The sequence below is a fragment of the Rhinoderma darwinii genome, chromosome 4, assembly GCF_050947455.1.
Source record: "Rhinoderma darwinii isolate aRhiDar2 chromosome 4, aRhiDar2.hap1, whole genome shotgun sequence".
Taxonomy (NCBI): Eukaryota; Metazoa; Chordata; class Amphibia; order Anura; family Rhinodermatidae; genus Rhinoderma; species Rhinoderma darwinii.
In genome coordinates, this window is record NC_134690.1 from 319,873,287 (window position 1) to 320,017,465 (window position 144,179).

A 144,179-nucleotide genomic window follows, 5' to 3' on the forward strand; every position below is an offset into this window, starting at 1 on the left:
CCACATATCTATGAATTATTATTTACCGCATTATACCCTCTTATTATGCCCTGATATACTCTGCCCAGTTTAGATATGCCCCCACATTATAAACTGAAATACCAGTAAAACCCCAAACAAAACTACTACCAAGCAAAATCTGCGCTAATGTTCTCGAAATTTTGGTATTTTTCAGAAATAAATACTGAATTTATCTACCAAATTTTTCCACTAACAAAGTACATGTCACGAGATAACAATCTCAGAATCGCTTGGATAGGTAAAAGCATTCCGAAGTGATTACCACATGAAGTAACACGTCAGATTTGAATTTTTATTTTTTTATTACTTTTACTTTTTCCCACCTAGGGGGCTTGAACCAGTGATCATTAGATCGCTTATGCCACAGACTGCTATATCACATTATTGCAGTCTATTGCAAAATCAGTGCATTGCTATTGAGACCTGCCACAGGCAGGTCTCAATAGCAATCATCCTATAGCAGGGCTGGGAGCGTTCACAAGCTTCCCAGCTGCTAGAGGAATACACCAGCTCCTGTGATCTCGCTGCGTGGGAGCCGCCAGTGACCGGCCCCGAAGTGAAAGGAGCAGTAAAAACCCGTCAGATGCCGGTAGTCACATCGGACACTTGCATCTGAGGGGTTAAATACTAGCAATACGATATTTTTCTGATCGCAAGCATTGCAGCTGGGTCCCTGCTGATGTACGTCGCCCGTGGAGCGACGGGAAAGGGTTTAACGTACTGTTTTTTTTTTTTTAACATTACTAATATATGAGCCCTTGTCCACCTCCTTGTTCTTGCGTAGCATCCGGTGCCCATGCAGTGTCATTTACCATATCCTAAGTCACAATGACAGCATTTAAAATAGGACTAGATGCCTATCTATTGACAAATGGCGTTGAGAGTTCAAATTTATTCAGCAATCACTGATACAGAATTGATTGAGGGAAATAGTCCAGTTGACGTGAGGCAAAGTTGGTCAGGGGGATCTATGTTTTGCCTTGTTGCTTTCTATTTTTAACCGAACTGTGTAACAAAGCCATGTATCTGGAGCCTGAATGGCGGCACACAAAGACATAGGCACTCCGTCTGCCGCGTTCGTATAGCACAGTATTATGGAAGAACAGTATTCTCTACAAGGAAAGCTTCTAGTTCCATAATACCGCATCACATTTTGCACGAACTTGTTCTCACCAACTTTCCATTTCATTCATGCATCTACTGTACACTAGATTGTATTACTACAATTATAGTTAGAGATGAATTTGTCTTTTTCTTTCCTATATAGATATTCATATTATTTGTTGTGATTTGTTTATATATAGATATGTACATAAAATAATTGTGTAACAAATATCACGTTATTAAAAATATCAACTCTTTTTAATGGAAACAGTATGACACATTTTATGGAAAGAGTCACTGACTCACAGGGCTGAGATTTCTCTCTCACAGTGTTTGAATGTAAAAAAAGAAAGAAAAAAAAAAGGAAAAAAAAAGTGCATTCCAGTAAAACTAACGCGAGTTGATTTAGGAGCTGAATGTGTTAACTTGAGGTCTGGGTGTGAGAGCATACATCCAGTTTGTAATAAAATGTTATTGATTTGTCAAATCTATTTTACTACTGAAAAGGTGGAAGTATAGTAAATGAACAAATACAACATAACATGAACAGTGAAAATAGTCTGAAAGGAATCCAGGAGTCAAACTGGTTCATAGAAGATACGGTTCCCTGTAGCAAAGATCAATCTTGGCCCACCATTATGGTGCTGGGATTTGCCACCCAAAGGCTTCACCCCCATGTCCTTTCCATGACCATTGAGCCAATCTGCGGCACCCATTTGTTTCCTAACAATGTAGTATGTTCACACGCAGTGGTTTCAGACGTAATTCGGGCGTATTACGCCTGAAAAAACACCCCTAATACGCCTACAAACATCTGCCCATTGCTTTCAATGGGAATTACGATATTCTGTTCCCATGAACCATTATTTTATGCGTCACTGTACGGCACGTAAAATGACGGCTCGTCAAACGAAGTGCAGGACACTTCTTGGTATGTTTTTCATTGACTCCAAAAACGGCCGTAAAAAACGCAGCGAAAAACGCGAGTTGTTAAAAAAACTTCTGAAAATCAGGAGCTGCTTTCGCCTGAAAACAGCTCCGTATTTTCAGACGTTTTTGCGCACTACGTGTGAACATACGTAGGGCATGTTCACACGGCTTATTTTTGGACGTTTTTCGAGCCGTAAACGGACGAAAAATGGCAGAAAAATCGGAAGCAGAACGCCTCCAAACATCTGCCTATTGATTTCAATGGGAAAAACGGTGTTCTGTTCCGACGGGCCGTTTTCTTATGCGGCCGTTTTGAAGTGCAGGTCACTTCTTGGGATGTTTTTGGAGCAGTTTTTCGTAGACTATTGAAAACCGCTCCAAAAACAGGCGTAAAAAACGCAGCGAAAAACGCGAATGGCTTAAAAAACATTTGACAATCAGGAGCTGTTTTCCCTTGAAAACAGCTCCATATTTTCAGAAGTTTTTGGTTAAGCGTGTGAACATACCCTTACTCGCCAACCAATACCAAAGGTAATAACAGCGCAGGTCCCCGATCTACAAGGGCCCAATAGCAGTTGCATTAGCTGCCTCTATGGTATGTACGCACTTGCAAGGAGTAATGAATATAGTTTTCTGTTAGCAAAGATGGGTCTTGGTTTTCCAGCTACCTAATCAAACCCTTTATGTCACTAAAAGTCAAATTCTTATACTTTGTAGTAATTTGACCCCTACTCTTAGGAACCAAATTGCTACAAAGATTGCAGCGACAGGTACGCTTATCTCTTTACACTGAGCCCGTCCATGAAGATCGATTGTGTAGCATACGTGTAGTAATAAATAGCACTCGATGTAAGCACTGCTTGTCTGTGGCCACGACCCATGTAAACAAACACATTTTTGAATCGTATTTATATGTAACCCAACAGGAAAAACCGCTGTATGACGTCTGAGGCATAAGGTAGTACAGTAAGGCCCCACAGACTTTTTGAGTGCCAGATTAGAGCAACATGCAACTCATGGATTGTACGGAGCCAGAATACGGCTGTATGCATAAGCCCTTAGGGGAAGTAGAGCTCACGTTCTTATGACAATTTGCATCCATACGGTCTGCAATATGGAATGCAAAATGGAATCATATTTTGCACCATGTTGGAGCAGATTTTCAGCCATCCGTAGATTCACATACAGTCCGCAGAAACTCAAGTGTCCATAGTAAAAAATAAATTCACATTAAATGCGGTTTGATGTCTTCATATTCGTATATTTAGTTAGACATAAAATGACAATCATTCTGGTCTTACAGATTCTCAGTAAACATTTTTAGCTGCCTGTGATTTTATGTTGAGAGATCTCGGAAAAACAAAAAAGCAGATTGGCAACCCTGTATTGAAGTCAGTATTGTTAAATGTTTTTTTTGTTTTTTTTAGTAAATCAAGGTTTTCATCATTGATTTTATTTTGAATAAGTTGTGAATTGGGTTTTCTAAAATTATTTTTTTTACTTTTTGAGATACAGTTTCTATAGTATCCAGGTTACAAAATAGCTGTTTTTAAACGAAACCAATTCAGAACTTGTTAAAAAAACATTGAATTAAAAAAAAATAGATTGTGCATTAACCCTGAAACTTACTACAGACCCTAATTTGTTTCCAATGATTATGCATATTAAAATCAGTCTGATAATCCAGAAAATTTTATAATTATGCATCCACCCAGTCTGCAAATGGCAAAGTTTTAGAATTTTCCTTCATTAATTATTAGTTTTTTTAAATATGTAACCACCACAGGAAAATATTCAGTGGTAACGTTGTAAATACACTGCACTATTTTGTCAACTCATTTGGGTGTGATGTGGTAACTTGCTGTGTAAGGGCCTGTTCACATCAGCGTTCACTTTCCGTTCCGGGGTTCCATCTGAGGTTTCCGTCGTGGAACCCCGCAACGGAAAGTCAAACGGAAACCTTAGCTTACGCTTGCATCACCATTGATATCAATGGTGACGGAAACCCTGCTAATGGTTTCCGTTTTTCCGACTGAATAAATAGCGCAGTCGACTGCGCTATTGATTCCGTCAGAAAAACGGAAACCTGCCAGAACAGTAACAAACGGAAACCATTAACTAAGGTTTCGGTTTGACTTTCCGTTGCGGGGTTCCACGACGGAAACCTCAGACGGAACCCCTCAACGGAAAGCAAACGCTGATGTGAACAGGCCCCAACTAATTTCCTGTATGTTGATCTATTCATATTCAATTAACTCAGTTTTTCGCCACTATGGACAATCCCTACTTGTTAAAGAGGTCCTTTGACAATAAGATGATCACAATGTGTCCCCCTGTTGGGACCCCTAACGATCAGCTGTAATCTTGTTGAAAAACCTGACATTGAGCACTCAATTTTCCTGCAGTGCTACCCTAGGAGAAATTGAGCACTGTCCATTAAAAATCAATGGGTTGTCTGCGTAACACAGGACTGGACATGTCCTCCAGAGCAAAATACACTCTTTGTAGTTGCTCGCCACTCTGGTCAAGAGATGAGGGTCCCAAACAGGAGACTCCCTTCTATTAACTCAGAATTCCGTATTAGGTATGTGAAAATTTGTTTTCTAAGCTATTTAACCCATTTAAAGCAGTATTACATGTTATATCTGGATACAAAGCCACTCAATGAAACTTATTTTTTCCTGAGAGGCTAAGTATTTACAGCTCAATAGGTACTTTTGTAAATATATAAATCTAAGTCATCTTGAAGTTACCCCATAACAACTACATTTTGGTTCCAGCAGAGCGGATAATCACTAATCATTAAAAATTGTTATTCAATATTCAATGCGGCCAGTATGTGTATTTATTGTGTGTGAAAAGTCATATGGAGATACTAAGGGGTGTTACGCCCTAGATTGGGCATAACAGTACATCGGATTGCCTATAGTGCGCATTTAATCTTGACAACTCCTTACCATATTATATGGTAAGTGGTTGTCGAGATGTTACCATGTTATATAAAAGGTCTTGTAGTGTATTGTAGATGGTTCAACAAGAATCCAAGGAGAGTTGTCCCATAGGGTAGTAGGATAACCTGCTTCTGTAGCGACGACAGAACGCAGTAGGTCCGTGCTACAGGTGAATGATGTAAGAGATTGGTTTTACATTTTTTTTGCCTTTTTGAAATATAATCTGCATATTTCACATGTTTCATGAAGAAACTCAAATACTTATACAAAATATTTTTATTGTGCTTTCTCAATACAAGTCCCAAGTACTGCTTAAATAGTACATTAATCTTTATACATTTCCTTCATAAAATATATCAGTATATACAGACTTAAAAGTACAATCTTGGAGGTAATAATGTATGCATGCAGGTTTAATTTTAAAACCTTCATGCATGCATCATTACCTCCAAGATTGTACTTTTAAGGCTGTATATACAGATATATTTTATGAAGTGTATAAAGATTAGTTCTAAAATCTTTATGAAGATACTGCAAAATCATCGGTAGAAAAACATATTAAAGGGTATGTCCACCTTCGCAAACAAACGTTACTTTTTTATTCTTCCAAAGGACCAAAAGCTCATATAGTTTGGTGTCTACGGCTCCGATGCAGACCTTATGCAGCCCAATGGTAACAGCCTACAAACTTTGTGTAGCCTGATCCTGCAGTTATATTGCTATTCATCTTACCTAGGTAAGGAAGACAGCAGGATCAGACTACACATGGTTTGTTTGTAGTCTGTTACCGTGGAAACAAGTCTCCATAGGAACTGTAGACAAAAATTATATGAGATTGTTAATTTAAAGCATTTGCAAAGTCGCTTCGTTTTTCACTTTAGATGCATTGAAACAATAAACAAATTATTTGCAAAGGTGGATCTTCTCTTCAAATCACAATCATTGAAATAACAACCTCAGAGTTAGGCCTCATGCACACGAATGTAAAAACGCTCGTAATTACGAGCCGTAATTACGGGCCCATAGACTTCTATTGGCCACGGGTACCTTTGCCGTTGAAAAATATAGAACATGTCCTATTCCAGGCCGTAATAACGGCACGGGCAGGCCCATAGAAGTCTATGGGGCTCCCGTAATTACGGGTGGCTACGTGTGTACACCCGTAATTACGGGAGGGTTGCTAGGCAACGTCAGGAGATAGTCACTGTCGAGGGTACTGAGTTAACTGATCGGCAGTAACTCTTTCAGCACCCGGGACAGTGACTACCGCTGGATTTAAAAGTATTAAAAGTTAACTTACCCAGAACTCCTCCTCTTCTTCCTCCAGTCTGGCCCCCCGGGATGACGTTTCATCCCATGTGACCATTGCAGCCAATCATAGGCCAATCACAGGCTGCAGCGGTCACATGGACTGCCGCGTCATCCAGGGAGGTCGGACTGGATGTCAAAAGAGGGACGCGTCACCAAGACAACGGCCGGGGTACGTATGAACTTTTTTTTACTTTCAAACGCTGCGGAAACTCTGCCCGAAAAGGGCTGCCCCTTCTCTCTATCCTGATGGAGAGAAGGGGCTGCCGATTAGTGCAGAGAAAACGGGTCCGTAAATACGGGTGGAATACTGGCGACACCAGACATATATTTACGGGCACGGGTCCGTAAATACTGGTGGAATACGTGTGACAATGGACCATGTGACCGCTGCAGCCAATCACAGGCCAATCACTGGCTGCAGCGGTCACATGGACTGCCGTGTCATCCAGGGAGGTCGGACTGGATGTCAAGAGAGGGACACGTCACCAAGACAACTGCCGGGTAAGTATGAATTTCTTTTACTTTTACTATGGAAAGGGCTGTCCCTTCTCTCTATCCTGCACTGATAGAGAGAAGGTCTGCAGATTAGTGCAGTGCAATTTTGCAGCCAAAAGGCCTCATGCACACGAACGTATTTTTATCCACCCGTAAATACTGGCGTAAATACGGGTCCTTGGTCACACGTATTTGACCCGTATTGCATCAGTATTTACGGACCCGTGCCCGTAAATACGGGTCTGGTGTCACCCGTATTCCACCCATATTTACGGGCACGTTTTTGGCTGCAAAATTGCATTGCACTAATCGGCAGCCCTTCTCTCTATCAGTGCAGGATAGAGAGAAGGGGCAGCCCTTTCCGTAATAAAAGTAAAAGACATTCATACTTACCCGGCCGTTGTCTTGGTGACGCGTCCCTCTCTTGACATCCAGTCCGACCTCCCTGGATGACGCGGCAGTCCATGTGACCGCTGCAGCCAGTGATTGGCTGCAGCGGTCACATGGGCTGTAACGTCATCCCAGGAGGCCGGACTGGAGGAAGAAGCAGGGAGTTCTCGGTAAGTATGAACGCTTTTTTTTTTTTTTTACAGCTTTATCTATATTGTGATCGGCAGTCACTGTCCAGGGTGCTGAAACAGTTACTGCCGATCGTTTAACTCTTTCAGCACCCTGGACAGTGACTATTTACTGACGTCGCCTAGCAACGCTCCCGTAATTACGGGTGCACAAACGTAGTCACCCGTAATTACGGGAGCCCCATAGACTTCTATGGGCTGCCCGTGCCGTTATTACGGCCTGAAATAGGACATGTTCTATGTTTTTCAACGGCACGGGCACCTTCCCGTAAGCATACGGGGAGGTACCCGTGGCCAATAGAAGTCTATGGGCCCGCAATTACGGGCCGTAATTACGGGAGTTTTTACGGTCGTGTGCATGGGGCCTTAGTTTGTGAAACAGGTCAGGGTAGTCGGTTAGCCATAATCGAAAAGTATACATTAATTTTGGGTAATATGATAAAAACAAAAATCATTATCTGCATGATATATCACAGGTTGTTTTATCCAAAGTGATAAAAAGTTATTCGGAATATGTTCTTCTCACTGCCTCAGGGACATGGTCAAGGCTTCCAAATCTTTATGGGCATCAATATCCTAAAATGAACAAATCAGAGGTAATAAAAGTGTTAATATTCTAAACAACTTGAAAATCTGATGAATATTAACCGGTTAAGGACTAGGCTGTTTTACAGCTAAATGACCAGAGCAAATTTCACAATTTTGCTATGCGCTTCTTTACATGACTATAACTCAGCAGGTGAATAAAGTTCATCTTTGAATTTTACACTCTTTTTAAAGGACAGATAGGGCTTTGTTTTAGTGGCATTTGTCAGTATATATCATTTTTTTTTTTTTCACTAAAGTGGGCAAAATTGGAAAAAAATGCAAGAATTTAACAATTGCGTCGGTTTATGCTAGCATTTTTCACACACGGTATGAACCACGGCCAAAATTAATCTCCTTTCACATTCTTCCACTTCTCCCGTGCATGGGGATACCAAATATGTGAGCCTTATTCACTGTGCGGGCATGTGCCAGGGCTTGGCATAAAAGGAGGCTTTTTGGCCTTTTCGGTCCAGGAATTCTGCATTTGATTTTATAGCCGCATACTGTTTTCTGGGGGGCCTAATGCTGCTGAAACATTAGAAACACCCCATAAATGACTTCATTCACACAAGTAGACCCCACAAGGTTTCCTTCAAGGGGTTTATCATATTTTTAGCAAGTCCAGTTATCTTCTGAAAGTTTCTTGAATAAGATGGAACAAAATAAAATCAGCGCTTTTTTAGCAAATGCGTCAGTTTAGGCTAGTATTTTTCACACACGGTATAGACCACGGACAAAATTCATCTCCTTTCACGTTCTTCCACTTCTCCCGTGCATGGGGATACCAAATATGTGTGCCTTATTCACTGTGCGGGCATGTGCCAGGGCTTGGCATAAAAGGAGGCTTTTTGGTCCAGGAATTTTGCATTTGATTTTATAGCAGCATACTGTTTTCTGGGGGGTGTAATGCTGCTGAAACATTAGAATCACCCCATAAATGACTTCATTCACACAAGTAGACCCCACAAGGTTTCCTTCAAGGGGTTTATCATATTTTTAGACAGTCCAGTTTTCTTCTGAAAGTTTCTTGAATAAGATGGAACAAAATAAAATTACCTTTTTTTTTTAACAATTGCGCCAGTTTATGCTAGCTTTTTCACACACAAAATGGACCACGGACAAAATTCATCGCATTTCACATTCTTCCACTTCTCCCGTGCATGGGGATACCAAATATGTGTGCTTTATTCACGGGCATGTGCCAGGGCTTGGCATAAAAGGAGGCTTTTTGGCCTTTTCGGTCCAGGAATTCTGCACTTGACTTTATAGCCGCATACTGTTTTCTGGGGGGCCTAATGCTGCTGAAACATTAGAATCACCCCATAAACGACTTCATTCACACAAGTAGACCCCACAAGGTTTCCTTCAAGGGGTTTATCATATTTTTAGACAGTCCAGTTTTCTTCTGAAAGTTTCTTGAATAAGATGGATCAAAATAAAATTAGCAATTTTTTAGCAAATGCGTCAGTTTATACCAGCATTTTTCACACACGGTATAGACCACGGACAAAATTAATCTCCGTTCACATTCTGCCACTTCTCCCGTGCACGGGGATACCAAATATGTGGCCTTATTTATCACATAGAGATGTAGGAGGGCGGAGGATAGAAGAAGATTATTTCACAAATCGCTTTTTTTCAAAGCTGGTTTTACAAAACTCAACAGAGTTTCTATAACACTTCCAAAATATCTGCTCTTGAAGCAGAAATCCCAAAATATTCATCTAGGGGTATAATGGGAATTTATTTTTTGGGGTTTTCTAAAATAAGAAATTTCAGGTTAATGCAAATGGAGCTCTCCAGCAGATGAACTTTAGAAAACATCAAACATGACATCCACCCCCCACCCATTCCCTCCCTCACCCTTGGAGTAAAATCAGGGGAAAAATAAAAACGTAATGTAGGGCAAATATATTTTCAACAAATTAACTAAAATCTAATAATTCAGAACAGTGTGGTATTTTTTAAAACATGGCTCAATGCACAGGCCTGGTTGCGAGGGACATGAGGGACAGAAATATCGGGAATCTTTGCGGTGCCCATCTTTTCTGCAGACGCGGCACTTTTTCTGGGGGTTGCTTCTGGTTGCTGTTGGGGGAATCCGACTGACGAAGTGTCTTTCAGTCAGTCGCGTGACATCCTCAGACTGGGGGCATTCTCGGGTGTCCTGAACATCAAAAATGAGGCCTTCAATAATTTTCTCCTGGAAATCCAGGTATGTGTCTCTGCCTCTGTTTTTTTTATAGAGCACAAATGAGTTGTGGATTGCCACCTGTAACAAATAAATGGCCACTTTTTTGTACCAGGTTTTAGTTTTGCGTTTTACTAAATAGGGCTGTAAAACCTGGTCGCTTAAATCCACCCCCCCCCATGTACTTGTTATATTCGGACACGCTCACTGGTTTGTGCTTGTCCGATGTTGCCCCTCTTTCCCTCACTGCCACTGTTCCTGCGGTATGAATCGTGCTTAGCACATACACATCTTTGCGATCCCTGAACTTGACCGCCAGCAATTCCTCAGATGCATAAGCACAGGAGTCCCCCTTTACCATGCGCTTCCCCACTAATTGCTGTGGAAAACCAATTCTGTTTTTGCGCATGGTACCACATGCCCCAGTCCTTGCAGCATGCAAATGCCTAAACAGGGGCACACTGGAATAAAAATTATCACAGTACAGGTGGTACCCCTTGTGAAGCAGAGGCTGCATTATCTCCCACACAATCTTACTGCTGGTGGAAAGATCAGGGGGGCATCCAGGAACATTTATTGTGCGGTCCCGCCCTTCATAAATCCTGAAGGCGGTGGTATATCCTGACCCGCTTTCACACAATTTGTAGAGCTTAACGCCATATCTTGCCCTTTTGGAAGGTAGATATTGGCGAAAGCTAAGTCTGCCATGGAAGTTGAGGAGGGATTCGTCCACACTTACATTCTGCTCAGGGGTGTAGAGTTGCAGAAATAAATTATTCAGGGAATTTATTAGCGGTCTTATTTTGAACAACCGATCCCGGTTTGCATCGGTACTTGGGGGGGCCTGTGCGTTGTCATTGAAGTGGAGGAACCTCATTATTGTCTCATAACGAGACCTGGGCATTACTGCAGAATATACTGGGGTGGCTTGGGCGGGTCTTGTTGACCAGTAAGACCTAATGGAGGGCTTTTTGACAATACCCATATTTAGGGTGAGCCCCAAAAATTTTTTTAATTCCTGCAAATTGGTGGGCGTCCAATCTCTGGCATGGGTGGATGAAGGTTTCTGCCTTATATATTGCGTGGCATATAAATTTGTTTCGTGGACAATCTGATTTAGGATGTCGTCCGTTATAAATAAATGGAAGTAATCCATTTGGACAAAATTTGTATTGTCCACGGTTATGCCAGGAGTGGCCGTAAATCCGTGGATTCTAGGCCCAAAAGATGGGGCAGGTGCCCATACAAGAGCCTGGACTGGAGGGACCAGGCTGTCCCGTGCTACAGCGCTACTTGGCCCTGCGCTTTCATGTTCTGCAGTTTCGACTGCATCAGGGACAACGTCCCCTGAAGATGAACCTGAAGTGACGCTGTCATCGTCACTACCTAAAACAGGTTCCATCTCGGACGCCATCTCTGATGCGGTCTCCGACTCAGACCACAGCATGGCGTATGCCTCCTCGGCGCTAAACAACTTCCTCGCCATAACGTAACTAACACTAACACTAACTAAACAAATTTTTTTTTTTTATAAAACACACAAACTAACTGCTATATATATCAACACTACCGCTAACAAAAAAATAAACCGCTATTGCTATATATATTATATATATGTGGATATATATATAATTATATACTCCCTACCTGCCTATTCTAATAGAATAAAAGATAGAAAGGTAGATATATAGAAAAAAAGATAGATGGATAGATAGATAGAAATCTATCTATACAGAGAATGTTTTAGTGTAACTGTATTTTTTTTCACTGTATTCTTCTGGCAGCAATTCTCCCGAGTCTCTTCTTCTCCTCAAACTGAAACAATGTTTGAGGAGAAGAAAAGAGGCAGGAGATTTACTGCCAGAAAAGTCAAAATAAAACAAATGTGGTCGCTGTGGTTTTCACAGCGACCACATGATCAGGGACCATCAGATTGGTCCCTGATACTCTGCCCAGTGCCCAGAGCTGTTGGTAGCTGTTGCAGAAATGCATGTGATCGCTGTGATTGGTTGTCACAGCGATCACATGTTCAGGGGCCAAAAGATTGACCCCTGACATTCTGCCCAGTGCCCATGGCTGTTAGCAACAGCCAGGGCATAGAGCTGTGTGCACGCGATCGCGCGTGCACAGTCTCTGAAGTGCGGCCGTATATATACTATACGCCGGACTTTAGAGACCCTGGCCGCTGGCCGTATATTTACGGCCAGCGGTCGGGAACCTGTTAAACTATACTCATATACACAAAATGTTACGAGTCTAATTGAACTATATTTAAATCAACTGCACATCCAAAATTCTAAAGAGTAGGCTTATAATTGGTGACCTTATACTTCTAAATTAGGGAGTTTTATATACTCTAATTCTCTAATATGCTTCACAATTCCCTAATATATGCGTAGAGTAACACAGGTTGTAGACCACTGCCCTAAAGTACGATTGACCCCGGCAGCTTAAGGCCCTGTTCACAAGGAGTTTTTTCCACGGTAAAAAAGGCCGAAATGGACACCCATTGATTTCAATGGGAGGTGGAGGTTTTTTTTTTTTTTTACCGCGAGCAAAATAAATGCTTGCGGCGAAAAAGAAGCTACATGCCCTATCTTGAGGCATTTTCCACCTAAAAAACCCCATTGAACTCAATGGGAGACGGAAATAAACGCGTTTTTTTCCCACCAGTTTTTCGGCAAAAAACGCACGCAGAATTTGTCTCTTGAAGAAATACGAAAAAAACGCTTTCAAAAACGCGTCACATAACACGTGTGGTGCAAAACCGTTTTAAAAAAGAACCTGTTTATTTTTCCAGACAGAATTATCTGCCTGCAAAAAACTCAGTGTGAACAGGGCCTTACTCTTAGGTCCTGTTATGCTGTGTTGGGAGATCACTACACACAGCTATCAGCATTGACAAATCACTTTTTACATAGATATGTGGAACAAAAAATAAAATAGAAAAAAAAAATAAACCATGCACATACACAGACCTTTTTAGGAAACAAACTTAACCCCTTCCAGCTCATACCATGTAAATTAATGGGCTAATGGACTGGGCCATGTGCCAGAAGTTCATTAATTTATGTGCTGTGTTTTATGGCACCCTGCGCACCTGCATGCACCTTCGGCACTAATTACCCCTGTTCACCAATTTTAGTCTGTTCTAACCCGGCCCGATCTTCTTTGCGCCTTTACTAAAAAAAAAAATCTGCACTTGGATATCATTTATCAACATATGCTGCGTCTAAAGCTAATGGATGGAGATACATTTAAAACTAAAATAGTTTTTTTTATTCTCTGTGCTATAGCAACGTCATAAGTTACACAATGTACACATATTTGACATCTCTATGTGCGGGAGAATTAGTGGATTCATTTTTGGGATAAAGTAATTGAACAAATTAACTTAAAACATAGTATGAAATAATTAGCAAAAACAGTATTTTTTTTTTCTGTTTCTGACCATTTTTCCATAAAAAAAACGAAAAAATGTATAGATATCAGCTCCAATTTTAAATAATTTGAAAATTCCATGTGTCCCGGAAAAATAGAAACAAAAAATGTTGGGGTAGACTAAGAAACCAAAGAAAAATTCACCTTTAGACTACAGCATTCCAAAAGGTAAAACTTTGCTCTGGGCAACAAGAGCCAAAACAACCCTGGTCATAAAAGGGTTAAATATATTACTGCAAATTACAGTTTAATGCTGAATTATTCATAAGGTCAGTCAATAAGTAGTAATACAATCTTTGGTAGAAATTAAATCCTACAAACGAATATTGTAGTCGCTAATGCCCACTAAAAATAGCCAGTGCATAGAACTTAACTTTTATTGTTAGGCTATGTTGACATCTACTTCAGATGCTTAGTTCGGAGCTTCCGTCAAATTTGATGGGAAAAATTACGCTACCTTGTAGCGCTATTTTTCCCATCAACACGACAGACACCTCGGCGGGACCCCATCGGAAGTCAATTGAGTCCGTCGTGTGCCTCTGGTATCCTTAGTGCGATAGATCCGGCACAACATCATGGCTTCCGTAATGGCAACATCATGGTCTTAGTCGCCTTAAAATGCCTTAAATAAGTTGAAAATATAAACATTATATGTAAAGGAACAGAGTGAATTGTGCTGTCAATTATTGTAGCAAGTAATTCTTGCTGCATTCTTGCTATAGGAATTTTTCCCACTCACACTTATAGCCACCTCTAGTTCACCCCTCATTTCTCCTGGAATGGTAATGCTTAACCCCTTAACGCTCAGTGACGTACTATTCCGTCATGCAAACCATCCTGTTCGCGCTCCATGAATAGTACGTCACAAGAGTAACGGCCATTTCGGCCGTCTTCCCGGCACATGCAGGAGCTGTGACAGCTGCTGTCTCGTACAGCAGTTGCCGCAGTGTCCCCGCTGATTAACCCCTTAAAAGACGCGTTCAATAGCGATCGTGGCTTTTTAGGGGTTAAGCTACCACAGTCGGCCTGCTACACGATAGCGGCCGGTGATGGTGGCTATGGCAACCGGACACCTAACAATGGCGTCCGGCTATGCCATCTACGGAAGCCTAGTGGGTCCTGACAAAGTCAGGACCCACTATGCTTGCGGTCAGTGAGTAGCTGACAGCTCCAATACACTGCACTCCGCATGTAGTGCAGTGTATTAGAATTGCGATCAGGGCCTCCTGCCCTCAAGTCCCCTTGTGGGACAAAGTAAAAAAAAAGTTGTGGAAAAATAAGAAAATAAAAGTAATAAAAGTAAAAATCCCCCTTTTTCCCTTATCAGTCCTCCCTATAAAAATATATAAACAAACAAACCATACATAATTGGTATTGCCGCGTCCGTAATGGCCTGAACTACACAATTATGTTGTTATTTATCCCGCGTGGTGAACGCCATAAAAGAAAATAATAAACTATACCAAAATCACAATTGTTTGGTCACTTCACCTCCCAAAAAATGGAATAAAAAGAGATCAAAATGTCGCATATGCCTAAAAATGGTACTGATCGAAACTACAGTTCGTTACGCAAAAAACAAGTCCTCGCACGGCTGTCTTGATGGAAAAATAATAAAGTTCTGGCTCTTAGAATATGGTAACACAAAAAGTAAATTATTTTTTACAAAAAGGATTTTATTGTGCAAATGCCATAAAACATAAAAAAACGATAAACATCTGGTATCGCCGTAATCGTATCGCCCCGCAGAATAAAGTGAATATGTCATTTATAGCGCACGGTGAACACTGTAAAAAAAATAGAATAAAAAAACAATAGTAGAATTGCTGTTTTTTAGTCACCACGCCACCTAAAAATAGAATAAAAACTGAACAAAAAGTCGCATGCACCCCAAGAAAACTACAATGGATTCCTCAAGGGGTCTAGTTTCCAAAATAGGGTCACTTTTGGGTGGTTTCCACTGTTTTGGCACCACAAGACCTCTTCAAACCGGACATGGCGCCTAATAAAAAGGAGGCCTCAATATCCTCTAGGTGCTCCTTTGCTTCTGAGGCCGGTGCTTCAGTCCATTACCGCACTAAGGCCACATGTGGGATATTTCTCAAAACTGCAGAATCTGGGCAATAAATATGGAGTTGCGTTTTCACAGGTAAAACCTTCTGTGTTACAAAAAAAAAAAATGGTATAAAAAGGATTTTCTGACAAAAAAAAAAAAAAATTCAAATGTAAATTTCACCTCTACTTTGCTCTAAATTTCTGTGAAACACCTAAAGGGTTAACAACCATAAATTCATTCCTTGAGGGGTGTAGTTTCCAAAATGGGGTAACTTTTGGGGGAATCCTACTGTTTTGGCACCTCAACACCTCTTCAAACCTGGCATGCTGCCTAAAATATATTCTAAGAAAAAAAGAGGCCTCAAAATGCACTAGGTGCTGCTTTGCTTCTGGGGCTTGTGTTTTAGTCCACGAGCACGCTAGGTCCACATGTGGGATATTTCTAAAAACTGCAGAATCTGCAAGAAAAATTAAATTTGCAAATTTCACCTCTACTTTGCTTTAATTCCTGTGAAATGCCTAAAGGGTTAAATAACTTTCTAAATGCTGTTTTGAATACTTTGAGGGGTCTAGTTTTTAAAATGGGGTGTTTTATGGGGGTTTCTAATACATAGGCCCCTCAAAGCAACTTTGGAACTGAACAGGTACCTTAAAAATAAGGCTTTTGAAATTTTCTTAAAAATATGAGAAATTGCTGTTTATGTTCTAAGCCTTGTAACGTCCAAGAAAAATAAAAGAATGTTCAAAAAACGATGCCAATCTAAAGTAGACATATGGGAAATGTGAACTAGTCACTATTTTGGGTGGTATAACCATCTGTTTTACAAGCAGATGCATTTAAATTCAGAAAAATTAAATTTTTTCTACATTTTCTCTAAATTTTGCAATTTTTCAGCAATAAACACTGAATATATCGACCAAATTCTACCACTAACATAAAGCCCAATGTCTCACGAGAAAAATATCTCAGAATTACTTGGATAGGTTTAAGCATTCCGACGTTATTACCACATAAAGTGAAATGTCAGATTTAAAAAAAATGGGCTCTGAGCCTTAAAGAGGCTCTGTCACCAGATTAAAAATGCCCCATCTCCTACATCATTTTATCGGCGCTGGAATGTAGTTAACAGCAGTGTTTTTTATTTTGAAAAACTATCTTTTTTCAGCAAGTTATGACCTTTACTACATTTATGCAAATTAGTTTCTTAATGCCCAAGTGGGCGTTTTTTAACTTTTAACCAAGTGGGCGTATTACAAAGAAGTGTATGACGCTGACCAATCAGCATCATACACTTCTCTCCATTACACCGAAGCTTGTTTCACTGAAAAGCTGTTTTTTTATGCATCAGGCACATATCTGGTATCCCCTTAACCATAACTAACCATACATAACAGTGAACCCATTAGTAATAGTGAAAAAAAAAAAAATGCGGCTTTTTTTTTTTCCTGTATTTCCCTCATAGTCAAATTTAATATAAATTAAATGCTTATGTATATCAGAAAACGTGCCTAAAAAAAACCTAAAGATTGTATTGCAAAAAAACAAAACCTCATACAGGTAAGTCTATGTAAAAGTAAAAAGTTATGGCTGTTGGAATGTGCAAAAAACGAAGTGTGAACCCAGCCTAACCTTGACTTTTAACGCATTAAATAAACCATGGCTAGGACCCCCACCAATCCAAACTTCTGACATGTCATGCAATTGATAACATGACGACATGAACAGCACAGGAAGCAAACCGTCAGTCACATGGGGCCGTGTCGGCGCGTCATCAATATTAGAAAAGCTACAGGACTTCCGAGAACAATTCACCGGGATTGAACTGCACGATTTAGTACCGAATTGTAAATTAAGTACATTAGTAAGTGACTTCTTGTTACATAAAAATATTAATGCAATGCAATTTTTGGTCCCCCGAATAACCCCTTTACTTTTTAGTTCACTAAATTCACGTTCAGTCAGTGATCTGCAAAGCCAATTATTCTATTTCCTACAGTTGTGCCATTATTTTATTTTTCTCAAGTGCCTTTTACCTCTTTTATGTTCTATAGAAATTAGCGTCAAGGCTTCAATTCATAACTTTAGAAGATTTTTTTCAAACAAATCTCCACTGAAAGACCCCGACCATGAGGTTTCTGTCGGGGTGACGGTATTTTTGGCAGCGTGAATAGCGCTGCAGACTATGCTTTTCTTGCCGTCATAAATACCGGGACGCCTGACAGAAATATCATAATGCATATGAAAATGTAGCCTAACACAGGTACAGGCCAGCCAAGTTAATGTACACTCAAACTTGGAAAACTGGAATTTTTCAATGAATCTAGTTTTTTGCACAGCAGCATTGTTATGCGGAAACTTGAATGAGCTTTCTTCACACTGTTGCCACAGTTATCTGCACACATTTCTAAAAAGGTTTTTAAATAAAATGATATTATGTTATAGCCATATGGTTTCACTTCACTGCCCCAGACCATAATTCCATAGTAATATGTCTTACACTACACTACTCTTAGCGATGCAGGGCAATACATAGTTCTTGATATAGAACAGAATTGTATTGTTATTTATTTTCTAAGTTAGTTCATCCAAAGGATCAGACCAAAAAACTAAATGATCTCTGAGAATTAATGGAACGATTTATCCAGCAGTCAATGAACTGTGTTAACACTTATTACGGACGGCCCTTACCTCTTTAGTAACTGATGGTACAGCTGACGCTTCATCACAGTATTTCAAAGCAAGAGCTTTCTGCCCTAGGTCCTTGCAGCACTGGGATAAAATACAACAAACAACAATAAAGAAAACACGGCAAAGCTATACAAACCGCTGAGAGTAAAGTACAAAACACTTAGGGCTCATGCACATGGCAAAACCGCATGCATGGACCCTATACAGCAGCACACAAAGTCCTTACAGGTCTGTATTATAGATTAGTGCTGCTGTATTGTGCCAGCGCAATGCTTCTAGAAGATCATGCGTATTGCGACGCGGCATGCCAAGACTTTAATGACAGAGTCTTAAAAGCACCTTTACATATTTGCACAGATTTCTGTTCAATTTCTATCCAAAAAGACCAATATAAATCTAAATTGATGTGTAAATGGCCACTTGATCTTATTGAAGTCTGTCTTATCTACAAGATCTGACGTGCTTAAAGAGGCTCTGTCACCAGATTTTGCAACCCCTATCTGCTATTGCAGCAGATAGGCGCTGCAATGTAGATTACAGTAACGTTTTTATTTTTAAAAAACGAGCATTTTTGGCCAAGTTATGACCATTTTTGTATTTATGCAAATGAGGCTTGCAAAAGTACAACTGGGCGTGTTTACAGTAAAAGTACAACTGGGCGTGTATTATGTGTGTACATCGGGGCGTTTTTACTTCTTTTACTAGCTGGGCGTTGTGTATAGAAGTATCATCCACTTCTCTTCAGAACACCCAGCTTCTGGCAGTGCAGACACACAGCGTGTTCTCGAGAGATCACGCTGTGACGTCACTCACTTCCTGCCCCAGGTCCTGCATCGTGTCGGCCACATCGGCACCAGAGGCTACAGTTGATTCTGCAGCAGCATCAGCGTTTGCAGGTAAGTAGCTACATCAACTTACCTGCAAACGCCGATGCTGCTGCAGAATCAACTGTAGCCTCTGGTGCCGATGTGTCCTCGCTCGTCCGACACGATGCAGGACCTGTGAGTGACGACACAGCGTGATCTCTCGAGAACACGCTGTGTCTGCACTGCCAGAAGCTGGGCATTCTGAAGAGAAGTGGATGATACTTCTATACACAACGCCCAGCTAGTAAAAGAAGTAAACACGCCCAGATGTAACACACATAATACACGCCCAGTTGGACTTTTACTTTAAACACGCCCAGTTGGACTTTAGCAAGCCTCATTTGCATAAATACAAAAATGGTCATAACTTGGCCAAAAATGCTAGTTTTTTAAAAATAAAAACGTTACTGTAATCTACATTGCAGCGCCGATCTGCTGCAATAGCAGATAGGGGGTTGCAAAATCTGGTGACAGAGCCTCTTTAAAAATCTTTGTCTGTCAATCATCCTTGTTACAATGATTGTAGTGTGTAAAAAACGCTTCAAAGATAGCATCAATAGATGAGTAGGATGGGAATTGGTTCTATCCCAACAACAAAATATCTGTGTGTGTAAATAGCAAACTCAGACCAATCTTCTAGATATCGAAAATGTTCTTACCTTTGCCAGAAACACATAGTTATATTTGGAATAGCCAGGATGCATTTCTTCAGCCTTTAATATAATGAAAAACATTTTAATACGCATCAATAAATAGAAAAGAAAAGAAAGAATACAATAGAAATATTTGCCAGCATTACCACACTGAACTGTACAGATTTTTAGAAAAGAAAAAAGGAGAGAATTACAAATAAATACTCTTTCAATTAGGTTCTTGTGCTTATTGTTTTCCAGGACATTACACGGATGACCTAGTCTTAAGGTGGCCATACACAATAAATAGCGGTCATCTGAACGCTGGTTATTTCTGCCAACTTCGCCGTTAACACCCTAGGACGAGGCAGACCCATCTGGTAGCAGCATGTCCTCCCTTGGAAACAAAGAATTGGGCATATTGAAATCCAACACACAGTTCCTTTTTCCCCCCACATCTGCCGTCATGGGAGAATTGGGTGGTCCCTATACACATTAGATTGGCAGGGTTCAGCAGAGATTTCTCTAATGTGGATGGAAGCCTTTAGGATAGGCCAACAAAGTGTGATCAGTGAGGATCTGATCCGCGGGACTTCCAATGATCAGCAAGGAAAAAGGCTGCTGTTCTCCCCAGAGCATTCCTTCCTTGCAGTCCCCAACACAGCGCCACTTTATCCCTGCGGCTGTATTGCTTATTGCAACTAGGCGTCATTTACTTGAATGTTGCTGAGCTTCAGATTCAGACTAAGCTAAATGGACATGGGCAGCGCTGTAAACCATCAGGTTCAAAAATAAAAGTCCCTAAACAGAGAAAAATGCTTAAGTACTCTGTAGGGTTCCTTCATTGTGAGTGGACCAAGATCACAGACACCAAAGTGATATTCTCACACATATCTATGACATATTAGAAGATGCCTCTTAAAGCTACCCTAAGATACAAAGATGCTACCCCATACAATAAGTATTACCATCATTTTTTTTTTTTCAATAGAACGCTCATAGGGAGAGGGGCATACAGAAACATATATTCCCTTAAATATGAACGATTTTCCTTTGGAAAACTGTATCATGGGAAATATTGTGCCTTTGCATTGCTTCATATTAACTTTACTAACACAATAGTAAATGGCGCTGATCTTCATTGGTTGGAACCGATTATTTATTGTCAATGGCGTCAAGGCATAGGTAGGTTTCTTATCTTTAAATAGCCAATTACAAGTTGAACAATCCGTATGGTCAGTTTGGGGCTAAACTAGTGGATCTTTATGGACTTTTTTATTCTTCCACATGGTATTGATTTGTTCACTTTTTATGTATCTGGATAACAATGGTATTATGCTCTTTGGAAAGCAAGTGAAATTAAGGGAATATTGTGACTCTTTGGGGAAATGGAGAGCAAAATGTCATGACTATGAGGAGCTGTGATATTTGCAATTAGAACATGTGATTTCAGTCTTTTTAAAAAGGGAAGATGTTTATTGGTACAGTACATTGTTTAGTAATCATAATGATGTCTTACAAAAGACTCCCTGGAAATGTCAGAGAGATCCATATGACTACATACTTCTGCTTAAAGTCAATATATGCAATTTTCAACTGACAAAAGGTCATATGCATAATACAACTTGTACATATGTAAATTTTCTAGGGAAGAGTCAATATGAAGACATAGGTTTTATTCTAATAACCTTTAAAAGGCTCACCAAGTAATATATGTACAAACTATTGTAATGGAAAGACAAGACAACAAAAAACAATAATTGTGCCTGATAATTCTAATAAGTATATAGCACTGTTTAATGTAAACAAACATCTAGAGAGTAAGTTTAGAAGACTTTAACCCCTTCCCAACTGCCCACCGTCTTTGGACGGCAGACGCTTAGTCTACAGCGACGTCTTTTGGTGTCGCTGTAGTTGAGGCTGATGAGCACTCGTGTGAGCGCTCATCCTCTAAGCAGGAGCTGTAACTAACAGTTCCTGATCTTAGAGCAGCCTCCTGAACACAGCTGGGGTCGGAAAACATTCCGGTCCGTGACTGCAGCATGATCAAAGGGAATTCCCCTCTTTGATCGCATCACCGGGTCTCCGGTGATGCGATCAAAGACTGGGGAATCCCTCTGCAGTCAGCCCTGGGGACCTACAAAGGACCCCAGGGCTGTCTGTTCCGTTTGCGTGCTGTTCGGGCACACTGTGCTGCCCGATCAGCAGCCTGTGTCATAGTGACACAGTGTAATGTATTAGCGTACAGGAGTATGCTAATACATTACAAGTAAAAAAGAAAGTTATAAATAAAAAGTTATCCCTTAATGGGATTGAAAAAAAAAAAAAAAAGTCACAAAAAAGTCATTATTTTGCATAAAATATATTTTATTGCCCCCGCATTACATAAAAACTAAAAACCTACACATATTAGGTATCTACACGACCGTAATAACCGGAATAATTAATTTAATGGGTTATTTAGCGCGAAACGTGAATGGGATAAAAAATAAACAAGAAAAACAATGCCGAGAAACGCTTTTTCCTATATTTACATCGTAAAAAAAATTATTTTTACCCCCAAACTGTGGGGGAACAAATTACTATTTCTCTCGCATAAAACAAGGCCTCATACAGCCATGTCAATGAAAAAATAAAAAAGTTATGGCTGCTGAAAGGCAGAGAGCAAAAACAGAAAAAATGAGCTGGTCATTAAGGACTTTTCAGGCCCGGTCATTAAGGGGTTAAATAGCAGTACTTGTAGTGGTAAACTTTAGGGAATTGTTTGTGTCAGACTTTTCACAAAGTTTTCTCAATATCCTGTTCTCATGTCACAGACACAAAATAAAGGGTTACACCTTAATCTAATATTATGCGGTCATTCATTTGCAGTAAAATATCACGTGGACAGATGTGATCAGCTTATTTTTGAGGAAACTAAATATTTACCTTAAGAAAATTCTGCAAGGCCTCTTGGACTGTCGCACTGGGAGGATTTCCAAAAAGAGTAGCAGCAACCTTTCTCTCAATCCAGGACAACTGAGAAACCTGGAGGAGAGATAAAGAACTTTTAGGTTACCCTGATGGTGTTCAAGAAAGACGGTTTCTGTAGACAGTCTTAGGACTTTTACCTATGAACAGAGAATAGAGCATTTTTAGAAGTCAATGGTTTACAACCGTTCTAGTATTTAGTAATTCATTTATTATCAATATGTATATCTGTTTATAGATTACAGAACTAAATGACACTTTGTACTTAATAACATTTATTTATCCAAGGCAATATATATCTGGCAGAGCTTTTGACTGACTTGACAAGAACAAAAAAAACAAAACAAAAAAACAAGGTTGTTCATTCTCTATTCTGAAACCTCCATGACTTTGTGTTGTACACTGCAAGAACTAAAGAACGCTTTAGGAAAAAATCAACCTCTGCGCTGTGAATGAGTCACTAATGGCCCATCGATCTAGCGGTTAGGATCTTATAAATTCTCAGGATTGCACCTAAATAACGATCTAACATTAAGCCATTAACTGCATTGAAACAAAAGCTCACCAGCAGTTTTATTTAGTCAGATGACTAAAAATTTGCCATTAAAAGCCTGCTACCTAGTTGTACAGTATAACTGTATGATACAGTGGCTTTATGGGTTCTAGCTTCCCAGTACAAGTGGTTAGCACGGTTGATCTTCAGCAATGGACTCCTGGATTCAAATCCATCCGAGGGTAACATTTTCATAGAGATTGTATGGCCTCCCCAGGTTTCCTCCCGTATGGATAGGTTTTCTGAGATTGGAAAATTAGATTGTGAGCCCCCTTGGGGATAGGGGCTGATGTGAATAGCGACAATCTCTGTAGAGTGCTGCGGAATAGGTCAGCGCTATATAAGCAACATAAATAAAAGCACTTCGTGATTAACACCACATACAAGTTAACGGACTGCTGCAAAATGTATGTCCTAGAGTAATAAAACTACTAGGATCGTTACCGTCAAGGACCCTGGCAAATTCTTTCATCAGACCCTCCAAGTATACCTATTTGGGAGGTACAGTACCTATCTTAACTCGGCCTTTTGGCGAAGATCAAGTGTAGTACCTGATCGAGCGGAGGTTAGTAATCATCCCCGCCGGTCCTAGAGCCGCCATCATTGGGGGATGACAGAACGCCGAGGTGAGGGAAGGGAAACTCAACAGTCATTGCTCTGGTTTGGTTTAAATGTACCATTTGCAGGTTACAAGGCAACCGCCGGATAGAGGTCAGGAGGTCTGGTAGCTTGGAAGCCCGAGTTGCTAAGTGCCCCAAGGCTGGTGACCCTGGGATGCTCTAACTCACTGGGGGTGGGATCCCACTGAGTGAAGGCACATTTGCACGCAGTTGCCTTCCACGCTATTTGAGCACACACCTTTACTCTCCCGGCCTTCTGGCTGGGAGATGAGGAATTTTTTATACCTGGCAGATGTCCAGCGCACAATCACTTTTTTAATTTTGTTTTTCACTGTGTGTTCGTCACATCTGTCATACGATTTTTAGGATGCAGCACCCTTTTGGGACCCTCCTAAGGTCTAGGGGGAAATGTGTGGCCTTCTGGTTCCATTTCCCCTGCAACCCGGCCTCCCTTTTTTTGGAGGGGCGGTGCGAACTTGATGCAGGCTCCTAGGTGGACACTGGGGTGGCAGCCCTGGTAGAAGCCTTGGAGTGTGTTTGGGTCTCCCTAAATTTCGGCGAGGGGGGGGGGGAAATCACCGGTCCTCGATACTTTGGGCTTACGGTTCGGGGGACCAGGAATGGTTATGTGGGGCCTCGCTCCTTTAGGGGTAAGGCTGCGATAGACCGCATCCTTGTGCACTTTTTGTGTGGCACTCCTGCACTTTTTATGCACCTGGGTGATAGAAAGCACGACTAATAAAAACCTACCTTGACTCCTCTGTACCTCTTCAAATCATGTGAGTACTGTGACTTGCTCTCTTACAGGGGGCACTCAAAAAGGGGCATGTGAAAAATCAGCATATGTGTAAGTGGTAGGGGGAAGGAATACCCATTTTTTGTTTCAGTGTTGAAAGGTATGTGTTCATCCCACATATTATGTTTCACTCCATATTTTATACATATTGAATTTACGATCCACACCACTTATAGCACACATACATCTTGATTTTTTGAATGTGTTTTTGCACAAAAGACAATCAAACTTAACTTCACCTTAAAATGAACTCCTCAACATTGAAATTGCAACACCGGGAAGGAAAAGTTTTGGAATTGTGGAAATCACAGGCTCGATAGACCTGTTACGCAAATGAAAAAAATGGAAACAAAAATATTCCAAACATTATTCAGTATCGAGTAGGAGCGCCATACGCAGAAATACACGCACTTACACGCCTTGGAATGCTATCAATGAAGTTAATAAGATTTGTCCTAGGAATTTTATACCACGCTGAATGCACTTGGGCATGCAAATCATCATGATTGGCTGCTGGCAACTCCCTTTGCAAATGACGATCAATGACGTCCCAGATGTGCTCGATGGGAGACAAGTCTGGAGACACTGCAGGCTATGGTAGCACGTTTAGGTCATACACGCTGCTCACAGTAGCACAAGCAACATGCGGCCTGGCGTCCTGATGAAAAATGGCTTCTGGGACACTTTGGAGAAATGGCCAGACCACTGGTTCCATTACCAGATCAATGGAACGCCAAGCTATTAGTGTACCTGAAATGAAAACTAGAGGGATCCGGCTACCGTACAATATGCCACCCCACACCATAGTTCCAGGAGTAGGACCGGTGGGACGTTCCCTTACGAAGACCTCTTCATGGCGTTGCTCATGTGGTCTCCAGACCAATCTCCGGCTATCATTGCAGCCGAGACAAAAGCGGAACATATCTCTGAAGAGGATAGACCTCCATTCACACCTCCATTGCCGTCTTGCTGTGCACCATGATAGCCTTTGAGAGCGGTGACATGTGATCAATGGAACACCTGTGACTGTACGGTACGTCTGGCTTATAGCCCAATGTCGTGCAAACACCTTCTGATGGTTTGTGTCAACACTGGTTGCCACCCTAGGCTTGGGATGTGACATCCAATTCAACTTGCAGTACAGAATGGATCACTACACTTCATTCTTGCAATATGCAATCAGACGACTTGTCTGCGCACCTCCTGCTGTAATTTCCGTTGTTGTTCTCCCAACCTCCGGGACAAGCAATGTTGAACAGTGCTGACATCTCTGTCTACGCGCGTAGTGTTCTGCCGGAGTGATAAATCAAGGTCTCTCAGCTCAAGGATTCTGTTCCTCTCAGTTTGCAATAAGTGGCGATAACTGGCACGTCGATGAACAGGAGGCATCGCACAATCATCCCATATAACATGAGCCAATTTTTTAGGTTTCAAGTGGCTAAAAAAACTTTGCTTTCAATCTGGCTGTTATGCCCCCCACATGCCACAGATTGGAGCTAGGTGCTTGAAAATGTAATAATTTTCAGATCTTAGCAACACCTGCTACTTCCTCGATTTGCATAACCTTACGTCTTCAACTTTTTGGTGCTGCAATTTCAATGTTGAGGAGTGCAGTTTAACTATTTACTCTCAAAATGTGAATGATATAGGAAACAGAAGACAAAAAAAAAAAAAGAAAGAAAAACAGAGATAGAACACAAGGAAATTGTAAAGGATCTGCCAGGCACAGCTTCGGGGTTAACTTCCAGAGGTAATCAGTCTTCACCTGAGTCTATCTCTCGGAGACTGACTCCAGCTTCCACCACTCAGGCTGGCAGGCTTAGGAGTGGGAAAGCCTATCGCAGCCTGGCCAGACTCAGCTAGCTCCCGCCCTCTGTCTATTTATACCTGCCTTTCCTGTTCCTCCTTGCTTGTGATTCTTTCCGTGTGGTTTCCTGGCCCAGCTACAGCTCCTAACAATTTGATCCTGCTCCATTCTGACCCTGGCTTTCTGACGTCTCTTCTGCTCTGCGTTTTGTACCTCGTGCTCTCCTGGTTTGACTTGGCTCGTTCACCACTCTGTTGCTCACGGTGTTGCCGTGGGCAACTGCCCCTTTCCCTTTGCTTTATATTCCCTTGTATGTTTGTCTTGTGCACTTACTGAGCGTAGGGACCGCCGCCCAGTTGTACCCCGTCGCCTAGGGCGGGTCGTTGCAAGTAGGCAGGGACAGAGTGGCGGGTAGATTAGGGCTCACTTGTCAGTTTCCCTACCCCTATCATTACAGAAATGGAGATCTAGGTGGTGCAATACCCAACAATCGTTTCTAGCCTACTAATACTGGTTTTATAAATTTTTGGGTTTAGCAGGATGTAAAAACAGGTATGTGCAAATAGGCGGTGTGAGGCAGGAGAGAAAGAGAAAAATTAGAAATGTCATCATTAAGAAAAATATATGTTTCCATCACATGCCTTTACAGAGGTCATATCACTATGAGAACCCGTTTTTCAAATGAAGCTGGCTCGGCGAAGTGATGATATCGCTGGGAAAGTTGTGGCTGACCACCGAAAATGTGGCGTGCCTAAAAGAGGGGGGGGGGGGCATAGCAAAGATTAAAATGGGCCCCATACAAGTGTTAGGTTTTGTAACCCAAGAGAGTAGGGTCCGGTTTTTGTTCCCCCCCCCCCCCCATATCCTTCAATGACTCTTGGGCCAATTCCCTACTTACATGCTTTCTAACATTACATTTAATCTGTAGAGGAAAGTCCTGTACACTTGTCGCCCAGTAGGAAATCAATGGGACCAATCAGGGCCCCACATCATTATGCGCATGCTCTTCATGAATGTACTACCATGTAATACAAGGCTTGGCCGAGTTTGCTAGAGTGGGAGTAGCTCTTTATTAGAAGTTCTGTCTGGTTAATAGAGGGGGTCCTGTGCAGGGAACTGCCCTTTATGATATCCATATTGCTTTTCATGGCATATCAAATAGGATGGTCTTCGTGAGAAAATCACTTTAAAAATATCCCTAGTTGTCCTATATTTGCAACTCCATGTTGGCAACACAAAGACTTTCAAATGTCCAATCGACGGTGCAGATTTTGCTGCTTTTTTTTTTGGGAGATAGTGAGATATCCTTTGAAAAACGCAGAAATTCAGTCCATTTTCCTCAGAAGGAATGGACAAGCTGCGGAACGAAAAAATCCTGCAACGCAGGTGAATTTTGGGATGGAAATTTTCCGCAGTGTGTGGATGAGATTTGTTAAATCTCACCCACTTTGCTGCTACTGTATTCCGCTGCATATTTTCCGTCCGCAATTCTGGATGGAAAATACGCAGCAATTCCGTTATGTGTGTACATGCCCTTATGGGAATTCTAAGTGTTACGATTCAAAATAATTCTTCATAAGAAAGGGATCATCACACTGGGGAGTTGTACGAGTTATAAGAAATAAAGGTTCCAATTTCCATTTCAGTAAATAACTACTTGGGTAAAGCTCAACAAACTAATGTGTTTCAGTAAAAAAACTAGAATCTGGTTACACTAAATAATTAATAGCTTGGGGTTCCCACATTTAAATAGAACATTCTATGGATAAAACACAAATTTTCTGTCACATCTGTACAAATAAACTATAACACTTATATATTTTAACCTAATGTAAACATTATAAATCAAGCGCCTTCATTGAAGTGTGCTTCATTAACCCCTTAGGCCTCATGCACACGAACGTAAAAACGTCCGTAATCACGGGCCCATAGACTTCTATTGGCCACGGGTACCTCCCTTACGGGAAGGTGCCCGTGCTGTTGAAAAATATAGAACATGTCCTATTTCAGGCCATAATAACGGCACGGGCAGGCCCATAGAGGTCTATGGTGCTCCCGTAATTATGGATGGCTACGTGTGTGCACCCGTAATTACGGGAGCGTTGCTAGGCGACGTCTGGGGATAGTCACTGTCCAGGGTGCTGAAAGAGTTAACTGATCGGCCGTAACTCTTTCAGCACCCGGGACAGTGACTACCGCTGGAGTTAATAGTATTAAAAGTTAACTTACCTGCTTCTTACTCCAGTCCGGCCTCCCTGGATGACGTTTCATCCCATGTGACCGCTGCAGCCAATCACAGGCTGCAGCGGTCACATGGACTGCCGCGTCATCCAGGGAGGACGGACTGGATGTCAAAAGAGGGACGCGTCATCAAGACAACGGTATGTATGAACTTCTTTTACTTTCAATCGCTGCGGAAACTCTGCTCGAAAGGGCTGCCCCTTCTCTCTTTCCAGCACTGATATAGGGAAGGGTCTGCCGATTAGTGCAGAGAAAACAGGTCCGTAAATACGGGTGGAATACTGGTGACACCGGACCCGTACTTACAGGCACGGATCCGTAAATACTGGTGGAATAAGAGTCGAATACGTGTGACAAAGGACCCGTATTTACGCCAGTAATTACGGGAGGAAAAAAATAAGTTTGTGTGCATGAGGCCTTAAAGAGACTCTGTCACCACATTATAAGTGCCCTATCTCCTACATAAGGAGATCGGCGCTATAATGTAGGTGACAGCAGTGCTTTTTATTTAATAAAACGATCTGTTTTCACCACTTTATTAGCAATTTTAGATTTATGCTAATGAGTTGCTTAATGCCCAAGTGGGCATGTTTTTACTTTAGACCAAGTGGGCGTTGTACAGAGAAGTGTATGACGCTGACCAATCAGCGTCATGCACTCCTCTCCATTCATTTAGACAGCGAATAGGGATCCTGCTAGATCCTTATGTGCTGTCTTATACTAACACATTAACAATACTGAAGTGTTTAGACCGTGAATAGACATTCCACGGGATGTCTATTCACAATCTCTGCACTTCGTTACTGTTTCTATGGTAGTTACAGCAGAGGAGGCGTAATCTCGTTGTAACCTGTCATTTACTGCGTAATCTCGCGAGATTACGCTTCCTCTGCTGTAACTACCACAGACAGAGTAATGAAGTGCACAGATTGTGAATAGACATCCCGTGGAATGTCTATTCACTGTCTAAACACTTCAGTATTGTTAATGTGTTAGTATAAGACAGCACATAAGGATCTAGCAGGAACCCTATGCGCTGAGTAAATGAATGGAGAGGAGTGCATGACGCTGATTGGTCCGCGTCATACACTCCTCTGTACAACGCCCACTTGGTCTAAAGTAAAAACACGCCCAGTTGGGCATTAAGCAACTCATTAGCATAAATCTAAAATCGCTAATAAAGTGGTGAAAACAGATCGTTTTTTAAAATGAAAAGCACTGCTGTCACCGACATTATAGCGCCGATCTCCTTATATAGGAGATAGGGCACTTATAATGTGGTGACAGAGTCTCTTTAAGGATGCAGCCTAGTTCGGGACTTAAGGGCGCAATGATTATTTTGATCGTTTCATCTCCACATTCCAAAAGCCATACAGTTTTAACTTTTTGGTCGGCTTGTTTTTTTGGGGCATGGGTTGAATTTTTTTTTACACCTTTTGTTTGAAGGTTTTTAATGGGGGCGTGGATTAGGCATGGCGGTGTGAAGACGTGTTTTGCTGCAGCTCCGGACTCACCGCACAGAAAATCGACCGACAGGGCATACTTACCGGTTCCCACCGCAGGATGACGAAGGGAAGAAGCCAAAAACAACCCGGTCTCAGCTGGCTCTTCTACCATCGGCAGATACCTCCGTTCCACGATGGACAGGACTCCGCCGCGATCTTCCTCCACTCCTCTTGCAGGCCGCACCCAGACCCCGCCGCAGCGTGGCTACTCGCCGCCACCTCCTTGCTCAGGTCAGATTCAGGCCGGCTGCTGCTCCCGGATCCTAGGGGCGGACATGGCATCTTTAGAGGGAGGTCAGTGGGATGCAGGCGGCCGAGGGTCGGTCACACCGGCCAGATTAGAGGACTTTCCCCCAATACAGCCTCAGACAGTATCAGGACAGGGGGCGAATCTAGTGGCACCGCCGGGCAGGGCGACAGACGCCATTTCTCCCTGCCACCCCACGGCAGTTTTCCATACAGGATGGTCCGCTGAGTCAGAGCACGCCTGCCATTTTCAGGGGATCACTTGCCCCGTCAGGGAGACCCATTGCCCGGTTTGCCTCCGGGGCCCCCGCTATCCATGGAACGGACCTTGGCGTAACTATGGGAAATGGTGAAGGAGTTGCCCACCAAATCGGATCTGGATCAACGCCTCCCTCGGTTGGAGGAGAAACAAGACAGGGCCATTGGCGTGGTCTCACAGGAGGTGCGGGCCCTGACCGCAAGGGTGGAAACCCTGGAGCGCCAAAACTCCATATCCACTGTGGATATCTCGGTTCTCTCACAGTCTCTGGCCACCCAAGCCTCGCAATTACGGGACATTTCTCTCCATTTAGATGATGTTGAAAACAGGGGGAGACGCAATAACCTGAAGTTGAGGGGTGTACCGGAATCAGTACCCCCGGATGGCCTCTACGACGCTGTGTCACATATCTTTAACAACCTCCTGGATCGCCCACGAGACATGGCCATCGAGATGGACAGAGTTCATAGGCTGGTCAGAGATGGTAACCGTCCCAGAGACGTCATATGTCGGGTACACTTCTATAAGCAGAAGGAGGAGATTGCATGGAGAGCGTGGGAGAAGGGAGCCGTTACTTTTCAGGGCTCCGAGATCACCATCCTGCCGGATGTATCCCAATTGACTCTCTCCATGCGCAGAATTGTCCGTCCATTGCTAGAAGCAACCAAGTCTGCAGGAGCTACATACAGATGGGGCCACCCCTTCCACATCATCCTTCGCCGACAAGGGCAATCGTTCGCGGTCAGGTCCCCGGACGACCTGGAGGAGGCCTTCCGATTTTTGGACATCTCACCGGTGCGGCTACCGGATTGGACTGAACCCTCGGCACCGTTTTCTATTAGAGGTGGTCCCTACCCTGATTTTGTGCCTCATCATGCACCTCGCCCTGGAGTCGAGATGTCTGATCCACGGCTTTCGGGGCGGCGATCACCACGAAGAGATGGTGGAGCTGGACCAGTCGAACCACGGCCTCAGAGGCGCTGATCCCCGCGGAGAGATTGATCTTCTACGCTCATGTGGGACGTTATTTGCACTTAACCCCTCTTTTCTCCACAGGGTTCCCCGTTAGCCGTGACTGCAGTCCTTGCTGGTGTGGCCCTAGGGGTCTCCTGTACCAGCTACAGACCGGGGAGTTCTCTATAGTATGGATCGGTTCAAAAGCTTAGTTTAACGGGGGAGGGCAGGTTTAAGTACTAGTTAATCCGATGGGTCCGAAGTTGTGTCACTTTCAATTTGTGCCTTTAGTTGTTTACTGTATTTGCGTGACATTGTCTTCTACGCCACGGTCTTTCTTCGTTCCCCATTAGGGTCGCTGTGTCGTGGTCGGAGTGATTTCCTCTGAGGACGACATAGCCCACGTTGAGTAGTGGAGGGAATTTGTACTCCGATTTTAGTGGGATAGTGTTGCCTCTTAGCTCTTATACTTTGGTTATCTGTGCAGGAGCCTTTCTCCTTCCTGTCTTTTTGCCCCTTCCCTCCTCTGTCCATCATTCTGTCCACTATGACTGACCTTACCATTGTCTCCCTAAATGCACAGGGTCTGAACATGCAGGAAAAGAGGTCCTCCATTCTCCGTCTCCTGTGGAAAAGGAAGGCACACGTGGCGTTCCTGCAGGAGACCCACTTTCGGGCCGACTGCATACCAAAGCTTACGGACTCTCATTATACGGAAGGATATCATAGTGCGTCTCCTTATTCCAAGACTAAGGGCGTCTCCATCCCGATTTCTCGCTCTCTTCCCTGGGAGCATGTGGAGACTCGCACAGATGGGGCGGGACGATACCTCTTCGTGAAGGGTAAGCTGGATAACACTTTGTACACACTGGCCTCATATTATCTCCCTAGCACGGGTCAGGTTGCCTTCTTGGAGAAAGTCCTTGTGGCTCTGGATGACTTTCTGGAAGGCACTCTCATACTAGGGGGAGATTTGAATGACACTTTAGACCCCACATTAGATTCCTCCCGAGGGCATTCCTCTCTGCCTAGGTCGGCACAACGCCGCATTCGCCGGCTGCTACATGAGCATCAACTTGTTGACACGTGGAGGCTTATGCATCCCTCGGCCAAAGACTACACGTTTTTTTCGGCACCCCATAACTCATACTTTAGACTGGACTACTTCTTTCTACGCCATCCCCACCTCTCCAACCTCACGTCCGCCTCCATAGACGACATCACCTTCTCGGACCATGCCCTTATTACGCTTACTCTAGCCCGCCAAACGGCCAGTCCGCGTCCCTGGCAGTGGCGACTGAATGAATCGCTCTTACAGGATCCGGCAGTAGTATCGGACATTCGCAGGGAACTAGGGGAGTACTTTGACACGAATGTCTCGCAGGGAGTTGACCCTTTTTGTATCTGGGAAGCCCATAAATGTGTAGTGCGTGGTTCCTTTATACGTATCGGTGCTAAACTTAAGAAGGAGCGGGCGGCACACCTCCGGGACTTATTGACCCGGATACATCAGCTGGAACAGTCCCATAAGGTGTCTCAAAATCGGGTTGTGGGGGTAGAGTTGGGGCAACTGAGAGCAGGTACGTTTGCTCTGTCTTTCTAAGGCTCGGGCTGCCATAGTTAAGTGTAGGAGGCACTTCTATGAATTTAGTAACAAACCAGGTAGGACTCTGGCGCGGGCACTTAGGAAAACACGTTCAAGTACCTATGTCCCACACATTCTCGGCTCCCATAGTGGACACCTACAGCTTCCGCAGGATATCACAGAGGCCTTCCGTGCCTACTACAACTCGTTATACAATCTCCCTCAAGCCCCTTCTTCCCCGGGTGGCGGCAGTCACTTGGGAAAGATTGAGCAGTACCTCCAGTCCTCGGGGATGAAATGCATCCCCTCGGAGGCGATTGAAGCCTTAGAGGCTCCCATTTCCTTGGACGAATTGTCGTGGGCACTGAAGGATTCACCAGTGGGGAAGGCCCCGGGCCCGGACGGCCTGCCGTTACAATATTTTAAGACCTGTTCAGACGTGCAGAGGGGTAATACCAAAGGAGGGTAAAGACCCCTCCATGTGTCAGAATTATCGCCCTATTTCCCTGTTGAATGTCGATCTTAAACTCTTTGCTAAGATTCTGTGCCAAAGGCGGTCCCCGCTACTTCACAATGTGATACACAATGATTAGGTGGGCTTTATGCCCTCACGGGAAGCACGGGATAATACCACACGAGCAATTAACCTGATGTACCAAGCGGCCGCTTCTGCACTTCCCACTTGCTTCCTGTCGACGGATGCGGAAAAGGCTTTCGACAGAGTCAATTGGGAATTTATGCTGGCTACCTTGCGCCACATAGGGCTGGAGACACATATGATGAGCTGGATTTCGGGTCTTTATTCCTCCCCATCAGCTCAGGTTAAGGGACACCTCTCCTCTGCGCTCGCAATCTCTAATGGAACGAGGCAAGGCTGTCCCTTGTCTCCACTGATTTTTATTTTATGCCTGGAGCCCTTCCTGTGCCACATTCGCTCCAATCCAGATATTGCGGATGTAGCCTTGGGAGGTAGGTCCCACAAGGTCGCTGCCTATGCGGATGACCTTCTCTTTTTTATCACCGCCCCCAGGATTTCCTTGCCTAACCTGATGGCGGAGCTGGGTGAATACTCGAAACGGTCCAGTTTCAAGATCAACTACTCGAAGTCAGAGGCGCTTAACATATCGTTGCCGCAGACTCTTGTGGCAGATCTGTCGGAGTCATTCTCCTTTAAATGGGCTAGGGATTCGCTTAAGTATCTGGGGGTCAGGCTTCCGAGTGCCCTGTCTCGCCTTTATGCGGTGAACTTCCCTTCACTCCTTCAACGGGTAAAGAGCGATCTGGACTCTTGGACGTCGGGCACCTTTACATGGTTTGGTAGATGTGCCATATTTAAAATTAACATTTTACCACGGATCCTATACGTTTTTCAGGCGCTGCCGATACATATCCCATGCCCCTTCTTCCAGTCTCTGTTGTCCATGCTTCAGAAGTTCATTTGGGCGGGGAGACCGGGCGCGTATTGCCAGATCCATGCTCTTTCGTGCGAAGTGTGAGGGTGGTGTTGGCCTTCCGGATTTTGTGTCCTATCATCAGGCCTCCCACTTGGCACGAATTTTGGATTGGTTCAGACACACTGAGATTAAAGAATGGGTGTCCATGGAACAGGTCTTCATGGAAGTTCCTTTGCAGGCCTTACCATGGTTAGGCAATCAGGTCCCTCTGGCGGCAAGGACACATCCGACGATTGGGCCCACTCTGGCGATTGCGGCACGGATCTTTCCTCGGAAAGAGATCTCTCCCTCTCCGTCCCCGATGTTCCCGGTCCTGGGCAATCCTGCATTTCCACCGGGACGGGAAGGAGGTCCCTTCCAGCACTGGTTGAAGGCAGGTAAAAGACGTGCGGCCCATTTTCTACAGGATGAGGTGTGGATGAGTAGCACTCAGTTGGAGTCCATGTCGGACCCGGTCTATTTTTCTTTTTGACAGGTTACCCAATTGAGACACTTCCTTGTGTCCTTAGCTGACCCAGCGGCGTATTCGCGAGATAACTCCCCTTTTGAACTCTTATGTACGGGCACAATTCGTCACGCACTGTCTAGACTCTATGCCCTCTTGATCTCTCCCTCCACCCTGTCCACACCATCATACTTGCTTAGCTGGGAACGGGACTTAGGTCTAACATTTACCCCAGAGCATAAGGATCGCATCTTCCACATGACACATAAATCATCTCTGGCTAGTAGATTTCAAGAGGCAGGGTATAAGATTTTGTCTCGTTGGTATAGGGTGCCTTCCAGATTGCATGTGATGTTACTGGCGGTCTCGCCGTTGTGTTGGAGATGTGGAGACCATGTGGGTACTCTCTTACATATTTTTTGGGACTGCCCCATGCTGATGGACTTTTGGTCTGAGGTATGGCGCATTACCTCGAAATTTACGGATTTCCCCCTCCCGAGGTCACCGGGCCTCTTCCTGCTCCACTTGTGCCTTTATCTGCTTACCGACGGTCAGTGGTGCGCCATCTAGTGAATGCAGCCAGGGCTTGTGTTCCCGCGTTGTGGAGACAATCCTGTCCCCCGACTGTGGGCATGTGGTTTGGTAAAATTCAGGAGATCATGAGAATGGAGGACCTCACGGCATCAATGAAGGGATCCCATGCTGCCTTCCTCAAAACGTGGTGTGAATGGATTCGCTTTCAATCCTCAGAGGATTACAAGATCGTCATGGCTTCTTGAGCTTACCCAGTGGTCCCATGGGTCAGGTCAGTTCTTTCCCCCTTCTCTTTTTCTTCTGTCTTCTCCCCCCCTTTCGTTGCACTGCAACGCTTTACTGCTCTTCCTTACGGGTATATATGCATGGCTGCGGGTTCAGGGTGCATACCAGAGCTTCTCTAATTTCAATGTTCTCTGCATTTTGTGATATTTTTCTCTGTGATTATGGTGCCTATGTATTCTCAGTTGTTGGCCTGTGAGCCGATGTTGGTGCAGCCTTGCTTTACACCATAACACAATGTTCTTACGAAAACGGAAAATAAAATAATTTAAAAAAAAAATAAAAAAAAAAAAAAGGTTTTTACTGCTTTTTAACAAAAATAACTTGGTTTACACAATATAGTGAACAGACTCAAATTCTTGAAAAATACAACACAGAACGCAACGACAATTTCCATATATCGGAAGCAGGCCCAGAGTAGAACATTATAAACAGTAATAAGTGCTCTTAACGTGGTCCATAAGAATATAATTATGCATCACGAAGTGATAGATATCGGAGAGAATTAGAGAGGAGGAAAGGGAGAGAAAAAAAAAAAGAGGGGGGTAAAGTATGCATGTTAATAAGGACATCTGAGATTAGGTCTGGCCAACCATGAGGCAGCCATAGTGGCTGAGTGTTACGTCTATGGCCGCGGCCCGTTGTTCCAAGCTGGCAGGTCACGCGGGTGCCCGGAAGACCCGAGACCTAATTGCCCGTCAGTTCTGGTGGCCCACGCTGCCCAAAGATACCATGGACTTTGTCTCCTCATGTACGTATGCGCAGCAAATAAAGTTGCCCACTCCAGACCAGCTGGTCTGCTTCAGCCGCTGCCTGTGGCCGATGACCCCTGGCGGCATGTTGCGATGAACTTTGTCACGGATCTGCCTCACTCTGCTGGATCCAGTGTAATCTGGGTGGTGGTGGATCGATTTTCCAAAATGGCTCATTTTGTTCCCCTGACTGGCCTGCCTTCTGCTGCTCGACTGGCCGACCACTTCGTTCAACACATCTTCCGTCTGCACGGCTTGCCCCTGCATATTGTCTCGGATCGAGGGGTCCAGTTCACTTTGAAGTTCTGGAGAGCACTCTGCGGCCTCCTCGATGTAAAGTTGGACTTCTCTGCCTATCATCCCCAGTCCAATGGCCAAGTCGAGAGGGTTAACCAGATTATGGAGAACTACCTGCGGCACTTTATCGCCAGGCGGCATGATGACTGGGTGCAGCTGCTCCCGTGGGCGGAGTTCTCCTATAATAACCATACTAGTGAGTCCACCACCTCCATTCCATTCTTCATCGTGTACGGCCAACATCCTCGAATAACTCTTCCTGTCTATACCCTGTCCCAGGTGCCTGCAGCGGACTACCTTCAGGGACTTTCTGCAGATATGGCAACAGACCCAATCTTCTATTCTGCTAGCGGTGGACTGCATGAAGAGAAAGACAGACACTAGAAGACGAGAGCCTCCTCAGTTTCTTCCAGGTACGAAGGTCTGACTGTCTTCCAGGAATATCCGGCTGAAGGTGCCGTCTTGCAAATTTGTTTCCAGGTTCCCCGGACCCTTCGAGATTCTGCTACAAATTAACGCTGTGTCTTACAAGCTCCGGCTGTCTCCTACCCTCAAGATCCCTAACTCCTTCCATGTCTCCCTGCTGAAGCCCGTGGTCCTGAACCGCTATTCCAGGACTCCTAGTTCCACAGTGGATCCTGGCGGCTCGTCAGGGACTTTTAAATTAAGGGAGATCCTGGCCACCAAGAAAGTGGGAGGAGGACGTTTTATTTGGTGGATTGGAGGGGATTTGGTCCAGAAAAGAATGTCTTGGGAGCCAGAGGAGAACATCGATGCTCCTGTCCTCGTGAAGAAGTTTCTCTCCCGCTCTGGTCCCAAGAGGAGGGGGCGTAAGAGGGGGGATACTGTTACGTCTATGGCCGCGGCCCGTCATTCTGACTTACACTCCGACGGCCGCGGCCATGGACACGTTCTCTGCGGCGTCTCCCACAGGGCGCGCGTGCACGGCCTTAAAGGGCCAGTGCGGGCACAATTGCAGGAAGTCTGCAATCAGTCCAGAATGCTGCTGGACTATGAAAATGGCTCTGCCCTCTTGATCATTGCCTGAGCTTTGTTGTGTACCTAAAGTTTGTCTTGCAAATGGTCTTCTAGTGTTTTCCAGTTCCCAGTGTTACCCGTTCCCTCTGCCTGTACCTTGTATCCCGTGCTACCGTGCCGTCTAGAGTTGAAGTCGAGCGGAGTCTTCCGCTGCATCTACTGTGTCACACCCTGCCGGGTGTCCGTCTACTGCCGGAGCCTTATCTTCAGCCTGAATCGTCGCTACTGTCTACATTGCCTCAGGTACCCTTTCTGGACTATAGACTTTGTACTGTACCGGTTTGGCCAGCTGCTATCCCGCTACACGTTACGGCCCAGTGGGTCCACACCCCACGCCATGACACTGAGTAGTGGCACTGTAGCCAATAAAACCTCTAGAAAAGTCTTAGACAGTAAAGGAATGTTTCTTCAAGTATTTCATATGAATAATCTTGTTAAACCTTTTGAGAGATAGTTGGCATTGTTGAGGATTTCCAAAGGGCTGGCACACATGCCTTGGCAGCGTTTAAAAGAGGTCTCAAAAGGGAGCATTTCTATTTCCACAGAGGGATGTCGCTGCGATGGAGGAGGAAAAGCCCTGTGTAGTTTAGTAGAGACCAGCCAGTGACTTGTGAGGTTATAGAACAAACTACTGCCAGGATGGATCAGAAGACATGCAAATTATATTTTTTAATGCCTCTATTTTGGGTTAAATATAATGCAGAGGCGTAGCCCCCTGCACCCGGGGGAAAGGTTCAGATTGGCACACCCCCAAAAAAAACTTCTTTCCCGACATGTTTGCTTTCTTTACCAATCAATGAGGTGTATTTTTTTTGTCACATTTGTTTTAATGTAATTCGAGCATACAACCATTTGTACATTTTACAAGCAATATAGTGATAAGGTAGTTAACAGAACAAAAAATGAAAAGAAAATAAATAAAAGAGGTCACACACAGTCCCCTGTAGATAGCTCCACACATAGCCCCGTCTTGTAGAAAGCGCCACACATAGCCCCCTCTTGTAGAAGGCGCCACACACAGCCCCCCTTGTAGATGGCGCCACAGACAGCCCCCACTTGTAGATGGCGCCACGCACAGCCCCCACTTGTAGATGGCGCCACACACACAGCCCCCACTTGTAGATGGCACCACACACAGCCCCCCCTTGTAGATGGCGCCACACAGCCCCCCCTTGTAGATGGCGCCACACACAGCCCCCACTTGTAGATGGCGCCACACACAGCCCCCACTTGTAGATGGCGCCACACACAGCCCCCACATGTAGATGGCGCCACACACAGCCCCCAACTGTAGATGGCGCCACACACAGCCCCCACTTGTAGGTGGCGCCACACACAGCCCCCACTTGTAGGTGGCGCCACACACAGCCCCCACTTGTAGGTGGCGCCACACACAGCCCCCACTTGTAGGTGGCGCCACACACAGCCCTCCTTGTAGATATTGAACACAGTCTTCCCTTGTAGCTGGTGCCACAGCCCCCCCTTGCAGATGGTGCCACACAACCTCCCCTTGCAGATGGTGCCACACAACCTCCCCCTGCAGAAGGTGCCACACAGCCCCTCCCTGCTGAAGGTGCCACACAGCCCCTCCCTTGCAGATGGTGCCACACAGCCCCTCCCTTGCAGATGGTGCCACATAGCTCTCCCTTGCAGATGGTGCCACATAGCTCTCCCTTGCAGATGGTGCCACATAGCCCTCCCTTGCAGATGGTGCCACAAAGCCCTCCCTTGCAGATGGTGCCACAAAGCCCTCACTTGCAGATGGTGCCACATAGCCCCGCCCTTGTAGATGATGCCACACAGCCCCCCGCCCTTGTAGAAATAAAAAAAATAATAATACTTACCTAGCCACGTTTCCTGATCCGAGGCCAATGCGTAGGCCGGCGTGATCCAGTGATGTCATCGCGCGGGCCTGTGCAGGGACTGCGTCCCATCGTCTTATAGGCTGCAGGCCTAATATGACCTGTAGCCTAGTGATGGCGCCACCCCCTTCCCTACATCGTAGTTGCGCCCCGTCTGCGCCCCCCCCCCTAGCTACGCCACTGCATATAATGTATTGGATAACTTTTACAAAAAATTTTTGGTGGGTGGGAATGGAAAAAAAAAAAAACACAGCAATTCTTCCATAGGTTTTTTTGGTTTTGTTTTTACGGCGTTCACTGTGAAAAATTATTAACATGATCATTTTATAATGCGGGTCATTATGATTGCAGCTATACCAATAAAGTGTCGTTTTTTCCCCATAATAAAGTATTTTATGGTGGAGGATTTTATTTTTATTTATTTTTTCTCTCTTTAACCCCTTAATCACAAGGCCATTTTGCGCGTTAATGACCAAGGATTATTTTTTGTTTTTTCACAGTCGCATTCCAAGAGTCGTAACTTTTTTTTTATTCCGTCGACCTAGCCGTATAAGGGCTTGTTTTTTGCGGGACGAGTTGTATTTTATAATTGTACCATTTTTAGATGCTTATAATATATCGATTAACTTTTATTAACTTTATTTTAGGAGAGAATTGAAAATAAGCAGCTATTCCAGAATTGATTTTCACGTTATAAATTTACGCCGTTTACTATGCAGCGTAAATAACATGTTAACTTTATTCAAGGGGTCGGCACGATTACGGGGATATCAAATATGTAAAGGTTTTATAGGTTTTCCTACGTTTGCACAATAAAAAGCCTTTTCGAAAAAAATTACCTGTTTTTGCATCACCGCATTCCAAGAGACGTAATTTTTTTATTTTTCCGTCAATGTGGCGGTATGTGGGCTTGATTTTTGCGCGCCAATGTGTAGTTTTCATTAGTACTATTTTGGGGTACATAGGACTTATAGATTAGCTTTTATTAAATTTTTATGGGGGGGAATGGGAGAAAAGAGAAGTTTGCTGTTGTTTTTTTGGGGACGTCGTTCATCCGGCGGTTTAATGTGTTCATTTTATCGCTCAAGTTGTTACGATTGCGGGGATACCATATACAGTGAAGGAAATAAGTATTTGATCCCTTGCTGATTTTGTACGTTTGCCCACTGACAAAGACATAATGCTAGGTTAATTTTACCAGTGAGAGATAGATTATATAAAAAAAAAACAGAAAATCACATAGTCAAAATTATATATATTTATTTGCATTGTGCACAGAGAAATAAGTATTTGATCCCTTTGGCAAACCAGACTTAATACTTGGTGGCAAAACCCTTGTTGGCAAGCACAGCAGTCAGACGTTTTTTGTAGTTGATGATGAGGTTTGCACACGTTAGATGGAATTTTGGCCCACTCCTCTTTGCAGATCATCTGTAAATCATTAAGATTTTGAGGCTGTCGCTTGGCAACTCGGATCTTCAGCTCCCTCCATAAGTTTTCAATGGGATTAAGGTCTGGAGACTGGCTAGGCCACTCCATGACCTTAATGTGCTTCTTTTTGAGCTACTCCTTTGTTGCCTTGGCTGTATGTTTTGGGTCATTGTCATGCTGGGAGACCCAGCCACGAGCCATTTTTAATCTCCCGGTGGAGGGAAGGAGGTTGTCACTGAGGATTTGACGGTACATGGCTCCATCCATTCTCCAATTGATGCGGTGAAGTAGTCCTGTGGCCTTAGCAGAGAAACACCCCCAAAACATAATGTTTCCACCTCCATGCTTGACAGTGGGGACGGTGTTCTTTGGGTCATAGGCAGCATTTCTCTTCCTCCAAACACGGCGAGTTGAGTTAATGCCAAAGAGCTCAATTTTAGTCTCATCTGACCACAGCACCTTCTCCCAATCACTCTCAGAATCATCCAGATGTTCATTTGCAAACTTCAGACGGGCCTGTACATGTGCCTTCTTGAGCAGGGGGACCTTGCGGGCACTGCAGGATTTTAATCCATTACGGCGTAATGTGTTACCAATGGTTTTCTTGGTGACTGTGGTCCCAGCTGCCTTGAGATCATTAACAAGATCCCCCCGTGTAGTTTTCGGCTGAGCTCTCACCTTCCTCAGGATCAAGGACACCCCACGAGGTGAGATTTTGCATGGAGCCCCAGATCGATGTTGATTGACAGTCATTTTGTATGTCTTCCATTTTCTTACTATTGCACCAACAGTTGTCTCCTTCTCACCCAGCGTCTTACTTATGGTTTTGTAGCCCATTCCAGCCTTGTGCAGGTCTATGATCTTGTCCCTGACATCCTTAGAAAGCTCTTTGGTCTTGCCCATGTTGTAGAGGTTAGAGTCAGACTGATTAATTGAGTCTGTGGACAGGAGTCTTTTTATACAGGTGACCATTTAAGACAGCTGTCTTTAATGCAGGCACCAAGTTGATTTGGAGCGTGTAACTGGTCTGGAGGAGGCTGAACTCTTAAAGGACCAGTGTCACAAAAAAAAAAAAAAGTTTTACATCAATTTGACTTTGGTGTGTTATTAAACATTTTTTAATTTATTTGTGTGTTTGTGTTTTACTTTTTTTTATTTTTTCACTTTTTCTTCCCTATGGGGGCTGCCATTTTTTTTCCTTTTCTGTATGTGTCGATTAACGACACATACAGACATGGAATACGGCAGCTACAGTCCCATAGTGATTGCGAACGGGGCCCGTTCCATCCACTATGCTGTACGCAGTCTGTGTGGGAACGGCGCATGCGCCGCTCCCACACAGTCCATTTTCCTGTGGACCGGAAGTCGCGGCCGGACAGTAAGATTACTACTTCCGGTCACGGCTTCCGGACTTGTGCACTTGGAGCGGCGGTAGCAGAAGGACCGGAGGGAGCGGCGGCGGCAGGAGCAGGTAAGTTATTTATATGTATGTTCGTGTTTTAGTGTGTGTTTACTACTGTATGTTAACCTACTACACTGTGTGTTAGCTCAAAAAATGGCAACACACAGTGTAGGAGGTTTGACCGTTCAATCCCCTCGTTTCTCCCGGCACTAGCCAGGATAAAGGAGGGGGGGTTCTGAGAGCTCACTAGAGCGAGTGAGTTCTCTCAAATTTTGCAGCATAAAGCAATGTGGTTGCTTTACCACAAGCAATGCTGCAATTTTGGGAATTGCTCCATCTAGTGACCAGCGCTGTGAAATATTATAAATTAGAATCTAATTTATAATATTTCCTGACTCGTGAAAAAAATAAAAAAATTAGAACAATGTCTAATCACCTATACACTAACTGTTTAACGAAAAGAAAATGGTTGGTAGGGGATCAAATACTTATTTCTCTGTACACAATGCAAATAAATATATATAATTTTGACTATGTGATGTTCTGGTTTTGTTTTTATATAATCTCTCTCTCACTGGTAAAATTAACCTAGCCTAAATCTAGACTGTTCATGACATTGACAGTGGGCAAACTTACAAAATCAGCAAGGGATCAAATACTTATTTCCTTCACTGTAGCTGTGGCTCTCACATACTGACTAGACAAGAATCAACAAGCCGAGTGTCCATACACTTAAATCGGCTGTAGTAAAAATTGTTTCTAAAGAGTAAGAGTGTATTCAGACATTGTGGTTGAGGGGTGATTAAAACTGCATCGAAAAAACACACGTCAGAAAAGTATTTTTTTATACTTTGGAGTGTTTTTAGTCAGTTTTTATCACGTTTTGAGATGTTTTTTTAAACCGGTTGCGGTAAGAATGCAGGCGGTTTTCGGATGTGATTTTAACCGCACTTTAACCGCAATGTCTGAACATACCTGAAAGGTGCTTTTACATGGCCAGATTTCCTGGCCGGTAAGCGAGTGCAGATAGACGATCCAGCACATCGATTGACGCTCTTTAACTTCATTTACATGGAACAACGATTGTAATGTACACTGCCGTTCAAAAGTTTGGGGTCACCCAGACAATTTTGTGTTTTCCATGAAAACTCACACTTATATTTATCAAATGAGTTGCAAAATGACTAGAAAATATAGTCAAGACATTGACAAGGTTAGAAATAATGATTTTTATTTGAAATAATAATTTTCTCCTTCAAACTTTGCTTTCGTCAAAGAATGCTCCATTTGCAGCAATTACAGCATTGCAGACCTTTGGCATTCTAGCTGTTAAGTTGCTGAGGTAATCGTTAGAAATTTTACCCCATGCTTCCAGAAGGCCCTCCCACAAGTTGGATTGGCTTGATGTGCACTTCTTGCGTACCATATGGTCAAGCTGCTCCCACAACAGCTCTATGGGGTTGAGATCTGGTGACTGCGCTGGCCACTCCATTACAGATAGAATACCAGCTGCCTGCTTCTTCCCTAAATTGTTCTTGCATAATTTGGAGGTGTGCTTTGGGTCATTGTCCTGTTGTAGGATAAAATTGGCTCCAATCAAGCGCTGTCCACAGGGTATGGCATGGCGTTGCAAAATGGAGTGATAGCCTTCCTTATTCAAAATCCCTTTTACCTTGTACAAATCTCCCACATTACCAGCACCAAAGCAACCCCAGACCATCACATTACCTCCACCATGCTTGACAGATGGTGTCCGGCACTCTTCCAGCATCTTTTCAGTTGTTCTGCGTCTCACAAATGCTCTTCTGTGTGATCCAAACACCTCAAACTTCGATTCGTCTGTCCTTCACACTTTTTTCCAATCTTCCTCTGTCCAATGTCTGTGTGCTTTTGCCCATATTAATCTTTTCCTTTTAATAGCCAGTCTCAGATATGGCTTTTTCTTTGCCACTCTGCCCTGAAGGCCAGCATCCCGGAGTCACCTCTTCACTGTAGACGTGGACACTGGCGTTTTGCGGGTACTATTTAATGAAGCTACCAGTTGAGGACCTGTAAGGCATCTATTTCTCAAACTAGAAACTCTAATGTACTTGTCTTGTTGCTCAGTTGTGCAGCGGGGCCTCCCACTTCTCTTTCTACTCTGGTTAGAGCCTGTGTGTGCTGTCCTCTGAAGGGAGTAGTACACACCGTTGTAGGAAATCTTCAGTTTCTTGGCAATTTCTTGCATAGAATAGCCTTCATTTCTAAGAACAAGAATAGACTGTCGAGTTTCACATGAAAGCTCTCTTTTTCTAGCCATTTTGAGAGTTTAATCGAACCCACAAATGTAATGCTCCAGATTCTCAACTAGCTCAAAGGAAGGTCTGTTTTATAGCTCCTCTAAACAGCAAAACTGTTTACAGTGGTGCTAACATAATTGCACAAGGGTTTTCAAGTGTTTTCTAATCATCCATTAACCTTCTAACACAGTTAGCAAACACAATGTACCATTAGAACACTGGAGTGATGGTTGCTGGAAATGGGCCTCTATACACCTATGTAGATATTGCATTAAAAACCAGACGTTTGCAGCTAGAATAGTCATTTAGCACATTAACAATGTATAGAGTGTATTTCTGATTAATTTAATGTTCTCTTCATTGAAAAAAACTGTGCTTTTCTTTTAAAAATAAGGAAATTTCTAAGTGACCCTAAACTTTTGAACGGTAGTGTATGTGGGCAAACTATCGTTAATACCCCTCTCCCCAAAACTTAGGAAGGTCTCCTATGGCTTTCTTCGCAAAAGAAAGTTATGCCAGAATTAGAAATATTACAGCAACCATGCGAGTCCATCAGGCTATGTCACAGTAGCCATAGGCTCTCGTAATCCAGCCTGGGTCTGAGATGGGCTGCAGGTACAACACAGGAACTGTGCAGTCAGTTCTGTTGAATATAATAGACTTTATTCAGATATGATCTCATTCAGACTCGTGATTTGATAACATTTTTTCATATGTATTTTTAAGCCCAAACTAGTAGTGGATCCAGAACACCGAAAAAGATATAAAAGAAACATGTATACTTATTATTTTTCTTCCCATTCTGATTCTGGCTTAAAAAAATGGATGCAATTAAAATGTGTTGGTTAAATAAGGGCCCTACTGTGAAGAGTTTAAGTATAATGGGGAAATCAGAACAAGTGAAAGTAGAGTAGCAATTATCAATATGCTCTCATTTTCTGGAGGCCATTTTGAAAATACAAGTAGCAACCTGATTGGTTGCTATAGGCAACTACTCCCATTTTCCTTTGCACCAATTCTTATTAATCTCTCCTGATATATTACATGTGTGCAACCCATTACCTGCTATGTCATTCAAGTTTTCTTGAACTCCACTGTATAATCTATGTAATCTGGTGCATCCCTAGTGAAAATATTTCTTTGATGTGGCTTTTACTCATTACTTCCTCACTGGTTCTTTGTTGACCAACCACAAAACAAGGTACTTTAAAAATACTGAATTACATAAGTCTTAAGACTTTAACAGAAATATAATAATTAGATCATTGGTTTACAATTGGGCTCTTGAACTCACTGTAAGAATGTGAAGAACAAGATCCGCTTCACTATGCAGAGATATTTAACAGCACAACAGTAAAAAAAAAGTTTAGAGCAATGACTGTTTTAGCAGGATGAATCACAGGCAAGACGAAAATTCATTAAGTTGAAGTACCGTACGTGTGACTCAACTATCTAGTAGGTGTCAGGGCGTGAGACAGACAGATCTATTTCCTCTTGACATAAAACGCAGGCATTTATTTTTAGCATCATGCTCGTGCATTTTCCAGCCTACCATGGGGACTATATTAATTGCAGCATGTCGACTTATTACAAAAACGTTATTTACAACCTTATTTCATAATATGGGCACTTTATTAGGACAAGTAACAAATAGAAATAAACAAAAGAAAGCAAAAATTCCCTTATTGCCCGCTTTTAACTAATCCTTTCAGGCCCTTTTATATATGGAGGCAATATCGGGGTACCCCGATGGCGATTCTCTGCTATAAGTCAGGGAAGTACTTCAAATACAGGTTTTCATTTTAGAGTGCTACCGGCGTTCACGCATTACATGAACACCCATTTCCTTTCAAATAAAACCAGCATTTACAGAGCAAAACCCCAGTGATAACCGACAATAGACACCAATGTACCGACCACCCACCCTGCAATAAGCTAGTCACAGGGGGACTTGGCTAATGGAAATGGGTTGTTCAAAGTGGGCAAGCTATTTTAATGGTACATTTAACTTTAGAAACACATATTACTAAATTGTTTAACAGCAATTTTATATTAATTGATATAATGGAATTGGCCATGTGTGTTACAAGAATGCTTCAAAAATAGCATAATACGGCCATTTCACCATGGTTAAAAGAAGTTTCTGCCAGCAAGCAATCATTTGCGAAGTATACCACTTTATTATCTGCTGACAGACCTTGCAGGGGAGATACCCTGATGACATGGCGGCAAGTTTACCTTTAAAAGTATGCCTTAGGACATCATTGATTAAATTAAGCTTCATTCCATTGCTGCAATTGGGTGCAGGGCTATTCCACTAGGAACTAGGAGAATACCCCCATCTCCTTTCATCTCTGGGCCTTAGCTTGATTTTCATGTGTAGTACTGGTAAGGGAATATAGACTACACAAAGCTGATGAGCGCACAGTCAGAGACTTTATACAGTATGCAATCGATAAAGAAATTCAGAAATTTGCAAAGCTCCACCAATATGTCAAAAGAGTTACTGCTGACTCCTATAAACTACAAAACCGAATGAGAGAACTGCACCATAGCTCAAACGAAGAACCCTGGGCGGAAGCAAGGCAAGAAGACTGCACCTTATTCCTCCAACCCTTAAGGTCTCAGCAGAGTGACTTCAACGTCTTCCAAGGAACGTGTCACCAAGAAGCCCACTCAGAACTTCTGGTCTAGCGGGGGCATCTCTGAGGCATAAGGGGTTCACCATCCTGATCAGTAGTAGCTTGCTCGTAACAGATTGCTAATTGCATTAATGGGTGGGGAGTTGGTTTAGATCAGAGTCTAACACGCGGTGCACTGAAGCTCCCGAGACATCTTCAAAACAGCAGAGAGCAGGTCGAAAGGAGCAGCGCCGCACACACCCCCTGTAGAAAATGCAGCAGACACACCCCTGTAGAAAATGCAGCAGACACCCCCCCCCCTCCTGTACATAGAACAGGGCTGGCATCAGCACCCGGAGAACCCTGGCAAGTGTCAGGGACCACAACCCTTCGGGGGGTGGGGCTGTAGTCTACTACACTATTGATTCCGCCAAAAAAACTGAAACCTTACGGAACAGAGACAAACGGAAACCATTAGCAATGGAAGCATTACCATTAAAATCAATGGTAATGCAAATGGGAAGCTATGGTTTCCGTTCATGGGTTCCTCCCACGGAAGCATCTGACGGAACCCATAAACTGAACCCCGGCGCAGATGTGAACCAAGCCTTACATGCACAATATCGTTAAATTAATATAAAGGAACTGCTTTCGAAGTGCCCTAAAATACATCGTGATACATCCAAAGGGGATATACAGCAAAATAATTTAATAGTAATCCAAAATATTCTTGGAGATATATGCCATTTTATTTGTACTGTATAGAGCTCAGGTTTACAAACTTGTACATTGGTCAGTAGAGTTGGAGAGTGAGAAACGTACATGTTGTATTATTACTTGTTAAGGTAGTGATGGAATATAGACTACTTACAGCGTAGCACCATCTGCCTAAAAGGTAGTATTGAAGAGGGTCTTCTGGGTGGAGTTCTATGGCTTTGTCCAAATGCTCCTGAAATATGAACACCATTCATATCTTCTTTATTTCATTGATAAAGTTAGCAAGTTATTACCATGTTTTACCAAACATACTCAGAATGTCTAAAGACTATTGCTCTAAAAACATAACATTGAATAATCAACTCCACTGTATTACCAATAGCTCGATATAGCAGCACTGTTTTCACAATTTAGATTACATTTACAGATATTGTCCTGACTTGTAAGGGTAAAATGGGTTCGATTTAGCAAAGTTGCAGCTGTAAAGCTGTGTAAGGGGGTCCAGAAAAGTGCCGCAGGTGACTTGCATCATATTTATACAGCAGTCAACAATTTTTTCAAAGCTGCAAGTAACACCTATGGCCTAATACTTTACATTGTGGTGTGGCACAAATACAGCACAAGCACTGCTACATATTCATACATTTTTCGCTATTAGTGGCCTGAGCTAAGCGTGCATGTTAAAGGTCCTTTCACACAAGCCAATGATTGGATGAACGAGCGTTCGCACAAATGCTGGTTCCCGATCATTGCCCGATCTTTTTTGCGGCCATAAAAATGGTTGCTAGCCAGAAACACATCTGCCCCATGTGCTGTCGGCAATATGCAAGTGTATGGGGACAAACGATGTGGGCTATGGATACAAATGCTTTTTTACAATTTTCAACTTTGGCTTTACCTAGATGGACTTTCTTGGAGACAAATAAAAATGGCTTTATTTTCTTTAGATAGAAATTAAAAAAAAGGGCCAGTTAGTAATATAGTCTTACCTCCCCGGCCCTCCTCCCGTTGTTAAGCCCTCTTACTGCCAAGGACGAAATATGTAATGACTTTAAACACTTGCGCAACTATAATATTAGGGCTTAGATCTTGGTATCATATTGAAGCCCAGAATCTTAGCTGTCAAATCATACCATACAAGCTCTAGGTGCAATAGGTGGGGTGGCAGGGGAGAAACTACATGTAAGAAAGATAAAATCCTGTTACTGCCATCTCTCCCTGTTTCATCCTCAAGTGACCCCAGGGAAACGGGGGTATAGGAACTTTTGTTTATGTTATTATACCCATTTATAAATGAGAGGGGATATGTGTTCCCTGTCACAATTAGGGGTGAGAAGATGTGAAGTTCAGCGTCTGTGCCCAATGCGGCCATATGCCAAGTGGCATGTATGAACTTTGCATAACTCAAACCTTTATTTTAAAGGAGGTGTTTTGTGTGCCTCAGATTTTGATGGTGCCAGACTTCTAACCACAAACAATTTTATGTATTTTTTACACAACATTATGTTTTTCATTCTGGGTGGCATTTTTACCATGTGTCAGGTGTCTTAGTTTACAAAATAAAAAGATGATATATTTCAGGTTTTATTTGTGTATGTTAAGAAGTGTAAAAATTGTTGCGCGTTAAAGGCAGCAGACCATCCACACTTTTATACAGACCAAAGCCTACAGATATTGTTATGGGACCACATGTACAAGACCTCACCAAGGTTGCACTTACTTACATGCTTTACTTGTCTTGTACTGGCTCTGATCTAAAGCCTGTATTATAAGCAAATTTATTCAGAATCAATTTCAATTCTGAGGGCTGCTAAACTCGCATCGCAGGATTAATATATCATTGTAATCTACGGTAATTTATCAACTGTAAAATGATCATTTAAGGTGAACACAAGCTTCAAATGTTGTTTCTCCATTCTATTGAAGGCTTTCAACAAACCTTAAAGAGATAGCCGTTCTTGATTTTATTCTGCACGTTCTCATATTCAGACATGTAGCCGCACATTATTGCATACCTAAAAAAGAAAAAATTGAATGATCATTCATAGGTTAACTTATATATCGTCAATTCAAAATTAGTAATTTTTTGTTGAGGTTTTTGATGCTTGATTTCTGTCAGGTATGTGCTGGATTTCTGATTTTGTGAGGTTTCTTTTTTATTTAATTGTATTGCTATGCTTACTTACTCACATATTAGAAATATGCCAATAACACAACAGCATCTGGAATTCTGAAAATAAAAGTATGTCCTCACCTACAGGGGCCTCTACTGGCATCAGGTTCCTTTTAAGTAATGTCCAGCAAGGCGCACTGCTGGGCTGTAGCCCCATAGTTACCATTAATATATCAGCTTTAGCAGCTTGCTGAAGTCAATCTCTCGGAGTACAGAACACGTTCTATGTACTTTGTTATATGTTCATTGCCTGCATTCTGTCACATCGACAAATTGTTAGTACTAAAAAAAACAAAAAACACGAGGCTGACCCTTTTACACTGACCAATGATCGGGCATACGAGCGTTCCCAGAACGCTTCTTCACTATCATTGTCCTGTGTAAACAGGGCAGCAAAAGTCGATGAACGAGCAAACGCTCATTCATCAACCGATTGTATCGTTTAGGCAGCATTAAATATTATTGTTTTCGGCAGCACATCTCCCTGTGTAAACAGGGCGATGTGCTGCCGACATGATAGAAACATATGAGGACAAACGATCGTAGTAACATAACCATACATAACCAAGCATTGCTCCATGTGAAAGGAGCAAACGAGCGCCGATCAACAAGCGCTCTCGTGGCAGAAAGGAGTGTTTTGGATTTTAGACCTTCCAATCCTTTGTTTCCCTGAGAGATAAGCGTCACCAATGGTGTCTGGCAACTTCTTTCCCCCTTTCCTCCATATTGAAACAACATGTCTGATTAGCCAAGCATGTTTATGTGGATCTCAGTCAAACAATTATACAATACAAAGCCTCTGATGGACAGAATTGGCCAGATTTATCTTTGTATAGAGTTTCCAATCCAACATGGGCCGTGAAAACGAGCGCCGATCAAAGAGGCAGCTCGTTGATCGGCATTTGTTTATATATGGGGACGAGCGATCGTTACTCCGAGCGCTCGTCCCCATACATTTCCATGATGTTGGCTGCACAGGGAGATGATCTGCCGATAATGATAATATTTATTGCTGCATTAACGAGCAGATCAGTTGATGAATTGGTGGGTTCTGCTGACATATATCGCCAGCTTATGAGTCACCGGGGGTGTAGCTACAGGAGGTGCAAAGTAGAAGTCACAACCAGACCCTGGTGTGCAGGTGTCTTGAAGGCCGCTCTACCACATAAAAAAGACACCCTTTTTTAATTTAAGTAAATGGCACATTCCAGGTGGGGGGCCCAGGAGCTTCAAGTTAAGTCTCTGGATAAGTGTAAATAGTTTTTGTATAAAATGCTCTCTAGATTTTTAGAAACCATTAAAAACCTTTAGCACAAATACCAGAACTATTGAGTAATGAGAGGTCAAATTTTGTACACGAGAATGACATTTGGATGTGAATCAACCTTCTTTGACCATTGCCTTTAGCTACTTGAAAGACGGTGTCCTGAATAGCACATTCCCCCTCCTAGACAGAGACTGACTGTTCCTGGGTCTATTCACCCTGCACCCTTCAAAAAACACTTACAACAAAGTGGCTCACACATGGCGATTTACCCACTGAGAACCAAGCACAGGTCATTCTCTCATATCACAAAGCCAACCAAACACTTTCAGATGTGCTCTGCTTCTTGCCACTGCTGCCAATGCATACACCATGGCAAAAAAAAAAAAGAAGTGTTGTAAATTTACCATCCCAAACTCTATTCCTCATTTAGACCAGTAGGACATCAAACCCCTGAAAACATCTAGGAACACAACTAATTAAGTGGTTGCAATTAATCTGCCAGTGAAACGCAATCCCGCAGTTCCTCGAAAAGCAAACACAGTAGTTGGCTTTGCGTGAGTCTTGGCGAGATTGTCAAACATTGTGGGGAAAGATGCAGACGGTGATCAAAGAACACTGAAAAGAATCTGGCTAATCTTGCTTCTGCTCCTGTCAGCTGCAGCAGTGGCGTGCAAGAACTTCTCACAAGGAGGAGGGGGAGGGGATGTAGTAGCTGGAAGGGTCGATAAAGTTCATTCCTTAAAGAGACAGTTCTTTAGGGGGGCGTGGCTGGGACCTGCATGAGGACGGACGTGTGACCGGGAGCTCCGTGGATAAGAAGCTCAGAAGCGGCAGAAATAAACCAAAAATTCAGTATATACTTCTCTCTCCCGGAGTGTGAGGACGTCTGGCGAACAGGGAACGACTGGAGGTGTGGGACAGGACGCAGAACGGAGCGGGTTCGGCGCTGAGCTCCACTACAACGGCGGAGCGGTGTCAAGAGGTGCGAGGGCCTGTGCTCGAGCTGTGTTATAAAAGCAGCGGCTGAGTGCTCACAGCCTACAGCAACAAGTAGGAGAGGCCGAGGCACACGTAGTGGGGAGTAACACGGCTGTTGGCAAATCCAGGGGGAGAGGTGCAGAGAGGAGGAGAACAGGTCGAAGGAGAAGATCCGCCATCTTGTGCATCCCGTGCAACCTGATCTAAGGAGGAAGGAAGGAGCAAAGAGGCGATTATCGTTACCTCCACTGTCCCCTGCATCTTCCTCCAGAGCAGAATCACTAAACATCGACATGGGAGAGGATTCAGACATACAGCCAGTATCGGAGAACACAATTAAAAAACTATTGAACTCTTTGAGGGATTCTCTGCAGTCAGACATCAAAAACATTTTAGGAGAATTGAAAACTGACATTCTTGCCATAGCATCTCGAACAGACCATATTGAACATAAATTCGAATCCTTTGCTAAATCGCATAATTTGCTAATAGACGCAAATTCATCGCTAGAGGAGGAAGTACAGAGGTTATCTAATAAAGTGCTGGATCTTGAAGATAGATCACGCAGGAACAATATTCGAATTAGGGGTATTCCGGAATCGGTGACCCCGGACCAACTCTCTATATACCTAACAGATCTCTTGGCGGTGGTGTTACCTCAAAAAACAAACTTGGATATGACTATAGATAGGATTCATCGTATTCCTAAGCCGAGGCATATCGCGCCACACCTCCCGAGAGATTCCATCGCTAGGATTCATTTTTACCACATAAAAGAGGAGTTCCTGCGTACTCTGAAAAATTCTCCAGAATTGCCAGATCGTTTCAAGGAAATTGCGATTTATCCTGACTTGTCAGCAGCTACTATGCTAAAGCGTAGAGAATACATGCCACTCACCAAAATTTTACGAGAAAAAGGAATCCTATACAAATGGGGATTTCCAGTGAAACTCATAATTTCCAAGAATGGGAATGTACATGTGTGTAATTCTCCGGAGGCAGCGAAAACAATACTGCAAGAATGGGGACTGATAAATGCGTCACCACTACAGAGTCCTCGTCGTAGAGAAGACTTGCGTCCAGAAGTAATCACTCCACTGTGGTCGGAACAAGGTAGCCGGTCCAGAAAAAGAACGGGAGATTGATAGATGGATATATGTCTAAATATATTGTGCTAACTGTATAAGAGCTTCAAATGTCTTAGGTATGCCCGTTGATAGATTGTGGAGGTAGTTCATACCTATTTAAGGAAAGCAGGTCCTACTGTTGTTAGCTCCTATTTTTTTTCCCTGAAAGAGGGAAATAACATGCTGTTGGGTTACTTTAACAAGCCGTTAGTTCAGACGGCGATTGGTTTCTACAATGTAGATTGCGTTGTGTTTTGGTTATTTTTCGGCCTCCCCACTACTAAGATTACGGCTGTACTTGAGGAATCCTTATTCAACTATAATGGGTCTTAAGTTTGTATCAATTAATGTTCATGGTTTGAACTCACCGTATAAGCGTTCTATGTTTTGGAAGGAAGCAAATGACTCTAGAGGGGATGTAATATGCATTCAAGAGTCACATTTACGCACCAAAGATGTTCATCTTCTTAAACACCCTAAATTTCCAAATATTATTTCAGCCACAAATAATGTGAAAACAGTAGGGGTTACTATCGCAATTAAAAACTCGGTAGTGTTTGAAAAGATTACGTCTTCCATAGACCCCCAGGGTAGATATGTGATTCTGGTATGCAAATTGGATTCGGTTATGTATACTATTGTTTCTTTATATGTACCTAATAACCGACAAATTCCGTTTATTACTAAAATTCTTACTAAAGCTAAAGCAATGCAACAGGGAGGTTTACTAATCTGTGGGGATTTTAATACTGTTATGTATAATAGATTGGATAGATCGAACCCAGAGAGAGGCAAAGGAATGGAAATAGAATCTCTGATATCAGGGGAATACTTGCACGATGTATGGCGTTACCAACACGCATCTGAAAAAGACTTCACTTTCTTCTCGGCACCTCATACAGCGTACTCCCGAATAGATTTTTTCCTAGTGGATAGTGAGATTCTCTTAAACTCGGAAAAAACTGACATAGGGGTTATTACCTGGTCGGATCATGCCCCTATATCCTTAACCCTGAAGGCAAAATACTGTCTACCCCCTAGAGCCCCGTGGAAATTAAACAAATTCCTTTTGAAATCTCAGATAAATCAGGAAAGGATACGGACAGCATTACTTGAGTTCTTTAAACTAAACGCTCCCTCCGCTACGCCAGGAATGGTGTGGTGTACTCATAAAGCTTTTGTAAGAGGTTTGTTCATTCAACAGGCGGCTAGGGCGAAACGAGATAGAAATAAAGAAATGGATGCAATATTAACAGCAATTAAGGTCAATGAATCTGTGATGAAAGCTAACCCTACTAAGGGTACAGGGGAAATCCTTCGAGATTTGAGGGATAAACTTCAAGTTCTGAACCTATTTCAATATGATAAAAATTTGACACGCCTCAAAATGAATTTTTATACACAAGGGGATAGACCTGGTAAAATTTTAGCGAAAAGGGTAAAAGTACAGACAGCAAAATCAAAAATCCAATATTTATCCCTTCCAAATGGAAAAAAGGTATACGATCCCCAGAAGATTGCAGATTCCTTCGCAGACTATTATAGCCGACTATATAACTTAAAAGAAGACTCTTCTTTACCCCAGGTTACATCGGACTCAATTAAAGAGTTCTTATCTGAAATTAACCTCCCACAACTATCTGAAACACAGATTGGTAACTTAAATGAGCCAATTGCGGAAGCTGAACTTAAAAAGGTAATGAAAGGGTTAAAATTAAATAAAGCTCCGGGTCCGGATGGACTCCCTAATGAATACTTCAAAATATTTGAAGAAGTACTTCTTCCATATATGACTAAGATATTTAATGAGATAGCGACCAAGCAGTATCCCCCATCGGAAATGCTGCAGGCAATATTGATAACTCTCCCTAAACCAGGCAAAATGATGGATAGACCTGAGAATTTTCGGCCAATTTCACTGCTAAATAGTGATATCAAAATTTTTTCAAAACTATTAGCAATGCGGATTAATGAATGTTTACCCTCCTTGGTATCCTTGGATCAGGTAGGGTTTGTGAAGGGACGTCAGGCCAGGGATGGTACCAGAAGATTATTAGACCTGATTCAGATAGCTTATGACTCATCAGAACCCACGGTAGTCCTTTCATTAGATGCGGAAAAGGCATTTGACCGGGTACATTGGCGTTTTTTAGAAGCTGTTTTGGATAAATTTGGCTTCCACTCATTTATAAAACAGGCAGTCCTATCCTTATACTCCACTCCATCAGCTCTGGTATACACATCTGGATTCTTGTCCAAAACATTTTTGATAAGCAACGGCACTCGCCAAGGATGCCCGCTTTCTCCTTTAATTTTTGATTTATGTATGGAACCTTTTGCGGAAATGATTAGAACATCACCACATATTTCAGGTATTACAGTAGGGGGAAGAGAACACAAAATTGGTCTATACGCGGATGATGTGGTCCTTATTTGTCAGTCACCTATGTCTTCATTAGCAGAAATAACCAGGATTATAGATTGTTATTCGGAGATGTCATACTATAAATTGAATGTATCAAAATCCATGTTAATGCCCATTCATATCCCTCCATTATTAAAACCACTTCTCGCGAGCTTCAATTTTACTTGGGCAAACGATGGTCTTCCATACCTGGGTATCCTACTGACTCCTGACCCATCCATGGTTATGAACATAAATTACACAAATCTCCTATCCCAAATAACAAAGGAGTGTAACAGATTGGATGAATTCCAGCTAACGTGGATGGCCAGGATTAATATAGTAAAAATGCTACTTCTTCCCAAATATCTATATTATTGCAGGACAATACCTTACATAATATCGTCCTCGTTGCTGTCACGATTACAAACGGTACTTATGAAATTCATATGGAATAACAAGAGAGCAAGAGTGGCAAAATTGATATTGTTTAAAAGGGGAAAACATGGAGGATTGGGAGTCCCAAATTTAAAAGCATATAATATAGCGGCCATAATGGATCAGATGAGACCAAGTTGGGCTTCTTCAGAACAACCTTTATGGGCTCAATTAGAAGATGCAATGTTCCCCTCCTTAGTAATGAAGCATTTCATGGTAGCTGCTTACCTAGGGGCTAAAATACCTCCTATGCCTTTGCGGTCGATGTCAGATTCTCTACAGGTTTGGAGGGCATATGTATGTAAAGAAAAATGGATTCATGTACCAAAGACTCAAATCCCAATCCAGATTATTGAAATCTGTCTCCCTCACTTATCAATTACCCCATGGCGGGAAGTGGGAATTGAGGGGTTTTCTGACTTTTTTGAAGGAGACATGTTTAAATCATTTGAAAATTTAGCAAGCACATATAACATCTCGTCTAGATATTTTTTGCAATATCTTCAAATACGACATCTAATGCAATCGGTACAATTTCCAAGGGCTCCAGAGAAAGCTGGGGCCTTCCACAAATTTATGTGGGCAAGGTCAGGTAATTGTAAAGGCACGGCGTGTAGTTATGATCTTATTCTTAAGGTGGGGGAAAAAGGGAAAGCAAGGTATATGGAGAAATGGGAGGGAGAACTGGGGACTTCTTACCCTATAGAACAATGGATTAAAGCTTCTACATGGTCATCTAAAATGTCCAAATGTGTGAATCACACGGAATTAATGAAGAAAATTCATTTAAGGTGGTACCTTACTCCTACTAGGATGGGACATATTTATCAGGGGTCCTCCAGATTGTGTTGGAGGGGATGCGGCGCAAGGGGATCTCTAATACATATGTGGTGGTCGTGTCCTATGATAGCTTCTTTATGGAGCAAGACATTTAATCTAATTTCAGAGGTATCAGACTTAACGGTTAAACCTAATCCTTCTTTAGCAGTACTAGATATCTTGCTTGAAGACATCCCACCAGACAAGAGATTGGTCATTTATCACATTCTAATTGCGACTAGACTAACTATAGCTCAAACATGGAAGTCCCCTAAGTCTCCTACCATAGCTGAAGTCATAAGGAGGGTAAATTTGAACTGTCATTATGAAACATCAGTACTATCACAAGCTCAGACTTATCTCCGTACTAGAAAGTTATGGGAACGGTGGTTAAATTCTAAACATTTTAAATAAAACAACAGGAATGTGGTGTAGTGGGATATTCCATACATGGAGGCATTGTTTATTTCTTGTTTGTTTATTCTTTAAAATTTTTTATAATTTTCTTGTTTATATATACATGTAACATTGATAGATCTCGAAATGTTTAGAGGTCTTTGTATACGTGTTATGTTTTGTGTTGGAAAATTCAAATAAAAATTTATTGAAATTAAAGAGACAGTTCTTTAAACTATGAAGAGAAATAATACAAGAAAAAACCATTTCTGTTTCCTTTTCCAAATGCCTAGAGTTCCTGAATGGTTTTCAAAGGTTCAGCTTCATCAATTTTTTTTTAACTTTTTTTCGTACTTAAAGGTAAACTGCACCACCTAAATCTATTCCTCAACAATAACCTAATAAAAAAAAAAAAAAAGTACTATATCTTTAAATTAATTCTTACGCTACAATTGAAGTTTGCATATTGCATAAACAGTTTCCCTGTATGTTGTGGTCTTGAAACAAGGTTTATTGAGAACCTGTTTAGATCCTATTAGTGTCATATTTGTCACCATGCGCTTATTGCGAACAGTTTTCTTTTGTTTGCATTGACATTAGTGATAGTAAGATGAATAAGGCACAATGTTTGTATCTGACTTTATAGTGTTAGTAGCTCTTTGTCCATGAATTGTTGGCCATTAAAGGTGGTCCTGAGTACAACAGACCCTACATGTCATAATAATCATTAATGGGCTTCCTACAAATGACAATCAGTAATGATAAACATTACGTCTGGAGTACTGGGAAAAAAAATCGAGGGATTTCTTTCTCAAACACACATTTGCAATAAATACCCCTTTAAGAATCAGTGTCATGACACTTTTACACCCATAGGCAGTAAACAAACAGAAAATATTGTGTATACATGGTGTGTGTTTTTTTTTTTAAACACATTTGGCCCATTTTGCGGATGTAGTGAGGTTGGTACATGAGCAGCAATATGCCAATACAGATGTGCACATTAAATTACATTAAAACAGTAAGAAAAAACAGTGTCCCTTTAATTGTACGCAAGTCACATCATAGAACAACTCAAGTCGTACAACACTTATTGGACACGCACCGTGCAGGATGAAGACCCCGGTAGCCCCAATGTAATGGCTTCATACGGTTATATTCTAAACCAGTGACACTTTTCTATTGAAGAGTATTAATGATCTAAAAATAGATCTAAAAAACTATTAAATATATATCAGCTTAATATCTATTTATCTATCTAATATCCATATATATATATATATATATGTATAAATCTGATAGTCTTATATTTAAATACTTGTTACATGTAACTTATAACATAATGCTGTTAAACTAATATGTAAAATAATAATGAACTTGAATAAGCAAAAGTCTGATGCTCTGGCGCAGAGAATTCAGACAATCTAGGGAATCTTACAAAGCCGCATCTGTCTGGTGAATGAACGCTCTCCATCCGATTCCCTTACCCTGCAGGAGCTTATCATATAAACTCAACATACCATAACTAAACGGATTGCAACTAAAAAGAAAACAACGAAAAGCGAACAGGATTATCTAACACCTCTTAGACTGTGTTTCTCTTTGCGTGACAAGGAGATAAAATGGGGCTAGTTAAAACTGGTTAAGGCCGAGGGGTTTAAAGGTAATTACAATGTGTGGTCTGAAGAGATTGTCATATATTCCACCAACACGCACGCATGGTCACTTATCGGCTATTAACAAGAGAGCAGGCTCTCCTAATCTACAGCACAATATGATAAACCTGGAGTAGAAACCATACAAAAGGTAAAAAGTAGTGACATTAAACCTATAGGCTCAAGATTACAAAAACATTTCTAAAAGGCTTTAATAATTAGGAGACAGTAGGAAGTTACATGGTTTTGCTACTTAACATAACATATTAAAGAGGTATTCCGATCTCAGGATATGCCATCAATGCCTGATAAGTGCTGGTCCCACCTTTGCAACCCACACCTATCTGGGGAACGGAGGTCCCCAGGCCCCCTTCCCCAGCCTGGTGAGACCGGTGTACTCCAGACAAGTGCGAGTCCCAGAGATGGGACCTGCTCCTACCAGACATCAGGATAGATCATAACCGTCTGAGATCGGAAAACCCCTTTAATGTAGATCATGTGGCAAACAAAAACTTAGCATACCGCACTTTCGTGCCAGGAGTTTGGGTGTGCCAATTAACGGGTTCAATAGCATCCGTTAAAGTAGAACACTATAAGCATCTCACAGACACTCTTTATTAAAGGGGTCTGTCGGATGATAACCCCTTTAAAGGAAATGTATCCAAGTTGTTAAAATTGATGGCCTATCCTCAGGAAAAGACATCAATATTAAAATCGGTGTGGGCCCAACTGTCAGCATCCTCGCCGATCAGCTGTTTGAAGGGAATGCGGAGCTCGTCCGAGTGCCACAGCCTCTTGATTGATTACATGGTTCTTCTTTCTGCTCATACTTGCATGTGCCGTTACATTTTTAGTAGCCATGCAAGGTATTGCACCACTGTCCCCACGATCTAATATTGATGGCCTATCAATTTTAATAATCCGGATAACCCCATTAATGCAAATACTGCATAACTAACATGTGGAAGAAGTATTTTTGCATTACTTGACAGCTTTGTTATTTAGGAGACTGGGAAAATGGATGACAACCCCTGTGGGAACTGAAATAAATCTTTGCTATAAACAAGTACAACAAAAATAAAGTATAAAAACGCAAATTTTTACAACTTCTGCTTTATAGGCTGCAGGGTTGCCAACCATTTGTAAATTCATGGAAAGTCGTTAAAAAATAGTGGACTTGAAAATGGATGGGTCTGATTTTTTTGAGGAAAGCTGGGGGAGCTTCTGTAGATCCACTCACATTGGGCTGGTTATGGTGAGAATTATGTTGGTTTGCAGTGCCTGGTCAGTGATGGCAGGGAAGGAGATTAGTGGTACTATTCTATTGGAATAAAGCTAGAGCTACATGGCGACTTTGTCCGCAACACAGGAATTTTTGCGACTGTCGTGGTTGTGATAACCTGCAGGTCGCAACGCGGCAACATTCACTTTCATTTTTGCAATGCAGCCAGCGCCACACTGCGAAAACACAATGACGTTATGCTGCCAAAGTTACCGTCTAGCCCTAGCCTAATACTATAACGTCCTGGGTACTATTCCTGGCTCTCTATTTTATGGGTACCAAATGATATAAAATATCCCAGCTGAGTAAGGCTCTGTTCACATTGCATTCAAGTGTTACCAGTCAGAACACATTGACTTATAATGGGGTCCGCTGGAGGTTCCGTTAAAGCTTCTGTCAACTTGACAGCAAAAATAGGACTACATGCTAGGCTGTACTTGAGGACAAAAGGGACAGAACAGCCGACGGAGACTCGGAATGGATCCCTGAATAACAGTGTGAACAGAGCCTAAATATGTAGGCTTGTTCCGGTTATTATACTTTTATCATGTTATCACAATGCAACTTAAATATTGCCGATTTATTCATATAAGCGTTCTAAGACATATTTTAACTAAGAATTTAAATTGAGGGTATCTAATCTGTCTTGAAAAAAAGATTGGCTGAATGTGTTGAATAAAAACCGAGGCTAGCAAACCAGATAAGCAGAATGCAGGCTTCTGGAAACAGAAGCCTGCATTCTGCTTGAACATCTGTTGGTAATTGAGGCAGGGCCGCCATCAGGGCAGTACAGATGGTATTGTCGTCAAAGTCTCAGGCAAATGAGGGACCTAAAGCCACCTGTGGACTACTGAGAAGTTTTGCTTATAAAAATAAAAAGGGTCCTGTTGCGAAGAACGCAACGCCCCCTGTTGCGAAGAACGCAACGCCCCCTGTTGCGAAGAACGCAACGCCTCCTGTTGCGAAGAACGCAACGCCCCCTGTTGCGAAGAACGCAACGCCCCCTGTTGCGAAGAACGCAACGCCTCCTGTTGTGAAGAACGCAATGGCTCTTGTAGACCTGTTCCGTGCATAACAAAATATGAATTACCTGAGCCGACTAGACCAACCTCACACCAGATCACAGAAACAGAGGATTCCAAATATATTAGATTTGCGGGGAAGGTTTGGAGGTTTTTTTTAGTTGGAGACTTTAAATAATCCAGAAAAACTGCAGTTTAATTTATCTTCTTGTACTAAAACATATCGCAGACATTCCTTTCCTTTCTTCTTCTTCCCTTCACCGCTCTTATGTAGTGACAGAGCCCTCTGCTGGGAAGCGCTCACCACATGTGTGCTATTTACTTCATCTAGTAAATTAACAATGCTTTTTTTCTACATCTAAACTGGAAATGTAATTTTGGAAAAACTTTTGAAAATGGTATATTAGGCACCACTCCTAGAAAAACAAATGTCCCAGCATCTGAGAGTCCATCACATGACCAGGACAGATTGTTAACCCCGGGAACTAAACAACGAAGGTTCCTATAGAATGACAGCAAGCAGTGATCTTAAAAACCGTGATAAATTAATACACAAAATATATTGGAAAATTGTGTAACTTTTCTTTATGCAAATAATAACCTATATTTGCAGAAACTGTGAATAAACCTTTTACATTTTCTGTCCAAAAATAAAAATTACATTAAAAGTGTCTAAATTGTGTCCTTACATAAAGCATCTTAATAGTATGATGTTAATTTATAGATTGTTTTTTTTCTTCAATGTAGAATTTTTACTATTTAGGATATGAGGATAAAATGTATAAAAACGTAAATTGCTACAATATCTCAATTAGTTTTACATAGCGTTTCAAGTCATTTTAGAAAACAAAGCTAGTCACCATCCTAACAAAGTGAAATAAATAACAGGCGCAAATCTGCTGTAACTGAAAGGGTCAGTTCACACGTTGCGTAAATAAAATCTGCAGCAAAGTGGAGGAGATCAAACTAATTTCATCCACGCGCTGTGTAAATACTGAGCGAAAAAAAACGCGGTGTGGAATTTTATTCTGCAGCATGTCAATTGTATTTGCCTAAATGGTGCTTACTTGTTGCAGGTTTTCCCCATTGAATTCAATGGGAAGGTAAATCCTGCAACAAATAGCAGTTGCTGCGTTGTTTTACGGCGGGTTTGAAGCGAATCCACCGCAAAAAAAGCAACTCAGAAAAGAAAAACCCCTCATACTTACCCAGAAGTCTGCGTTCCTCCCTCCAGCGGGGCCTCCAGGGATGACGTTTTATCCCATGTGACCGCTGCAGCCAATCACAGGCTGTAGCGGCGGTCACATGGGATGAAACATCATCCCTGGAGGCTGGCTTGGATGACGTCAGAGGGCCAGCCTCCTGGGATGACGCTTCATCCATGTGACCGCCACTGCAGTCAATCACAGGCTGAAACGTCAACCCAGGGGGCCGGCCTGCTAGCAAGTGCTGCAGTTTTCCGCAGCAGACATTCTGGGTGAAAAACTGCACCAGTTTGGTGCACTTTTTTGCCCGGAATTCCCTGCGGCGCACAGGGTGGATACGCTACATGCTTCCCGCCCCGTATCTGCCCCATGTGAATTCAGCCAAATACACAAGAAAACAAACACAAAGTTGCACCGGCACTCTGCAGGCACTAAGTTATATGCAAACATTTTATATTGGAATGGTTTTAAACCGGAATAGTGAAATATCAATTATATTTTTTTAAGGGTATGTTCACACCGTCAGGTTTAGCAACAGGCAATAGGGCTAATCCGTGGCTTCAGCGTAGAATCCGTGTGATTGAGCATACTGTGGATTATAAAATACGTGGCGCATTCAATATTTAACACAGATTTTTGTAAGGGTGGATTTTGTTGCGGAAATTCTGTAACTAAAAATGAATTCCATTAATCTGAATAAGGTTATTTCTGCAACTAGCACATGGATTTCTGAAGGATCTGTTCGGATTAATGGAACAGATTTTCAGTCACAGAAACTTCTGCAACAAAACCTGCTGCGAGTGACTGAACCCCAAATTGGGGATTTAAAAAAAACGGCATTCACATGTATTGATGGCGGAATTGAAGCTGATACGGTCTGGATTTGGGCACACAAGCTGTAAGTGAATATGAACGAATCTACAACATGTAGACATGGCCTTAAAGTGGTTTTCCCCATGAAGGACATTTATGACATATCCACGGAATATCCTCTAGGCCAAGTGGTTCGACAACAGCACACATCTCCAGGTTTTCAATCAAAAGGTTAATTTATTGTCAAATCATCAAGATAAGACAGGCAACGTTTCGACCCATAGTGAGTGGAAGGCCTTTCTCAAGCCTAACAAGAGAGGTCTCTACACATCGTCTTAAATAGGTAAGTGTACAGCATCATGGTACAAAAAGAAAGGATTTGATCCAGCGCTGCAGTGATGTACTTTAAAAAGGAACGTATTCCCAATTTTATTGGTATCAAAAAACTTGTTTAAAATTTCGATAACAGGCTTGGCCTCAAGGCAGTATTAGGTAGGTGTAATGGGCCTACGCGTTTCGAGCACGGCTGGTGCTCTTAGTCATGGCATTCAAGTGTACAGCATCATGTGATACATTTGAACCAATAGTAATAATAATGTCACAGGTATTCACACAGGTGTATACTTAAATAAATAGACATCCAATCTATATAAAAATATAAAACAGTGAGCTGTGGTCGAACCACTTGGCCTAGGTATTGTCGTCAAAGTCTCAGGCAAATGAGGGACCTAAAGCCACCTGTGGACTACTGAGAAGTTTTGCTTATAAAAATAAAAAGGGTCCTGTTGCGAAGAACGCAACGCCCCCTGTTGCGAAGAACGCAACGCCCCCTGTTGCGAAGAACGCAACGCCTCCTGTTGCGAAGAACGCAACGCCCCCTGTTGCGAAGAACGCAACGCCCCCTGTTGCGAAGAACGCAACGCCCCCTGTTGCGAAGAACGCAACGCCTCCTGTTGTGAAGAACGCAATGGCTCTTGTAGACCTGTTCCGTGCATAACAAAATATGAATTACCTGAGCCGACTAGACCAACCTCACACCAGATCACAGAAACAGAGGATTCCAAATATATTAGATTTGCGGGGAAGGTTTGGAGGTTTTTTTTAGTTGGAGACTTTAAATAATCCAGAAAAACTGCAGTTTAATTTATCTTCTTGTACTAAAACATATCGCAGACATTCCTTTCCTTTCTTCTTCTTCCCTTCACCGCTCTTATGTAGTGACAGAGCCCTCTGCTGGGAAGCGCTCACCACATGTGTGCTATTTACTTCATCTAGTAAATTAACAATGCTTTTTTTCTACATCTAAACTGGAAATGTAATTTTGGAAAAACTTTTGAAAATGGTATATTAGGCACCACTCCTAGAAAAACAAATGTCCCAGCATCTGAGAGTCCATCACATGACCAGGACAGATTGTTAACCCCGGGAACTAAACAACGAAGGTTCCTATAGAATGACAGCAAGCAGTGATCTTAAAAACCGTGATAAATTAATACACAAAATATATTGGAAAATTGTGTAACTTTTCTTTATGCAAATAATAACCTATATTTGCAGAAACTGTGAATAAACCTTTTACATTTTCTGTCCAAAAATAAAAATTACATTAAAAGTGTCTAAATTGTGTCCTTACATAAAGCATCTTAATAGTATGATGTTAATTTATAGATTGTTTTTTTTCTTCAATGTAGAATTTTTACTATTTAGGATATGAGGATAAAATGTATAAAAACTTAAATTGCTACAATATCTCAATTAGTTTTACATAGCGTTTCAAGTCATTTTAGAAAACAAAGCTAGTCACCATCCTAACAAAGTGAAATAAATAACAGGCGCAAATCTGCTGTAACTGAAAGGGTCAGTTCACACGTTGCGTAAATAAAATCTGCAGCAAAGTGGAGGAGATCAAACTAATTTCATCCACGCGCTGTGTAAATACTGAGCGAAAAAAAACGCGGTGTGGAATTTTATTCTGCAGCATGTCAATTGTATTTGCCTAAATGGTGCTTACTTGTTGCAGGTTTTCCCCATTGAATTCAATGGGAAGGTAAATCCTGCAACAAATAGCAGTTGCTGCGTTGTTTTACGGCGGGTTTGAAGCGAATCCACCGCAAAAAAAGCAACTCAGAAAAGAAAAACCCCTCATACTTACCCAGAAGTCTGCGTTCCTCCCTCCAGCGGGGCCTCCAGGGATGACGTTTTATCCCATGTGACCGCTGCAGCCAATCACAGGCTGTAGCGGCGGTCACATGGGATGAAACATCATCCCTGGAGGCTGGCTTGGATGACGTCAGAGGGCCAGCCTCCTGGGATGACGCTTCATCCATGTGACCGCCACTGCAGTCAATCACAGGCTGAAACGTCAACCCAGGGGGCCGGCCTGCTAGCAAGTGCTGCAGTTTTCCGCAGCAGACATTCTGGGTGAAAAACTGCACCAGTTTGGTGCACTTTTTTGCCCGGAATTCCCTGCGGCGCACAGGGTGGATACGCTACATGCTTCCCGCCCCGTATCTGCCCCATGTGAATTCAGCCAAATACACAAGAAAACAAACACAAAGTTGCACCGGCACTCTGCAGGCACTAAGTTATATGCAAACATTTTATATTGGAATGGTTTTAAACCGGAATAGTGAAATATCAATTATATTTTTTTAAGGGTATGTTCACACCGTCAGGTTTAGCAACAGGCAATAGGGCTAATCCGTGGCTTCAGCGTAGAATCCGTGTGATTGAGCATACTGTGGATTATAAAATACGTGGCGCATTCAATATTTAACACAGATTTTTGTAAGGGTGGATTTTGTTGCGGAAATTCTGTAACTAAAAATGAATTCCATTAATCTGAATAAGGTTATTTCTGCAACTAGCACATGGATTTCTGAAGGATCTGTTCGGATTAATGGAACAGATTTTCAGTCACAGAAACTTCTGCAACAAAACCTGCTGCGAGTGACTGAACCCCAAATTGGGGATTTAAAAAAAACGGCATTCACATGTATTGATGGCGGAATTGAAGCTGATACGGTCTGGATTTGGGCACACAAGCTGTAAGTGAATATGAACGAATCTACAACATGTAGACATGGCCTTAAAGTGGTTTTCCCCATGAAGGACATTTATGACATATCCACGGAATATCCTCTAGGCCAAGTGGTTCGACAACAGCACACATCTCCAGGTTTTCAATCAAAAGGTTAATTTATTGTCAAATCATCAAGATAAGACAGGCAACGTTTCGACCCATAGTGAGTGGAAGGCCTTTCTCAAGCCTAACAAGAGAGGTCTCTACACATCGTCTTAAATAGGTAAGTGTACAGCATCATGGTACAAAAAGAAAGGATTTGATCCAGCGCTGCAGTGATGTACTTTAAAAAGGAACGTATTCCCAATTTTATTGGTATCAAAAAACTTGTTTAAAATTTCGATAACAGGCTTGGCCTCAAGGCAGTATTAGGTAGGTGTAATGGGCCTACGCGTTTCGAGCACGGCTGGTGCTCTTAGTCATGGCATTCAAGTGTACAGCATCATGTGATACATTTGAACCAATAGTAATAATAATGTCACAGGTATTCACACAGGTGTATACTTAAATAAATAGACATCCAATCTATATAAAAATATAAAACAGTGAGCTGTGGTCGAACCACTTGGCCTAGAGGATTGCATTATGTCAGATTGGGTTTGTCTGACTTGACAGCGTGACACCATCCCAGTCACCAGGACCTGTGCTACTTTAAAACTCACTTCTTGATTACAGGGTCGGGAGTTACGGAAATAGCGTAACTCGCTGAGCTACGCTGTTTCCGTGACTCTCATAGCAGTTAATGGCAGTTATGGAAGCAGCCTAGCATGCAAGCTACTCTGTTTCCGTAACTACTATTCCGTTCTATGAGAGTTACGGAAACAGCATAGCTCATCGAGTTACACGGTTTCCATAACTCCCGACCATGTAAATCAGGAAGTGGCGGGGAGTCGGCGTGAGCACAAGAAGCTAGAACGGGGTCCTGTGGATATATTATAAATGTTCTTCATGGTAAAACTCCTTTAACCCCTTAATGACCGCCGATACGCCTTTTCACGGCGGTCATTAATGAGCTTTATTCTAGGCGGTCGCCTTTTCATGGCGGCCTAATAAACTACCTGCTCTCGTCAACGTGCAGGCTGGAGTCGGGGCTCGGCTGTCTGACTCCTGCTCCAACGGTAGCGATCGAAGTTTACTTAGATCGCGACCATTTAACCCCTCAACCGCTGCATTTGAGTGGTTTACAGAGTGAGGGGGATCCCTTTCTCATCCATCAGCAGATCACAAATGCAATTACGGGCCTCCGATGGGGTGCTATGGCAGCCGGGGTCCTAATAAAGGCCCCCAGGTCTGCCCTGGCTATATGCCGATTAGAATGTGCCGCAGGCACGTCCTAATACATTCCGGTCAGTTTTACACGGACAGGCAATAATGCTCTGGTATACGGAGTATACCAAAGCATTATAGCTGCGATCTATAGATCGCATAGTGAAGTCCCTTAGTGGGACTGAAAAAATAATTTATGTGAAATAAAAAAAGTACACATAAAATAAAACCATTTTTTTTCCCATAAAAAAAAAATGGTTTTGATTTAGTAAAAGTGTAAGAATAAAATAAAAAAACTACATATATAGCATCCCCGCAATCATGACCCAAAAAATAATGTTAGCATTTTATTTCAACCGCAAGGTGAACGCCGTAGAAAAACCAAAACGCAAAACACAACGGCAAAATTGCTATTTTTTTTCCATTGCCCCCCCCAAAAATAATAAAAGGTTAACCAATAAGTCCCATGAACCCAAAATGGTAGCAATGAAGTCCCGCAAAAAAGAGCCCTCATATGGCGACATTGACGGAAAAATAAAAAAAGTTATGGCTCTTGGAAAAAAGGTAACATAGAATAAAGGTAACATGATATTTACGCCGCACTGTAAACGGCGTAAATGTAAAATGTATGGAACGATGGCTAAATTTCTGTTCTGTTTTTTTTTAATATCCCCCCAAAAATAAGTTAATAAAAATATTCTATATACCCCAAAACGGTGTCATTGAAAAATACAACTCATCCAGCAAAAAGCAAGTCTTCATATAGCCATGTCCACGTGAAAACAACAATAGACTCACCTGTCTATTTGGCCTAGGTCTACATAACGTACTCCATATTAGGTAGGAACCAGCTTTATTATATACTATTTAAAAATAAATTTGGACAGTTGCCGCTTATCAACGTGGTGGCTTCAACGGGGATGTGTTGTTGCGTAATTGCCTCTAATTTATTAAAGCGTGCACATCTCTTAATAAATCTGGTGAATTTAGAATTTTCGGATTTCTTTCTACGTTTGTGCCACTAATTTGCGCCTTTAACCTTTGCCTTTCATAAACAGATTGACAGCTTGACCACGCCCACTTTTCTTGCCTGTCACAAATATGGCGCAAATTTAGATGTGACTTTTTTTTTACCTGTGCCATTTCTGCCCAAATCAGGGGTAAACTGAATAATAGATATGGACCAACGTCTCTAAAACTGGCCACTGAATGGGACACGTTTTACCCATTAACAATAATTCTTGAAACTATTTTTTTTAATTTTTTTATAGTCAATGGAATTTGGTACAACTACCAGAATGCACAATGGACAAGCCTCAGAAATCCTTACTGGATGACTAGGCTTAAATTCCACCTACAAAATATTTTTTGATGGGCAAATTAAAAATCAACATTATTACATGTAAAATAAAGAAGGCATTTACACAAGACTATGGACTGACCACAGCATTTACAATACGTTGCGGATTGAGCAAACACTGCTTTTATACTACACTGTGAACTAAGTGACCGCAGCATTTACACTAGAATCATGGAATGAACTAAGCGTATACAGAAAACGATGGGGCACATTCACTAATGCTGTCTAGGATAATGACAGCGTAAACTTAGACCAGGCAGTCAAAAGATTTCCTTTAATGGACCCTAGGCTGTCTATTTATATAAGGTATGGGGCCTCGATAGCATCACAAGAATCATAGGAGGGGGTCCCTTCATCACTCTTTGCTTTTGAATGCCGCGTTCTACGTTGATCGCAGAATTCAAAGGGTTAATGTCGGAAATCAGAGTCACATTTGCAACCATTTGAGTCGTTATGTGAAGTCCCGACACAATCAACTAAGAATTTCCATTCAGGGCAAGGCATAGTGACAGTTTTTCATTGAAATATAGTTTCCATACTTGTCAGATATTGTTGCAGTTATGAAAGTGACATATCAAAAAGATTGTTTGGTCGTGCGAGAAAACGGTAATGCAAATTAGCTTTTCTTCGGGAGAAGAAAAAACATCTCTCTAGTGCCACCTATTGGAGGTAGCTTCCCTGTAAGCTAATTTGCATACTTTTCCCATGGAGCATAGGGTTTAAGACTCCACACCAGATGAGTCTCTTCAATGAGAACCAGGACTCCCGAGATCTATGGTAATATAATGGATGAGAACAGAAAAGGCAAATTGAATGGAGAGAGGAGAAGTATTGAAAAAATCTTGTGAGATCTACAATTTTATATTTCCACTGCAATTTAAGAAAAGGGACATGTTTTACAAAGCTTCAAGAGAGTTCATTTCCATGATAAAGTTCACTCTGAACACTATGCTGTGCCTATGCAGACATTCCTGAGCCCTCAATGAACGCTGGCACCGTGCCACTAGCTGTGGTTACATTATCAATCTTCTCTCACATTTCAGACCTAGGCCAAGTTTATTTATCGCTATGGAATGCTGGTAAAACCGACAAAGTGTACAAGACGAAACCTTTTCTTCCAAACAAGTCACTAATGTTTGAAAAGAAACACATCTTAAATAAAGGACAGGAAATGTGCTTGTAAGAAAGTGAATGGTTGTGTATGAAAGGCTCCAATGATGTCTCTCACTTGCTTAAGAAAAATGGACATTTCAACTCAATTGACTACAGTGTAGCTCTTACAGCCGGACATTAAAGACAAGGTACAGAACACGCCGTTCTAAGGCAAATCATCTCTTCACAAACTACTAATGCACTTGGCGGCGATGTAAAATGTAGACATAAGCCGTGTTCACATTCACTTTTTTTGATGACCACAGAGTGCAAATAAGAAATGATGGGTCACTACGATGACCTGTAGCTTCAGGGAAAGAACTACAGCTCTTGGTTGTCCTTCTTCACAATTTATTATGTGTGCTAAAAATTTGTCAGCATGTAAGCAAACATCTCTGTGGTTCACAGACTTCTCTCCCAAGTGCATTTCAATATATCCATTACGTGTTTTTGTTATGAACCTCTGTAAACCCTGTGTGTTATATGGCAAAGATAGATGTGGGATATGGAACGTCATCCCATTTTGGGGGCAGTGACCTGTTTACTCATGACATGACGCTAGTCAGGACAGGTATCCAGATTGACAAAACCATGATATAATGTATACCTTTCTGTATAACTCTATCCAAGAATGAAAATGTGGTCGTGCTTCTGAATCCTTACGTACAGTAACCGTGCGCAGCATTTCTCTTGTAAACTCAGCAAATTCTTCTGTAGACTCCTCCAGTCTTTAGATTCTGGTACATGAACCATCTATATGACAGCTACCATTAACAACAATATTAGTTTTCATGGGACTAATTTCTCGGCCACCCAAAGGGTCCGCCCCCTCCCTCTGGAAGGTCTTCCTGGCAGTCAGTCACAGTGAGAGAACATTCCTTTGCCTCTCCTTGTGCAATAAGAATTTGGTCTTATTAGATTATCATTATAAGAAAGTAAATTCTAATTTATCCATTTACAAAAAACAATACTAATAGATTACAAAAATATATATAATAAAAAAGTCAATTTAACTGTATAAGCTCAGCTTCCTATCTAAAACATATTCCATACATTTATTTTCAATCCCATTGGCTGACAATCTAATGTGTAGCCATTGGCAACTGCAGTCGGGGGAAACAAGGATCAGGAATGTAGGAGTTTAACATGTCCAATCCTTTGTTCCCATGGGAAATAGACCTTAGGTGTCTGGCAGTGGTTTCTATCTCCATCACTCTATTGTAAGGCTCAGTTCACACTAGCCTCATGGCGTCCATTTAAACAAAAGCCATAATGCTATGATGGATCTATTTTACAACGGATCTAAACATTGATAGACCCTATTTACGGGCTCGTCCCCACACTGCAGAATTGCCACATTTTTTCCAGCTGGAATTTTGGCCGTAAAAAAAATGCACATGCTGCGTAAAAATTCCAAGCAAAAATTGACCTGAAGTGAGCATTTTTCGGACTACAGCATGTCAATTCCGGCTGCGAAAAGTGTCCAGAATCGCTGCGTTTTTCAGAGATGTCTCCATCTCCTAACCTTGTGAAAAACGCAGCAAAATACGCAACATTTTCTGCTGTAAAAACCGCAGGAAATGATGCGTTTTTGCTGCAGCAGAATGTCTGCATTTAACGGAATTGCAATTCCGTCATGTGTGGACAAGCCCTAAGAGTATGTTCCCACACACATTCCATCCGCAATTCCGTTACACGTGGACAAGCCCTAACACTGCAAACTGCGCTCTCTATGCTGTAAAAAAAAAAAATTATAATGGCCACCAAAAGAGGCTCTCAACGCTAGTGTGAAAAGTGCCTTACAAACATGCACACCTTGCCAAACAAGCATGCCTGTTAATGGACGAGTTGCGGGGGATAGCGGTCAGCAAAAGATAATTTAACCGACAGCCATCTTAGGCTCTGTTCACATCTGCGTCAGAGGCCCGCAGATCCGGCAGGGTTTTGCCAGAGTTTACCATAGACAATAGCGCAGCATGTTTCGCTATCGTGTCCGGTATAATCACAGACACCCCGACGGAAAGCTGACGGAATCCATTAAAGTCATTGGGTTCCGTCGGTATCAGTTGAGAAACGGAACAGTTGGTTCCGTTATTGCCTTGTTGTTCTCCTCTAAAAGAGCAGAACAACGGAACACACCAACGCAGGTGTGAACACAGCCTTATTAGTGTGTTCCATGAGGAAAACTAGAACATTATAATGATGAGGCCACACATTACGGTTCTATGGAAAAGGCCTGCAGCATTTATTTGCCCCAGAATATCACTGCAAAACTGCAATAGAACGGCTACATGTGGACTCTAATCAAAGCTGGCGGTTTCCTTTAAATTCTTATGATGCCCAAGACTCCATTCACCACAGTGGGCAAGCTTGTGCACTTCCCAAAATTCACCATATTTTAATAAATAGCATTGTTCTTGAAAAACATTCAGCACCGTAAACAGTTTTATGCCTATAGCTATAATGTCTATCTATTATGACGTCAATTCCCAGATAGAATATCCCAATACAGGCCGGTAGATTGTAACTTAACTCTAATTATTGCTACTTTACTGTGCAATTTCCCATATTAATGTAAATCTCACTAAGGGATTACCAGAGTCATGTGACGTATACATTTGTATAATGGACTCATTGTGCTGTAAATATATTAGGCATTAAGATTGTCCCTTTGATCATGTGCAACCTGTCATTCGTGGAAAAAAAAGACGAGATTCATGTTAGTTATAACTCTTTGCAATAGATATGGATATCTTGAAGGGAAAGAAACAGCTAGGATTATCTGTGCATTCAACCCACAAGACCAATATATGGCAATCTTATTATCGCCAACAAATCCACGCCAGTAATAGGCAAATCTCTGAGCTCATAAAGTAATAAAACGTAGTGAGATATTAACCTGGAAAACTATTAGCCTGACATCAACAGAATTGTATCTGCTCCAGACAGCCATCTGGCATTATGTCTATGCAATGTATTTATTGTATTAAAAAAAAAAAAATAATTCTCCTCTTCTGCAAAAAAAACAACTATGAAGTTGAGACTTGGACACTATGCAAAAACGATACTATTACTTAAAGATTTTAGTTTACATGTAGAATTAAACAACATAACAAGCTCGGCCACTTTTTAAATACATTGCTTGACTTATCTTGTACGGATCATGAGTTACAGCCTATATTATACACCAGAGTACTATTCACTTTTCTACTGGTTTCAGAGCTGAAATCCATAGTAATCTGCTGTAGAAAAAACACTTTCCCACAGCTGCACAGGAGTTCAGCAAAACGGTTAGGATGTGTCTTTCGACAAACTTGTTGACTGTTTCCAGTAGCAACCAGCAGAATTGTGAATGCAGCTCTGGACTACAACACAGAGACTCAGGACCAGTTCAAAATAAGCAACATAATGTACAAAGTGTATCCAACTTTGTAGATACAAGAGCTGTTGTCTAGTTATAAAATTTAGTAGAAAGTCTTCCTAGAAGTGAGGACTGGTATAGTGGGAAATAGGGTTGAACTCTGCAATGAACAGGTTTTCAACTCCTGGACTTTATAGTAAATTCCAATTTGGCACCGTCTATGAACGCTCTGCATCAGCCTCAACACCAGTCATGGTCCCAGAGATTGCAGCATGGGGACCAAATTAGAAATGACAGATTTATTAATTGATATAAAAACAGCAGAAAATAGTAGAGGCCAATACTGTATATGTACATGAAAATGGCCTAACTTCATTTCTAATACATATTTTCTGCCTGTCAGATGTAAATTATTAGTCAACTGGTCAATTGCACACATTAGGGGAATTCTCCATAGCCAAAAGCTGCATAAAACAAAACCGTATTCATTAAAAATTCCTTAAAGGGGAGCGCAGTATATTTGAATCTAATATACGCAATGCATTATATTGTTTGTAGATGATACAATATATACAGCCATGAAAAGCATTTGTGCAAATTAGATCCCACTGAAATAAAAACGTTTACCCACCATCTGTGACTACCAGCACTCTTGTCATCTAGTTCAACAGCTTTCCCGGCAACGTTTTTCCCTGTGAAAATAGAAGCGTTATAAACATTATTAATCATACACTGCATTTGAATCCTCATGTAGATGTAAATGGTAAATTACTAGCAATTACTACAGACTGGCAGCAGGTGGCGATGTACTACTTTGAGTGCTGCTTGTAAGCTTTTATGGTGTTTCATCAAGATTTCTGTAATATGGTAGCCTTATGTTATATATATATATATATATATATATATATATATATATATATATATATATATATATATACCATAACCGGTAGTTTCCCCTTTGGTAGCGTCATAGAAAAGCCAATATCTTCTCTACGGACAGTCAGTCCTGAATCCTTACAAAGGACAGCAGCGCTGTCTGCCCATTTTACTTGTTGTTAGAGTATTCCCTAACAATTGCCTGTGTATTTAGTGGTATAAAGCCAATGTACATTTATCGTTTAAAAAAAACAAAAACATCACAAATGAAAAACCATTAATGGGATTTTAAAAGATCTGTTTGTCATACACACTTCGCATCAAGGACTGTGGATGCTCCTGTAATATATATATATATATATATATATATATATGTGGGCACTGTGGTGTTAAGTTGGCACTGGCACCATCTATGTGGGCACTACCCCCTGAGGAAGCCAGTTCGGCGAAACGCGCGTCGGGGCGCTACCACTTTGGGCCGCAGTGTGGGACCGTACATACCGCCATCATCATGGGTAAGCCTGCCATTTAAGCGATCTGCTCTTTGAGTAGATCCCTCTGGATTTACATGTACCTGGGATACCTTCCATGCTTCTCTTTCTTTCTTTGACTTCAATACTGTCGGTTGTTATCTCTACCTAATATTGGACTGGAGAGTTTAGGATTTCTAATCCCCTGACCCTGGACACTCACCAATATCTATTGTATTGGATAGTGAATGTAATGACGTCCAGAGATAGGTGATATTCTTTGATACACCGACCATATGTGCTCTAAACAGTACTGCAATATCTTGCTTTTCCTTTTTCTTTTCTTCTTGACAGGTACACTGTCTTTGTTGTTGTTATATTATGGATCTCATCCCCTCAGGATACCCAGAAACAACTGTTTTCAATATCCATACTGCTCTTTTAGATCTCCTTGAAGTTTTAATTTTTGTGATCATTTTTGTATGTCCTAATAAAATTTGTACCTTTTCATTATTTATATGGCTTTTTGACTTCCTGGTTCTATATAAGTTGCTTCCAATATTGTCTGAAGTTTGCCTTTAAAATTTACATTTAGAGTGGGGGTGCTCTAACACTTGTAAGTGGCACCCAACCCTTTACCTAAACCTTCTGAGTCTTTTATATTTAAAACTATCTACAGTGTGTACTGTGGCACTATCTACAGGGCATTGTGACTATGGTGCCATCTGTGGGTGGGCATTATACTGTATATAGGCAGCTATGGGGGCGTTATACTGTATAGGGACAGCAATGGAGGCATATTTGGCAGCTATAGTGGCATTATACTGTGTGGGGGGTTCTATGGGCAAATTATACTGTGGGGAGGCACTATGGGAGCATCATACTGTGTGGGCTGAACCGGATGTGCATGGGCCGGGATTGGGTGTGGTTAGAGACGTGGCCTACAAGTAAAAAAAATTGCTGCAACGCGGTACGCGCGCTGCATCGGTTGTCCCTCTTTGCAATACTTGAAAGTCGGAAGGTATGCATATATATTGGGTTCATTTGTGCAGTCAGCTGTACGCATATCATGTTTATCAGCTAAATTGACTTTAGCTGCCCATAAACATTAGATCAACGCACCATGATCGGCCGACAAACTTACATGTACAGGGGCCTCTCAAATGTCTGATGGCAGATGAAGGGGGAAAGACTCATCCATTGACTTAAAGAGGCACTATGCAATGCTACATTTCCTCTGCAGCGGCTGATCCTTGGAACAGGGGTCTACAGTCCCTCGTTTCCAGGGAAGAAATGGGTGCGTGCGTGGGGTCACTCTTCATTAACGCCAAAGGCAGATAAGAACACCGCCAAGTGAGCATCTACAACTGATAAACGTATCTCCCATTAAATATAATGGAGAGTGAACGTGCGCATGCAACCACTTCTGTAGAAAGAATGGTGGACTGGGCAACCCACATTCTCAGGACGGGTAGGGGTCCCTGTGGTCTTAAAGAGGCTCTGTCACCAGATTATAAGTGCCCTATCTCCTACATAATCTGATCGTCGCTGTAATGTAGATAACAGCAGTGGTTTTTATTTTGAAAAACAATCATTTTTGAGCAAGTTATGAGCAATTTTAGATTTAGTTTCTTAATGCCCAACTGGGCGTGTTTTTACTTTTGACCAAGTGGGTGTTGTAAAGAAGTGTATGAGGCTGACCAATCAGTGACCAATCAGCGTCATACACCTCTCATTGTCCCAGCCCAGCATGATCCACAGCACAGTGTGATTGTGCAGTGAAAGAAGCTGGGCTGGAACAATGAGAAGTGTATGAAGCTGATTGGTCACTGATTGGTCGGCCTCATACACTTCTTTACAACACCCACTTGGTCAAAAGTAAAAACACGCCCAGTTGGGCATTAAGAAACTAAATCTAAAATTGCTCATAACTTGCTCAAAAATGATTGTTTTTCAAAATAAAAACCACTGCTGTTATCTACATTACAGCGACGATCACATTATGTAGGAGATAGGGCACTTATAATCTGGTGACAGAGCCTCTTTAACACTAAAAATCAGACATTTTTGGCTTACAAAATGATCCCAATACCATAAATATCTTTCATGGGGAAACCTTGCAAGGCTTGCAAAATATAAGAAGTTACAGTAGACTGAAGTGTTTTGGAGAGAACCTCTTACCGCTGGCTGCATAGCTTTTCTTTTCTTCTACATCATTTGTTAAATAAAACATGTCACTGTATGCCCGCGCCAGCCTCCAAAGGAATTCAACTTTATTTCCATACTGAAAATAAATAAAAAATTCATATAACGAATTCAAAACAAACTGAAATGTCTGAATGGAACCATACTAAAGTAGAGGTTATCACAGAACACAAACTGAAAAACATTCCGCACAAGGCAAGCACTCAAATATTTTCTTGTGTCCAGAATGAGTACATGTGAATAAGTACTGGATCATTTATAATGAAGGTTGTCCAGATTTTGGAAAAACCTTAAAATGTACACATGAAGTATCAGATCCATCGTACTGCCATCACCAATATCATCATAAGAGGAAGGACATAAGGACAACCCCCGTGTACTTGCCCTATTATACTAGCCATACACATATGTATGTCGGCCGAACCCACGGGTACGGTCAGCCATCTAATGTGTATAGCGGCGTCCGGACTCTCCTTCGACGGCAGATGTCGGGGAAGAAAAAGGTCAGGCATCTTCGTTATTAGACAGATTCTCTCTGAGAACGCAGCCGAGTCGAGCATGCATGTGTATGGGGGAGTCGGGAGGAATAGCTGTCGGCCATCAGCTATCTAAAACGTATGGCCAGCTTTATGTTCTTTGAGGTCCATGGCCCATTCTTTGTATAATTAAAAAAATCTATACATCCTGTATCAGTTCCTCGCGGTTTTCAATACCTTGCAGTCAATCAATGGGAACCTTCATTGTTTATAGTACTTCCAGTGGATAAAAATCTATCCTGGTCATGTGACGGACAGACAGGCGCACGGATAGTTACAGTTAGGGTATGTTCACATGCTGCAGATTCGTTCGAAAAATCTATTCCATACATCTGAATGGGGTTGTTTCTGCAGCAAGGAATTCTGTAAACGCCATTAAGATGGTTGAGATAGTCGCTGAAATGTCTGCAACAAATGAGCAGCACGTGACTACCCTAGGGTATGTTCACATGGTCAGGATATTAAGAATAGTCCACAGCAGAAAACTGCAGCTAAAAGTTGTTTTTTTGCTGCTATTTGCATGCAGATTCCATTAAGGTTCAATAGAGCTAATAATATTAATAAGAAGAAAATCAGTGATGCGGTCATTATTTCACGCAGAGAATGTGAATGAGGCATAAAATACCCCATTCACATACATTGCCAGTGCAATAGCTGTGGATTCTGTCCGGATTTAGATGCAGAAACCTTACAGAAATTTCTTAGAGCTGGGTCTTAAAACAAACCAAGCACCTGGGTGATCATTACATGACCAGGACAGATTTTTAGCTCGGAGAGCGAACAATGAGTTCCTATTGTATGACAGCAAGTAGAGTTCTTGAAAATCATGAGCAAATGAAAGATGGTAACTATTGATTATGCAAAGAATGACTTTTATTTGATGAAACCGGAATGCCGACATTCAGGTAAATGGTCACTATAGTAACAAGAAATAAATACTGTGTATATATATATATATAACCAGGTGAAAAAGTGTCCCTTGCAGTGTGGACTGTAAAACAGTGTAAATTGCAATGTTTTGAAACTTTTTGCGCTCAATTACATAGGGAGGAATCACTGTTAGTATATATAGGTACTTCTGTTAGTTTTCCCCAAAATAAATACTTAATATCTCACGGATTTAAACCTATGGGGATATATAATCATTCCAGATATATCTGGAATGATTATATATCCCCATATATTTAAATCAGTGAGATATCAATTACATGGGGAAAACAAGAGAAGGGTACACAACCTTTCTAAAGTGTATTTGCCAAGTATCTGCTGCTACTCATATAAGGACAGCATAGGATATGGGGGGGGGCGGGGGGTTGCGACGACTAGATATACAGTTTCCTATGATTTGATTGAGTATTATCATGTAAAGTGACTGACCGTTCTTCCCTGTATACAAACACAAAAAGGAAAAAAACATGTTAAAGCAGCATGTGTCTACTAAAAGGGTTTTTACAGACTTTAACATTGATGGCCATCAATATCCGATTGGTGCAGGTCTACCACCCAGCACCCCCTGCAACCAGCTGTATGAAGGAGCTGGAAGCGCCACGTCCCCTTCAGTGTTTACACAGACACAGCGCCGTACATTTAGTTGTGGCTGTGCCTGGTACTGCAACTCACAGCAGTACCGAGCACGGCCACAACCAGATGTATATCGCTGTGCCCGAGTAAACAATAAAAGGCTTGCGACGCGGCTGATCGTACCGGGAGCGGACGGTCACCGATGAGAATAGGCCATCAATAATACAGTCAACAAAACCCCCGTTAAGCCTACAGGTACGTAGGTTGTTCAAATACCTTTTCCTGCTGGTTAAGCAACATCCTGAACCCATCCTGCTTCTCGGATTCTGAGCCATTGTGACTGGTATCTGCTTTCTGGAGTAGAGCATGAAGTTCAGCTTTCTCTTGGGTGATTTTAGAAGTCTCTGCTGTGACAATTCCCACGCCACGCTCATCCTCTGATTCTACTTCTGTGTCAGTCTGAGCAGTGATATATCTGCAAGAAGATCACTATGTCTTTAAAGGCCAACTGAAAATGGAAAATTATAATGTATATAAATCATTGCTTACATTAACTTCATTTTCCACAAAACAGTTATTACATTATTTTTACTAGTTACCATGAACATGAGTTACAGCTACATTATTGCTTCCAAATCATTACCAATCTTAAGAGACATAAAACAAAAGTAAACATCAAATAATCCATAAAAGATGTGAGCTGGGTCAACATAGCTGTAAAAAATACGTACAGATGTAGCAGTCTTTATCTTGACTTTTAACATTAAATACACAGTGGCAAGCAAAATTAACTTGACTTCTTCAATGGCTTTTGCTGTGTGTTCATCAGTCAAGATAAACTTGGCTACATCTGTATCACCTCTACAGTTGTAGGTAATGTTTGGTGGTGACTATTTGCAGTTGGGGGTTGCCATGCTACCCGCTCAAATTCCTGTACCATAATCTTACGGAATAAATTTGGACAGAAATCCTCCACACAATCTCAACCCTCACCCAAATAGTCCGGATCTGCTTCATTTCGAGTTCTTCTTGATTATCCAAATTGGCCTTAGTTTCACCTTAGACTTTTTAACTTCACTAATATTTCTCAGACACATTGTACAGGGTGGGCCATTTATATGGATACACCTAAATAAAATGGGAATGGTTGGGGATATTAACTTCCTGTTTGTGGCACATTAATATATGGGAGGGGGGAAACTTTTCAAGCTGGGTGTTGACCATAGCGGCCATTTTGAAGTCGGCCATTTTGTATCCAACTTTAGTTTTTTCAATGGGAAGAGGGTCATGTGACATCAAACTTATCGAGAATTTCACAAGAAAAATAATGGTGTGCTTGGTTTTAACGTTACTTTATTCTTTCATGAGTTATTTACAAGCTTCTCTTTGTTTACAGCCATTGACATGTCGCAGAGGTTAACACGTGAGGCGCGGATAGAAATTGTGTTGATGTCTGGTGAACGCAGTACCCGGGTCATTGCAGCAGATTTCAATGCAAGACACCCTACGAGACCACCCATCTCCCATGCTACAGTTTGCAAAGTGCTTGCCAAGTTTCGTGAAACTGGTTCAGTGTTGGATTTGCCCAAATGTGGACGCATGAAAACTGTCACTAATGAAGAAACATCAGTGGCTGTCCTAGCTTCATTCAGCAAGAGCCCACAGCGTAGCACTCGCCGCATGTCACTGGAGAGTGGCATCAGTCGAACATCCCTTCGGCGGATATTAGCTACTCACAAGTGGCACCCTTACAAACTCCAGCTGCTGCAGCATCTCAACGAGGATGACCCAGATCGGCGCACTGAATTTGCAGAATGGGCAAAACAAAAATTGGAACAGGACCCTCAGTTTACACAGAACATTTTGTTCAGTGATGAGGCAAACTTTTATGTGAATGGTGAAGTTAACAAACAAAACCACCGCTATTGGTCTGACACTAACCCACATTGGATAGATCCCTCCAAGACTGTTGGAACACAAAAATTGATGGTATGGTGTGGTATATGGGGTACAAAGATAGTGGGGCCATTCTTCATCAATGGAAACCTCAAGGCCACGGGATATCTGAAATTGCTACATGATGATGTGTTTCCCTCTTTATGCACTGAAGCTGGCACGTTCCCTGAGTTTTTCCAGCAAGATGGTGCACCACCACATTATGGGTGTCAGGTCCGAGCATTCCAAGATGAACAGTTTCCTGGAAAGTGGATTGGTCGTCGTGGGCCAGTTGAACGGCCCCCTAGGTCTCCCGATCTGACCCCCTTAGACTTTTATCTTTGGGGTCATCTGAAGGCAATTGTCTATGCTGTGAAGATACGAGATGTGCAGCAACTGAAACTACGGATACTGGAAGCCTGTGCTAGTATTTCTTCTGCGTTGTTGCTATCAGTGTGTGAAGAGTGGGAGAAGAGGGTTGCACTGACAATCCAACACAATGGGCAGCACTTTGAACACATTTTATAAGTGGTCAGAAACTTGTAAATAACTCATGAAAGAATAAAGTAACGTTAAAACCAAGCACACCATTATTTTTCTTGTGAAATTCTCGATAAGTTTGATGTGTCACATGACCCTCTTCCCATTGAAAAAACTAAAGTTGGATACAAAATGGCCGACTTCAAAATGGCCGCCATGGTCAACACCCAGCTTGAAAAGTTTCCCCCCTCCCATATACTAATGTGCCACAAACAGGAAGTTAATATCACCAACCATTCCCATTTTATTTAGGTGTATCCATATAAATGGCCCACCCTGTACAGTTTCCCCATTCGTGTTAACACACGCTACACTTTTGCATCTAATCCCATCAACATTAAAAAGGTACTAAAATAGCATTAGTCCATCCCTAAATCATCTTTGCACAATATTCTCCCTACCCTTACAACCAGCATCCTTAACATTCACATCTGACTGTGCCAAAGTCACACGCTCTTAGTAAATCTATCCCATTGGATCTTGACAACCACTCACCTATATTATTACGGGATTACGATGAGCAATTTCTAGTTCAATCAGAATTACTCTTTGCTCTTATTTGGGCTTGCTGGATTAAAGAGGCTCTGTCACCAGATTATCACATCCCTATCTCCTATTGCATGTGATCGGCGCTGCAATGTAGATAACAGGAACATTTTTTTTGTTTTTTTGAAAAACGATCATTTTTGGCCAAGTTATGAGCAATTTTATATTTATGCAAATGAGCTTTGAAATGGACAACTGGGCGTGGTTTTTTTCGTATTTCCAACTGGGCGTGTATTGTGTTTTTAACAACTGGGCGTGTTTACTTGTTTTACTAACTGGGCGTTGTGAATAGAAATGTATGATGCTGACAAATCAGCATCATACACTTCTCATCGTTCCCACCCAGCTTCTTTCACTAAAGACACACAGCGTGACGTCACCCACAGGTCCTTCAACCTTGGCGTCGGTCAGAGAAGATACATCGGCTGAAAGGCGTCCAAAAGGTTAATATGCTCGTCTCTAGGGAGTTTACTATGCTTACCTGCACATGGTGATGCTGCTGCAAATTTAACTGTACGCCTGGAGCTGTGGTGTCTTCTCTCTTCTGACGCCAAGGTTGAAGGACCTGTGGGTGACGTCACGCTGTGTCTGCAGTGAAAGAAGCTGGCTGGGAGTGATGACGTCACCCACAGGTCCTTCAACCTTGGCGTCGGAAGAGAGAAGACACCACAGCATCATACACTTCTATTCACAACGCACAGTTAGTAAAACAAGTAAACACGCCCAGTTGTTAAAAACACAATACACGCCCAATTGGAAATACGAAAAAAAAACACGCCCAGTTGTCCATTTCAAAGCTCATTTGCATAAATGTAAAATTGCCAAAAATTATCGTTTAAAAAAAAAACACGTTACTGTTATCTACATTGCAGCGCCGATCACATGCAATAGGAGAGAGGGATTTGATAATCTGGCGACAGAGCCTCTTTATGTGGCTTGTGAACAAGTGGAGTTATTAAACCGGTGTTGAAAGAGGAGTTAAAGTCTCTGTAAGTACTCTTATTTACTTTTTGATTTGTTCACGTTTTTTTTTTGTAACTGAGATAATGGATAGCAAGATTGGAGATTTTCTTCAGTGCACAGTCTGCCATATGTATGCACGACTGGAGCCAGAGTTCCAGGGTGAATACCTCTATGGCAGATGTGAGTATGTGGTTCACCTGGAAGCTCGCATTAGAGATTTGAAGGAGCAAAATGCAACACTGAGGGCGATAGACAATCTTGAGCGGAGCATGCAGTTAGTGGGGTAGATCTGGAGGGTGAAGACACTGGTGAGCAGGATCAGGCAAGTAGCTGGGTTAATGTAGTTAGGGGCAGTAGACAGGGGTCCAAGAAAAAGAAGGCCAATCCTGTTTCTGACATTCCAAGCAAAATTGCCAAGATGGGAGATGATGCGAGGGTGTCTGTCTCAGAACTGGCAGCCCTAGTGGATACTGATCTCCCAACAGCTGGGAGAGCAGCCCAGCTAGTAGTCAGCGGGATAGTAATGACGGTAAGGCAAGACAATAGGTAATTATGGGGGATTCTATAATCAGAAGAAGGACGGATAGAATTATTTGTCGCCAAGACCACCTCAACCGAATGGTTTGCGGTCTCCCTGGTGCCAGGGTTCGGCATGTGATGGAACGGGTGGTGTAGAGGAGAAGGCTTTGGGTTCCTGGAGCACTAGGCTGACTTTTCATTGGGGTACAAACTGTATTCTGCAGATTTGCACCTAAATGGAAGGGGGTCCGCTGTGCTGGAGGAGAGAATTCTAGCTGGGGTAGCGGAGTACTGAACTAGGGCTGAGGAGGGAGGTCAATGTAGAAAATAAAGGGGTAGTAAGGTTAGAGAGGGGTCAGACTATATTGGTGGGGGGAGAAATAGACTGTGAGGAGAGGACTAAACAGTATAAGGAGATCCTTTTGTTACAAAACAGCAATGAAAATAAAAATGCCCAAATAATCACATTTCTGATACCAAACGTGGCAATTTGAAATGCAAGTTAAAGTGTATGTTCACAAATGCCAGAAGTCTAGCCAGCAAAATAGGGGAGCTGGAGGCCTTGATACTGGAAGAAAATATAGATATATATAGTTGGTGGTGCTGAAACATGGCTGGACTCTTCTCATGACTGGGCTGTAAATCTACAGGGTTTTACACGGTTTCGGAAAGACCGGACAAATAGGAAAGGCGGTGGTGTATGTCTGTAAGTGAGAAGTGATATGAAGGAGAGTGTGAAAGAGACATTAGAGGGTGAAGATTGTGAGGAGGTTGAAACCTTGTGGGTGGAACTAGAGAGGGAGGTAAACACTGAAAAAATTACTTGTGGTGTAATCTATAGACCCCCCCAATATAACTGAGGAGATGGAATGTCAGCTATATAAAAGAAATGGAGCGGGCTGCACAGGCTGGTACTGTAGTAATAATGGGAGATTTTAATTACCGGGATATTAATTGGTGTCATGGTTCGGCTTCAACTGCTAAGGGGAGAAACAAACACAGGCTGGGAGGGCAAAAACACTTAATTTTAATAAGGCCAATTTCCCCAGGATGAGGGCTGCAATTCAGGATATAAACTGGAAAGAACTAATGTCAAATAATGGGACAAATGATAAATGGGAGATCTTAACCCCTTCCCATCACAGCCACTTTTGGACTAATTGACAGAGCCCCATTTTTAAAATCTGAGATGTGTCACTTTATGTGGTAATAACTTTGGAATGCTTTCACCTAGCCAAGCGATTCTGAGATTATTTTCTCGTAACAAATTGTACTTTTTGTCAGAGGTAAAATTTGGTCAATAAATTAATTGCTTATTTGTGAAACACCCCAAAATGTTGAGGAAAAATTGCAAAATTAAGCATTTTTCTAAATTTTAATGTATCTGCTTGTAAGACAGATAGTAATACCACACAAAATAGTTACTAGTTCACATATCTCATATGTCTACTTTATGTTGGCATCATTTTCTTTTTCTAGGATGTTACAAGGCTTATTAGTTTAGCAGCATTTTCTCACATTTTCAAGAGCCTATTTTTATAAGGTCCAGTTCAGTTCTGAAGCAGCTATGAGGGGCCTATATTTTGGGAAACCCCCATAAATTACCCCATTTTAAAAACTACACCCTCAAAGAATTCAAAAAGCATTTAGAAAGTTTCTTAACTGGTTCCCGACCGCTGGCTGTGTTTTTACGGCCAGCGGTCAGGGTCCTTAAAACCTGAGCCATAGACTTTTTACGGCTCGGGTTTTAACTTGCTGCCCGAGCAGCTAAATATCGGGTCTCCGGCTGTCAGTGACTGCCGGGGACCGAGGAGAGGATAGAAGCAGCTTTGGCTGCTTCTGTCTTCTATGATCTCTTTTACACAGCGCTCAATGCACGCTGTGTATAGGAATAGAGGCAGCGGCCGCGCCACAGTCTCTATTCCTGACTGGTCACATGATCTCCGGGTGCCGTTACTGACAGACTGCTGCTGGGTCTTACTAGACCCAGCACAGCCCTATTAGGGACAATCGTCACTATGAGTGGGCCGATTTCCCCTGTAACTGGGGCTGCTGTGCAGCCCCAGTTACAGTGGAAAAACATGGTGTAAAAGAAAGAAAAAAAATATATAAAAAAGTCCCTCAAAAGTCTTTGTTTGACCTTTGAGGGACAGACCATAGTAAGAAAAAAATAGTAAAGTAAAGTGCAAAGAAAAATTAAATAATACATATAAAATACCCACGCCAAAAAAAAACAAAAAACGCCCCCCCCCCCCGCCAATCATTGTTGTAACGCTAGCGCTGACCCAATTACCCTAACATAGATATGTAATATATTAAAATTTACGGCAGACAATGACAATCACAAATAAAAGGTCTATTTTAGGGTTAAACTATGTTATTACCAAAAAAAATAGCTGAAACGTAAAAAAAGCTTATTTTTTTTACTATTATTTTCAAACTTTATTAATAAAAATTCTAGAATAGCAAGAAGGATGTGTATAAAAACGATAAAAGAAGAAACCTGCATTGTCTAAGGAAAAAACATCTAAAAAAATTACGCCGTTAGCCCAACAAATAAAAAAAAGTTATAGCCATTTAACTAACATGTACAAAAAAGGGCTAAACGGTGTCTGGTCCTGAAGGCTCAAAATAGCCCGGCCTGAACTAGTTAACCCTTTAGGAGTTTAACAGGAATTGAAGCAAAGTGGAGGTGACATTTACAAATGTAATTTTTGCAGAAATTCAATTTGAATCCATTATTTCTGTAACAGAAGGTTTTACCAGAGAAACGCAGCTCAATATTTATTGCCCGGATTCTGCAGTTTTTAGTAATATCCCACATGTGGCCCTAGTGTGCAACTGGACTGAAACACAGGCCTCAGGAAAAAAGGAGCACCTAGTGGATTTTGGGGCCTTCTTTTTATTAATTATATTTTAGGCACCATGTCAGGTTAGAAGAGGTCTTGTGGTGCCAAAACAAAAAGGAAACACATAAAAAAAAGACCCCGTTTTGGAAACTACACCCCACAAGGAATTCATCTAGGGGTGTAGTGTGCATTTTGACCCCACAGGTGTTCCATAGATTTTTTTCCACTAAGACGTAGCTCTAGCTCAAAAGGTTTCATTTTCTCATCAAATAAAGGTGAAAAAGCACCCCAATATTTGTAAAGCAACTTCTCCAGAGTTTGCAAATACCACATATGTGGTAATAAACTACTGTATGAATACACAGCAGGGCTCAGAACGGAAGACGCGCCATTTGGAGCGCAGATTTTGCTGGATTGGTTTCTCTGCACCATGTTGCTTTTGCAAAGCCCCTAAGGTACCAGTACAATAGAAATAGAAACACCCCAAAAGTGACTCAATTTGGTAAACTACAACCCATTGTGGAATTTATCTAGTGTTTTTTTTTCAAAATGCTTCATTTTCTCAACAAATAAAGGAGAAAAAGCACCCCAACATTCGAAAAGCAACTTCTTCAGAGTAGGGAAATACCCCATATGTGGTCATAACCTGCTGTTTGGACACACAGTAGGGCTCAGAAGGGAAGGAGCACCATTTGGAGCACAGATCTTGCTGGATTGATTCGTAGGCACAATGTTGCATTTACAGAGCCCCAAAGGTACAGTAAAGACCCCTGAAGTGTGACTATGTAATGTCCGTGGCTGCGGGCTGTCAGCTCCAACCTCCCCCTGACAGCCGCGAGTCGGCAAGCGCTGGCCCCAGTCTCCTCCTCAGGAGACGCCAGCGCTCGCGTCCACTCACCTCTGCCGGATCCCGTATGGTGCGCGCGCGCACGCTCGTCCTCTCTCTTAAAGGGGCAGCACGCGCACTGGACCTCATGGACGAACTTTGACCCGTGAGTACCGTGGACTATAAGAGGGGTCCAGCCCCCTAGTTCTATGCCTGTGCATTGTTGTGTTCTCTATAGTTTGTCTATGTAATGGCCTCCTAGTGTGTTTCCTTCTCCAGTCCCTGTTCCAATACTTGTTTCCAGTTCCTGTTCCTAGCAATCCATACCTTCCTGGTCTAGCACGGAGCTGTGCCAAAGTCGTGCTGCGCTACATCCACGTCTGACCAGCTTCACCTCGCCTGACGTCCGCCTGCTACCAAAGTCCCAGTCGAGCCTGCCCTGCTGCTGTCTGAGCTGCCACAGGCACCTATAGAACTATAGACAATCACCTGCTCCCTGTTGGCCAGCTGCCTTACCGCCAAGGCGGTACGGCCCAGTGGGTCCACAGACCCTTCGTGACAGTCTACATTTGGTAAACTACAGCCCTTGAAGAATTAATCTAGGGGTGTAGTGAGCATTTTGACCCCACAGGTTTTTGCTGAATTTATTAGAATTGGGATGTGAAAACCAAAAAAATATAATTTTTTCCCCAATAAGATGTAATTCTAGCACAAAATTTTGCATTTTCACAAGGACTATAGGAGAAAAGCAACTCAACCTTTGTAAAGCATGTTCTCCCGAGTACAGCAATACCCCATATGCAAATCGCAAACTGCTGTTTGGACACACGTCAGGACTCAAAAGGGAAGGAGAGCCATTTGACTTTTTGAGCACATATTTTGCCAAATTGGTTTCTGGGCACCATGTCGCATGTGCAAAGCTTCCTGAGGTACCAGTACAGTACAAATTCCCCATTGTGACCCCATTTGAGACTTTATCCCTCAAGGAATTAAATTAGGGTTGTAGTGAATATTTTGACCCACAAGTGTTTTATAGATTTAATTAGAATTGGGACATAAAAATTAAAATCTACATTTTTTTCTAATAATATGTTGTTTCAGCTCAAATGTAATTTTTAAAAAGGAATACAGGAGAAAAGACACCCCAAAATTTGTCACGTAATTTCTCCTGCATAAGGCAATTCCCCGTATGTGGTCGTAAACTGCTATTTGGACACCCAGCAAGGCTCTAAAGGGAAAGAGCGCCATTTGTTTTTTGGAGTGGAGATTTTACAAGATTATTTTTTTGATACCATGATGCATTGGGCTGACGCACCAGTTTACCCCTCAAGGAATTCATCTGGAAGTGTAGTGAGCATTTTGACCACACAAGTGTTTTGCAAAAATTAGTACACAATAGATGTTGCAGATTGAAAATTGCCATTTTCCACAGATATGCAATTTCAGTGCCTAGCTTGTTCTACTGGAGACCCACACCACATAAATTGTTAAGCGGGTTCTCCAGAGTACAGTAATACCCAATATGTGGTCATAAATTGCTGTTTAGGCACAATGCCAGGCTCAGAAGGACTGCCATTTTGCTTTTGGAGCGCATATTTTGCTTGGCAGTAGATTTCTTTAAGATTTTACTGGTATTTCAGCTTATAATTTGGGGGGATATATAAGCTGGGCGGAGTGCATCAGGGTATACGCAAGCTGGGCGGAATGCATCAGGGTATACGCAAGCTGGGCGGAGTGCATCAGGGTATACGCAAGCTGGGCGGAGTGCATCAGGGTATACGCAAGCTGGGCGGAGTGCATCAGGGTATACGCAAGCTGGGCGGAGTGCATCAGGGTATACGTAAGATGGGCGGAGTGCAACAGGGTATATGTAAACTGGGTGGAGTACACCAGGGTATATGTAAAATAGGCGGAATACATCAGGGCATAATAGGATGATGTAATAATGGGGTGAAGGAATAATAAAATTAATAATCCATGGATTGGTGTGGTTTGCTTTGAACCAATCCTTTATGCACGGGCCGGGTTTTTTGGGTATAGTACAAAATATGTGCACTCCAGTATTGCCTAATCGTTGACTTCTTCACTAGCCCTATAAGCAGCACAAGGCCTTAAAGTTTCCTCATCTCCGCTGCATCTACGGGGTCCACCTGTGGGGTCTAACAAACGATGATGTGGGGTTTTTAGTGAAAAACTACTGGACCTAAAAAATTTCATCATTGCTTTCTGAGAGATATAACGTGTTATTTTTACGTTGACTGCGCTGTGTGAGGGGTTGGTTTTTGTGGAACGAGCTGTAACTTTTTTTGGTTCCATTTTGGGTTACATGCGATTTTTTTTTAATCACTATTTCTTCCATTGTTTGGGAGACGAGGAAACCAAAAAACAGCAATTATAGCATGGTTTTGTCTCTTCTTTTTTAGTGTCAAATTTATAAAGTTTTTTTACGTTTTAATACTTTCCCACAATAAAAAATACACTTTTCTAAAAAAAAAAACAAAAAAAAAAAACATGTTTTAGTGTCACCATTTTCAGACAGCCATAACTTTTTAATTTTCTGCTCATATTGCTGTGGGAGGGCTTGTTTTTTGCGTGATGAACTGTAGTTTCTATTGGTACCATTTTGTGGTACCTGCAACTTTTTGATCACTTATTTTAAAAAAATTGACACAAGATGACCAAAAAAGAAATGCGCTCATGGTTTATTCCATTTTTTTACTGTTGTCACCGTGCGGTAAAAATAACGTGATATTTTTATCGTTCAGGCCATTCCAAACGTGGCGATACCCATTATGTATAGTTTTTTTCATTTTTTTCTAATTATAAAAAGGACTTGATCAGGGAAAAGATTGTTTTTATTAGTTAAAACCTTTTATTTATTTATTTTTCTTTAACATTTTTTTCACACTTACCTGGGGACTTGAAGATCTGATCTCCTGATCCCCGGTACAATACACTGCACTACTTACGTAGTGCAGTGTATTGTAACGGTCATTCTTCATTTGACAGTTAAGCCCATTAGGTCCTGCCTTGGGCAGGACCCAATAGGCTTCCGTAGCTGGCCGACCAGGAAGCCGTTGCTAGGCTTCCTGGTTACCATAGCAACCATCGGCAACCACAATCTCTCACGGGTGGGTCCGGTGGGGCACAGAGGGTGCCCCCTCCCTCTGTCAACTACTTAGATGTGGCAGTCACTGTTGAACTGATGCATTTAAGGGGTACATAGCGGCGATCGTTGGTAACAGTGTTCGCAGCCATTGCAGTGGGATGTCAGCTGTATATTACAAGGGGGGGAAGGGGTTAAAACTTACTTTGTATAACTATAGTGCAAAATTTATTCCTATAGGTAACAAGTATAAACGACATGGCTTGCACCTTCTGTAAAAAGAGCAATTGAAAAATACAAATCTGAGAGTACAGATGTAGCCTTTGTAAATTATAAAAGAGGTTAATAAAAATCAGAAAAATACAAAATGAAAGGCCGGTGGCCAAGGAACCATGCATTCATCTTCGTAAAACGCAATACTATGGAATGGTACATATAGCCCAATTATCTACGATCATGCTACAACGGAGTCTTAAATTCACAGAATTTGTCCTCTTGCCCAACAAAGACTTTCTTTAGTTTCCGTCTCACATACCAACCATAAGAAAAATCTAATACTTCTACTTACACAAAACGAGGAGCTCATGGTATATGCTTAAAGCTATGTACACCTTTGAAAACGTTTTTTTCCCCTAATAAAACAGTTTATCAGTGTGTTTGGTGCAACTTTGTAATTACTTTTTGATTAAAAATTATTCTTACTTTTTGATACAGCTGCTTTGTATTCTGTTAGAGAGAGGCTGTATTGTTCACTAAGACCTGAATCTGTCAGGTCAGCAATACTGACGGGTTCAGTGGCAGCACGTCCTGCAGGATCGAGTGGTTAACGATCACATCTAAGTTCATAACTTAGATGTGATCGATAACAGGTGGATTCTGCGTGGACCCGCTGACACTGCACCCGTTTGTGATATACATTTGTGATAGAATGGGTCACTTTTAAGAGCTCTGTAATAGGATGCCACTGCTGCAACAGGTCAGTTTGTGATGTTCCTTCCCTACTAGATATTCCCAAGATCAACTGTGAGTGGTATTATTGCAAAGTGGAAGCGTTTAGGAACCACAGCAACTCAGCCACAAAATGGCAGACCACGTAAAGTAACAGAGCGGGGGTCGCCGAGTTCTGAGGCGTATAGTGCATAAAAGTCGCCAACGCTCTGCTAACTCAATAACTGCAGAGTTCTAAAACTTCCATCAACACAAAAGCTGTGCACTGGGAGCTTCATGGCATGGGTTTCCATGGCCGAGCAGCTGCATGCAAGCCTAAAATCCTCAAATTCAATGCCAAGCGTCGGATGGAGTGTAGTAATTCACTGGACTCTGGAGGAGCGGAAACGTGTTCTGTGGAGTGATGAATCACACTTCTCGATCTGGAAGTTTGGTGGAGGAGTCTGCATTTGGCGACTCCCAGGAGAACATTACCTGCCTGACTGCATTGTGCCAACTGGAAAGTTTAGTGGAGGAGATATAATGCTATGTGGCTGTTTTTCAGGGGTTGCCTAGACCCCTTATTTCCAGTGAAGGGAAATCTTAATGCTTCAGCATACCAAGACATATAGGACAATTATAAGCTTCCAACTTTGTGGGAACAGTTTGGGAAAGGCCCTTTTCTGTTCCAGCAAAACTGTGCCCCAGTGCACATAGCAAGGTCCATAAAGGCACGGTTGGGGGAGTTTGGTGTGGAAGAACTTGACTGGCTCACACAGAGCCCTGACCTCAACCCCTTCGAACTCCTTTGGGATGAACTACAGGGTGGGCCATTTATATGGATACACCTAAATAAAATGGGAATGGTTGGTGATATTAACTTCCTGTTTGTGGCACATTAGTATATGGGAGGGGGGAAACTTTTCAAGCTGGGTGTTGACCATGGCGGCCATTTTGTTTCCAACTTTAGTTTTTTCAATGGGAAGAGGGATCATGTGACACATCAAACTTATCGAGAATTTCACAAGAAAAACAATGGTGTGCTTGGTTTTAACGTTACTTTATTCTTTCATGAGTTATTTACAAGCTTCTCTTTGTTTACAGCCATTGACATGTCGCAGAGGTTAACACGTGAGGAGCGCATAGAAATTGTGTTGATGTCTGGTGAACGCAGTACCCGGGTCATTGCAGCAGATTTCAATGCAAGACACCCTACGAGACCACCCATCTCCCATGCTACAGTTTGCAAAGTGCTTGCCAAGTTTCGTGAAACTGGTTCAGTGTTGGATTTGCCCAAATGTGGACGCATGAAAACTGTCACTAATGAAGAAACATCAGTGGCTGTCCTAGCTTCATTCAGCAAGAGCCCACAGCGTAGCACTCACCGCATGTCACTGGAGAGTGGCATCAGTCGAACATCCCTTCGGCGGATATTAGCTACTCACAAATGGCACCCTTACAAACTCCAGCTGCTGCAGCACCTCAACGAGGATGACCCAGATCGGCGAACTGAATTTGCAGAATGGGCAAAACAAAAATTGGAACAGGACCCTCAGTTTACACAGAACATTTTGTTCAGTGATGAGGCAAACTTTTATGTGAATGGTGAAGTTAACAAACAAAACCACCGCTATTGGTCTGACACTAACCCACATTGGATAGATCCCTCCAAGACTGTTGGAACACAAAAATTGATGGTATGGTGTGGTATATGGGGTACAAAGATAGTGGGGCCATTCTTCATCAATGGAAACCTCAAGGCCACGGGATATCTGAAATTGCTACATGATGATGTGTTTCCCTCTTTATGCACTGAAGCTGGCACGTTCCCTGTGTTTTTCCAGCAAGATGGTGCACCACCACATTATGGGTGTCAGGTCCGAGCATTCCTAGATGAACAGTTTCCTGGAAAGTGGATTGGTCGTCGTGGGCCAGTTGAATGGCCCCCTAGGTCTCCCGATCTGACCCCCTTAGACTTTTATCTTTGTCGTAATCTGAAGGCAGTTGTCTATGCTGTGAAGATACGAGATGTGCAGCAACTGAAACTATGGATACTGGAAGCCTGTGCTAGCATTTCTTCTGCGGTGTTGCTATCAGTGTGTGAAGAGTGGGAGAAGAGGGTTGCACTGACAATCCAACACAATGGGCAGCACTTTGAACACATTTTATAAGTGGTCAGAAACTTGTAAATAACTCATGAAAGAATAAAACTGTAGCATGGGAGATGGGTGGTCTCGTAGGGTGTCTTGTTTGAAATCTGCTGCAATGACCCGGGTACTGCGTTCACCAGACATCAACACAATTTCTATGCGCTCCTCACGTGTTAACCTCTGCGACATGTCAATGGCTGTAAACAAAGAGAAGCTTGTAAATAACTCATGAAAGAATAAAGTAACGTTAAAACGAAGCACACCATTGTTTTTCTTGTGAAATTCTCGATAAGTTTGATGTGTCACATGACCCTCTTCCCATTGAAAAAACTAAAGTTGGATACAAAATGGCCAACTTCAAAATGGCCGCCATGGTCAACACCCAGCTTGAAAAGTTTCCCCCCTCCCATATACTAATGTGCCACAAACAGGATGTTAATATCACCAACCATTCCCATTTTATTTAGGTGTATCCATATAAATTGCCCACCCTGTAGAATTGAGACTGTGAGCCAGGTCCTCTCGTTCACGATCAGAGTCTGACCTCACAAGTGCTCTTCTGGATGAAAATTCCCACAGACAAACTGCACAATCTTGTAGAAAGCCTTCCCAGAAGAGTGGAAGCTATTTTAGCTGCAAAAAGGGGGGGGGGGGACCAACATATAATGCCTATGGATATATAATGGGACTTCATAAAAGCTCCTGTAAGTGAAATGAAATGCAGGGGTGTCCTAATGCTTTTACCCATAGAGTGTATAAATATACAATTTTTATATATATATATATATATATATTCTACTAGTTAGCAAGTAGTTGGAAAAAAAAATATATATATATATATATATATAGGACAAAAAGAAAATGAGGCAGCACTACCAAATATTTGGATAGAGATCCTTTTATTCCACATGTGTGCAACGTTTCAGCTCGGTATGAGCCTTTCTCAAGCATACCGAGCTGAAACGTTGCACACACACGTGGAATAAAAGGATCTCTATCCAAATATTTGGTAGTGCTGCCTCATTTTCTTTTTGTCCTGATTGAGGGGTCACTCTTGGACTGTGACCTAGGAGGCGTGCACCCGCTTTAGAAAAATTATCTTGTGCTGCTGATTTGCATCTATATATATATATATATATATATATATATATATATATATAAATAAAAACACACACACACACACACACACACACACACACACACACACACACGTGTACGATTGTGGAATCTCATATTGCTAGAAAATAGAGTTGCACAGAAAAGAAAAAAAAAAAAATGACCTAGAGACAAAGTCAGACGTACTCATATCACAGATACCAAGAAACCGCATCCTCAAGTCTTATCAAACCATAAATAATTCAAGTACTTCTGCCAATGCAAGGGAGTGCAAATCTTCCTTTGGGTACACCGTGCATATTTTATAGATAATGTCTTCATTATCTGTTAACTTAGTCAGACAACATCTGGTAAAATATAAAGAATCTTCCCAGTTGGATATCTGGTGCATGGTGAACCAGTTAGGTAAAATAACGTACTGTATAGCACAATATCGGTCAAAAACACACCTGACCATGACACCTATATAAGCTTGTTAGACGTCTCATTCCAAAACATGGACGTTAATATAGAGTTGCTTAACAAAAAAATAGAAAAAGATCCTAGTAGTTGGCGGGTAAAAAAAATTTAATATATAGAAAATATTTGCCAGAGACAATAGAAACCCGTTTTTTTCCCCAACTACTTGCTAACTAGTAGAATAGTTAAATTGTAAAAAATACCTTTATTTAAATCAAGTAGGGACAAACATAGAATTTAAAACTAAGCACTGAGTAAAAGTGCTCGCTGTGGTCAATAGTATAGATCAGCTATCACTACGTAAAGGTACGAAGTACGAACTATGGTCAATAGTAAAGGTCAGCTGTTAACATTGCTCTAAAATAGGATTAACCCCTTAACGCTCAGTGACGTACTATTCCGTCATGGAAACCGCCCTGTTCGCGCTCCATGACGGAATAGTACGTCACGGGAGTAACGGCCATTTCGGCCGTCCTCCCGACACATATAGGAGCTGTGACAGCTGCTGTCTCGTACAGCAGCTGTCACAGCTCCTACAGCGGGGACCGATCGCTGTGTCCCCGCTGATTAACCCCTGAAAAGCCGTGTTCAATAGCGATCACTGCTTTTTAGGGGTTAAGCTGCCATTGCCGGCCTGCTACACGATAGCGGCCGGCGATGGTGACTAAGGCAACCGGACACCAAACAATGGCGTTTAACCGTATACCAAACCGTATACCAAATTTATACATTTTCCCTAAATTTTGCAATTTTTCACCAATAAACAGTGAATATATTGTCCAAATTTTACCACTAACATAAAGCCCAATGTGTCATGAGAAAACAATCTCAGAATCGCTTGGATAGGTTTAAGCATTCCGACGTTATTATCACATAAAGTGAAATATGTCAGATTTGAAAAATGGGCTCTGAGCCTGAAGGCCAAAACAAGGCTGCGTCCTTAACCTTGTGGGGGGTTTCCACTGTTTTGGCACCGCAAGAGCCCTGCAAACTTGCCTAAAATATTTTTAACAGGTTCCCGACCGCTGGCCGTAAATATACGGCCAGCGGTCAGGGTCTCTAAAGTCCGCCGTATAGACTATTTACGGCGGCACTTCAGAGACTGTGCACGCGCGATCGCGTGCACACAGCTCTGTGCCCTGGCTGTTGCTAACAGCCATGGGCACTGGGCAGAATGTCAGGGGTCAATCTTTTGGCCCCTGAACATGTGATCGCTGTGACAACCAATCACAGCGATCACATGCATTTCTGCATAGAAAACAGTGTGCACGCGATCGCGTGCACACAGCCCTGTGCCCACGCTGTTACCAACAGCTCTGGGCACTGGGCAGAGTATCAGGGACCAATCTGATGGTCCCTGAACATGTGGTCGCTGTGAAAACCTATCACAGCGACCACATTTGTTTTATTTTGACTTTTCTGGCAGTAAATCTCCTGCCTCTTTTCTTCTCCTCAAACATTGTTTCAGTTTGAGGAGAAGAAGAGACTCGGGAGAATTGCTGCCAGAAGATTACAGTTACAGTTACACAAAAAATACAGTTACACTCTAAAACATTCTCTGTATAGATAGATTTCTATCTATCTATACAATCTATCTATCCATCTATCTTTTTTTCTATCTATCTACCTTTCTATCTTTTATTCTATTAGAATAGGCAGGTAGGGAGTATATAATTATATATATATCCACATATATATAATATATATAGCAATAGCGGTTTATTTTTTTGTTAGCGGCAGTGTAGATATATATAGCAGTTAGTTTGTGTGTTTTATATAAAAAAATAAATAAAAAAAAAACAATTTGTTTAGTTAGTGTTAGTTACGTTATGGCGAGGAAGTTGTTTAGCGCCAAGGAGGCATACGCCATGCTGTGGTCTGAGTCGGAGACCGCATCAGAGATGGCGTCCGAGATGGAACCTGTTTTAGGTAGTGACGATGACAGCGTCACTTCAGGTTCATCTTCAGGGGACGTTGTCCCTGATGCAGTTGAAACTGCAGAACTTGAAAGCGCAGGGCCAAGTAGCGCTGTAGCACGGGACAGCCTGGTCCCTTCAGTCCAGGCTCTTGTATGGGCACCTGCCCCATCTTTTGGGCCTAGAATCCACGGATTTACTGCCACTCCTGGCATAACCGTGGACAATACAAATTTTGTCCAAATGGATTACTTCCATTTATTTATAACGGACGACATCCTAAATCAGATTGTCCACGAAACAAATTTATATGCCACTCAATATATAAGGCAGAAACCTTCATCCACCCATGCCAGAGATTGGACGCCCACCAATTTGCTGGAATTAAAAAAATTTTTGGGGCTCACCCTAAATATGGGTAATTGTCAAAAAGCCCTCCATTAGGTCTTACTGGTCAACAAGACCCGCCCAAGCCACCCCAGTGTATTCTGCAATAAAGCCCAGGTCTCGTTATGAGACAATAATGAGGTTCCTCCACTTCAATGACAACGCACAGGCCCCCCCAAGTACCGATGCAAACCGGGATCGGTTGTTCAAAATAAGACCGCTAATAAATTCCCTGAATAATTTATTTCTGCAACTCTACACCCCTGAGCAGAATGTAAGTGTGGACGAATCCCTCCTCAACTTTCATGGCAGACTTAGCTTTCGCCAATATCTACCTTCAAAAAGGGCAAGATATGGCGTTAAGCTCTACAAATTGTGTGAAAGCGGGTCAGGATATACCACCGCCTTCAGAATTTATGAAGGGCGGGAACGCACAATAAATGTTCCTGAATGCCCCCCTGATCTTTCCACCAGCAGTAAGATCGTGTGGGAGATAATGCAGCCTCTGCTTCACAAGGGGTACCACCTGTACTGTGATAATTTTTATTCCAGTGTGCCCCTGTTTAGGCATTTGCATGCTGCAAGGACTGGGGCATGTGGTACCATGCGCAAAAAACAAATTGGTTTTCCTCAGCAATTAGTGGGGAAGCGCATGGTAAAGGGGGACTCCTGTGCTTATGCATCTGAAGAATTGCTGGCGGTCAAGTTCAGGGATCGCAAAGATGTGTATGTGCTAAGCACGATTCATACCGCAGGAACAGTGGCAGTGAGGGAAAGAGGGGCAACATCGGACAAGCACAAACCAGTGAGCGTGTCCGAATATAACAAGTACATGGGGGGGGTGGATTTAAGCGACCAGGTTTTACAGCCCTATTTAGTAAAACGCAAAACTAAAACCTGGTACAAAAAAGTGGCCATTTATTTGTTACAGGTGGCAATCCACAATTCATTTGTGCTGTACAAAAAAAACAGAGGCAGAGATACATACCTGGATTTCCAGGAAAAAATTATTGAAGGCCTCATTTTTGATGTTCAGGACACCCGAGAATGCCCCCAGTCTGAGGATGTCACGCGACTGACTGAAAGACACTTCATCAGTCGGATTCCCCCAACAGCACCCAGAAGCAACCCCCAGAAAAAGTGCCGCGTCTGCAGAAAAGACGGGCACCGCAAAGATTCCCGATATTTCTGTCCCTCATGTCCCTCACAACCAGGCCTGTGCATTGAGCCATGTTTTAAAAAATACCACACTGTTCTGAATTATTAGATTTTAGTTAATTCGTTGAAAATATATTTGCCCTACATTACGTTTTTATTTTTCCCCTGATTTTACTCCAAGGGTGAGGGAGGGAATGGGTGGGTGGGGGGTGGATGTCATGTTTGCATATTCTCTAAAGTTCATCTGCTGGAGAGCTCCATTTGCATAAACCTGCAATTTCTTATTTTAGAAAACCCCAAAAAATAAATTCCCATTATACCCCTAGATGAATATTTTGGGATTTCTGCTTCAAGAGCAGATATTTTGGAAGTGTTATAGAAACTCTGTTGAGTTTTGTAAAACCAGCTTTGAAAAAAAGCGATTTGTGAAATAATCTTCTTCTATCCTCCGCCCTCCTACTTCTCTATGTGATAAATAAGACACACATATTTGGTATCCCCGTGCACGGGAGAAGTGGCAGAATGTGAAAGGAGATGAATTTTGGCCGTGGTCTATACCGTGTGTGAAAAATGCTGGTATAAACTGACGCATTTTCCTAAAAAATTGCTAATTTTATTTTGATCCATCTTATTCAAGAAACTTTCAGAAGAAAACTGGACTTGCTAAAAATATGATAAACCCCTTGAAGGAAACCTTGTGGGGTCTACTTGTGCGAATGAAGTAATTTATGGGGTGATTCTAATGTTTCAGCAGCATTACACCCCCCAGAAAACAGTATGCGGCTCTAAAATCAAATTCAAAATTCCTGGACCGAAAAGCCTCCTTTTATGCCAAGCCCTGGCACATGCCCGCACAGTGAATAAGGCACACATATTTGGTATCCCCATGCACGGGAGAAGTGGAAGAATGTGAAAGGAGATTAATTTTGTCCGTGGTCCATACCGTGTGTGAAAAATGGTAGCATAAACTGGCGCAATTGCTAAATTCTTGCATTTTTTTCCAATTTTGCCCACTTTAGAGAAAAAAATAAAAATGATATATACTGACAAATGCCACTAAAACAAAGCCCTATCTGTCCTTTAAAAAGAGTGTAAAATTCAAAGATGAACTTTATTCACCTGCTGAGTTATAGTCATCTAAAGAAGCGCATAGCAAAATTGTGAAATTTGCTCTGGTCATTTAGCTGTAAAACAGCCTAGTCCTTAACCGGTTAAATAAAAAGGAGGCCCCAAAATCCTGTAGGTGCTCCTTTGCTTCTGAGGCCTGTGCTTCAATTCATAAGCACACTAGAGCCACATGTGGGATATTTCCTAAAACTGCAGAATCCGGGCAATAAATATTGAGTTGCATTTATCTGGTAAAACCTTCTGTGTTACAAAAAAAAGATGATTAAAAATACATTTCTGCAAAAAATAAATAAAATGAAAATTTGTAAATTTCACCTGTACATTGCTTTAATTCCTGTGAAACGTCTAAAGGGTTGATAAACTTTCTAAATGCGGTTTTGAATACCTTGAGGGGTGCAGTTTTTAAAATGGGGTGACTTGTGGGGATTTATATTGTGTAGGCCCCTCAAAACCACTTCAGAACTGAACTGGCCCCTGTAAAAATAGCCTTTTGAAATTTTCTTGAAAATGTGAGAAATTGCTGCTAAAATTCTAAGCCTTGTAACGTCATAGAAAAGTAAAAGGAGGGGGATGTTAATTAGCAACAATTTTGTGTGGTATAACCATCTGTCTTACAAGCAGATACATTTAAATTGATAAAAATGCAAATTTTTGCAATTTTAATCTAAATTGTGGTGTTTTTTCACAATTGGTGTTTTTTCACAATTAAATACTGAATGTATCGACCAAATTTTACCACTATCTTAAAGTCCAATGTGTCACGAGAAAACAATCTCAGAATCGCTTGGATAGGTAAAAGCATTCCAAAGTTATTACCACAAAGTGAAACATGTCAGATTTGAAAAATAAGGCTGTCGGGAAGGTCAAAAGTGGCCAAAGCGGGAAGGGGTTAAATATACAAAAAATAAAATGAATTTGATGAAACTAGACAACCCCTTTAAATCAAATGTACTAATACGTCTTTTTTAGGTGGAAATAGTTGTTAATGAAAATGTCGTTTGTGAGTGACGGAAATCTTTCCCATTCATCAGAAATGTATAAGTGATAATGTATAATGAAATGTATAGTGATAATCGTTATCGCTATGACTGTAGTGTGTAATGGGTATCGCTAAAGAAGCAGCCAGCATTTTTATGCAAAAAATTGGTTACGGACAGGATAGGGACAGAGTAAGGCTTCGTTCGCATCTGCGTTGGGACTCTGTTCATGGGTTCCGTTTGTCCTTTTCATTACCTTTTACAAACGGAGCTTAAAAAAATGCCCCGTGGGAACGAAACGCAGTTTTCCCCATTGAAATTAATAGGCAGATGTTTGGAAGCGTTCAGCCTCCGTATTGTTAGCCGTTTTTCGGGGCATTTACGGCCCGAAAAACGGCTGAAAATAGACCGTGTGAACATACCCTCACAACACTAGGTGCAGAAGGTGGACCAAATTGCTGGATTAGAGGAGCTCTCTCCTTGGGAGCTCAGGACTCACCCTTCCTTTGTTCGGATTTGAAGGGGTTGGCTTACTAGGAGACCACAGATTCAGGTTCAGTGAACAGCTGATCTAGTTTTCATCATGGGTCTAAGATAATGGGGAATTAGGACTATTGTATAAAGATTAATGTATAATGAACATTGTTTTATCATATTGCTTGGTACATGTGAACATGCATTATCTTTTTGGTACTAACTCGATACACATTCCTGTCTCCAACCGATGGTATTCCCCCTACCTCCATTAATTCTTCTTCCTATGTTTTTATGTTTTATTGGTTGATGGTTACCTTTAGAATGATGATGTACTATGTACGGTGTCTTACGGGATTATTCATATATGATCCAATTATATCTCTCTGTAGGGCTTCACGGATTGACCTAGCTAATTTGATTAACTGTGCTAGTTCTTTTAGGGTCTTTGTGTAAGCGAATATTGCATAAAACACACCTTGAGAATGTCAACATGTCATGCTTGGTACTCTGTTTATATGCATATTATTCTTCTGCATATAGCTTTATAACTTGGTAAAACTCAATAAAAAGATATTTGAAAGAAAAAAATAAAATCAATGGTGATGCAAACTGAACCTATGGTTTCAGTCAGGGTTCCGTTCATGGGTTCCCCTGAAGGATAGCTCCGACAGAACCCAAGAACGGATCCCTGACACAGATGTGAACGAAGCCTAAAATGTACAAAGTTTTTTGAGGTTTGTGTTTGGTGCGACTTATTGGTAAACGTATGTCTCATGGAGTCAATAAACAGCTTATTTAACCCCTTAGTGACCACTAATACGCCTTTTTACGTGATTCACTAATGGGCTTTAGGCTAGGCTGACGCCTTTTCACGTCCGCCTAGTCTAAGTCCTGCACGGGTCTCCCGTGCAGGCAGGAGCCGGGGCTCTGCTGTCTGATGACAGCTGAGCTCCTGCTCCAACGCCCGCGATCGAAGTTTACTTTGATCGTGGCCGTTTAACCCGTTAAATGCCGCCGTCAATAGCGACCGCGGCATTTAACTTTGTTTACAGAGGGAGTGCGCTCCCTCTGTCACCCATCGGCGGCCCGCGAATGCAATCGCGGGTCTCCGATGGGGTGTCATGGCAGCCGGGGGACTGATAAAAGTCCCCAGGTCTGCCCTGGACATATGCCTGTTAGGACGCACCGGAGGCACGTCCTAACAGATTGCCTGTCAGATTTACACTGACAGGCAATAATGCTCTGGTATACGAAGTATACCAGAGCATTATAGCAGCGATCGGAACATCGCACAGTAAAGTCCCCTAGTGGGACTAATAAAAATAAGTCATCAAAGTGAAATAAAGATTATTAATAAAGTACAGTAAAAAAATAAATAAAACCATTTTTTCCCATAAAAAGTGGTTTTATTTAGTAAAAGTGTAAAAAAAAAAGTACACATGTGGTATCGCCGCGACCATAATGACTCCATTAATAAAGTTAATATGTAATTTAAACCGCAAAGTGAACACCGTAAAAAAAAACCGCAAAAAACTATGGCGAAATTGCAATTTTTTTCCATTGCCGCCAAAAAAGTCATAATAAAAATGAATCAATAAGTCCCATGCACCCCAAAACAGTACCATTCAAAACTACGTCTTGTCCCGCAGAAAACAAGCCCAAAAAATCACTACATTGATGGAAAAATAAAAAAATTACGGCTCTTGGAAAGAGACGATGCAAAAGCAAATAATTTTAGTTCAAAAGTGTTTTTATTGTGCAAAAGTCGTAAAACATAAAAAAACCTCCACATATGTGGTATCGCCGTAATCGTACCAACCCATAGAATAAAGGTAATATGTTATTTACGTCGCATAGTGAACGGCGTCAATTTAAAAACGCATAGAACAATGGCGGAATTTCAGTTTTTTTTTATAATCCCCCCCCCCCAAAAAGGTTAATGAAAGTTAATCTAAAAATTATATGTACCCAAAAATGGTGCTATTTAAAAGCACAACTAATCCCGCAAAAAACAAGTCCTCATACAGCTATGTAGACGAAAAAATAAAAACGTTATAGCTCTTTGAATGCGACTATAGAAAAACGAATAAAATAGCTTGGTCATTAAGGCCTAAAATGGGCTGGTTACTAAGGGGTTAAAGAGGCTCTGTCACCAGATTATAAGTGCCCTATCTCCTACATAATCTGATTGGCGCTCTAATGTAGATAACAGCAGTGGTTTTTATTTTGAAAAACGATCTGTGTCCTGCACTTCTCATTGTTCCAGCCCAGCATGATCCACATCACAGTGTGATTGTGCAGTGAAAGAAGCTGGGCTGGAACAATGAGAAGTGTATGACGCTGATTGGTCACTGATTGGTCAGCCTCATGCACTCCTCTGTACAACACCCAGTTGGTAAAAAGTGAAAACACGCCCAGTTGTCCATTGAGAAACTCATTAGCATAAATCTAAACTAGCTCATAACTTGCTCAAAAATGATCGTTTTTCAAAATAAAAACCACTGCTATAACATTACAACGCCAATCAGATTATGTAGGAGATAGGCCACTTCTAATCTGGTGACAGAGCCTCTTTAAAGGGATACATCTCAGTGCATAAATGTGTGAAGTATACTGTTTGACTGTTTTTAAGAGCTGAACGCAAACTATCTTTACTCTTTCCAAGCTAGAAAGTCATTCTTGTAGGTCACTTGTCACAGATTATACTGCTGTTATTTTATAGTCTACATATCCAAAAGTATTGCAGTGTATAATAAATGCGATCGGATGATCGCATATTAAAGTCCCCTAGTTGGACTAGTAAAAAAAAAGTTTAACAAAGCAAATTTTTAAAAAAAAAAAAGTGAAACATAAAATGAAAAACCCACTTTTTCCCACTTACAAAATGCTTCATTATTAAAAAAAAATAAAGTAAAAATGTTACACATATTTGGTATCGCCGCATCCGTAACGACCCCATCTTTAAAGTTATTACATTATTTAACCCGCAGAGTGAACGCCGTCAAAAATTAAATAAAAACCAATGGAAAAATTGCTGTTTTCTGTGAATCTTGCCTTAAAAAAAAGTGAACAAAAAGTCGCATCTACTCCAAAATGGTACCAATAAAAACTACAAGATGTCCCACAAAAAAAGCCCTCCTACAGCCGCAACAATAAAATATATGAAGACACAAAAACAAATAATTAAAAAAAAAAAGTGTTTTTACTGTGTAAAAGTAGTATACAAATTTGGTATCGTTGCAATCGTAACAAGCCCCTGAATAAAGTTATTGGGTTATTTATACACCACGGTAAACGGCGCAAATTTAGGACGCAAAAAAGAGTGGCGAAATTTCAGGATTTTTTTTTCTATTCCCCCCCCACAAAAAAAAAAAAATAAATCAATAAATTATATGTACCCCAAAATGGTGCTGTTAAAAAATACAACTTGTCCCGCAAAAAAACAAGACCTCATACAGCTATGCCGACGCAAAAGTTATAGCTCTTAGAATGCGACGATGGAAAAACTTAAAGCATAGCTTGGTCATTAAGGTTTAAAATAGGCTGGTCATTAAAGGGTTAACCCCTTAACGCACCATGACGTAACTGTACGTCAAGGTGAGCAGTAAGTTTGCGCACCTTGACGTGCAGTTACGTCTGTGCTTTGACAGTTAACCGCTGCGCGGCGCTACACCGCAGCGGCGGTTAACTGTGCAGGGTGTCTGCCCTGCATTCCCCGTTGCCGATCAGCGGCCCATCGCCGCTGATATCGGCAGTTGACCCCTTAATTGCGGCTTGATTTTGAACACCACAATTAAGGTGTTTAGCGCCGATCGGCAGCCCCCACGTGAAATCACGGGGGCTGGCGATGGTACCCATGGCAACCGGACGCCAGACAATGGCTTCCGGGTTGCCATGCACAGAAGCCTATGAGGACCACCCGGAGGGTGGTCGTCGTAGGCTTCCTGTCAGTGTGACTTTTACGTCACAATGACAGTTGGAATGCATTACACTACGTAGGTAGTGTAATGTATTCCAGCAGCGATCAGAGCTGCAAGTCTAAGTGTCCCCTAGTGGGACAAGTAAAAAAAAGAATAAAAATGTTTTAAAAAAAAAAAAAAAAAAGGTGTAAAAATAAAAGTTATAAGTGATATAAACAAGAACTGCTTTTTTTCCTATTATAAGTCTTTTATTATAGGAAATAAAATGAATACGTAAAAAAAAATTACACATATTTGGTATCACCGCGTTCGTTACGACCCCAACTATAAAACTATAATATTATTTTTCCCGCACGGTGATCACCGCAAAAAAAATAAACGAACAACAAAGCCAGAATCACTATTTTTTGGTCACCACCCCTCACAAAATATGTAATAAAAAGTGATCAAAAAGTCGCATGTACCCCAAAATAGTACCGATACAAACTACAACCCGTCCCGCAAAAAAACAAGCCCTTACACAGCTTTTTTGACTGAAAAATAAAAAAGTTATGGCTCTCAGAATATGGGGACACAAAAAAGTTATTTTATTGCGCAAACGCTGCAAAACATAAAAAAACCTATATACATATCGCCGTAATCGCACCGACCCGCAGAATAAAGTATAATAGTCATTTATAGCCCAGGGTAAATGCCGTCAAAAATAAATAAAAATCATTGTCAAAATTTATGGTTTTTGGTCACCTGGCTTGCCGAAAAATTGAATAAAAAGTGATCAACAAAATGGCATGTACCCCAAAATGGTACCAATGAAAATTACAGATTGTCCCGCAACAAATAAGCCCTCACACGGCTCCGGTGGTGAAAAAATAAAAAAAGTTCCGGCTCCCAGATTATGGCGATGCAAAATGTACAGAGCGTTCCAAAAGCGGATAGGATCGGGTGCCATTTATAAGTGCGACACTGGCCACATATCTGTGGATTATTATTTATTTACCCCATTATTATACCCTCTTATTATGCCCCTGATGTACTCTGCCCAGCCTACATGTGCCCCCACATTATAAACTGAAATACCAGCAAATGCCAGAGCTAATACCAAGCAAAATATGCGCTCCAAAAGCCAAATGGCGTCCCTCCCTTCTGAGCCCTACAGCGTGCCCAAACAGCCGTTTACGTCCACCGATATGGCATCGCCATACCCGGGAGTATTTGTGGCACAAACTGGGCACAACACATAGTGCACTAAAATGACACATCAGTGGAAAATTTAAATTTTCAATCTGCACCATCCGCTGCGCATTAAACCCTTCGCGCACCATGACTTAAAAGCATGTCGTGGTGTGGGGGGGGTGATATATGGAGCATCTCACGCGCTGAACCCGCCCCATACGCTGCGGGTGTCAGCTGTGTATTACAGCTGATACCCAGGACTAACGGACAGAAACAGCGATCACGCTGTTACAGGAGCCTGTAAAAATCACAATATACTGCAATACATTAGTATTGCAGTGTATTCTACCAGTGATCTAACGATCGCTGGTTCAAGTCTCCCAGGGGGACTTATAAAATATGTAAAAACAAAAGTAAATAGTTATCAGTGGAAAAAATTAAAATAAATATTTAAAGTCCAAAAAGAAACCCTTTTCACATTTTTTCTCTAAATTAATGTAAAAAAATAAAAATAATACACAAAATTGGTATCGCTGCGTCCGTAAAAGTCCAAGCTATTATAATATACCATTATTTAACTCACACGGTGAACGCCGTGAAAAATAAAGAATTTTAAACTGCAAAATCTCAGTTTTTTGGTCACCCTGGCTCTACCAAAAAAAGTAATAAAAAGTGCTCAAAAAGTCTTATGTACCAAAAAATGGTACCAATAAATACTACAGCTCGTCCCGCAAAAAATATGCCCTCACACCACTCTATTGACGGAGAAATAAAAAAAGTTGTGGCTCTCGGAAAGCGGGGAGGAAAAACGAAAAAGCAAAAAATGAATCAGTTCGTTAAGGGTTAATTACTTTCTAATGAAAAAGCATTTATGACCACATGTGGGGTATAGCCGTACTCGGGAGAAATTGCTTTACAAATGTTGGGTTGCATTTTCTCCTTTATCCTTTGTGAAATTTAAAAAATGCAACATTTTAGTGGAAATAATGTTGATATTAATTTTCACGCCCTAATTCTAATAAATTCTGCAAAAGACGTGTGGGGCCTATATGCTCACTATACCCCTAGATAGATTCTTTAAGTGGTGTCGTTTCCCAAATGGGGTTACTTTTGGGGGCTTCCACTGTTTTGGCCCCTCGGGGGCTTTGCAAATTCGACATGATACCCAAAAACTATTCCAGCTAAATTTGAGCGCCAAAAGCCAATAGCGCTCCTTCCCTTCTAAGCCCCGGTGTGGGTCCAAACAGCAGTTTATTACCACATATGGGGTATTTACGTAATCAGGAGAATTTGTTTTACAAATGTTGGGGTGCTTTTTCTCCTTTATTCCTTGTAAAAATTAAAAATGGCTACCTTTTTCAGAATAAAAAGTAGATTTTTACCTTTACAGACTAATTCCAATGAATTCAGCAAAACAACTGTGGCGTCAAAATGCTAACTTTACCCCTAGAAAAATTCCTTGAGGGGTGTAGCTTCCAAAATGGGGTCACTATTGGGGGTTTCCACGGTTTTCATCCCTCCAGTGCATTGCAAACGCGACACAGCACTGAAAACTATTCAATCAAAATCAGAAATCCAAAATCCAAATGGTGCTCCTTCTCTTCTGAGGCCTGCTGTGGGTCCAAACAGCAGTTTATTACCACATATGGGGTATTGCTATAATCGGAAGAAATTGCTTTACATATGTTGGGGTGTTTTTTCTACTTTATTTCTTGTAAAAATTTAACATTTCTAAGTTTTTTCACAAAAAAAGTAGATTTTCATCTTCACATACTAATTCAAATAAATTTAGCAAAAAAACTGTGGTTTCAAAATGCTAACTATACCCATAGATAAATTCCTTGAGGGGTATTGTTTCCAAAATGGGGTCACTTTTTGGGGGTCTTTACTGTTTTGGTACCACAAGACCTCTTCAAACCTGACATGGTGCCTAAAATATATTCTAAAAAAAGGAGGCCCCAAAATCCACCAGGTGCTCCTTTGCTTCTCAGGCCGGTATTTCAGTCCATTATCACACTAGGGCCACATGTGGGATATTTCTAAAAACTGCAGAATCTGGGCAATAAATATTGAGTTGCATTTTTTGGGTAAAACCTTCTGTGGTACAGAAAAAATGTATTACAAATGAATTTTCGAAGAAAAAAAATTTAATTTGTAAATTTCACCTTTACTTTGCTTTAATTCCCGTGAAACGCCTAAAGGGTTAAAACAATTTCTGAATGCTGTTTTGAATACTTTGATGGGTGCAGTTTTCAAAATGGGGTGACTTCTGGGGACTTTCTAATATATAAGGCCCTCAAAGCCACTTCAGAACTGAACTGGTCCCTGAAAAAATAGCCTTTTGAAATTTTCTTGAAAAGATGAGAAATTGCTTCTAAAGTTCTAAGCCTTGTAACGTCTTAGAAAAATAAAAGAATGTTCAAAAAACGACGCAAACATAAAGTAGACATATGGGAAATATAAACTAGTAAGTATTTTGTGTGGTAATACTATCTGTTTTACAAGTAAATACATTTAAATTTAGAAAAAAGCTAAATTTAGAAAAAAGCAAATTTTTGCTAATTTTCTCTAAATCCTGGCGTTTCTTACAAATAAATATTGAATTTAACGACGACATTTTTTCAGTATCATAAAGTACAACATGTCACGAGAAGACAATCGCAGAATCGCTTGGATAGGCAAAAGCATTCTGGAGTTATTCCCACATAAAGTGACATGTCAGATTTGCAAAAATGGGGCTGGTCCTGAAGGCCAAAACAGGCTTAGACACTAAGGGGTTAAAAATGTGACTGAGAAAGTATAAATTAAAAACAGGTTAAAGTGGGCATCTTATGTTAAAGACTTCAGCACTCAGCATACTAAAGCTGGCAGGTAGAATAAGCTCTGTATTACTAATCTCAGAAATAAGAAGATTACACATGGAGGATAGATAGATTTCTAGGGAAACATTGTATCTTCAGCATCCAAAACAGTGCTTTTTCATGTTAGTAATTGCTGTGAATATACCATACGAGCATGATGAAACAATAATATCTGTAACATTAAAGTAAAAGTCCCATAATGGAGAAGAGTTTCCCATAATAACTATGCATCGGACAATGCTGCTAGAAGGTGACATGGCTGAAAGAGTGGAAATTCGACTGGATCACTCACTTTCCTGGAACATGGTTGGTGCTGCATACGCACAACAAGAACGTATGTCATTTCAGTTCTTTTAATTAATAAAGATCTTCCATGGACAGACAAAATAATGAGCAAAAGCAACTCACAAGTGGAGGATTTTTATTAAAGTTTAGGAATATTTACTGGCTTGTACAAGGACTAAGATTCCGATTAGGATTTGGTGATGAATGGCATAGTCCGTAAGTGCAGATTTTATGTAATGTATAGATAGATGCTATCTTCGGCGTAAAAACATAATAAAAACACAATAAACTGGTTAGCACTGCTGTAATTGGCAATTGCTGAATTTCACACTTACCCTCCTTCACTTTCGGCTTCCTCAGAACTAGGGTATTCACCCAATGCCTTTGTGGTCTCACTTTTCTTTCTTTTAAGACTTCTGTGCTGGGGACTAACTTTCCTCCCATCGTTCTTGCCTCTTAGCTCATCTTTAATTTGTTCTTCTAATTTAGGAATAGTTTCTTTAAGAAATTTAACCTCCTCTTTGAGTTCCTCAACGCTTTTCAACAGGCTTCCCAGTTTCTCCAAGATTTGCAATTGACGGCCCTGAAGGACAATGACAGCACCTTGGTTATCTGTAGAAGATGACCAGTTTTCAGGCAAGCCGAAAAAGTAGCCATGTTTTCCGTATCTTCTCCACCACAACAAGGCGATGCTAACTCCTGCAGCTCCTGTAAGGACTCCCAAAAGCAAGCTCCTGTTCTCGGCTTGAACAACATTACTCATGTTAACACAACAAGTGCTAGAAAATCACTGCTGATATTTCTTGTGAGGACTTCTCAGCAAGCAGACAGCATGGAATTACAAAGTTCAATACGTGGAAGGCTACATTCTTCCTTTGCTAGATTTATTACAGAAATTGATAACGTTCCGCTATTGAAGGCTGCCATCAAGAATGCAATGGTCGTAGAATGACCATGAGTCCCAGTTCTAGGAAACACGGCATCTTACTTTTCATAGGTCCAAAGTCACCCCTGGACGTCAATGATTTTTGTAACCTGCCAAACAGAAGAGTTGTTGAGTAACCAGAGAAAGTATATCAAACAGACATAAAAGCTTTCGAGATATATTTAAGATATGTGTAAACCCCTTATATGTGGAATAGAGCGGAAAAATGTAATGTGGTGAATTGCTAAAAACTCAATAGTACATTATACAACCGGTACAGAGGTTTCAATTTACTAACCCAATGTTACTGAATAATTTATAAGTACAGCATAAACAGACCTGCAACTTGATAAAAACCGTTGCCTACTGGGGTTTTCCAAGTTAAAACTTTTATGTTTTAGTGCTTTTAACTTGGGAATGTGCTTACATCTGTAATGTACTTACAGTTTCATAATTGGCCCCATTTCCCAATGATGCCGTGGGGCACATGACTGGTGACGTTACTCTGCCCGCTGTGTTTATCATCCGTATACCTGTTACGTGGTGAAATTATTAACATTTTCTTCCTGGTATAAGACACGTCACTAGTGACGTGCCGTGTATGGGCTGTTCTGTTATACAGACAGGAAGGCACAGGCGTTGACAAGCAGACAAATGAGAGAACAGCAGGGACTGCGCATGGGCGTTCCTGGCTGTATAACAGAACAGCCCATACACGGGACCTCACTAGTGACGTGTCTTATACCAGGAAGAAAATTTGAATAATTTGACCACGTAATAGGTATATGGCCGATAAACACAGTGGGCAGAGAATGATGTCACCAGTCGTGTGCCCGACGGTAGCATCGGGAAAAGGGGCCAATTTTGACAGTGTAAAGTACATTACAAATGTAAGCACATGCCCAAGTTAAAAGCACTAACACATAAAAGTTTAACTAGTAAAACCCCTTTGAGAATATAAACTTACAATGTTTGACGGCCATTGCAGAGCAACAGCAAAGGTGACCACCATATATGAACTTACACTTCAATGGAATGAGATGGTCCCCTTGCTTGGGGAAGCAGTGCATCCTTTTTTATACAAAATGATATGGGCACAGACACTACTGCATCATAGTCTCTGCCTGTAAATGATGCCAGCACAGATAGGGCTTCCTCTATCACTGTAAACAATGAAGGTACAGATAGTACTGCTTTGCAGTCTTCTCCTGTAAATCATACCAACACAGATAGTACTGCTTACCTGTCTGTCACTGTAAATCATGTAGGCACAGATGGCAGTGCATCTGTCTTTTTTTGAAAATTGCAGCTAGTACTGCATCCCTGTCTCTCCCTGTAAATGATAGCAGCACAGATAGTACTGCTTGGGCTCTGCTGTTGGTTTCTTTCATGCAATGGATCTAGCATTTCCGTTTCTCTGTTCCTATGACGGAACAGAAAAACGAAAAACCTAGCGCAGATGTAAACAGAGCCTTTCCTGCCTGTCAATGTAAATCATGTAGGCACAGATGTTAGCCCCTCCATGTCTTCTGTAAATGATACCACCGAAGCTAGTACTGTATTCATGTCTCTTCCTGTAAGGGCGGATTCACACGAACGTGATTTGCATCCGTGCAGCCCGCATGGTTTTGACGCGGGTCGCACGGACCTATGCAAGTCTATGGGGCAGTGCATACTGTCTGTGAGTTTTGCGCAGCGTGAGTCCGTTGCGTAAAACTCGCGACATGATCTATATTTCTGCGTTTTTCGCACATCCCACACCCATTGACTTCACGCACTTCCGTGGGACAAGCGTTATTCCCGCAACAGCAGTAAAAGAATGAATGTAAACAGAAAAGCACCACGTGCTTTTCTGTTTACAAACATCCAAACGGAGTGTCATAATGATGGCGGCTGCGCGAAAATCAGCAGCCGCGCATCCATATGAACAGGGCACACGGAGCTTTCAAGTGCCTTTTGCGCGCGCAAAACGCAGCGTATTTTGCGCGCGCAAAAACGTCACGTTCGTCTGAATCAGCCCTAAAGCACAGATAATGTTGCCTCCCTTCTTTCACTGAAAATCATTTAGGCATAGATAGTATTGCCTCTGTCTTTCCTGGTAAATAATATCATCCATGTCTCCCACTGTAAATCATGTAGGCACAGATAGCACTCCCTCTCTGTGTGACTCATGAACAGAACTAATTCAGACGACCGTAGTATACGCCCGTGTGACGGCCGTTACAACAACAGCCGTCACACGGACACATGTATTTCAATGGGGGCGTTCACACGGCCGTTGTTTCATTGGACCGTGTGAATGGTCTGTTGAAAAATAGAACATGTCCTATTTTCTTCCGTTTTCACGGATCCCTCAATAGGTTCAAGTCTATGGGACCCGCACAGGTGCAACTCTGATGTGAAAAACGGACGTTTTCCACATCCGAGTTTGAACCTGTCTGTCTAAGTAATGAAAGGAATACAGAGAGGAAAGAAAAAAAAACAAGGCTGCTGGGTTTAGAAAGGATAAATATATTTCACGATTTTAGTTTTACTATATACAAAAAAAAAGGGGAATACTATGTAGCTGGCATAATTAGGTAACAAACGACGCGAAAATCGCGAGTGGCTTAAAAAACGTATGAAAATCAGGAGCGGTTTTCCCTTGAAAAACAGCTCTGTATTTGCAGACGTTTTTTAGTAAGCGTGTGAACATACCCTAAGCAGGAGCTGTAACGAACTTAGAGGGGCCTGCTGAATACAGCTGGTGTCGGAAAAAATTCGGACTCCAGCTATTTAACCCTTTAATTGCAGCAGTCTGACTGCGGCAAGATCAAAAGGTAACTCCCTGCTTTGATCTGGTCATCGGAAACCCGGTGACGTGATCAAACACCGGGGGAATCCCTCTGCAGTCAGCCCTGGGGACCTACAAAGGACCCCAGGGCTGTCTGTTCAGTTTGCCTGCTATTAGGGCACACGATGTGCTGCCCCAACAGCAGCCTGTGTCACAGTGACACACTATAATGTATTGCCATACAGGAGTATGCTAATACATTACAAGTAAAAAATAAAGTTATAAATAAAGTTCCCTTAGGGTATGTTCACACACTTTTTTGCAGGCAGAAAATTAAGCCTCAAAATTCCGGCCATTGAGCACCACGGGCAAAAAACGCCACAAAATACGTTTTCTCTGCCTCCCATTGATGTCAAAGGGAGGTCAAAGACGTAAACGCCCGAAGATAGGGCATGTCCCTTGTTTTTCCCGCAAGACTGTTTTTCTCTCTTAAGGTCAGTACACACAGATTTTTTGACACGTTTTTTGATGCGGAAACCGTGTCAGAAAACGCGCCGAAAATGCCTCCCATTGATTTCAATGGGAGGCAGAGGCGTTTTTTTCGGCAAGCGGAAAAAACGTCTCGCGGGAAAATGAAGCGACAAGCCCTATCTTCAGGCGTTTACGTCTCTGACCTCCCATTGACATCAATGGGAGGTAGAGGAAGCATATTTTGCTGCGTTTTTGCCCATCGGCGCTCAATGGTTGCGGGCGAAAAACGCCACAAACGGAATTTTGAAGCAGATTTTCTGCCTGCAAAAAACTCAGTGTGAACCCAGCCTAAATGGGATTAAAAAAATAAAGTCGAAAAAAAAGAGTCATTATTTTGCATAAAATATATTTTATTGCCCCTAGACTAAATAAAAACAAAAAAACCTACACATATTAGGTATGTAAGCGGCCGTAATAACCTGAAGAATTAATCTAACGGGTTATTTAGCGTGAACGGGATAAAAAAAGAAAAAAAAAAGAGAAAAAACGATGCTGAGAATCACTTTTTCTTATATTTACGCTGTAAAAATAATTTTTTTCTATCCCCAAACTATGAAAAAAAAATACAAAATTCTCCCGCATAATACAAGGCCTCATACAGCCACATCAATGAAAATATAAAAAAGTTATGGGTGCTGAAATGCAGAGAGGTAAAAACAGAAAAATGTAGCTGGTCATTAAAGGGTTATTCCCAAGTTGAGACAATTTTTTTTTTTCAATGCATTCTAAATCAGAAATGAAATGATAAATCAATTGTTAAAAATGTATTCCCTAACTAACTACCTTTTTTAAAACTTGATAACTCTGCTAGTGCTGGTTATCTTTTATAAAAAGGGACGTGAGTGGCTCGATGTCAAGCCGCTCTGCAGTGTGCGCGCTCCCGACGTTGCTAGATACTGTCGTTCTAGCAGCATCGGGAGAACGACCGTCTCAACCAGGCATGGTAAGCCTGGTTGAGACGAACACACCGTGAATTTTAATGCACCCACGCCACTACTCACTGCAACACCCTGCCACCCTTCTCTGTAACCCACTTTCCCCCCTTGTGGAAAGCCACTTCCCCCCTCGCGCTAAGCTGCCTCCCCCCCCTTGTTGCAACACTCCCCCCCCCCCCCCACATGTAGTAACTGTACTCGAGGCACCGGTCCGGCGGCAGCACTCGGCGAACCTGGGCAAGTGCTGGGGCCCGCTGCTCTTGTAGGGGCCCACTCGTCCGCCGGGTGCCTTACATGCTATAGCCGTCTGTGGTTAATTGCAGAGAGGAGCAGATAAAAATATTTTAAAACAAACTCACCTAACACGTTCCCACGAAGAGTTGAACCGTCCCGTCACTTGCCTTCTTACTGCTACTTGGTGATAAAAAAAAATGCGCAGAATGCCGCAGGATTTTTCTACCTCCAAAGAAAGGACATTCTGCTTCTTTTTACAACAAGCAGGCATAAGCCGTCCAGGAAAAAAAAAAAACACCTCTGCCTCCCACTGAAATTAATGTGGGGCGTTTTTTGGCCATATTTTAGCGCCAATTCAGACACCGTTACATCGACAAATTCAGCGCCAAAAAACTATGTGAAGTGACCTTACAGCCATATTCAAACGGGCATGTATCAAATCGGATGTGAAAAACAAGCCGTTTTACACGTTCGATTCGCACCCGTGTGGGACTTATTTTCACGGAACCCTCAGACTGGAGTCTATTCAGGAATCCGTGAAAATGGACAAAAATAGAACATGTCCTATTTTTTTTTTTTTTAGAGGCCCTTCACACGATTCATTAAAACAACGGTCGTGTAAACAGCCCCATAGAAATACAATTGGAAGCAGAGACTGTTTTTTTTTTCCGGGCGGCTTTTGGCCACTCGCAGAAAAAAAAAAAGCATCATGTCCTTTCTTGCCGTGGTTTGCACCTCTGACTTCCAATTGAAATAAATGGGGGTGAGAAAAACCTCTCGGCGCTCGTTTCTGAGCATTTTTTGTGGCAGTTTTTGACCATGGTCCTTGCATTAGCTTCACTGGCCGCAGACCAAAAATGGCGCAACAAAAAAAAAAAATCACAGAAAAAGGCGTAGGCAGTTCAAAATCAGCTTAAAAATTCCTGAAGGAATTCTGAGGCAGATTTTATCTGCCTACAAAAAACCCTTTGTGGATAGGGCCTAAGGCCTCATTCAGACAGCAGTATTTTGCTTCAGTATTTGTAAGCCAAACCCAAGAGTGGGTCAATAACACAGAAGATGTAGAAATCTTTCCGTTATACTTTTGTTCCTGTGTAGAGGCTCCACTCCTGGTGTTGGCTTCCAAATACTGACCAAAATATTGCCATCTGAATGAGGCCCAAGACTGAGCGGATGCCTTTAATAGATATCAATCCAGTTTATGTGAATGTGTGTACAGCAGGTGACAGCACTCTGCCGCCCGTTCCATTCTGAAGCCGGTAGAGCAGATGCGGTGTAACAGAGAGTGTGTGTGAATTATTATTTTTTTAGCCCAACCAATGATTAATATACCCAACGGGTGGCACATAACGACTGCTGTCCGGGTACAGAGAAGATACATAGAAGCTGCATCTAAAAACCAATTAAAAATTTCCAATAAGAGTTTTTGTATGTATTATGCTAATGAAGGAGCCAAAGTCCATTAGCACACACAACACTTTTGATTGGCCAAACAATCCTTTATTAGTAAAAGTGAGAGGAACAGTTTAGAGGGTACACTCAATAAGGCCTTATTCACACGAACGTGTGCGTTTTGCGCGCACAAAAAACTATGTTTTTTGCGCGTTGCAGTTCCGGGCCATCCTTATGACACGCGGTTTTGATGTTTAGAAAAATAAATGATAGAAGTGCTTTTATTTTATCCTTCATTTCTTTATCTACTGTTGCGCGAATCACACGCGACACGCGGAAGTGCTTCCGTGTGCGATTTTCACGCACCCATTGACATCAATGGGTGCGTGATGCGTGAAAAACGGCCAAGTATAGGACATGTTGTGAGTTTTACGCAGCGGACATACACTGCGTGAAAATCACGGACTGTCTGACCGGCCCCATTGACTAACATAGGTCCGTGCGGCGCGCGTGATTTTCTCGCACGTATTACGGACGTGTGAATAAAGCACACAGAGTTCAGAGTTCACACGGGGAGGATACGCTGCGTAAAAGCACGCGGGGTATGCGCCTTGTGCACCAACGAAAATTTGCCGCCGAAAAAGTGCACCAAACTGTGGTGCAGTTTTTTGCCTGGAATGTCCGCTGCGGAAAACTGCAGAACTTAGCTGGCCTACTGGGATGACGTTTCATCCCAGGAGACCGCCGCAGCCTGTGATTGGGAGAAAGTGACATCCCAGGAGGCCAGCCTTCTGACATCATCAAGGCTGGCCTCTAGGGATCACGTTTCATCCAATGAGGCTGCGCTGGAGTGAGGAACACAGACTTCTGGGTAAGTAGGAGGTTTTTTTTTTTTCCCAGAGTCGCTGTGAACCCACACCTCCCATTGACTTCAATGGGGAAAACCTGCAACAAATAAGCCACTTTTACACAAATACAATTGACATGCTGCGGAATAAAATTCTGCACCGTATGTCAATTTCTGAGCGTTTTTTGCCACTCAGTATTTACGCAGAGTGTGGATGAGAATTGTTTTAGATCATCCACTTTGCTGCTACTGTATTTGCTGCGGATTTTTCCCGCAACGTGTGAACTGATCCTAAAACTGGTTACATACATTAGATAAGTCACCAGAATTGGCCAATTGACAGATTGCTCATGTTGGATTTTAGCATGCCCAATCCTTGAAAATGAGAAGGGTCTGCCAGCAGCTTATAAACATGCACGCTCCGCAGGAGAGATAGCGGTCAGCTGTCCTGCATGGAATAAAGATGAACACATTCTGGTTTTCCAGTAGTTCATGCTGGCAGACCATAATAAAGACCCTGCTGCCGTCCCCTGCACAGAGTAACGTCCGTAACTTTGCTCTATTTGCAGCAGTGATTCGCAGAGTACACAGCATAGGTGAGCGAAGTGCTATAAACCCGACGGCCCTCATTGTACTCACCCACTGTTACGTCTCCCCGAGCTGCAGGTCGTATTTGACACTTCAGTGTGTGTCAGCAGCAAAGTCTCGGTTGCTACATAGGAATGTGGTACCATTAGTTCCGGAAGAGGAAAGGTTCCGCCCACCGCTGTCACGTTGGAGGCGGTATAGTGAAGCTGGCTGGTGGGACTAAAATTTAGAAGGTTATGGTTTCTTGTAATTGTGCTTAACGACAAATAAAAAAAAAATGGCTTTGTATATCACTGCTGCATTTTACTGCAGTGTCTTTTCCTCAATGAATAATATACGTGTATATATATTCACCTGGTTGGCTATATGTGCTCAGATAGACCTGTCCAAGTGCTGCAGGTCATATATACATGGCCCCCACTAGTGGTGTAATTTTTATACACGGCCCCCACTAGTGGTGTAATTTTTACAAATGGCCCCCACTAGTGTAATTTATATACATGGCCCCCACTAGCGGTGTCATTTTTATACATGACCCTCACTAGGGATGTAATTTATATACATGGCCCCCACTAGCGGTGTCATTTTTATACATGACCCTTACTAGGGATGTAATTTTTATACACGGCCCCCACTTGCGTTGTCATTTTTATACGTTGTCCCCACTAGTGTCATTTTTTACGTGTCATGAGTGTTTTTGGATCCTGTCATGTGTATTCAAGAAAGCTTTTCCCAATTAATACAAAGTGTGAAACGTTGGACAGTTTAAAGAGATCTTTTTACTGCTGAGTGACTTTGAAGCTGAAAGACAGATGTGCAAGCAAGGACATATGTTCAATAGACAGGTCAAGCAGCTGCTGCAAGGACCTTGCTGAGAGCTGGCTCAGTCCTGGTTTGTTCTGTTCGGGACTCCCTTCTACATATGGAGCTGCCTCAGGGGCGTTGCTAGCGTCTTAAAAGATCAGGAGCCCCGAGAGATATGTTTACCCCCCCCCCCCAAACAAAAAATGTGTATGTATGTGTACAGCATATCTGTAGCACTGCGACTCCATATCTATGGATATAGGGCCCAGCTCGCTGACATTGCAGCTCCAGGGATCCACCCAGGGGAAAGAAAGGTTTGGATGTTGGACTACTTTGGATTCGAGGACCACTTCGATGAAGGCGGTTTTTTTATTCTCAATAAAATGGTTAACGAGGGTTGTGTGGTGGTTTTATATTTCAATAAAATATTTTTTCTATGTCTTTGTATTTTTTTTTACTTTAATAATACCGCCTTAGTAATGGCTGCTGGCTGATTGGCAGCGTCCATTACTAAGGCGGGGCTTAATGTTAGCCCGTGAAAAGGTTAACACTACCCCTCCCCCATTATAACCCCGGTACCCACCGCCACCAAGGGTACGATCAAGTACTCGACCATCTGTAGTGATCGTCAGGAACTGGGGCGGCTGCAGGCTGGTATTAGGCTGGGAAAACCCAAAACAGTGGGCCTTCCCACCCTGCTAATGCTAGCCTGCTGCTGCTGCTACAATATGTTGTATCTGGCTGGTTATGAAAAATGGGGGGAGCCCAAATATTTTTTTGTTTTTAATTTTTATAAAATTACGTGGGGTCCCCCATTTTTCATAACCAGCCAGATACAACATACCAGCAGCAGGCTAGCATTACCAGGATGGGAAGGCCGCTCTTTTTGGGCTTTCCTCACCTAATAATACCAGCCTGCGGCCTCCCCATTACCCGACCATTGCTACAGATGGTTGGGTACTGGATTGTACCCAGCTCTTCTCGGCACCCTTGGTGGTGGTGGGAACCAGGGTAATAATGGGGGTTAGTGTCAATCAGCCAGCAGCCATTACTAAGGCGGTAGTAATAAAGTAAAAAAAAAAATACAAAGACATAGAAAAAATATTTTATTGAAATAAAAAAAAACACACAACCCTTGTTAACCATTTTATTAAAGATAAAAAAAAGCCAACATCGAAGTAGTCCTCAAATCCGACGTAGTCCAACAACCGAGCCTTTAACAAAAAGCACAAACACAAAAAAAAACATTAGTAACACATGTGGTCGGCTCAGATACAGGGCCCATGTGTGATACTGTTTGTTGGACCCTGTATCTAAGCCTTCCAGATGTTAGGCTTAGATACAGGGCCCCAGCAGGAAGTAATCTTATACAGTGGTAGGCTTAGATACTGTAGTATACAGTAATCTATGTGGTAGGCTTAGGTACAGAGCTCATCAGACAGGATCACACATGGGCCATGTATCTAGGCCTACCATGGTATAGGCTTAGATATAGGGCCGAGCACACAGGATAACACCATGTGATCCTGTCTGCTGGGCTCTGTATCTAAGCCTACCACATGGTAGGCTTACATACATGACATGGCCCATGTGAGATACTGTCTGTTAGACCATGTATCTAAGCCCACCACAAGGCAGGCTTAGATACAGGCCCACAGCAGACAGTAACGTCATGCTTACACTCCGCTTCGGCTACGGTCACAGTGGAGGTCCTGACGCCATCCAGCGTCGCAATGTTTTGCACGGCGCACAGTGTTGTGACATCATGCTGCGGTAAGGCGTCAGGAACTCTGCTGCGCTCGGGAACGAGGAGGGTATACTGTCAGTTACTTTAGTAACAGGGGTCCGTGTATTTTATTACACAGGCCCCAGTTACTGTAGTAACTTTTTAAAGTTGTGGCTTGTGATCCCTATCACTAATGTGGCAGTCGCCGGGGGATCAGGGGCACCGGGGGCCAAAAGTCCGGGGCTTGGGCCCCAAAAGCACGGTGCTAGCGACGCCACTGAGCTGCATTATTAGCAAACAAGGCAATTGGTCCAATAGTCATGGAAAAGGGATAAGAGGAAAACAAGCATCCTATTGTCTAAGGGGGGGTCTAGTATTATTGAAAAAAGAAAAAAAGAAAAATGATCCAGAAATATAGCTAGGCACTCTTGGGTTCAATAAGAATAAATAATTATTTTATTTTTTGAATCCAGATAATACCGGCAAAGTTAACTTTATACATAAATACACAAATAACAATTTAAAAAGAGAATTCTCCTGGCCAGGAAAGAGAACATACAATAAACCTTCAAAACATAGGTGATATTGCCTGATGGATATATAGCATGATGTATATGTGTTACACGATTTTACAAAGAGATTTCAAAATGAAAAACCGCTGGGCTGTGTTCACACTTGCGGTTTCCAAACATATATGTAATTTATATCACAATATTGCCAGAGTACCTATTTGGAGTAGCTGGTAATGATATTTATAAAGAGATTTTCTTTATATGCATATAATATGACTTGACTCTCAAAATAGAAAAATGGCCTCATGAATTAAAGGAATGTGGTTAGAAGCGTGCTTTTTTCCTCTCATCAAGTGGATCAACAATTCCAATTCAAATCTTGTGGTGATAGGAAGTCTTTTCACAGACCCATGGGTCGATGTATAGCCCTCATGCAGTTGGGCTTTGAAGCAAGATATAAGCTTATATGGGTTTTTACCTTTGCCTCCGACATCCAGTAAGTGCCGGGAAGACCATGCGGGGAGGCAGTTAACTCCGGGGTGAGGAATGGCAGGTCTCCTCAAAAGGAAAGTTCACCTGTGTGGCCACACATTAGTTTCAAAGCATCCACATCTCCACCATTGCTTCCCTTGGCGCTCTCCTCTATTGATCCATGCGGGCAACAACCACTGTACTCACGGGGATAGGGGCCCAGCAATGCAGGATCGCACACTGATATTTCAGGTGAGTTAAAAGCACTCCAAGAGGAACGGACCCAACAAGACAAGATCGCACGCCGGCAGCCAGGTAGGTAAAAATTCCAACGTATGTTCCTTTCCACGTATGATCTTCAACACTGGACAGGTATTCTCTGGGCAGGGTTTGGACGTCACTACCCGCCCCGTTGATTAGAACAGCTGACGCGTTTCATCCCTGAACGGGATTTCTTCAGAGCAGTTTGACAAATGCTGCCAAACACACTATATTTATAGTGTCCCAGATTCATTCATTGGTTCAATAATAAAAAACATAATGTTTCACACGAAGATATTATGGATATTATATATTTAAGTCTTTCATGAGATGCCGCAATGATATATATCTCTCAATTTCAATAGCAGACATAGATATTTTTATATTCAAACAGACAATTAGAATATCCAGAAAATCATATTCATAAATATATTCGGTATTTATCAAGGGGAGGGCAATCAGTGGTGTGTCTCTACTTGGTCAAGATAAGACCAATAATTGAATTTTGCATAGGAATACAATTACTACCTGAATTTTATTATCAATATTAATTCTTCCGTAAATACGGATAACTACTACTATCTAGACTTTGTAGTGGATTTATGGAGGAACAAATTTTTCTTCAATAAGGGATCCCCCATTATATCATTTTGACACAGGATGAAATCTGTTCAATTCTTTTAATATAAATTATATGGGATATATCCAACCATACACTTATGCATATGAAATACAAATAATGCTTCAGGGGAAGCAGGGAAAGAGAACCATTACCTGTTAAGGGCATTAGGACCCGGGTCCCCACCACCCCCAAAGTAGAATCGATTTCAATACAATCAATGTTAGTTTGATAATTTTACTACTAGATTTCATCATATTAAACATATGCGTATATAAGACTATGGTAAATAATAGGAGCCGTCGTGAAATTCCAAGGGGGGCAGGAATAGGGATCCAGTGTCCATAGAACAATAGATCTCCAATTCCCACCACCCACGGAGAGCTAAACGCAAATCCCATCACTATAGAAGATTGCAAAAAATGAAAATTAAGTTCATTCATTTTGTATTATTAATCCAATTGATTGATCATTCCATATTGGGAATAAAATTGCTCATACTCATACCACTGAAGACAAATTATAATTATATGGAAAGTGGGGTATCCAGACCAAAGACATATTAAAATTTTATTATCAGGTTTCCAAAAAAACAAAAAATATATATCAAATCCAAAAGTTTCACACCCAATTTTCCTAAATCATTCTCCATGGATGACATAATAAAGGTCCCATTTTTTAATCAAACATTCTTGTATCAGAGATTGTTTATATCCAACACTGACTAACCCGAAAATACTGAAAGTTGAGGGAAATATAAAACAGCCTCTTGGCTCCCAACTGTTCAAAGGAACATATTAAATTTAATTTCATTATTTAGTCCCCTGGGATTCAAAGTTCTCAGTGTATAAATCCACATAGTTTCCTTTTGGAGGAGTGTTCGGTTGAGATCACCTCCCCTTCTGTCTTGGAATAGTTGATAAATCCCCATGAATTTTAGGCCAGTTGGTGATTGGGCATGGTATGTTTTAAAATGTGCAGCTAGAGGATTTGCCATTTCACCCTTGGTGATGTCTCTAATATGTTCGCTGATGCGAACATGTAATTCTCGTTTCGTTTTCCCAATATATTGTTTCCCACATGGGCAAGTAATGGAGTAAACGACCATGGTTGAGCGGCAATTGATGAAATTATAGACTTTGAATTCCCTTTTGTGTTCACTATCAAGAAAGGTGTCTGATTTTAAAACGTACTTACAGCATTTACAAGAGCCACACATGAACATTCCTTTTGGGCGTTTCTGTAGCCATTTCTCATTACTTGGGGTCCTTCTCTTAAACTCAGAACTCACCAACATATTCCTCAAAGTGGGGGCCTTTCTTGGAACCATACTCGGTACATTCCCCACTATTGAGTTAATTCTTTTATCCAAAGTTAAATGTGGCCAGTTTTTGATCATCAAATTCCGAAGTATGTTCCAATGGGACCCATACCTTGAAATGAATCTGACTCTATTGTCACTGTTATCTTTTTTACCTCTCTTGAGAATTTCCTCTCTATTCTGCCTAGATGCCCTATTGTATCCTTTCTTGATCATTTTTTTGGAGTAACCCCTATCTTCAAAGCGAGATGATAGATCTTGTGCTTCGCTTTTGAAGTCCCTGAAATCAGTACAGTTACGGCGAATTCGAAGAAATTCGCTTATTGGGATCCCCTTAATTTGAGAGGGAAAGTGATGGCTACTTGCTGCCAAAAGGGTATTACCTGATGTTGGTTTCCGATATGTAGTCGTTTTTAATCTATTTCCTTCCCTATGAATATTAAGATCTAGAAAGCTAATGTGATCTTCACTATAAGTAAAGGTCAGAAGGATATTTAATTTATTGGAGTTTAAATCCCCAATGAAACTTTCAAGTAAGTCCAATGGTCCCTACCAACATAAAAGAACATCATCCATGTATCTAAGCCAAGCGGAGGCACATTTTCTGAAGAGAGGATGAGGGTATACTATAAATTCTTCCCACCAGCCCAAGTGTAAACAGGCATATGATGGTGCACAAGAGGATCCCATGGCTGTTCCACGAATCTGACGATAGAATTTGCCATCAAAAGAGAAGCAGTTATAATTCAAAACGTTATAATTTTCGTTTTGAATTATAACTGCTTCTCTTTTGATGGCAAATTCTATCGTCAGATTCGTGGAACAGCCATGGGATCCTCTTGTGCACCATCATATGCCTGTTTACACTTGGGCTGGTGGGAAGAATTTATAGTATACCCTCATCCTCTCTTCAGAAAATGCGCCTCCGCTTGGCTTAGATACATGGATGATGTTCTTTTATGTTGGAAGGGACCATTGGACTTACTTGAAAGTTTCATTGGGGATTTAAACTCCAATAAATTAAATATCCTTCTGACCTTTACTTATAGTGAAGATCACATTAGCTTTCTAGATCTTAATATTCATAGGGAAGGAAATAGATTAAAAACGACTACATATCGGAAACCAACATCAGGTAATACCCTTTTGGCAGCAAGTAGCCATCACTTTCCCTCTCAAATTAAGGGGATCCCAATAAGCGAATTTCTTCGAATTCGCCGTAACTGTACTGATTTCAGGGACTTCAAAAGCGAAGCACAAGATCTATCATCTCGCTTTGAAGATAGGGGTTACTCCAAAAAAATGATCAAGAAAGGATACAATAGGGCATCTAGGCAGAATAGAGAGGAAATTCTCAAGAGAGGTAAAAAAGATAACAGTGACAATAGAGTCAGATTCATTTCAAGGTATGGGTCCCATTGGAACATACTTCGGAATTTGATGATCAAAAACTGGCCACATTTAACTTTGGATAAAAGAATTAACTCAATAGTGGGGAATGTACCGAGTATGGTTCCAAGAAAGGCCCCCACTTTGAGGAATATGTTGGTGAGTTCTGAGTTTAAGAGAAGGACCCCAAGTAATGAGAAATGGCTACAGAAACGCCCAAAAGGAATGTTCATGTGTGGCTCTTGTAAATGCTGTAAGTACGTTTTAAAATCAGACACCTTTCTTGATAGTGAACACAAAAGGGAATTCAAAGTCTATAATTTCATCAATTGCCGCTCAACCATGGTCGTTTACTCCATTACTTGCCCATGTGGGAAACAATATATTGGGAAAACGAAACGAGAATTACATGTTCGCATCAGCGAACATATTAGAGACATCACCAAGGGTGAAATGGCAAATCCTCTAGCTGCACATTTTAAAACATACCATGCCCAATCACCAACTGGCCTAAAATTCATGGGGATTTATCAACTATTCCAAGACAGAAGGGGAGGTGATCTCAACCGAACACTCCTCCAAAAGGAAACTATGTGGATTTATACACTGAGAACTTTGAATCCCAGGGGACTAAATAATGAAATTAAATTTAATATGTTCCTTTGAACAGTTGGGAGCCAAGAGGCTGTTTTATATTTCCCTCAACTTTCAGTATTTTCGGGTTAGTCAGTGTTGGATATAAACAATCTCTGATACAAGAATGTTTGATTAAAAAATGGGACCTTTATTATGTCATCCATGGAGAATGATTTAGGAAAATTGGGTGTGAAACTTTTGGATTTGATATATATTTTTTGTTTTTTTGGAAACCTGATAATAAAATTTTAATATGTCTTTGGTCTGGATACCCCACTTTCCATATAATTATAATTTGTCTTCAGTGGTATGAGTATGAGCAATTTTATTCCCAATATGGAATGATCAATCAATTGGATTAATAATACAAAATGAATGAACTTAATTTTAATTTTTTGCAATCTTCTATAGTGATGGGATTTGCGTTTAGCTCTCCGTGGGTGGTGGGAATTGGAGATCTATTGTTCTATGGACACTGGATCCCTATTCCTGCCCCCCTTGGAATTTCACGACGGCTCCTATTATTTACCATAGTCTTATATACGCATATGTTTAATATGATGAAATCTAGTAGTAAAATTATCAAACTAACATTGATTGTATTGAAATCGATTCTACTTTGGGGGTGGTGGGGACCCGGGTCCTAATGCCCTTAACAGGTAATGGTTCTCTTTCCCTGCTTCCCCTGAAGCATTATTTGTATTTCATATGCATAAGTGTATGGTTGGATATATCCCATATAATTTATATTAAAAGAATTGAACAGATTTCATCCTGTGTCAAAATGATATAATGGGGGATCCCTTATTGAAGAAAAATTTGTTCCTCCATAAATCCACTACAAAGTCTAGATAGTAGTAGTTATCCGTATTTACGGAAGAATTAATATTGATAATAAAATTCAGGTAGTAATTGTATTCCTATGCAAAATTCAATTATTGGTCTTATCTTGACCAAGTAGAGACACACCACTGATTGCCCTCCCCTTGATAAATACCGAATATATTTATGAATATGATTTTCTGGATATTCTAATTGTCTGTTTGAATATAAAAATATCTATGTCTGCTATTGAAATTGAGAGATATATATCATTGCGGCATCTCATGAAAGACTTAAATATATAATATCCATAATATCTTCGTGTGAAACATTATGTTTTTTATTATTGAACCAATGAATGAATCTGGGACACTATAAATATAGTGTGTTTGGCAGCATTTGTCAAACTGCTCTGAAGAAATCCCGTTCAGGGATGAAACGCGTCAGCTGTTCTAATCAACGGGGCGGGTAGTGACGTCCAAACCCTGCCCAGAGAATACCTGTCCAGTGTTGAAGATCATACGTGGAAAGGAACATACGTTGGAATTTTTACCTACCTGGCTGCCGGCGTGCGATCTTGTCTTGTTGGGTCCGTTCCTCTTGGAGTGCTTTTAACTCACCTGAAATATCAGTGTGCGATCCTGCATTGCTGGGCCCCTATCCCCGTGAGTACAGTGGTTGTTGCCCGCATGGATCAATAGAGGAGAGCGCCAAGGGAAGCAATGGTGGAGATGTGGATGCTTTGAAACTAATGTGTGGCCACACAGGTGAACTTTCCTTTTGAGGAGACCTGCCATTCCTCACCCCGGAGTTAACTGCCTCCCCGCATGGTCTTCCCGGCACTTACTGGATGTCGGAGGCAAAGGTAAAAACCCATATAAGCTTATATCTTGCTTCAAAGCCCAACTGCATGAGGGCTATACATCGACCCATGGGTCTGTGAAAAGACTTCCTATCACCACAAGATTTGAATTGGAATTGTTGATCCACTTGATGAGAGGAAAAAAGCACGCTTCTAACCACATTCCTTTAATTCATGAGGCCATTTTTCTATTTTGAGAGTCAAGTCATATTATATGCATATAAAGAAAATCTCTTTATAAATATCATTACCAGCTACTCCAAATAGGTACTCTGGCAATATTGTGATATAAATTACATATATGTTTGGAAACCGCAAGTGTGAACACAGCCCAGCGGTTTTTCATTTTGAAATCTCTTTGTAAAATCGTGTAACACATATACATCATGCTATATATCCATCAGGCAATATCACCTATGTTTTGAAGGTTTATTGTATGTTCTCTTTCCTGGCCAGGAGAATTCTCTTTTTAAATTGTTATTTGTGTATTTATGTATAAAGTTAACTTTGCCGGTATTATCTGGATTCAAAAAATAAAATAATTATTTATTCTTATTGAACCCAAGAGTGCCTAGCTATATTTCTGGATCATTTTTCTTTTTTTCTTTTTTCATTAATCTATATCAGGAATGGCACCGTGCTATATTATATTGCAATTTTGGGTTTGTTAGGTATGGTTTGCAATAACCACATCTTTTTTCTTTATACTAGTATTATCTATGCAGTGAGGCCCCCTCTCTTTTGGGTACACCTCTGCGTACAACTTAATGTACTTGCCACATGAAGACGTCTCAACAACTTAACAATTGCGTAAGAGAATGGTCCACCTTATGGGTGTGAGACCTGTGCAGTTGAACAAGGCACAAGAGCCACTGCTTCTGAGGTGAGTGCCCCAGATGGCCTGGCACTTAAGGCTTGTTACCACCACGAATCTTAGGGGGATGTTCACACGCACTATTTTCAGACATAATTCAGGCGTTTTACACCTCGAATTACGCCTGAAAAAACGGCTCCATTACGCCTACAAACATCTGCCCATTGCTTTCAATGGGTTTTACGATGTTCTGTTCCCACGAGGTGTAATTTTACGCGTTGCTGTCAATAGACGGCGCGCAAAAAGACGCCCGCATCAAAGAAGTGCATGTCACTTCTTGGGACGTTTTGGAGCCGTTTTTCATTGACTCCATTGAAAAACAGCTCCAATAACGTCCGTAAAATACGCCGCGAAAAACGCGAGTTGTTAAAAAACGTCTGAAAATCAGGAACTGTTTTCAGGCGAAAACAGCTCCGTAATTTCAGACGTATTTTGCTACTGCGTGTGAACATACCCTTACACTTTCCCGCCACAGCCATTTTTCAGTTTTTCGCTTTAGTTTTTTCCTCCCCACCTTCCAGAAGCCATAACTTTTTTATTTTTCCATTAATATTGCCGGATGAGAGCCTGTTTTTTGCGGGACGTGTTGTAGATTTTGAAAGCACATTTTATTGTACCATATAATTTAGTGGGAAACTGGAAAAAAAATATTTGTTAGGAGGAATAGGAAAACAACAGTGATTCCTCAATATTTTGGGGGGGTTTCGTTTTTAAGGTGTTCGCCGTGTGGTAAAAATGGTACGTTAACCTAATTCTGCGGGTCAATACGATTACGCTGATACCAAATTTTTTTATTTTTTTTTGTGCTTTACTACTTTTACAAGGAAAGAACTGATTGTTAAAAATAAAATCTGAGTTTTGTCGGCATATTCTGAGCCATAACTTTTTTTAAAAAAAAATTCCGAGGCGAGCTCTAGTTTCTATTGGTAACATTTTGGGGTACATGAGACTTTTTGATCACTTTTTATTCCATATTTTGTGGGAAATAAAGTGACCAAAAAACAGCAATTCTGGCGGTTTTATTTATTTTTTACGGTTTTCACAGTGCGGACTAAATAATGATATATTGTAATAGTTCAGACCTTTATGAATGCGTCGATACCAGTTATGTTACTTTTGTTTTTACATAGTGCTTGAGGGAAAATGGGAAAAGTTTTTATTTTTAATTTTTATTTAAAAAAAATATTTATTATTATAAATTTTATTTTACTGTTTGTTACTTGGATTGCTTGCATGATATACTGCAATACTAATGTATGGCAGTATATCATGATACTGACACTCTCCTGTGAAGCCCTGCTCTGATGGATGCGGTACCCAGCTTGAGATCGGGGGTTCTATGAACCTGTCCCCGCCTAGTGGGTTTGCCTATGGCCGCCACAACCAGACGGAGACTCAGTGGCAAGGTGGCCAGGATTACGAAAACAGCCGAATTCGCTTTCTCCATGATGACAATATTAGTGAATTGAAGTTACACAAAGAGTGTAACAAATCAATCTACGCTGTTTTCGTAACTCCCAAGATCCCTTCTCACCAGGCAGGGCCGGGGTAAACCCTCAATCTCGAGATAGTTGTGGGTTAGGACCTTTGTGGAGCTGGGACCCGCATCTATAATATATTTATGACAGATCCTATGGATATGCTATTGTCTGAGATCCAAATACCGATTTCACTTCCAGTCATATGGATTTTACCCTTGTACCAAGTTCTAGTACTTCTATGACATATCTGGTGCCACTGGTGCATAATCTGCAGCTGAAAATAGCTATAGGGTCAAATGCAGCGGGCCTGAGAGTCACATGTGGCTCCCGAGCCACTGGTTGGGGAGCATTGGTTTACATATTGCCTCTGCCTACTCCATTTAGAAAATACAGGCCACCATAAATGATTCTATTCTGCTGACATTACATGAAGAAAGTGCCTGGCAATTTAATTTCCTGTTTTTTTGCCTTTCTACTACCTGACTTACTTCTGCTAGTAAAATAAGTCATTACATATAGATATACCAGGGGATTGCTGACATAATTTTTTTAATATAAGGTTTAGGGCTTGTCCACACGTCACGGAATTGCTGCGTATTTTCCATCCGGAATTGTAGATGGAAAATACGTTTCTGCAGAATTGCTGTAGAAATTTTCTGCAGCAATTCCGTTTTGTGTGGACAAGCCCTTAAAGTGTACCAAGGTGGAGCTTTAGGCTGGGTTCACATGTGGCGGAATTTCACTTGAATTCCTCTGCGGACACTCCGCAGCGTTAATCCGCAGCGGAGCCGTTTCTCCATTGACTTCCACTTCTATTTAGAAGTGTTCGTTTAGACGATGCGTAAACTTCCGCTGCGGAGCATAGGCTGCGGAGCGGAATTTGGTGTCCGCAGCATGCTCTGTCTGTTGCGGACCAGTGGCGGACTGGTTGCGGACTCATGGCGGAATTTCTCCATTGACTTCAATGGAGATTCTAAATTCTGCAATGAAGTCAGCAGCTGTCATGCACATGTTATGTGTGCTGCGGATGCGTCTTGCTTTTTTGACATGACATTTTTCATTCTGGCTGGACCTATGTATTTCTAGGTCTACAGCCAGACTGAGGAAGTCAATGGGGCTCCCGTAATTACGGGAGCGTTGCTAGGAGACGTCAGTAAATAGTCACTGTCCAGGGTGCTGAAAGAGTTAAGCGATCGGCAGTAACTGTTTCTGCACCCTGGACAGTGACTACCGATCCCAATATACAGCAACCGGTCAAAACAATTGAAGTTCATACTTACCGAGAACTCCCTGCTTCTGTCTCCAGTCTGGCTTCCCAGGATGACGTTTCAGTCTAAGTGACTGCTGCAGCCAATCACAGGCTGCAGCGGTCACATGGACTGCCGCGTCATCCAGGGAGGTCGGGCTGGATGCCGAAAGAGGGACGCGTCACCAAGACAACGGCCGGTAAGTATGAAATTCTTTTACTTTCACTAGGGAAAGTGCTGTCCCTTCTCTCTATCCTGCACTGATAGAGAGAAGGGAAGCACTTTTACCGCAGTCCGCAGCAGCTAGTCCGCATCAATTTACTGCACATTTTGGGCAGATCCGTCGCAGAATCTGCAACGCAGATTCTGTGCGGCATTGATGCGGACAGTTGCGGAGTAAAACCGCCACGTGGGGGCATGCCCTTAGGGCTTGTCCACACGTAACGGAATTGCTGCAGAAAATTTCTGCAGCAATTTCCGCATAAACTAGCAGGATTTCCGCTGCGGAAAATCCACACCCTTTCCTGAGTTTTTTACTGCAGAAAATGGTGCGGATTTTGCTGCGTTTTTCTCAATGTGGGAGATGGTGACATCTCCTCAGATAAACGCAGAAATTCAGTCCACTTTTCGCATCAAGAATTGACATTCTACGGTTAAAAAAATATGCACCGCAGGTCAAGTTCTGGTCGTAAATTTTACGCAGTATGTGGATGAGATTTGTTAAATCTCACCAATTTTGCTGGCACTGTATTCTGCTGCGTATTTTTCGTCCGCAATTCTGGGCGGAAAATACGCAGCAATTTGGCTACGTGTGGACAAGCCCATATTGAAAACAGACAGTGAATAAATCTGCTGACATCACGGCCGCCATGAGGAATTTCTGGGCCCCATACAGCCAAGATGTTTGTCCATTACTGGGGTTGAGCAATGGAAAGTTTGGCACTGATGTTTGTACATTATACGCATTAACTGATTTTGGTGCTAATGTCAATTACAGTGAAGGAAGCCTTGGAGCAGGCAGTGACTGGTTAATGCTCTGGATTTTGTTCTATTTAGCCAAAACGTATCCCTCTGTATGGCATAAAGTGGGATACGTCGCCCAGGGAATGGCCCTGGGGAAACTACTGAAGTCACTGTCCATAAATGGACAGTTTTGTCAGGAGCTTTCCCAGGGCTGGAGTTCCTGGGCAGAGCTTCTACTAGCGCTCTGCCCATGGACTTTGGCTTTGCAAAGCCTGAGTCCATGGCTAGAGAGTTGGCAATGCTCTGGCCAGGGATTCCAGCCCTGGAAAATGAGTCCACGGCCAGAGAGTCGGCAACGCTTTGGCCAGGGATTCCGGCCCTAGAGAATCCCCAGACATCACTTTACATATATGGACAGTGATCAGGGGCGTAACTAGGAAAGACTGGGCCCCATAGCAAACTTTTGACTCCCTCCCCTGGGTGTCACACAACCCCCCCTTGTAGATAGTGCCTTTTTTACAGCCCCCCCTGTAGATAATGCCAAACAGCCTCCCTGTAGATAATGCCATACAGCCCCCCTGTAGATAACGCCATACAGCCCCCCTGTAGATAACGCCATACAGCCGCTGTAGATAACACCATACAGCCCCCTCTGTAGATAGCGCAATACAGCCCCCTGTAGATAACGCCACACAGCCCCCTCTGTAGATAGCGCCATACATCCCCCTGTAGATAACGCCATACAGCCCCCCCCTGTAGATAACGCCATACAGCACCCCTGTATCTACAGGAGGGTCTGTATCAGGGGCGTAGCTAGAGGCTCATGGGCCCCGATGCAAAAATTCTTACTGGGCCCCCCCCCCCGCAAACTTCTCATGGCCGACGGTCCACTTTCAGCTGCATCGCTGGGTCTCCTAAGTGACCCAACAATGCAGCACTAGCAGCCGGGGGCGTCACTAAGGCTGGGTTCACACACACTATTTACGGATGTAATTAGGGCGTTTTAGCATTGAATTACGTCCGAAAATGCGGCTCAAAAGCGTCGGCAAACATCTGCCCATTCATTTGAATGGGTCTTACGATGTTCTGTGCCGACGGTCATTTTTGTTTACGCGTCGCTGTCAAAAGGCGGCGCGTAAAAAAGTGCCTGTCACTTCTCCAGACGTAAATGGAGCCGTTTTCCATGGACTCCATGGAAAACCAGCTTCAGTTACTTCCGTAATGGACGCAGCAAAAGACGCCTCCACATGCCATTACGGCTGAAATTACGGTGCTGTTTTCTCCTGAAAACAGCACAGTAATTTCAGCCGTAACGGACGCTGCCGTGTGAACATACCCTCAGGGCTTAAAATGTCCGGGAAATAGCCCCAATACATATGTGTCCGCCCCAAAAAAAAGTGTGTATATGAGACAGCATAGCATATCTATAGCACTACGACCCTATAAACTATGGATAGGATTAGATACAGTGGCTGAGCAGACAGTATCACACATGATAGGATTAGATACAGTGGCTCAGAAGGCAGTATCACACATGATAGGATTAGATACACAGCTCAGCAGACAGTATCACACATGATAGGATTAGATACAGTGGCCCAGCAGACAGTATCACACATGATAGGATTAGATACAGTGGCTCAGCAGACAGTACCACACATGATAGGATTAGATACAGTGGCTCAGCAGACAGTACCACACATGATAGGATTAGATACAGTGGCTCAGCAGACAGTATCACACATGATAGGATTAGATACAGTGGCTCAGCAGACAGTATCACACATGATCGGATTAGATACAGTGGCTCAGAAGGCAGTATCACACATGATTGGATTAGATACACAGCTCAGCAGACTGTATCACACATGATCGGATTAGATATAGGGCCCAGCAGACAGTATCATACATGATTGGATTAGATACACAGCTCAGCAGACTGTATCACACATGATAGGATTAGATACAGGGCCCAGCTCGCTGACATTGCGTCTCCAGCGCTGGACCCAGGATAGGCAAGAATAATAATTTTGCTTCTTTATGTGTTACTGATTATTTTTGTGTTTGTGTTTTTTTTACAGGTTCGGTTGTTGGACTTCGGATTTGAGGACTTCAATGACGGCGTTTTTTTTATTCTCAATAAAATGGTTAATGAGGGTTGTGTTTTTTTATTTCAATAAAATATTTTTTCTATGTGCTTGTATCTTTTTAAACTTTATTACTACCGCCTTAGTAATGGCCGCTGGCTGATTGACAACCTCCATTACTAAGGCGAGGCTTAATGTTAGCCGGTGCAGAGGCCAACACTAAACCCCATTATCACCCCGGTACCCACCGCTACCAGGGGTACTGGGAAGAGCCGGGTACAAACCAGTACCCGACCATCTGTAGTGACGGGCAGGCACCGGGGTGGCCGCAGGCTGGTAGTATTAGGCTGGGGAAGGCCAAAAACAGTGGCCCTCCCACCCTTGTAATACTGCCTGCTGCTGCTGTGTTGTATCTGGCTGGTTATGAAAATTGGGGGGGACCCGACATCGTTCTTTCCAATTATTTTTTATTTTTTTTTAAATGACGTGGGGTCCCCCCCATTTTCATAACCAGCCAGATACAATAAAGCAGCAGCAGGCAGCATTACCAGAATGGGAAGGGCCACTGTTTTTGACCTTTCCCCTCCTGATAATACCAGCCTGCGGCCACCCCAGTGGCCAACCATCACTACAGATGGTCAAGTACTGGATGGTACCCGGCTCTTCCCAGCACCCCTGGTGGTGGTGGGTAACGGGGTAATAATGGGGGTTAGTGTTAGCCTCTGTACCTGCTAACACTAAGCCCTGCCTTAGCAATGGATGCTGTCAATCAGCCGGCGGCCATTACTAAGGCGGTAGTAATATAGTTTAAAAAAAAAAACACAAAGACATAGAAAAAATATTTTATTGAAATAAAAAAAAAACCCACACAGCCCTCATTAACCATTTTATTAATAAAAAAAAAAGCTGTCATCGAAGTAGTCCTGGAATCCGCCGTAGTCCAACGACCGAACCTGTAAGAAAACACACAAAAAATGATTAGTAACACATGTGGTAGGGTATGTGCACACACACTAATTACGTCCGTAATTGACGGACGTATTTCGGCCGCAAGTACTGGACCAAACACAGTGCAGGGAGCCGGGCTCCTAGCATCATACTTATGTACGACGCTAGGAGTCCCTGCCTCGCTGCAGGACAACTGTCCCGTACTGAAAACATGTTTACAGTATGGGACAGTTGTCCTACAGCGAGCCAGGGACTCCTAGCATCGTACATAACTATAATGCTAGGAGCCCGGCTCCCTGCACTGTGTTCGGTCCGGTACTTGCGGCCGAAATACGTCCGTCAATTACGGACGTAATTAGTGTCTGTGCACATACCCTAAGGCTTAGATACAGGGCCCATGTGTGATACTGTCTGTGGGACCCTGTATCTAAGCCTACCACAAGGTAGGCTTAGATACAGGGTCCAGCAGACAGTAATCTTATACAGTATAAGATTAGTGTGTGCTGGGGCCCTGTATCTAAACCTACAGTGTGGTAGGCTTAGATACAGGGCCCAGCAGACAGGATCACGCATGGGCCATGTATCTAAGCCTACCATGTGATTGGCTTAGATACAGGGCCCAGCAGACAGGATCACACAATCTGTGATCCTGTCTCATGGGCCCCCTAAGCCTGATACATCGTAGGCTTAGGGGTTGTGTAGTCCCTAAACATTGATGGCCTATCCACAGAATAGGCCATCAATAGCTGATGTGTCGCCCGGGACCCGCAAATCAGCTGTTTTGAAGGGGCCGCAGCACTCGTACGAGAGCTGCTTCCCCTTCATTTCACTACTCGCTCACACTGTGAATCGCCGACACCGATTCACAGTGTGACCGGAATGAAGTGACAGGAATGAAGGGGAGCAGCTCTCGTACGAGTGCTGCGGCCCCTTCAAAACAGCTGATTGGCGGGTCCCGGGAGTCAGACCCCGCCAGTCAGGGCTAACCTTACCTTCCTCTTCGGCCGCGGCGGGAGTTCTGTAGTCTCGATGCTGTGCGCGGCGGCATAGCGCTGAGACGTCATGCGCTGCGCACAGCGCTTGACGTCAGGACCTCCGCTGCGATCCGGAACCAGGAAGGTAAGTAAAGTATGTTACTATAGTAACAGGGGCCCGCGGCCCGAGTTACTATAGTAACTTTTTATTGATGTGGTGCGGGGGGCCGTGGGCCCCCCTGGCTTCGGGGCCCGGTCGCAATTGCGACCGCTGCGACCCCTATAGCTACGCCAGTGGTCTGTATGGCTACAACTCCCCACCCCACTATTATCAGGAGTTGTAGTGCTGGTGACGCCACACAGTTTTGCTGCCTAATTTAGGCCTTATTTTGGCCAATGTTTCCACATTGTGCATTATGTTGGTGCGTTTGTTTGTTGTTTTGTTGTCCTATGCTTTAGGCTTTATTTTTTGCCCCATTACCCAATAAAGTGTGGTTTTGTGGAGCAACAAAAGTTTGTGTGTTTCCCTCTATATATGTAATGTAACATACTTTCCCAAACATGTCCCAAGGTAACGTTGCAACATGCTGCCCAGGGCCCAAGGTAGTTGCATGCCATAATTGAGGTCTTAGTTTATCTTTTGCGGTTTTGCTCGAAACAGCAACGACTTCTCTGAGGCGTTGCAGTGCAATGATAATGGACGCACTAAGCAACTTTGTGATTGTATTTGCCAACATTGGATTGGCCAATGTGATTCACATACAATTAGTTGCTTGGCAGCAAACCAACACGGCGAAACCCCAAAAGATATAAGCTCGCAACCCACGTCAAGGGTCCTCATGTCTTGCGAGTCCCTAATAATAAATTCCCCCCCTAAATTCATCCCATTGCCCTCAGTATAATGAGAAATTGTTGCAATAAACTCCACGAAGCCACCCTTCACAGAGAATCTTCCTTCCATGGCACTGCTCCATCGGGGCTGTCAAAATATTCGGCAAAAATGTCGCGCACGCGGATACCGGGATGTTTGCGCCCTTCCTAGGGGAATTTGATGTGGTTGCATTTCTCCGAATATATTCAGCATCAAATCCGGCGTCATGTATGCAGCTGAAGTTATGTAGAACGACAGACGCTTGTATGACACGGGCAGGGGCGTAGCTAAAGGCTCATGGGCCCCGATGCAAAAATTCTTACTGGGCCCACCCCCCGCAAACTTCTCATGGCCGACGGTCCGCAGCTTTCAGCTGCATCGCTGGGTCTCCTAAGTGACCCAACAATGCAGCACTAGCAGCCGGGGCGTCACTAAGGCTGGGTTCACACACCCTATTTACGGACTTAATTCAGGCGTTTTAGCATTGAATTACGTCCGAAAATACGGCTCCAAAGCGTTGGCAAACATCTGCCCATTCATTTGAATGGATCTTACGATGTTCTGTGCCGACGGTCATTTTTTTTTACGCGCCGCTGTCAAAAGGCGGCGCGTAAAAAAGACGCCCGCGTCAAAGAAGTGCCTGTCACTTCTTCAGACGTAAATGGAGCCGTTTTCCATGGACTCCATAGAAAAACAGCTCAAATTACGTCCGTAATGGACGCAGCGAAAGACGCCTGCACATGCCATTACGGCTGAAATTACAGTGCTGTTTTCTCCTGAAGACAGCTCCGTAATCTCAGCCGTAACGGACTCTGCCGTGTGAACATACCCTCAGGGCTTAAAATGTCAGGGGAAATAGCCCCAATACATGTGTCCACCCAAAAAAAAGTGTGTATAGGAGACAGCATAGCATATCTATAGCACTACGACCCTATAAACTATGGATAGGATTAGATACAGTGGCTCAGCAGACAGTATCACACATGATAGGATTAGATACAGTGGCTCAGAAGGCAGTATCACACATGATAGGATTAGATACAGTGGCTCAGCAGACAGTATCACACATGATAGGATTAGATACAGTGGCTCAGAAGGCAGTATCACACATGATAGGATTAGATACAGTGGCTCAGCAGACAGTATCACACATGATAGGATTAGATGCAGTGGCTCAGAAGGCAGTATCACACATGATAGGATTAGATACAGTGGCTCAGCAGACAGTATCACACATGATAGGATTAGATACAGTGGCTCAGAAGGCAGTATCACACATGATAGGATTAGATACAGTGGCTCAGCAGACAGTATCACACATGATCGGATTAGATACAGGACCAGCACAGAATCACACATGATCGGATTAGATATAGGGCCCAGCAGACAGTATCACACAAGATACGATTAGATACAGGGCCCAGCAGACAGTATCACACATGATTGGATTAGATACACGGCTCAGCAGACAGTATCACACATGATTGGATTAGATACACAGCTCAGCAGACTGTATCACACATGATAGGATTAGATACAGGGCCCAGCTCGCTGACATTGCGGCTCCAGCGCTGGACCCAGGATAGGTAAGAATAATAATTTTGCTTCTTTATGTGTTACTGATTATTTTTGTGTGTTTGTGTTTTTTTACAGGTTCGGTTCTTGGACTTCGGATTCGAGGACTTCAATGACGGCGTTTTTTTTATTCTCAATAAAATGGTTAATGAGGGTTGTGTTTTTTTATTTCAATAAAATATTTTTTCTATGTGCTTGTACTTTTTTAAACTTTATTATCACCGCCTTAGTAATGGCCGCAGGCTGATTGACAACCTCCATTACTAAGGCGAGGCTTAATGTTATGCCGATGCAGAGGCTACACTAACCCCCATTATTAGCCCGGTACCCACCGCCACCAGGGGTACTGGGAAGAGCCAGGTACGAACCAGTACCCGACCATCTGTAGTAACGGGCAGGTACCGGGGTGGCCGCAGGCTGGTAGTATTAGGCTGGGGAAGGCCAAAAACAGTGGCCCTTCCCACCCTTGTAATGCTGCCTGCTGCTGCTGTGTTGTATCTGGCTGGTTATGAAAATTGGGGGGGACCCCACATCGTTCTTTCCAATTATTTTTTTATTTTTAAATGATGTGGGGTCCCCCCCATTTTTCATAACCAGCCAGATACAATAAAGCCGCAGCAGCCTAGCATCACCAGGGTAGGAAGGGCCACTGTTTTTGGCCTTTCCCCTCCTGATAATACCAGCCTGCGGCCACCCCAGTGGCCGGCCATCACTACAGATGGTCGGGTACTGGATGGTACCCGGCTCTTCACAGCACCCCTGGTGGCGGTGGGTACCGGGGTAATAAAGGGGGTTAGTGTTCGCCTCTGCATCGGCTAACATTAAGCCCCGCCTTAGCAATGGATGCTGTCAATCAGCCGGCGGCCATTACTAAGGCGGTAGTAATATAGTTTAAAAAAAAACACAAAGACATAGAAAAAATATTTTATTGAAATAAAAATAAAAAAACCCCACACAGCCCTCATTAACCATTTTATTAATAAAAAAAAAAGCCGTCATCGAAGTAGTCCTGGAATCCGACGTAGTCCAACGACCGAACCTGTAAGAAAACACACAAAAAACGATTAGTAACATGTGTTAGGCTTAGATACAGGGCCCATGTGTGATACTGTCTGTGGGACCCTGTATCTAAGCCTACCACAACGTAGGCTTAGATACAGGGTCCAGCAGACAGTAATCTTATACAGTATAAGATTACTGTGTGCTGGGGCCCTGTATCTAAACCTACAGTGTGGTAGGCTTAGATACAGGACCCATCAGACAGGATCACACATGGGCCATGTATCTAAGCCTACCATGTGATTGGCTTAGATACAGGGCCCACCAGACAGGATCACGCATGGGCCATGTATCTAAGCCTACCATGTGATTGGCTTAGATACAGGACCCAGCAGACAGGATCACGCATGGGCCATGTATCTAAGCCTACCATGTGATTGGCTTAGATACAGGGCCCAGCAGACAGGATCACACAATCTGTGATCCTGCCTCATGGGCCCCCTAAGCCTGCTACATCGTAGGCTTAGGGGTTGTACAGTCCCTAAACATTGATGGCCTATCCTCAGGATAGGCCATCAATAGCTGATGTGTCTCTCGGGACCCGCAAATCAGCTGTTTTGAAGGGGCCGCAGCACTCGTACGAGAGCTGCTTCCCCTTCATTTCACTACTTCCTCACACTGTGAATCGCCGACACGGATTCACAGTGTGCCGGAATGAAGTGACAGGAATGAAGGGGAGCAGCTCTCGTACGAGTGCTGCGGCCCCTTCAAAACAGCTGATTGGCGGGTCCCGGGAGTCGGACCCCGCCAGTCAGTGCTATCTTACCTTCCTCTTTGGCCGCGGCGGGAGTTCTGTCGTCTCGATGCTGTGCGCGGCGCATAGCGCTGTGACGTCATGCGCTGCGCACAGCGCTTGACGTCAGGACGTCCGCTGCCATCCGGAACCAGGAAGGTAAGTCAAGTATGTTACTATAGTAACGGGCCCGCGGCCCGAGTTACTATAGTAACTTTTTATTGATGTGTTGCGGGGGGCCGTGGGCCCCCCTGGCTTCGGGGCCCGGTCGCAATTGCGACCGCTGCGACCCCTATAGCTACGCCAGTGGACACATTCTGCGGCGTCAGTTGTATTGTTGTGAGAAACACCCGTCATTTGTTTGTCATAATGCCAAATGCACATTCAACACATCTTCGAACTCGGCTTAGCCAGTAATTGAAGATGCGCCTACGGTCATCCAAGCCCCTTTTTGCAAAAGGACGCATAACTTGGCTTGTCAGGCCAAAACCCTCATCTGCAACGATGACTTATGGGACTGGTGGTCCTCGCGAGCCAGGGAGGATGCTCGGTATCGGCACAGCAAGTTTATTGCTCATTAGACGATGACCCATTCTGGATGAGCGAAATATGCGTGCATCGGCGGAGCTTCCATACGACCAAATGTGTACAATGGTGAAACAATAATTACTGTCGGCCAAGGCCAACAAGACGATGGAAAAATACTGTTTATAATTATAGCATCTTGAGCCAGAGTGGGGGGGCTTCTTCACACGAATGTGCTTCCCGTCTAGGGCACCAATACAATGAGGAAATTGGGTGGCGGCCATAAAATCCTCGGAAATTCGAAGCCAGTGCTTCTCCGTGCGCTGAGGCATCACTGTGGGCTTTAATCTCTGCCAAAGCACCACACATGTGCCTGTCACAATGCCTGAAATTGTGCTGACTCCCAGAAGGAATTCAAAATGTAATGAATGGTAGCTATTTCCGGTTGCAAGAAATCTAAATGCGTGAGATAAAAAGACACAAACAAATATACACTTTGGAGGTAGCACATGACACCCAGACACCATCCTGTAAGCACTAATTTTCTAAAACGCACATACCTCAACGTCACAAGGAGTCGCTCCTCGGGGGAAATGCAGCGCCGCATGTTTGTGTCCTGGTAGGTGATTCCTGTACGAATCTGCTCCAGCAGAATATCAAACGTGGCTACAGATATGCGGCAAAACGACCTAAATTTTTCGGGGTGACGGCGGAGGTCATCATAGAGAGTATGAAAGTGCCCTTTGGAGGTGCGCTGTGCTACAAGCGGATGAACCCAAAGCCTCCCGCTTCTCCGGGTTCCCTCCTGAAGCATGGGTCGGCGCTCGCCAAATCGCCGAGAAACCATCCAGCATAGCAGCACACGGCCCAGCGGAGTCAACGGCATAATTTGCCTTTTAGACGGCAACAAGGCAAGAAACACAATAAACTACACAAAGTATTTTGCAAGGTGCAAAAAGGATGAGAACATGTGCTCACATCAAGCAGGTGTTTGAGAAGGGTGCCTTTTTGTAGGCTGCCCTCTCCATTACGCCACCCTCCGTTTTATTTACGCGCGTGAAAAACAGATGGCATACGCGCGTAAAAAACGCAGAAACGCAGCCATAGCGCATGACACACGCAACTACAACGCACGCAAAACGTCGTGTTTTTTACGCGCGCAAAAACGCCACGCTCGTGTGAATCCAGCCTAACATTGAGAAAAACTCAGCAAAATACGCACCATTTTCTGCAGTAAAAAATGCAGGAAATGGTGCGTCAAAACACTCGTCAAGGTTTTTTTTTCCTCTTTCTGACTGATTGAAACAGGGTTTTGGAGGCGGAAACCGCCTCAAGATGGGTCATGACGCTTCTTTTTACCGTGACGCGTTTTTTTTACTCGCGGTAAAAAAACGCGTCCAACTCCCATTGAAATCAATGGGAGGCATTATCGGGCGTTTTTTGAGGAGTTTTTTGGCGCGGTTTCCGCGTCAAAAAACTTGTCAAAAAACTCAGTGTGAACAGGACCTTACAGATTTTGCTAGGGATTTGCAGCAAATTAACACTTTGAATTGTAAGGGTATGTTCACACGGCCTATTTTCAGCCGCTTTTCGGCTGTAAACGCTGCGAAAATACGGAGTCTGAACGCCTCCAAACATCTGCCGATTTATTTCAATGGAAAAAACGTTGTTTTGTTCCCACGGGGCGTTTTTTGCGCGGCCATTTGTAAAAACGGCGCATAAAAAAACACCCCGTCAAAAAGAAGTGCATGTCCCATCTTGAGACGTTTTTGGAGCTGTTTTTCATTGTCTCAATAGAAAAACAGCTTCAAAAACGGCCGTAAAGAACGCATCAAAAAAATGCTTGATACATAAAAAACGGCTGAAAATCAGGGGCCGTTTTCCCTTGAAAAGCTCGGTATTTTACGGCCGTTTTTTAGTTGCTGTCTGAACATACCCTAAAGGGTAAAATTCGTTCCAATTCTGGAACATCATAGGCATGCTGCTGATTTAATAATCAGCACCACGTCCTAAATTCCATGCAGATTTTTTTCTGCTGCATGTGCATGGGGTTTTGTAACCATTTCAGACGAACGTGTTAAATGTTAGTGTGACGACCGTTGTTTTAATGGCCGTCACATGGTTGCATGTATTTCTATGGGGCTATTTACACAGCCGTTGTTTTAATGGACCGTGTAAAGGCCCGTAAAAAAATAGTACATGTCCCATTTATGTCAGTTTTTACGGATCCCTCAATAGACTCAAGTCTATGAGGGATCCGTGAGAACGGGTCCCGCACGGGTGCAAATTGGCAGTGAAAAACGGCCATTTCGCACACGTTCGTGAACATTTGTATTGAATTTTCAGTGCGCAATCCGCACAAGAAATAGGAGACAAATCCACCACTTCTGAAGTGGCCTTGTTGAAACGTCCGTGTTCGGTCTGTGATATATGGACCGTATGTTGGTAGTATTTTCCGGAACGACCACAGTTCAGGGAGCCGGGCTCCTAGCATCATATTTATCTATGACGCTAGGAGTCCCTGTCTCTCCGTGGGAATACTGTCCCCGATCCCGTACTGAAAACATGATTACAGTAAGAGACAGTTTTCCCGCAGAGAGACAGGGACACCTAGCGTCATAGATAACTATGTTGCTAGGAGCCCGGCTCCCTGAACTGTGGTCGGTCCAGGAAATATGGCCGATACACGCTCCATATAAAATGGCCCGAGCACAGCTGTCTGAATAAGGCCTTAGTCTATTTACACAGTGCAGTCAAATCAAATTTGTGTGCAAAATCGCAACAAAAACGTGATTTTACCGCACTTTGACTATAGCCTAACAGCACTGTTTTACCATGTTTTGTACTCTTTTTTTAATGCAATTTTCGTAATTGAAAAATGAGTGGCAAAACTGCTCCATTTTTGCCACAATTACGAGAATCGTGGCATAAAAAACGCTAGGGAAACAATTTTAACATACTTTATACAATCAAGATGTAACCCAGCAAAAGGATTGTATGGCATTGAGAAATGGGAGGTTGTGGCCGGCCACTAGAGGGCGCTGTGAGGTTAGTACATCGACAGTG

At 42.3% G+C, this 144,179-nt stretch overlaps 1 protein-coding gene across 1 annotated transcript; it reads right to left on the bottom strand.

The window, feature by feature from the left end:
- Positions 1-7,687: 7,687 nt before the first annotated feature.
- Positions 7,688-118,488, bottom strand: RMDN2 (regulator of microtubule dynamics 2). The gene is made up of 11 exons (XM_075862766.1): positions 118,405-118,488; positions 110,464-111,163; positions 80,187-80,385; positions 77,830-77,932; positions 74,934-74,994; positions 50,442-50,517; positions 48,657-48,734; positions 22,781-22,879; positions 19,880-19,933; positions 18,355-18,435; positions 7,688-7,966 (listed from the first exon to the last, which is right to left on the bottom strand). The coding sequence occupies exons 2-11, from the start codon at positions 110,889-110,891 to the stop codon at positions 7,913-7,915; spliced, it is 1,233 nt and encodes a 410-aa protein (XP_075718881.1). The 5' UTR covers positions 110,892-111,163; positions 118,405-118,488; the 3' UTR covers positions 7,688-7,912.
- Between the last annotated feature and the right edge of the window lie 25,691 nt (positions 118,489-144,179).

What these genes read in the sequence shown, in the direction of transcription:
- RMDN2 (XM_075862766.1), bottom strand. Translation starts at nt 110,891, where the DNA reads ATGAGTAATGTTGTTCAAGCCGAGAACAGGAGCTTGCTTTTGGGAGTC. An exon ending in AGAACGGCTATCTCTTTAAG is followed by an intron (nt 48,735 to 50,441) that starts GTTTGTTGAAAG and finishes TTCATATTTCAG; the next exon opens with GAGCATTTGGACAAAGCCAT. An exon ending in TACCATCAGTTACTAAAGAG is followed by an intron (nt 7,967 to 18,354) that starts GTAAGGGCCGTC and finishes TGTTCATTTTAG; the next exon opens with GATATTGATGCCCATAAAGA.